Source organism: Microcebus murinus, chromosome 5 (genome assembly GCF_040939455.1).
Source record: "Microcebus murinus isolate Inina chromosome 5, M.murinus_Inina_mat1.0, whole genome shotgun sequence".
Taxonomy (NCBI): domain Eukaryota; kingdom Metazoa; phylum Chordata; class Mammalia; order Primates; family Cheirogaleidae; genus Microcebus; species Microcebus murinus.
The window spans coordinates 51,402,062-51,523,957 of NC_134108.1; the positions used below are offsets into that span (position 1 = coordinate 51,402,062).

Here is a 121,896-nt window from a genome sequence, read left to right on the forward strand (position 1 = left end):
ATAAGGAGTACTTAAGGCTCCCAGGTCACTTCCTTTGCCTTATACAGGATGAGTGGCCCTCCACTGCCCCCTGACAGAAGACTCTCTCGAGTGGCTGAACCAGAGGGATTTTGGATTCCAGGACACCAGGTACACTGAGGCAAGGATACCATACAGAAAATGGGAATTAGGAGGATGAGTAGTTATAGAAAGATGGCACACCTAGTTGTCTTCCATGCGTTCCCTTCCAGAATGCTAACAGTCATGCTTATCTTTTCCAGGAAGGACATTAGAGGTTTTCTCTTTGGGAATCTGACCAGCCTAGGAGAGGAGACCTAAAGATATTGACAATAGAAACCCCTAGTGAAAGAGGTAGTGGTGCAGGGAGGCCCACTGTTTCTAGCCACACCCAGTGAACTTCCAGCAGCAATTTAGTGCACCACTCTTAAATATGAGCAGACAACCAAGGATCACCAGGCATGTGAGGAACTCTAACATGAAAAGCAGAGACCAGAAAAAAGAAAAAGTATAGGTAATGGAAGGGAAATTTTTTTAGCAGCCCCCAATCTCTCTAAAGAGAAAAGAGAAGATACCATATTTAAGAAACAAAAGTTATTAAACAAGGAGTGTTTAGAGAACAATTGAGACATCTGGGAGATTAAAATAGGATAGCAGAAAGAAAGAATTCAGTAATAGAATTCCAAGAAGTGTTGTCAAATAAAAGTTCAGGATAACCAGTTTTATTTGAATTTCATATAACAACAAATAACTTTTTTCTCATATTTTTATTGACGTTTAATTTATATAAAATAAAATGCACAGATTTTAGATGTACAGTTCGTAGTGTTTTGATGAATTTATTCTCCCAGATAACTCCTACCCTAATTAAGACATGAAACATTTCTGCCACCCTAATAAATTTGTTTTGTGCCTCTAATTCTTTCCACATGGGCAACTGCTAATCTTTTTGCCATAAGAGATGACTTTTACCTGCTCTAGGGATTCATATAAATGGAATTCATACAGTATGTAGCCTTTTGTGTCTTTCTTTTGTGCCACATAATATTTTTGAAATCCATCCATGTTGTTGATCTGTCTACCTCTAGTATTCTCTTGATCGGGAATCATTACATATGATCTTTTATGTCTAGTGTCCCTCCCTACTTTGTAGAAGTAAATAGTCAAAAACATTAGAACTGAAGCATGGAGAACCAACCTGGGATTCCAAAAAGGATCTTGGCAGAAGCCAAAATGGACTATTCTGTGGCCAAGGAAGACATCTGTAGGGACCTTAGCATCAGGCATAAGCTGAGTTGGTACAAGGGTGCCTGGTGACCTGCATACATGAGGGCTATGGGATAGGTGTCATTGGGGGATCTGGTTGCATGTCCATATTTCTCTGGCAGGGACTGGGCTTGACTCCATCCTGAGGTTGCTGCTGCTGCTGAGTTTCTTGTTTTTGCTGAACTTTCTTGCATTTTGCTTTTTTGAGTTTTGCTTTGTGGTTCCTGAACCAACCTGCAGTGCTATCGAATGTATGTCCATTTTTAAGGCCATCAAGAAGGCTGGGGTTTGGGCATGGGTTCTTATTGAACAAAATGTTCAAAGATTCCAGTTGCTTCTCAGTGAACATGATTCATTTTCTGTGCGGACGCACTTGGTGTTTGCCTTTAGGAAGCTCCTCTGAGCCTGACATCTTCTGATCCAGATGTGCTTCTCTGACCAAACACAGTGATAAGAACTCAACAGAAAATAACTTTTTAGTATAAGTGTGCCCCATGCAATACTTAGTCTGAAATCTGTATTTTACCTGGTAACCCTTGTTGGAAGATGAAGTTGATGATGAAGTCTCCAAGAAGTCAATCAGATAGATGGACAAACAGAGAAAAGAAAAGATAAAATTCAAGGTTCAGTTGAGGAAGTCCAATATCTGAATGACAAGGAGTTCCAGAAAGGGAGAACAGAGGGAATGATTATCAAGGAAACTTCCCAGAACAGAGTGAGTCTGCCCAGACCCAAGCACCAAGGATAAAACTACCTGACACTAAAGCACAGCACTGTGTGATTGCATGTCCCTAATGACGAAGCACTGAAAAATCAAGCCACATTCAGAGGATCAGGAATGAGAACAATAAAATGTCCCTGTAGAAAACAATGGAGTGATGCCTTCTGAATTCTCAGAGAAAATATTATTTCCAGTCTAGAATTCTACACCCAGCCAAACAGACCATCAAATGTGAAGTTGGAATAAAATTTTTCAGACCCTCAAGATCACAAAAAAAAAAAATCTAACTTTTATGTGCCCCTTCTCAGAAAGCTCTTGGGGAATGTGTAGATCAAGAAAGAAGATAAGGACTCCAAGAGAGAAGGGAAATCTGAGAGGCTGATGAAGGGAAATCTCAGGATGACAGCCATGTAGCTGGCCAAGAGGATTATCAGTCCTGACTGGAGCAGGACAGAAGGCTCCAGATGGGAAATCTATTTGAAAAAGATGAATTTGATGGAATATGTGATTTTTGGAAGCATGGAAATGAGATTTTCATTCTGTCATAGAGTTTGGGTGTGAATCAGTGATTGGTATATAAGAAAAATTAAGAAAATAAAGCGAAGAAATTATTAACAATAGAAAAAAACCTAAAGTTTCTCTATTTCCTAAAGGAAATTTAATCATAGTTCATTTCATGACTTAGATGGAAATACTATTTACATGTCATAATAATGCAAACTCAATATTGATCAACCAAAATTATTCTGTAACTACATGGTGTGGAGAAGAGTGTGTATGTGTGGGGCATGTGTGTATGTGTGTGTGTATGTAGGGTTTGTGTGGGTGGTAAAGAAGCTAAATCCCATAATCCAATAGTTGAATTCTCTGCATGGTATCAGAAACTTGATACCATATTTCATGGTATCAAGAAATAACTATATAAAGTATGATACTTGGAAATAGAAAAGCAGATAACAAAAAACACGGATATAAAAATTGTGTTTATCTTCTAGAAAGTGGGAATAGAGTAGGCAGGATAAGGGAAGGACTATTTTGTATTACAAATTTTATGGAGCTATTTGACTTTTAAAAGCTATTTATCATAATAAAAGTTAAACATTCTAAAACATAACAAATTTTGCTTTAGATACAATCTAACAATGCATTCAAAGAACAGCAGCCTTGACCATGCAGGATTTATTCTAGGAATTACATCGTGAGCCAATATCAGGAAATCTATCAATGTAATCTGTTATGTCAATAAGTTAAATCTTAACAAATTATCATATCAATACTGAAAATATTTTTAAGAAATTTAAGCAGATCTCCCTAATAAAATTTCTAAGTAAAATAGAAACAGAAGAAAATTTATTAATAAAACATATAAAATACCAACAAACAAGAACAAATATTCTAAATGGTAAGAGATTGTTTTTGAGAGGTGGCAGCTCCTGTATCATGAAGAATCTTTTTCTGTGGAGATATTTAGGCTATTTCTTTCCTGTATTTCCAAAAATGTAAAGAACTGCTTGCATTTAAAACATTTATTTTAGGATCCTAGGAATCTTCATTTTAAACAGGAGCCAGGGGTAACTCTGTTTGGGGTTAACTTTGTGAATGCCTTCTTAAGCCAACAGAAGTTACCAGAGGGTTCAAACTGAGGAGCAACAAAATCAAATTTCCAAAGACCTCCTCCTTCCTCTTCTGCCCTTAGCCCACGTCATAAAAATGGAGGGCCATTAGAGTTGTTTGTATAAGTCAACCGCACCATTTCCTATGGAAAAGTTAGCTCACTTGGCCTCTCAATGCTGGAAAAGTTACTGGAAGTGGCTGGGTACCAGGAACATTACCATGTCTTATCTGATTCACAGTAAACAGCGAGATAGCATCTTCCTGGGACAGGGAGAGGAATAAATGCTGTGTCTTGTCTGGAAATCCAAAGCTGATCTATTTCAGTTTTGAAAGTTTGTTGTTTTAAATTCCATAATAACAAAACTTAAAACAGTTCTTGGGGTAGTCATGTCACAGTGGAAGTGAGGCCTAGCATAACTAGCTCCATTTTGCTTCTGACCCCCAGAGGTAATATCCTTTAGGTTAAAAGCTTCTGCTGAGCTCTGTTCGTAGGCTAGAAGATAGGTGACAACTGTGCCTTTTCCAAAACTAACTCCCAGGAAGATAAGTAAAGTACACACATTGGAGTAATGATACTATGTTAAAGATTTGTAGGAACATCCTGACCTTCATCCTCCAAAGTTAACTGACCATGAGCAAAGAAGTTTTACAACCTCCTCAGACCCTCCTCGCTGATGCCCAGATGTCTGTGGTCCTCAGTTACCTCTGGCAACCCAACCCCTCCTCTCCCTTTCCTTAAGATAAAAAGGAGCCTAGAGTTCATACTAAGATGGTTCTTTGGGACATTAGTCCACCATCTTCTCAGTTTGCTGGCTCTCTGAATAAAAGTTGCTTTCCTTGCCCCAGTACCTTGTCTCTTGACTTCTTGGCTGTCCTGGGGCACGTGGTGGGAAATTGAACTTGGTTATGGTCAGTGCCATTTTGAAAATGCTGGTGGAAGTAAGCAGGGTAGAGGAAGTCCCCTGGGTGGGTCTCAGAGCCTTGCTGGAGCCATTTTCTTTCAGAATTTGGTGCCATCAGTCTAGGGAGGCAGCTGGGATATCTCTAGAAATCCTGGGAAGTGGCAGCCGTAGAGAACCACAGGGAAGCTCAGGAAACCTAAAGTAACAGCAATAGCTAACAAACTGCCCTTCTGATAACATGGTTCCATAGGGAGCAAAGGAAACGACTGAGTGACCTAATGAAGCTTTCCCCAGCTCTGGGAGACCTTGAGAACAGAAACCCTAGGCAGTGGTTCCTAAAGTTTAGCATACATCAGAGTCACCCAGAGGTCGTGTGAAAACACTGAGAGTTGAGCCTCAGCCCAGAGTCTCCGATTCTGCAGATCTGGGTCCTGCTTGAGAATTTCCGTGTCTATCAAGTTCCCAGGAGATGGTGATGCTGATGCTCCAGGGACCACAATTCGAGAACTTCCCAGTGGTGGGCAAAGGAAATCCTCTGCTCATCTTTTTTGTTTAGGCAATGTCCTTATGACCCTTCTGGTGGAGGAAAGTTAGGAATGCTGATGGGATGGGTGCTGGGGTCACACTTAGAGGTCAGGATCATAATAAAACTACTCCTCCTCTTGGGGCCAAGGAACAGATAGGGGCCTTCTTGGCCGGATAACTCTGCACCTGCTTCCATCCATCAAACCACAGACATCTGATGAGTGACTATCATAATTATTGCTACCATTTGTCAAGTGCTATCTATATGCCAGGCACCTCATGCACTTGAGTCTCCATGTAGCCCTGCCACTTCCTCCGCACTAACCTCGCTGGGCAGAATCCCACCCAGCAACTTGGCACCGGCTGGCCCCTTGGCCTATGTTGGGAAAATAAAAATATCTTTCCTTCCCATCGCAGGTTCTTGCCTGAGGTCCCTATGAACAGAAAACAGATTAACAAGAGAAAAGCATACAAATTTATTTAATCTAAGTTGTAAATGGCATGGGAGCCTTCATAAAGAAATATCTTATGACCTGCTCAGGGGATGGCCAGAAAATCCTTTCTAGGGTTTTTTTTGGGTTTTTTGTTTTTTGTTTTTTGTTTTGAGACAGTCTTGCTTTGTTGCCCAGGCTAGAGTGAGTGCCATTGCATCAACCTAGCTCACAGCAACCTCAAACTCCTGGGCTCAAGCGATCCTACTACCTCAGCCTCCTAAGCTGGGACTACAGGCATGCGCCACCATGCCTGGCTAATTTTTTCTATATATATTAGTTGGCCAATTAATTTCTTGCTATTTATAGTAGAGACAGGGTCTCACTCTTGCTCAGGCTAGTTTCAAACTCCTGACCTCGAGCAATCCACCCACCTCAGCCTTTCTAGGTTTTTATGACCTGCTTCAGGTGGGAAGTGGGGAACGTGAGAATGAGCTTCCTCCTCCTGCTATTTTCTTGAATGCCAAGGTGCCATATTTTGGGTGAGGGTGTCCTGAATCCCGTTCCCTAAAACCTGCTTCTCCCACCCAGCTCTCTGCTACTCTTGTTTAAAGTCTTTGCACAGATACTGTCTTGTCTGACGGGCCTTCCCTGGCCACCCCATCTAGAATCTCCACCCTATCCCTGCCTCGACACTTCCTATCCCACCTTCATGATTCATTTTCTCTCCTCAGCATTTATGACTCACATTCTATATATTTTGCTTGGTTAGTGTATTATCTGTCTCCCTCATTAGCACATAAGCACAAGGGTGAGGGTTGTGTGTGGCACATAGAGTCAGAACTATCTGGTATGGAGTTACTGGCAGTGCTGATTGGTGGAATGAACACAGGGAGCCTTTAGGGGAGCCCAGCCTTGCTGGGCAGGGATGTGTAGAATTTGGTAACATGATTAGAGCATGATCAGTTCAAGAAGCAACACCAGTTCAAGAAGCCATCATTATTTGTTGGTTGGAGCTGTTTAACTGTGCAGGAAGAAAATAACGAGAAATTTCAAAGAAAGAGAAGATGGGAAGTGCGAGATGGGGGTGGAGCCGGCTGGGCTGAGAGGAAGCCTGGGCCTCGGTGCTACTTGCTTTGGCCCTGGGGCAGCTGTCACCGAGTCAGTGAGTATGTCCCTTTGTCTCTTCCTGGGAGCAGAAGACGGCTGCTGTGGTCAGCAAGCCTGGACAGCCCTGCCCAGGCCGGGTGCTGGAGAGCAAGATTCGTTTCTGAAATGACAAAGAAGACTTGGTTAAAAATAGTAGCTTTCAAATGGCCAAACCAGCTAACTCTGGAGGGAACTAGAGCTAGGTTTGCACCCAGAAGGAGCTGCTGGCTCAGCAGCCCGGCAGCGTTGAAGATGCAGGGCCAGAAAGAAGGGCTGTGCAGAAGAGGCTGCGAGCCAGCAGCCAGACTCCTGAGGCAAAGGGAAGAATCCGAACCTATGATTTAACTGCATAAACAGGCTCAGTCTGGTTGGAAGCACTGACAGAGCCCATGCCACGTGGAAAATATTAAACATTTCCTCTCTTGGCACCTGTTTCTAATGGACAGACTGGAGTTTTGGCTATTTTGCAATAATATATAAATCCAGTTCATTAATGAACTCCAGGAAGAGTCCACGTGCCCTGGGCAGTGTGGCTTATCTATTATTTGAACATGAAAAAAAAAAAAAGAAGAGAGTGCCCGAATGGTTGAGTTCCTGGCACTGCACACACAGGCAGGTGCTCTGTCATGCTTCGCAGCACCTACGTGGAGAAAGAGGAAAAGGAATACAAAACCATTTAAAAACCAATAAACAGACTTCACCCACAGTGATCAACTGACCAGCCATAGATTCAATTCAAATTAGAGTAGAAAATCTTTCTCTCCAAGTAAAAGCCGAAGAGTAATAGTGATGATGGGGCCTCTGATGTTGACAGTTCTCAAATTGCATTGTAGGTAATTTGGCAAACCTTCCTCCCTGTCTCCATCAATAAATCAGTGAGGACCTGCTATGGGCTGCTGAGTAAATAATGTATGCTGTAGCAAGCCAAGGCTCAGTCAAGGGTAGTGGAGTTGTTAATAGAGGTCAATGCATGTGCCCATCAGTACATGAGTGGATCATGTGGTATATGTATACCATGGAGTGATACTCAGCCATAAAAAAACAGTGAACTAATAACTTTTTTAACAACCTGGATGGAATTGGAGACCATCCTTTGAAGTATCACAAGAATGGAAGAACAAAAACCAAATGTATAGAATCCGTAGGAACATGTAAGGGGGAAAAAAATCCCCAAATGTACTCACTACTAAATTGAAACGTATAGATCAACACTCGTGTGCACATATGGTAGTAAAATTCAATGGAACTCAAGCAGGTGGCAGGGAGAGGAGGGGGGATGGGTAAATTCATATCTAACAGGTACAACGCAGTCTATATGGGTGATGGGCACGCTTACAAGTTTGACTCAAACTGTACAAAAGCAATTCATGCTCACGCCTGTAATCCTAGCTCTCTGGGAGGCTGAGGTGGGTGGATTGCTCAAGGTCAGGAGTTCAAAACCAGCCTGAGCAAGAGCGAGACCCCGTCTCTACTACAAATAGAAAGAAATTAATTGGCCAACTAATATATATAGAAAAAATTAGCTGGGCATGGTGGCGCATGCCTGTAGTCCCAGCTACTTGGGAGGCTGAGGCAGAAGGATTGTTTGAGCCCAGGAGTTTGAGGTTGCTGTGAGCTAGGCTGACGCCATGGCACTCACTCTAGCCTGGGCAACAAAGCGAGACTCTGTCTCAAAAAAAAAAAAAAAAAAAGGCAATTCATGTAACCAAAATGTTTATACCCCGTAATATTCTGAAATTAAAAATAAAAAATTTAAAAAATAACGGTCATTAATAAAGGGCTCCAAGGTTAAATATGTTTAGGATGTATCAGGTTAAACAAAGTTAAACCAGTCTCTTGACTGTTTTATACTGTAATGTGCTCTGGGAATCTGCAAGAGAAGACTCCAGTAGAGAGTACCTTTCAAATATTTGACTTTAGCAGCCTTTTTTCAGAGAATTCACATTAAAAAAAAAACTTCTCTAAACTCATTTATTCCATCTGCATCCATGTAGCGGAAGAAGGGTGTGGTCTAAGTGTGATTGTTTATAAGCAGATTGGGTTAGTTGGGTAGGAAAAGCTTTGGTCACAACTAGATTAGTGAGTTCTTAAAAAGGAAATTAAATTTCCTCAAGCCCCTAAGCCTCACTGTGACAAACAGTGACCTTGAGAAGATGCCCCTCCACACAGGACTCAAGGTGGACCTTTCCTGGACATGATCTGCGTTGGATTCCAGTGTTTTTGTTTTATGGTTTTTTTTGAAGTGCTGCTCATATCCTACCAAAGCAGGCTTATCCTATCCAAAACCAAAGCAGGCTTTGTGGGTTTAATGGTTTCTGAAAACTCATTTGATTAACCTCTCCAGGGCTGCAATCTGCAGTTTAAAATCCCCTAAACTCTATTGGAATTTAAACATATAAAAATTCTCATACCCCTTTCTCCCCCAAACTCTATACTTATTATTTTATGAGGTATGAGAAGACCAAAGGCAGGTTGGAGAGAGTTTAAGGCCATGTTTTTCCTTCAGGAAAGGTGGTACTTGGTACCTTCTTTGTGTCCCTGGTTTTGGAAAAGAACAGGGAGAACTGTGGTTAAAACTGTGAACACCTTGCTTAGAAATTTTAAATGTGATTTCATATTCTAATCTTATTCTGTTAACAATTCACATCTATTCTCTATGTTAGTTCTAATCGAGATCACAGGTGAACTCCCAGATAATAGGACTGCCATGGCTTTGGTCTGTAATATATTGGGAGGCTCCCAGCTGTAGGGGAAAAAAAATGTTTTTCTTTTCCATCTTACATTCATGGCTGGGGTATCTATAACAAAAGACAGATTAACAAGAGAAAAGCATACTAAGTTTTATATATAGGAGCCTTAAGAAACGAAGATCCAAAGAAATGAGAAAACCTGTGTATTTTTATGCTAAGTTTGATGACATGGACTGTGTGAAGTGTGATTGGACAAATGGGTGTGATCTAATGGCAACACCTGGGGGAACTTAGCAAAAGCCTGTTTGTTCAGAGTCTTCTGTGTCCCTGTCGCCAGAGATAAAGATGTTCCTTTCTGCCTGGCATGGGGGGCATCTCTCCAATAAAGTTTCTATGATCTGCTTCAGGTGAGGAGGAGGAAGGGGAAGGTGAGATTGCCCTTCCTCCTCCTCCTGTGTTGTCACATGCCAAGATGCCCCCTTTGGGGCCAGTGTGTCGGGAACCGCATCACAGGTAATCACAACGTAGGCAGGCTCTTTCCATCCCCTCGCACTTAGTGTTGCCATGTCAGTTCTTTGGCATGAGCCTGGGCTCAGCTTCCGAGGGAGAGCAGCACCCCCAGACTCAGGACCTCCTGCGGTCGCCTGCTGCGTTGAGAAAGATTAATGTGTTGTTTGCTTTTTTTAAAATTCTCTTAATACCTTTCTATCCTATTAGAAGGGCCTGAGCCTAAAGGCCCTGGCCCCAACGCGGGGGTGTGGTTTACAGGTCAGCTTGCGCCACCTCCTCGCCCTCCGCTGTACCAAGGGCACTTCCAATCTTCCAGTGATTCTTTTTTCTTTTTTTTTTTTTTTACTAGCAATTGAATGTGGTATTTTGCAGAGCACTGTGGCTTTTCAAGCTTTATTTCAAGGGGTCTAGAAAATATTTGTGTTTTCAGTTTTCTTTTTCTACTCTCTTCCTTTTCTTCTCGATTCATTTGATTTTCTTCTGAGCATTTTGGCTATAAAATTCCCCTCTATTGTTCCTTGGAGTGATATCTGAACTATCAAATGCAATCTTGTTTGGAATTAAAAGAAAAATATAAGCGCAGGTGATGGGGCTTGCGGACCAGCGGGAGAGAAGAGGGGTGACAGTGGAGGGACCGTGTCTAGTGAGAATGGCAAATGACATAATTTCAAGACTGGAAAAAAGTGGATTTTACCATCCTAAATCAACTTAACTGTTCTAATGATTATTGTTCCCCTGGTGTTTATAAAAACATATGAAATGAAAGGAGACAGACTCATACTGACTTAAAGTGTTTTCAGAAATCATTAAACCCACAAAGCCTGCTTTGGTTTTGCCCGACGTTATGGTTCCTGACCTATCGATTTCACTGTCTGCAGAAAAGGGGCGGCAGAGCTCTGCAGTCACGGCTGGCTCTGGACACCGCATCTGTGTTCCGGCTCTGCCACCGATTCTCCAGGTGACCCAGGGCAAGTCACCTCACCTTGCCAAGCCTCAGTTTCCTCCTTTTTAAATGCTGTCCATTCACAGTTGTACTTACTTAGGGTATTGTCAGGATTAAATGCAGTAATAATATGTGGAAAGCCCTTACTAAAATGTCTGTCCTATGGTGAAGGCGCAGGACGTTTTGTTTTGACACTGTGCATGAATAGAGTCATTGCAAGTCAAAGAAGACTCAGTCATTGGCAGGGAATTCTGTGAAAGCCGTGTGAGAGAGGAAGCCGGCATGGGAGTCTCCTTTAGCCTGTGGCTCCTAATGCCAAATGCAGCAGATTTTAGCTGGGAGTGATTTGCCCCCTGGGGAACATTTTCAATGTCTGGAGACATTTTGGGTTGTCATAGTAATGTGTGTGGGGAGGGGAGACTGCTACTAGCATCTAATGGGTAGAGGCTAGGGATGCTGCCTAACATCACATAACACACAGGACAGTCCTTGCAACAAAGAATTATCTGGCCCCAAATGCCAATCGTGCAGAGATTAAAAACAACTGACCTGGCTCAGTCCCTTTAACATTTTAGGTCCAGAGTTAATACTTTCCTTTAAGGCTAAAAAAGATTGTAAATGGAGTCCCGAGAGAATAAAAGAGAAGTCCCAATTCCCTATGGGTCAAACCCCATTGACAAAAGGGAGTTGGAAAGAGTTAGGAAATACAGATTTTAGCCCAGGAGTTAAAGCTAGAGACAGAACCCTGGGATGTAAACACGTCCTGTCCCAGACTTTCAATGTTGAGGCAAATGGAGGGGGTCCAGAGGCCCCCCAGAGAGAATGAAGCCAGTGAGAGTGTGGGCTCACTCTACAGTGTTTAGTTTGGTGAGGAGAGAACATTTTGATGTTAATCTGGGTCCTGAGATTAAAGCCCAGATATGCTGACTCTAAGGGGGATATCTTGACTAATGATTCCTTAGGCCCATTAAAAAGTATAAGTCAGGGTGGATCCCTTTGGGAAGGCTTGTTTTGATTCAAACAAATACTAAGTTGTGTGTGATTATCTTAGATTTGCACAAATCAGATCCAAGGACTTTCTGGATTTCTGTTGACAGCAGCCCCAAAGAGGGGCCTGTATCTTTATGCTAGACACCCTCCTACCTTCAATTTGAGATCAAACCATCTTCCCTTGTCATCTCAGAAGCTGCAGTTATATGCCTCTCAGTTAAATAGACAATGGACTGTTGTGCGTTCAGGAGATGGGAACCTATGCACTTCACGGTCGGCTCCTTGTTTCTGTCTAGTAGAGGGAAGGCCAGGCAGCAGTTGAACCTCTAGGGTGCAGGTGGGCAGGCCCTGCACTCCTTCGCTCCACAGCCTTTGTGGCATTTGCCCGGGTTGCCTAAGGACCAATCAATCCCAGGGCTGGTGCAAGGGAGGTTGAAGGACGGCATGCTTACCTGGAAAAGCAGAGTAGAAAACCCCTGCAAGATGGCACGTGGCCGTCCCATGTCAAACTTGGAAGATCAAGGTGCCACTTGAACTACCATTAGGTGTTATTTCTGTTTATGAAAATTTTTTTCAAATTTACATTTCTTTTGGAGCTTGTCCAATTGTATAATGCCTCCCATGGCAATTTAAAGTTGAAAACATTTCAAAAAGGTACACAAATTGAGTAGGCTTCCTGGTTTGGGGGATGGGGTGATCGCAGTACAAGGAATGCACTGACCTTGCCGCTTCACGAGCAGAAGGCAGATGTGTCAGGACATCCACAGGACGTGAATAAAGACTACCCTGCTAGGCTGGGCGCGGTGGCTCACGCCTGTAATCCTAGCACTCTGGGAGGCTGAGGCGGGAGGATTGCTCGAGGTCAGGAGTTCAAAACCAGCCTGAGCAAGACCCCGTCTCTACTAAAAATAGAAAGAAATTAATTGGACAACTAAAAATATATATACAAAAAATTAGCCGGGCATGGTGGCACATGCCTGTAGTCCCAGCTACTTGGGAGGCTGAGACAGGAGGATCGCCTGAACCCGGGAGTTTAAGGTTGCTGTGAGCGAGGCTGATGCCATGGCACTCACTCTAGCCTGGGCGACAAAGTGAGACTCTGTCTCAAAAAAAAAAAAAAAAAAAAAGACTACCCTGCTGTCCCATCTGGATGCAATGCCACTGTTAGGAGTGCCAACAAGTTTGATATGGTCACCTTTGTCATATGAATGGAAGTTCGCATCATATTCATAAAGTTGGGGCAAGTGGGTTCAATAAAATATTTTAAAGCTAGACTGCTCCACAGAGCACTGAAACTTTTGATCCTGGAAAGAAGTACCTGCAAGCAAATGATTTTATGATAAGCATTATATTTTTATGGTAAGCATTATATTTTGAAGAGCTCCCTAACTGACCATGATATTATAATGACCTCTACCTTCAAAACTCTTAGCCCTAGAGAGGCTCTAATGGAACCTAGAGCTCTGTATGGGCAGAAAGAAATCTCCTTGGCACCTACATGAGTAGGAAAGGCAGCAGGGAATAACACAGAGTGGCGGACAGTGCACCGGACCAGCAACCCGAAGACCTGGCCAGCTTCTCACTCTCTGCGCATGTGATCTCAGATAGTCTCCAAACCCTCTGAGTTCAGTCCCCTCAGCGAACTGAGGATGGATGATGGCATCTGCTCTGTGTACCCCACCGGGCTGTGAACATTTGAGAAAGCTTCACGAATCATTGACTGAACAACCAGTGTCTTACTGTTCTTGTCAAAAGGTAATGAGAGTCGGAATCAAATTGTATCTTATTAAGGAAATATGCTTATAACCAGATTACTTCCCGGGAACTTCATGTTTCCTGGCATGGTCTTTCGTTTCTCTTCTAATATAAAATCTGTCAGGAAAAACCTACATTTTACTGAGTACAGAATTGCATAGCCAGTAAATATATTTTATTAATAAAATGTCTCATTTTATAGCCATCTCCTCTGGTCATCTACATGTGGTTTATTCTTATTTTTTTTATTTTTTGAGACAGAGTCTTACTCTGTTGCCCAGGCTAGAGTGCCATGGCATCAGCCTAGCTCACAGCAACCTCAGACTCCTGGGCTCAAGCAATCCTTCTGCCTCAGCTTCCCGAGGCACTGGGACTTCCCGAGCTGGGACTACAGGCATATGCCACCATGCCTGGCTAATTTTTTCTATATTTTCAGTTGGCCAATTAATGTCTTTCTATTTTTTAGTAGAAACGGGGTCTTGCTCTTGCTCAGGCTGGTTTTGAACTCCTGACCTTGAGTGATCCTCCTGCCTTGGCCTCCTAGAGTGCTAGGATTACAGGCATAAGCCACCGTGCCCGGCCATCTAAATGTGATCTTTTGGAGGAGGTACTAGCCTGAGATCTTTCTTATTACAAGGAACAGAAACCCATCCAAGTGAGTATAAACAAGAGAGAGCTTGTTATAAAAACAGAAGCAAATAAAATGCCACGGCTTATCTCACATGCCTCCCAATCAACATGGAGCCACTAATCAATCATGCAAATCTTACTACAAACCCACAAACCACAGAAGCAGCCTGGTCAATGCTGCTATTGGACCTTACTGGTCGAATACTCATTACTGATATACTATGGTTTCTGTGTCTCTTCATTTAATCTCTTTCCTTCTTCCTTCTTCTTGCCTGGAATGCAAATGCAATGTTGGTCTCTCCACTTCAGCTTCTTTTTAATCACTGAAAGCTCAGAGTGCATGTCACCAGAGCAGTAGAGTGACAAGTATGTCTGGAAGTGTACTTATACAGAATCACCTTTAGACAAGCTGCTTAACCTCTATGTGCCTCAGTTTCCTCCTCTGTAAAATAGGGATAACATTCCCAACCTTAGTGCCTGATCCATGATGTTCAGCTTAGCCATTGTCATTATTAATTTTAGGGAGAGGTTAATTTATGAAACTGACCAAAAGTAGGCATAGGACTGCGTCATCCAAACTCTGTATCAAGTTCTAAAATAAGATCAACTGCATTGAGTTTGTCAGGTAAGTTTCCAGAGAGGGTGACTTAACCTTGATCTTGAAGGAAGTGATATTTTGGTTTTTAATGGCTATATAGCAAATAAGCCCAAATCTTTGTGGTTTAAAGCAGCACTAATTATTTGTTTACTCACAGTTCTGCAATTTGGGCAGAGCTTGGCAGGGATGGCTCATCTCTGCCTATGTAGCATCTACTGGTTGGACCATCCAAGATAGCCTCTTTATTTCCATGCTTGGCATATCAGGTGGTGGCTGGCCAGGCATCTCTCTTTCCATGTGGCCTCTCCACACAGCTAGCTTGGGGTTCCTATAATCACGATGGTCTCAGGGTAGTCTCAGACTTCTTGTGGCCAGCTTCCCCAAAATACAAAAGCAGAAGCTTTCAGACCTTTTTAATACCTAGGCTCGAAAGTTCCAGGATGTCATTTCCACCACATTGTATCAGTCAAAGCAGTCACAGGGCCAGCCCAGCTTCAAAAGGAGAAGACTGCACAAGAGCATGTCAGGAGGTGTGGCTCACTGGGCACACCCATGAAAGAGATTATGAGGTTAACACAGGAGCTCAGCTGCAGCAGATGGCAAATACAAAAAATAAAGCATATAAAACAAACCAGGGCCAGCCAAGATGAACGTGAGAATTATGAGAAGATACTGGCCTGGCTGTTGTTCTGGAGGATAGGAGTAGAATCTGGGGTGTCTTTGGATCTAAGACAGTTCTATTAATATTATATCCCCTATATTGTGAGATTCAAACATTCGACATAAGGAGTCATAGAAAACCCCCTACATGTCCCTGGAAGCCATCGTCTTTTGGGAATTTGAATGATCTCTTCCTTCAGCTCGAGGTCAAATCCATTTGTTCAACTCGTATCAGGCTTTTAAGTTGGGATTCTCACCAGCAGACACCAACAGCGACAAAGGCTCTGAGTTGGGCTCTAATATTTCATTTCCACGGTTGCTCTTTTCATCTCTCACCACTGGGATTTTTCCTCTCTGTTTTTCCCTCTATTTTTCTGTTTCCTGAAGCAATAAAACCCTTGATTTTCTATGGGCTGATTATTTTCCATAGAGATAGATGTAAAAATTTTCCCAAATAAACGGCCTTGGGTTTGGTTGTCCCGGGTGTTGTCTGGGGAGCGGCTCTCTGCCCCTCGGCGGGGGTGGCTGGGGGTGGCTGTGGCGAGTGGCACGGCATTCAATGTGGTTGCTTAGCTGGGGCTTGCGATTTGTGCCCCAGTGCTTCTCTCTTCTGCCTCCTGGAGTTACTTCTCCTCCCTAGAGGGAGCCCCGTAACAGCCAGGCGTGCCCACCGTGGAGAAGGCATCACGGTTATGTGTTAATTAACCAAGATGACATGGTCCAACCTCACATCTCACTGTCAGAAACTGCTTTACTAGAGGAAGAAACGCCAGAAGGCCAGCATTTGTACCGAGCTGTGGCCTGCCCCGAGGTTGCAGCTGGGAGAAGGTCAAAGCCATTCATCAAGGCTGCCTCTTCCTTAGCCTGTCTCCCCGTCTCTGCCTCCTGAAGGAACCACTCGGCACTGCCCTGCTGCCTCTTAGCTCTCCGGAGATTCAATCCCCTCTCCCTCTTTCCTCATTCTAGTCACCAAACCTCTCTATGGTGCCTTCAGAATGTGAGGTATTTTTTTAAATGCACACGATTTTGTTTTAAAGTAGCACTAGTCTCAGGGGTCATTAATTAGGGCATCACGTGTAACTAGAGCATTAACTCATTCTTGGCTAAATCCTCAGCGCCTGGTGTAGACGCTGGCACAGAGTAGGAGAGCAATTCATAGCTATTGGATGATGCAGGAATATCACCATGCAAGGAATCACACCCTTGCTTGGTATTTTATATTTTGTTCCCCAAGTTTGTCCCTTAGGACTCTTCTCCCATCACAGACTGTATCAAGGGAAACAAGAGATGAGTTCCTTAGAAACAGCTTCTGTCAACAGTTTCCCTCCCTCCTGCCACCTCCTCTGCCAAAAGTGGTGAGGCTGTAAACAGCTTTTATCAGAAAACTGGCACTTGGAAAATATAAAACCAATTAGGGAGCTGTGAAATGACTCCGGAGAGCATTATTAGAGCGCTAGAAGGGAGAATACACACATACCAGACAAGAACCTTTAAGATGTAACCTTTTGGAAGACAGCGTTGATTGCAAATAGTCAAGCTTTAAGTTTAATCATTCGGTAGTTACTGAACTTCTTTAGATACATCTTTTTGTGCTTTGTAAGGTTGCTGGATCGAGGAGATTTATCAAGGGGAAAGTCAAGGTAGTTCGTCAGGGAAACGTTTTATGTGATGTTCTTTTGCTTTGTGTATCAATCTGCTCGGGCTGCCGTAACACAATACCAAAGACTAAGTGGCTTAAACAACAGAAATGTATTTTCTCACCATTCTGGAGGTTGGAAGCCCCAGGTTGAGGTGCCAGCAGGGTTGGATTCTTTCGAGCCCTCTCCGAGGGCTGCAGGCGGCCACCCTCCTGCTGCCTCTTTGCTCGTGTACCCCTGGTACTCTCCCTCTTCTTATAAAACCACCAGTCAGGGCTGGGCAAGGTGGCTCCCGCCTGTAATCCTAGCACTTTGGGAGGCCAAGGTGGGAAGATCACTTAAGGCCAGGAGTTTGAGACCAGCCTGAGCAAAAGTGAGACCTTGTCTCTACAAAAAATAGAAAAATTGGCCAGTTGTGGTGGCGCATGCCTGCAGTCCTAGCTACTCAGGAAGCTGAGAAAGGAGGATTGCCCAAGCCCAGGAGTTTGAGGTTGCAGTAAGCTGTGCTGCTGTGCTACTGCACTATAGCCTGGGCCTCAAAAACAAAAAAACAAACAAAACCCCCCACACCAGTCATATGGGCTTAGGGCCCACACATATGACCTCATTTAAGCTAATTACCTCTTTATAGACCCTCTGATATATGAATTTTGGAGGGACACAATTCAGTCCATAACATCTTGTTTGCTTGTGTTGGGGGAAAAATAGCATCCTTTCTCCCCTGCACCTACTTTTTCTGCCAGTTCCTAAAAGATGAACTGTTGAGACAGGAATGGGCTGTAAACAGGTGAGGGGATTGTACAGGGAGCTCCAAGAATTAGCTGTCCTTTTTCTGTTTGTCAGAAGGAAAAGAAATCAGATTTCATGAATTAAAATTATTTCGGAAGTATATGACTTAATATATTTGGGCTAATCTTCACAAATTCAAGTAGACAAGCCAATCCTACAGGATATGTAGGAAGAAGAGGAAGGATAACACTTCTTAAATTCAGCTAGACAATTCATCACCTATAAAATCTATGGAAAAAGAAATGCAGGTTGATGCTGTCCTGGACTTCATCTTATCTTTAAAATATTTATATTGTGTGATCTTTGGACTTGGAAAGAAAAAAAACTGAATTTTTTTTTCTTGCTGTGGAGTATCTACTTGCCTTTGAAAGATTTACTGTTAAAAGCTGTGTCTATGTGACACTTAATGTACATATGCAGTAAACAGATCATTATTTTTCTGACTACCAGTATTGTATAACAGCCCTTAATCTTCAAATTAAATTATTTTCTGGATAAAAAAAAAAAAAAAAAGAAATCAGATTTCAGAGTCATTCGATAAACGGGGGGGGGGGGCAAGAAAAGAGTTACTGAATAATTAATAATCTTTTCAGAAGTCCTGTAGGTTAACCACCAAGGAAACCCCATGGGAGGTCCTATTACAGTATTTTCATTTGAGTATAGGACAAAGAATGGGCTGGCTAGCTGTAGTTTCTCCCCGTACGTAGGGATGCACAACACTTCTAGTCTTTTGTCTGGAGGGGTGTCTTGTGTAGTATTAGAAGCTAAAGCCATTGACAAGAAGGGAAAGGCTAGAGCAAGTGGTCATGTGATGCTGTCAACTTGCTAGGTCAACACTGGCTGCTACGACAGCCCAGCTGCAGGGCAGTTCCCTCCCAGGATGAACTCTGGCAGAAACCCTTTGTTGACCTGCAGAAACCAGACAGGTTTTTCTTTTCAAAGGAAAGAGATCAGGTCAGGACCTCTGGGATGAAAGCCCAGATTATTTTCACAGGACAGGAAATAATGCTATTTTTGTAAAAGTATTTTCCCTATATTAAATACATATTTTTCTTCCAAGGGGCATAAGATTATTCAGTAGTCTAGAAGAATATACACTATAGAAGCAGATCACCTATGTTTTCTCTGGATGGTGGGATTACAGGTTTCTTCTTTTAATTCGCTTGCATTTTCTAATTTTTTAATGAAGAGATTGATAATAATAAAAAGTTCTTTTTTTCCAAGGATGGGAGCATTTTTAATTTGTTATTTTAGTCTTTCATTTACTCCACTGGCACTTGACAGTATAGAAATATTGCCTTCATTCAATGGGTTTGCTCACCAGAGCCACAGATTGGAATGTAATGAACTACACGGATGTCTCATACGCAAGTGACTAGACAAGATGATTTTAGTGTGTCTCTGGGAGACTTATCTCCTGTGTCACTAGAGTTGTGGGAGCTCTAAGTCTAAGTCACAGCTAGACTTACTAATCTCTCAAAGGGAAGAAATTTACTGATAGTTTAAAAACGAATTGAATCTTAGCCAACCAACATACTTCCATTTAAAATGCAATTGATTTTACTTGTTTTCTACGTTTTGTTTGTTTGTTTGTTTTTGAGACAGAGTCTCACTCTGTTTCCCAGGAGTACAGAGGTGTCATCATAGCTCACTGCAACCTTACACTCCTGGGCTCAAGTGATCCTCCTGCCTCAGCCTCCTGAGTAGCTGGGACTACTGGCATGCACTACCATGCAAGGCTAATTTTTCTATTTTTAGTAGAGACGGGGTCTCACTCTTGCTGAGGCTGGTCTCAAACTCCTGACTTTAAGCAATCTTCCTGCCTCAGCCTCCTAGAGTGCTATGATTACAGGCATGAGCCATCACTTTCTTTTTTTTTGAGACACAGTCTCACTCTGTTGTCTAGGCTAGAGTGCCGTGGCGTCAGCCTAGCTCACAGCAACCTCAAACTCCTGGGCTCCAGCAATCCTTCTGCCTCAGCCTCCTGAGTAGCTGGGACTACAGGCATGCACCACCATGCCCGGCTAATTTTTCTATATATTTTTAGTTGGCCAATTAATTTCTTTCTATTTTTAGTAGAGATGGGGTCTCGCTCAGGTTGCTTTCAAACTCCTGACCTTGAGCAATCCACCCGCCTTGGCCTCCCAGAGTGCTAGGATTATAGGCGTGAGCCACCACGCCTGGCCTTAATTGCTTTCTTTATGAGCATGGGAAATGACATCAGGGAGAAATGCTGTGGTATGTTTTTACCATTGCTTTTATGTCAAGAACTACTTAAATAATTTAGTTTCAGGATCATTTTATCTATAATAAACAGTGTGACTGAGGCTACTTAATAATTTTTAAATAATAACAAATGGAATTATTGACACAATTGAAGTGATTATTTAATATTTGAATATATAATTTGATCAAGTTTTACTTATTGAGGTATTTCTATTGTGATTTTTGAGAACCATTGAGGTTTTCCGTGGAAAAGGATACACCCAGAAATGTTTAGGGAGTATGTACATGATTTTGAACCAAAGACTTAGCTTTTAAAAGGGCAATTTTGATGAAATATTAATATAAAAACCCCTATTGACTAAAAATAATAAAAAGCTTGAATTAGAGTTAGAAAAATATCTTAGAGAATAAATTTATAAACTACTTTAAAGCTTCATTTTAACCTATATTTCACACATTTCATTCCACAAAAATTTGCCATGCTTACCTTGCACAGGTATGCAGAAGTCATTCTTGTTACCATAGTGATTGATGATTGATTCCTTTTCTTAGTTTGACCTTTCTTCCTTTATAGGGAATGTATTAATTTCCCAAATTTCATTGGAAAAGTAACAATGATAAAACTACATGTTCTAAAAGCTGTTTTCTAGTCCAGAGCAATTTTTAATTAGACATTGTAAAGCAGTTTTGATTCCATTTAAATAAGAGGGTTTATTAGTTTGTCAAGGACTTCATGCAAGTGTTATACTTTTAAATGAGATGCTGGAATAACAGACTAAAACACATAGTACACCCAGCGCATACTTACTGTTGGCATACGGAGCTTTTAGAGAATGAAGGGTTCATCCCTCTGGAGGAAGTGGAATATCTGAATATAAACTAAACAGTCTCCTTTCTGTATTTTTAGATGTAGTTATTTGCAAACCTCTTTACTGATGGCTTACTGGGCTCCTGTCTTAAGATTCAGAGTAAATGCAGCGAGTCCTGTGTAATCTAGCTTCAGTGTAAGCAAACTCCATTGACCAGAATAACCAATGAGAAATGCTAGTAACTCTTAGGAAAGCATGGTAAGTTTAAACAATAAGTTATGGAGGGGCAGGAAGCGTTGCCCAGTGACCTTCCTCAAAATTCTGGTCAACCCCCATGAAGATTAAAAAGTATTTTTACATGTCAACTGAAATGTAATTATTGTTTCCAGCTTTTATGTATACAGTTTTTTTTTTAAATTGCTTACCTTTAGAACAACCATATGCAATATTACATAAGACACAAAGTCTATTTCTAGCTGATTCTATATGTACTTTGCCTTGCCCTTTGGTTAACACATTCTTCCTAACACTAAACATTTGTCTATGCCAACATTTGAGACAGAAATTAAAATATTTTCAACAAATATAAATTCAAATGCCACCATATGAGTCCTGGTTAAATATGCCAATTAAACAGTTATGTTTACTATCATTCCCTCTGAAAATAACTCTTAATAGTAAAGGATTGAAAAAGGCATTGTGATTTTAAAAACCACAGAAACAAAGAGAATAGAAGAAAAAACGACATAGTATCAAAAAACTAGAAGCTGGAAGTATTTGCACTAAATGGTTTAGGGCAAGATTTCTCAACCTTGATACTGCTGACATTTTGGGCCATATAATTTTTTGCCGTAGATGGCTGTCCTGTGCCATTGTAGGACATTTAGCAGCATCCCTGGCCTCTACCCACTAATGCCAGTAGCACTCCCTCTCCACTTGTGACAACCAAAAACATCTCCAGTTATTGCCAAATGTTTCCTAGGAGTAAAATTGCCCCTGATTGAGAACCACTGATTTACAGAATAAGAAAAATCTAAAAATTTATCCCTAGGGAAAGTCCAGAGGTAGGTTTATTCTGGCCAAAGAATTCCCCAAAATCTCAGGAGCTAGAGACACTAATCAGAAAACAAGATTGGCTAAAAAGGTGTATAAGAGGTAGATTAGATCCTCTATACCCCTCTGCTAGAGATTCATTCTTTTTTTTTTTTTTTTTTTTGAGACAGGGTCTCACTTTGTTGTCCAGGCTAGAGTGAGTGCCATGGCGTCAGCCTAGCTCACAGCAACCTCAAACCCCTGGGCTCAAGCAATCCTCCTGCCTCAGCCTCCTGAGTAGCTGGGACTACAGGCATGCGCCACCATGCCCGGCTAACTTTTTTTCTATATATATATATTAGTTGGCCAATTAATTTCTTTCTATTTATAGTAGAGACGGGGTCTCGCTCTTGCTCAGGCTGGTTTCGAACTCCTGACCTCGAGCAATCCGCCTACCTTGGCCTCCCAGAGAGCTAGGATTACAGGCGTGAGCCACCGCACCCGGCCTAGAGATTCATTCTTTAAAAAGACGGAATCTTGGGGACTCTAGGCTTGAAGACAGCAGGTACCATTGAGGATGAAGTTCCATATTGAATGTGGCTATTATGTGAAAATGTAATAAACAAGTGGGATCCTAGCCCTTTGTGCAACTCAACTCTAATATTTTCCAGGTGAGAGTCTAGAGGATTCTTCTGATAAAAACTCACCAGGTCACAAAAAGAAAAAAAGATCTATTGTTAATTACTCAAATTTACTAAATTGACCTGGCCTTATCACCCTAGATCCCTAAAGTCAAGTCTTCCGTCAATGACCCTCCCTCTCTTCTCCATCATGCCTTCTAAGTATAGGTTTTTCACTCACATGCAAATGGACAGCCAAGGAGGGCCAAGCATTTGAAGAAGGCCTCCGGTGTGAAAGAGAAAAAAGAAATAAGAAAGAAGGAACTTCAAGAAAACAGAAATATTGTGGGGAACAGATGAAAACTTCAAAAACATTCCAAGTGAAGCTTCTCTTTCCAGATCTTGGTTTCTAACTATCATTCTCCACCGAGGTGGGGGCAGGGAAACATTTGTGCCAGAAAATAAAGAAATATTCAAACAATGATGAGGCCATGAAAAAGAACATAGAATACAGCTTGAATGGATGTCCCCTGGCCAAACTGAGGACACTTTGACCATAGAAATAAAGAGTATAGGATTGTAACTCTTGATTAAAATAGAAATCCAGGAGTCCACCATGATATACATCAATAAGGAAAAGGGAAAGCACTTCCTTTCAGTAGACTGTCAGCTAATGAGTGTAGAAGGAACGATGGAAACAGATAACCACCATTTGGTAGCCCACTCCCTGTCACTGACATAGACAAGGTCATCAATGAATGCTGAGACTGGTGTGTGGAGATTTGCTGAAGAATAGGTATTGGCATAATCTCAGAATATTTCCACACAAAATACTAATCAAGTGCAGAGGCAGAAGTGGTGACTTTGTAGTGGAGAAAACTGGAAGACACTAAACAGAAGGGATCAATGTAATATCACCAGTAGTGGATTGGGTTGACCTGATGCCTGATGTGATGCACGAAGAGCACAGCACCCTTTTTGTGGTCTTGCTTCCAAGAATCTGTGGCTCTTTTCTGGTGATGGGGACACACAAGTAGATGATCATCCTACAAAATAAAATTCCTGTACTCTTAAGACATGAGAGAGAGTGAAAAGCTACAGAAGTATCTTAGACTGACATATAAATGTGATGTGTGCTTTCAAATGGGATTCCTAGACCTCAAAATAAAAAGAGCCATTGTGGGAAGTTGTGGCCTTAGGGCCACATGTGGCCTTCTGGATCCTTGAATGTGGCCTTTTGACCAAATCCAGATTTTGCAGAATAAATCCTTTTAATACAGGGATTTGTTCTGTGAAGTTTATATTCAGTTTAGGGGCTGCTCTTGGGAATCTAGAGGGCCACAGTTTCCCCACCCCTGGTAGACAGTTGGTGAAATTTAAATGGAACCGCATCCCTGGTCTAGCAAAGATACCACATCTGGCACAGCAGCTGAAATCAGGGCTACTTCCGGGTCCAATGTTACCCTTCAAATTCTGTTTCTGTTTGTTTGTTTCTTTGTTTGCAGGGGACAGACTAGGGAATTAAGTGGAAATAGCATGGGGGCCACCACCCCTGCATTCTGCAAGCATTTAAGGGTGGCATTAATTTCTGCCAGACCCTCTGTAATGCAATATTGTTTTCGATTTACTATCTTGGCTGTGTGTGTTTTTGGTGTGTGTGTGTGGGGGGGGTGCCAGTTTCAGAACTTTTCACTTGGCCATATTCACTCTGTTAGCTCTTAACCGCACAGGCCAAGGAAGCAGTGTGGGCTTGTGTCAATGACCAGGAATGTTTATTTCAGGTATACATTTAGAGACCAGGAAATTACTATGGATGGGTCCACAGACCCACTGGATTCACTGTAAGCCACACCTGGGCCATAACTCCATTTATGACCAGACCCCTCATATATCCCCACCACAACCAACTACATATATATTTTTTAACAAGGGCCCAGCATGAACTGAAAATGCAGGACCCCTTATTAAAAAATTAAGAATTTCAAGAGGGTAACTGAAGAGCATTAAACCAATAATTAAACCACACTTGGAACCTTCTAAATGTGAGGTCTCATGTGACTACACGAGTCTTATGTGAACTATATCCATGAAGCCAGTCCTGGCACCCGCTCTAACAGGGTCCCATGGTGACGGTTCAGGTCTCTGGATATTACTGTCAACCCAGACTCTCTGCCCAGCAGTCCTTGGAATGTTTGGCTGTTCTGCTCTCCCAGTGTGGAGTGGCCCAGGTAAATGGCCTGTGAGCCTTTGAGGAAGAACTGGGACATCATCACCGTGAATACTTGTGCTTTCCTGGGCACCGAGCCTCTCTGTCAAGTGATGAGTCCTGGCACCCAAAACTGTCTGGGTTCTAGAAACTGGGCAAGGCATCCTGACTTTTCATTGCAACGACTGTCCTTACCCTCCATCCTTGATTTCTTTTGTTTGCACAGATTAAGTAGTACCCTTTTTGGCCACTCCTGTGTTTTTTTCCCAAGAACACCACATTCATCAGCCATCTCCATAACCCTCTGTGTGTCATGCCCTTGGCTGCCAACCGACGCCGCCACTCATTACAGTAATTGCATCAACCTGGCTTCTGATGGCTAAGTACTTCCACCTGGCTGTGTGTGTGTGTGTGTGTGTGTGTGTGTGTGTGTGTGTGTGTGTGTGTGTGTGTGTGTGCGCGCGCGCGCGCGCGCGCGCACGCACACACGGTGGCAGGAGGTGCCTTGTCATCCTCATTGCTATCAGCAAGCCCAGTTCTGTAGATAGAACCACATCCCTGGTCTATGGAGAAGAGCTACCACCGAGCTCTAAGAAATGTCAGTGCCTTCTCCCCAGCAGATTCCTTACTGCTTCGGTGCATCATGTATGCTCTGCGCGCCCCCCTCCCCACAGAGCGCAGTCATCTGTGCCTTACAAGGCACATCCACTCTTCTCTGATCCCATATCCATGCTCACTTCTCTGAGCCTCGTAATCCATCTGTCAAGGCAATGCTGGCATTTTAACTTCACTTAGTGTGGACCACTGCTTTTACCTGGCTTCTTGGAACCAACCTAAGAGTATGTCTGCACCATCTCCTGGGGCCTTGCCAGAGTGTTGAATCCTGCATTCCAGGATAGTGGTCTCAGTAAACACCTTCTTATTCAAAGGAATGTATTGCCTGCCTTGATCCAATACCTTCAGAAATCCTGTGTTCTCTCCTGGCCCTGCCAGTACCTGCAGCCCTGTCTGTCTAATCCCTTTCCTCCCCAGCTGAGTTACGTGGTGACTTAAGCCTAGTGATTGTCCTAGTGGCCAGGATGGGAGGTAGGGGCAGATCTAAGGGGGGCACATGTATTGTATGGGAGCAACCTCTGCATTGTCTTCAAAACGAGGAGGTAGGAGCCCATACTAGGCAGGGGATGGACCAGTTCTGCAAGTGCCTCAACCCAGACGTCCCATCCTACCAGCAGCCTCCTATTCTTTGGCATCCAGGGCCCTGACCCTGGCATAGCAAACCTGTGCAGTTCGAGAGATGAATCTTTTTTGAAACTACCCTCATGAGAAGTTCTGAGCCTTGTCCCCAGCTTTCTCTGCACCCTGCTGCAGGAGAAAAGAGGTTCATTATACGCTACTGAGGAAGCCTTCTGGTTTTCACACTTAGCTTTTGAAAATCCATTAATCACTTCTAGTCTTTTGTTATCTTTTTCCAAACCATCAGTTGAGCATAGTAATAACCACTATTTCTGCCTTTTTAGCTTCGATTTCTTCCACGTTGCTCAGATGCCTGGTGCAGTGCGCTAGCTAGTATGCTTGCTGCCCCCAGGGAAAGTTTCAAAGACTGCACTGTTGTCCTGTGCTGTCTGTGCTCCCCCTAACAACCAGCAATGGGGTTCTCAGTGCCAACCAGGTGGCATGCGATCCAGCTCCCAAACCTATCTTTGCATTGCATTCTCAGACCATTTCTGGCACCAAACTGTCACAAGTTGTGTTCCTCTGCAGGCAGACTCCGAGACAGAGACCCACAGGCAGGGGGCTGATTAGGGAGTACACTTGGAATCAATACCTGTGGGAGGGAAGGAAAGGTGAGGAAAGCGACTGGGCAGAGGGACAATTTGGTTGTAACAAGGACCTTATTGGACTGCACAGGGAGCTCTACGGCTGGGCTAGCCCTTCAGAATTGTCCCAAGCTGCAGCCAGGGACCGCCCCCTACAACATCCTACTACGGCAGTTTTGAAGCTGCTCTGAGGAGTCTTAACTATGGATGAGGCAACTCTGAAGGTGAAGGAACTCCGAAGCAGGCCAGTAGTGGAGAGCTGTCTGCCAGCAGCACTCCCAACAGCTGGGGATAAATCCATATTCTAGAGGGATCTGGATGACTCATCACGGCATGCACTGCAGCACACTTTGCAGTAATTTAAACCCTGAATTTTAAACCCCAATCAAGAATTATGCTATAATTGGGAGAAGAAATGTGTGTTTGTGTATATGGGGTTGAGGGATATAAAAAAGAAAGTTTTTTTATATAATAGGAAGCCAAGAGATTAGATCTAAAATTTTGTTTAAAAAAATTAAATCTATGAAATAGGCTGTACAAATAGACTGGTGTAATTTACCCAGGTATTTATGTCTTCCCTTATTAAGGACACTGCTTTGTCTACCCACAAGGAAAAAGTTATATTTCTAAAAAATTATTGTCCAGTAATTTTTAATGATAAAGGTATTTTTCATGTAGTTTTTATGTTTTCATTTTCCTGGACTAGAAGCTACACCATCAATTCAGTATTGGACATCTGGCAACCCTAGTGTCAGTGAAGACAAAAGGAATTGAAGAAATCTGATATATTTAGGAGGGACTGGTTGCCTCTTTCTTCATAAGGAATAATAGCCAGCTTGCAATTGTTTGACAGCTTTCAAATTGCTTTCACATCTTCAGTTCTCACTGAAATTCTCCAGTGTCAGTGGGGCGGATGTCATTATTCCCATTTGATGGATGAGGAAATTGGGGCTTAGAAGGGCTATGTTTTACCAATGAAATCTGTATATAAATGCTGGACATTAAATTCAATTGTCAATGGATTTCCTTTATGTTTCAACTGGTTGTCTTGAATTTTAAAACAACTGCTGATAAAAAATAAATTATTTAAATGTTAAATTGTGTTGCATGGCAGATATTTTTCCACTCAAGTGTTTCTAGGGTAGTCTTTGACAGATAATAAGCTTGTTCTAGAATAAGTTCTTCAGGTTTCAAGAACATCGTGTTCTTGAATACCCAGAAAAAACTCACTCTGCCTTTTAAAAGATCTAAACTGTATGAGCTGTCAGACAGCAAAGAGTGGAATTAGATAATTCCATTCCTGTTGGCAAATGACATATAATCTGTGTTGGAGATTGTTGGGTGTAAGTTTCAAAACTAAAGCAAGACAGAAGGGTTTGGGCAGGTGCATGAGGCTCCCAAGGCTTGGCAGAATCTTAATAGTGGCAGTCATGCATAGTGCTATACACTCAAGTACCAGGGAGGGGGCTGGGGAAGCTCTTAGTTGCACCCTGTCAAGCACTCTTCTAATAAGAATTTGCTAAACTCACTCATAATTTCATGATTTAGTCCATTTATATTTTTACATTGTGGAATGACTACAGACCACTTTGGTCCTTCACTTTTGCTGTAAAATAAAGTACAGCAGGTCCCCAGGTTATGGACAAGGTACGTTCCCGAGAACATCTTTAGGTTGGATTTGTATGCAATTCTGATGCCTGATGAACAATGCATATATGGCAATGATAATAACAATACTATAATGGCTCATATGTAGTAATTATAATACAGTGTCATACTATAATACTAGTAATAATACTACCCCCGTACTGTAATGATATTTACAGAAACTATTGTGCTCTTTCTTCTAATTCAAACCAACAACATAAAAACAATCTCATACAAAAAGTTTAGATAGAAGATAGGAAAAATGTCAAAAAGTATTATTAAATGTTAATACTCACCTAATGTTGCGTCAACACTAGGCTAATAGGAATGTTATTCTTATTTTGATCATCTAATCAAATAAATAAGAACCTTTCTCTTTCAATAATTAATCCACTACACTGCTTAGTAATAATTGATGTTTTCATTGGTGCACTGCCTTTTGCATGTTCCACTATTCTCACTTTATCCTTTATGATTATTCTGATAGTCACGCACCGGAATCCTAATGCTTTCCCAATGAATGATAGTGTCTGGCCTTTCTTCTAATGTTTAGCTGTTTCTACTTTCATTTCCATTGTAATCACCTTTCTCTTCACTGTAGGCTCACCTGGACTCACAGTGGACTTTAGCTTTGGAGGCATGATCATAAGGGTGAACATAGACTCACAAAATCAAATAAAAAAGCTAAGGCAAAAGTGATGGTGTGCATAGGCAATCATGTAAACAATGAGACTAGCAGCTTGCATAAAGGTGCTGCACCAAAGAACCACTTATGTATGCCATGTGGGTTTGTTTATACATTCGAGGAAGAAATTAGTTCCCAAATTATTAATTTAATTATTTAATTATAAATTAGCCTTATGGGGGGCCTTGGGAGCCCATTTGTAAGTAGGGAACGCCGTTAAGTCACATTGTCGGTAACCTGAAAACTGCCTGTACTCATTTGTGTTTGCTTGCTCTTTGAAGAAGATTCTTTAAATAATGTAACATCAGAGCAAGTACTTACTAAGTACATTAATATCAAGTCCCCATCATTGCTAAACACTTATTTAGTAGATTACCAAATTCTAACCTTCATTGGTGCTCATACACTTTCTGCAGCTCTCATGTAAGAAATTAAAATAAATTTGGGGAAGATAGAAATAAGGTAGGAAGATATTTTTATAAGTTTCAAGCCTTGGTTTTTATAATAAATTATTTGACTTACTTAAAAAATTGTTTGTCTATGTGTGTGTGTGTGTGTGTGTATATATATATATATATATATATATATTTCATTTTCAATGGTACAAAAGAATTACCAGTGAAAACCAAGTCTCTTTCTCTGCCTGTCCCAGAGCTACCTAGTTTTCTTCTTCAGAGGAAACTAATTTCTTGTGTTGCCCTTTCCAGAAATACTTTCTACATGCACAAAGCTATACATAGATCCTACACAAATGGCAGCTTACAATGTATACTCTTACAATGTATACTACAATACATATCAAAACATAATAAAGCTACAATTTTTCTTTCCCAATGGGTAATCACTGGGAAAATAGAATGGATATACCATACTGTGTTTAATCATTAAAGGGCATTGAGGTGGTGTCCAATCTTTTGCTTTTAGAATTAATGTTACAATACAGGTTTCTCTTATGTTTAAATCTTTGCTACATTGGAATTTATTTTGGAGTAAGAGGTGAAATAGGGATACAATTTATTTTTTTCTAGATGGCTACCAAGTTATCCTACCATTATTTATGGAATAATTCATCTTTTACTACTGATTCAAAAGGCCTCCTGTATAAGAAAAATTTTTCTAAGTGTTTGAATAAATTTCTGGAATTTGTTTGGTTTCACATATACCTACCTATGCAGACATTTTGATTATTATAGTCTTATCATGTGTTTTAATATCTGATAGGGCTTTTTCCCCTTGTTATTAATCCTTTTCAGAATTTCTCCTATCTTTTATTTCTTTCATATGGCCTGTGGAAAATAGTTCCAGATTGTTTATTTCCCCTCAAATTTCAAGTGAGTATTGAGAACTTGATATGTGGCTAATATCACTAATGAACTGAACCAAATTTTACATTTTAATTAATTTAAATAGCTACACGAGGCTAGAGACTACTGTGTTAGTATAGTTCTACATATTCTTGTTTGCATATATTTAGCTCATTAAAATATGAAATGTCCAATCTCAAATCAAGTGTAGTTAATTGTATCTCAAACAAGAAGCAGTACAACTAATCAAAGTATGCACCTAAACTCTTAACACAATTTTGCCATCTTAATGGTAGCTTGTGTATGCCAGCAGCAAAGAAGCCTGGAGAGTGAGTGGCAATGAAATCACAAAAGGTGTTTTTCACAGTTATTGAGAATTGAATATTTTTCCTTGCAAGTGGTCTAAAGCCTGAAAGAAGTAGCAGTCAGTAGGTGCAAGATCTGGTGAATATGGTGGATGACAGAGAATTTTCAAGTCCAGCTTCTATAGTTTGAGCAGCATTGTTTTTTGTGACATATGGTCTTGCAAGAGGATTGGCCTGTCTCTATTAACCAATCTCAGCTGCTTAATCGCAAGCATCCTCATCATTTTGTCTAGTTGGTTGCAGTAGACATCCGCTGTAATTGACTGACCAGGTTTCATGAAGCGGTAGTGGATAATACCAGCGCTGGACCACCAAACACACACCATTAGGTTTTGTTTTTTTTTTTATGACTATTCAGTTTTGGATGGTGTTTCGGCACTTCATCTTTATCCAACCTTTGTGCCAAATGCTTTTGAGTGTCAAAAAGCTTCAAGACGATTTCTCTTCTGATGCTTGTTTAATTCATGCAGAATCCATCTATCCAGCTTCTTTACCTTGCCCATTTGTTTCAAATGGTCCAATATTGTTGGAATAGTAACATCAAACCTTGCTGCTAATTCACATGTAGGTTGAGATGGATTCGCTTCTGCTACATCTTTCAGCTCATCATTATCCACTTTGGTCTCAGGTTGCCCACATGGCTCATTTTCAAGATTAAAATCACCAGAACAAAACTTCTCAAACCATTGATGTACTGTGTGTTCATCAGCCACATTCTTCCCAAATACTTTGTTGATATTTCAAGCTGTCTGTGTTGTATTTGTTCTACCACAGAAATCATATTCGAAAATAACACAAATTTTTTACTTTATCCATGGTTTCATAAAAATTACTCTACAAAAAAAAGTGAAAGACAATCACAAGCCAAAATGGGCATTTGAAAGACTGAGGATGTACCTACCTTCTCAATAAAAATAAAACAAAAGGTGTCCAAGTGAAATGTCAGAGATAACAACTGTCAAATTTAGTACGTAAGGAAACTGGGCATTTCATACTTAATAACCCTAATAGTTTTTTGATTTTGGAACATTAATTTTGTACCCAGATCCTTACTCAAGTCTTCTATTATTTGTAATAATTTTAAATTGATTCTCTTGGGTTTTTCATGTATGCAATTATATAATCAGAAGTGATAATTTAACCTCTCTCTTCTCTTTACAATTTCAAATATAACTTCTATTTACTTCTGTCTTTTAGTTTTACAGAAACAGTGGTGTGTTGACAACTTCATGATATAAATTAATTCATTCAACAAACATTAACTGTCTTCTAAATGTTAGGTCTTAGAAAATACAAAATAATTAAGACATTCACTGCTTTAAAAAATTTGTAGTGAAGTGAAAAGGACTATGTCATAGAAAAGTGTAATAGAAAAGTGAGGCCAATTTGCGAAGGTCTCAGTGTTCAACCCAGTACAGAGATATGCAAAGGTTTTTTGCAGGGAGGCATTGGCATGAGAGCCCTAAGTGGTGTGTGTGTGTCAGATGAAGAGGAGGAGATGGATGGAAGAGGTGGAGATGGTGAAAGAGGAGATATGGATTTTGGACAAAGAAGATAGCAACTGATCTATATGTAAATATTTTAGGATTATATTTCTTTTTGACTTATTCGAAATGTTTACTCTTTAGCAATGGTAGAGGCATTTGATCAAATATTTATATGACATATTGATCAGGCATATTTTGAAACTATATTTGTCTTTGGAAACTGAATGTTTTCATAAAAATAGTACCTGATAAAAATAAAAATAAAAGTGATATTTTTGATTAATGTTTAAGTCACCTGACTATAATAGTGGCAGTGCAATTTAAAAGTTGATTGACTAGGCCAGGTGTGATGGCTCACGCCTTTAATCCTAGCTCTCTGGGAGGCCGAGGCAGGCAGATACCTCAAGGTCAGGAGTTTGAAACCAGCCTGAGCAAGAGCGAGATCCAGCCTCTACTACAAATAGAAAGAAATTAATTGGCCAACTAATATATATAGAGAAAAAATCAGCCGGGCATGGTGGTGCATGTCTATAGTCCCAGCTACTCGGGAGGCTGAGGCAGGAGGATTGCTTGGACCCAGGAGTTTCAGGTTGCTGTGAGCTAGGCTGACGCCATGGCACTCACTCTAGCCTGGGCAACAAACTGAGACTCTGTCCACCCCCCCCCCCCCAAAAAAAAGTTGATTGACTAATTTCAAAGTTAATTTTATAGCGTCCTTAAATGTTTTGCTAGTAATTATTTCATACTGGCAATTTATTTTGCCTTAAAACATACGACCTTTTCCTAGTAAAAGGCTCTCATATCAGGAGGTTTTGTTCTATACAGAGCCAAAAGGATAAACTCTTATTTCCTTTGATATGCTTAGCTAAATTGTTTCTTCTAGAAATGTTGAAATCTAATTCATCACCATCTAACCAAAATACCCCCCAAAACAAAAAACTAAAACAAAAACAAGTATACACTTAAACTCTTTGGTGATGCTAATTCTTTCTTTCTCTAATATCATCTGGGTCATGATTATAAAGGCTTCAGTATTACAAAAGCTCTAATTCAAGACAGCAACTTTCCAAATGATCAACTTATCAAATCATATATGCACCTACTTTAAAAATATTAATTTCTTATAAAATTTATGCCTCAATGTTCAGTTTATTTGGGAAATGGGCATACCATGAATGTCAAGGATTTTGTAAATGTCCATGAAATAGAAGCACCAAAGGCCGTGGACTGCATTGAAAATAGTAAACATCAAATTTGGTGAATTAATTTCACATTTCTTTATAGCTGTCTTTCCAGGCTACGTTGAAAGTTTTGTCCCTTACCAAAAACTGTGTTTTTTCCTCTATAAATTGATATCTATTCATTGTAACTTAGTAAATGTTTCTTTTACTTTTTATGGAAATGTTAATTGCCCAGGCTTTTCACTTTTTGGATGCTGGAGCACTTCTGGAATGCTCAACTTCTATATATAAATGGGGGGCTTACCCTAAAATGTAGTTGAAGTTGTCATGCATATGAGAAGAGCAAGTGAGGATGCAAATGTGAAATCTCTTCCAGGACCACTTTCATCATGCTGTCCCCCAAACCCTCTACCTCCCATTCAAGAATGCATACCAGCTAATGAAAAGAAGTAGGAAGGATAGTGACTGGTGTATTGCTCAAGATATGACATGTGTTTCAGTAACATTCTACCTCAAATTTCAGCAGCTTAAAACAACAAAAGTTAACAAAAGTTTTATTTCTCACTCGTTCTACCCATCCACTGGTTGACAGAAGAGTTCTGTAAAACTTAGTCACTCAGGGACTTGGGCTGATAGAGCAGCTACCATTTTGAACATTACTGGAGGGAAAAGAAAAGACGGTTACCCATTCAGCAAACTCTGGCCTGGACACATGACACTTCTACTCACAATGGATTGGCTGGAACCAAGCACAAGAACCCACCTACCCAGAAGAGGGTCTGAAAGTGGAAAGTACTAGAAATATTTGACAAACAAAACTAATGATTACCACGGCTGTATTGAAAATGTGTTGAAAGAGCACTTTTGGCAAGAACAGCGATGACTTCAGCAAAAATGGAAACAATGTGAACAAGGCTGGATCACAGTGTTGGCTATTCTATGATATTCACATTTCTTCTCCTTAAAACTCTTTTTCAATTTAATTCAATTCAATAAACATTAATAAATGCTTTATACAGCAAGATGCCTGATATACAAAGGTGGGACAATAGCAAAACTATAGGTATCACTATTTCTTTTGAATGTTATACTCAGGTTACTTTGGGATCATCTTAAGAAAAACCAATAAATCTTTGACAATGGCCCCAAAGCAGACCTAAGTATATATAACCATTTAGATTATAATAATAGTGTGGACAGGTACTGTGTCAATTTCTATTTTTTTTTAAAAAAGTTAAATTCCTTTCTCATATCATTTATTAACAATTACTACAGATACATTTGACATATGACATCAAAGGCAAAACCCACAAAAGCAAATAGAAAAATCAGACTTCATTAAAATGAAAAACTTTACTGCTTCTAAGAAAACCAAAGAAAGTGAAAAGACAACTCATAGAATGGGAGAAAATAACTGTAAATCATATATCTGATAGAGGATTTATATCCAAAATATATACATTTTTAAAGACCTCAATCTCGACAATAAAAAGACAACCCAATTTAAAAATGAGCAAAGGATTTAAATACAAATTTCTCCAAAGAATAGACATAAATGGCCAGTAAGCACATGAAAAATATATGCGACATCATTAGTCATTAGATAAATACAAGTCAAAACCACAATGAGATACCACTTCGCGCTCACCGGAATGGCAATAATGAAAAAGACAGTCAGCAAAAAGTGTTGGCAAGGACGTGAAGAAGCTGGAACCCTTGTACATTGCTGGTGGGAATGTAAGATGGTGCAGCCATTTTGGAAGACAGTCTGGCAGTTCCTCAAAAAATTATATAGAGTTACCATATGACCCAGTGTCTTGGCCTGTTTTCTGTGGCTGTAACTGAATACTGCAGATTGAATAATTTACAAAGAAATTTATTTCTTACAATTCTAGAGGCTGTGAAGTTCAAGATCAAATGGTCACATCTGATGAGGGCCTTTCTGCCAGTAGGGACTCTCTATAGAGTCCTGAGGTGGCATAGGGTATCATCACATGGTAAGATGGCCAAACTGGCTTTTATAACAGACCCACTCTCATAATAACTAACTAATAATTATCCCTTGATAATCCATTAATCCATGAATGGATGAATCCATTTAGGAGGGCAGAACTCTCATGATTTGATCATTCACAATGTCCCAGCTGTCAACACTGCTGCATTGGGGACCAAGTTTCTTACGTGAACTTTTGGGAGACACATTCAAACTATAGAATACAGCAATCCCACAACTAGGCATATATCCCAGCAAAATGAAAACACATTCACGGAAATACTTGTTCGTGAAGGTTCATTATTCATAATGGCACAAAAGTGGGAACAACCCAAATGTCCATCAACTGATGATAAATAAACAAAATGTGATATATCTATATATTGGAATATTACTCAGCCATTAAAAGCAAGAGATATTGACATGTGCTACCACATGGGTACACCTTGAAAACATTATGCTAAGTGGAGGAAGCCAAACACAAAAGCTCACATACTGCATGATTCCATTTGTATGAAATGTTCAGAATAGGCAAATTCATAGAGACAAGTGAATTTATGGTTGCCAGAGGCTGGGAGGAAAGTGGAATGGGGAGTGACTATTAACGGGCACAGTTTCTTTGTGAGACAATGAAAAAGTTCTGGAATTTAGTGGTGATGACTGCACAAGTGTAGGAAATGTAACACCAACTTTATTAATAAAATACATATACTTATAAAAGGATGGACAAATAGTTAAAGCTAAATAAGCAGGAGGCCATTAGCATGGGATTGTTTTTGTACCCAGAGCTCTTAGGTAAGCACACAGGAACTTAACCTAGAAACATTTCTTATAACTCACTTGGTTAAAAATATATAATTTGCATATAATTTTAAAAGAAAGCTCGTTTTACAAGCTTGTTTATAGAATCATTCTGGTAGGGTACCATATTATAATGAGAGTATCCTTGGTTGTTTTAAGTCTTCAAACTCTGAATTCCAGCTTCACTTCCTTTTAGTTTGTATATTAATGACTTGAAACCAGTTTTGGATAATTTAGATGTATACATCCCTATCACAGAAAACAAAGATATGACTTAAATTCTTGACTATACTCATCTATTTTTGGCTACAAATTATTGAGTGCTTATTCTGTCAGACACCAAGCCAGGTGCTTTTAGTGCATCATTTAAATTTAATCCTACCAACAACCCCATGGAGTAGATATTATCCCTATTTTACAGATCAGGATACTGAAACTCAGAAAAGTTACATAGCTCATAAATGTCAATAGGATTCAATCCCAGGTTTGTCTGACTTTTAAATCAGGTGGCCTTACCCCACTAGGAAACCTACCGGGAAATTTCCCACTATATCACACACCATTCAGCCTTAAGCATCTGTATAGATACCTTGACAAGCACTTTTCAAATCTCATTCCTGGTTTTCTTCTTCCCCACTTTTACTATCAATTCACCAATTTCCTCAATATTTACTTTTATACCATTATAATAACATATTTTTAATAAACTACCTAAAATCCTTTTGAATTTATATTCTATTGAGGTATAAAGAGAGATAAAAAAGCACTCTGAAATCCTGTAATTACTTTTACTTAATGTTGGCTGTTTTTTTTTTTTCATGTTATTTGCCTTTATTAAATTCTCAGGTTTATGTTCTAGTGTACACACTGCTTAAGTTATGAAATAACTGAGGAAATCCTATTTTAAACTGCCTCTGGTGCTTCTAAACACAATGAATAAATTTTACCCTAGGCTTACACAGAAAATGCACATTTCACCTTGGTATGGATAACCAGATGTTTGAGGGAAGAGAGGGGGATTAAAAATAGTTAATGAAAGTTCACAAAGCAGTTTTTAAAATTCCATTATTTTGCTTTCCTGCTTTGAATGGGACAGAGTGTGACACACAGCTTGCTGAATCCCAAGGTCTACCTACTGGTACCGTGTAACCATAGCTTTTCTCACTGTCCTTTAGATTCTGTTTAAAATCCTAAAGGTACTTGTTTACATTAGAAGGTGCAGGTTATTTCCTAATAGGAATGACCATTTTTTGTCATTTTTACAAGTTACTCTTATGTACAATGCTATCTTTTTAGATGGGCCACATTCGTTGTTGTGACAGAGGACCTAGTGTCAGCCATTCAAAGGGAACATTCTGCCTCCTTGGTTTCAAGCGATTTTTTTGGTAATGCTAAGTGTGGGCCAACACGGAACACTGGTTTTCCAACTTGCTCCTTTGGCTCTGTGTGGGGTGTCAGGGTGCCAAGTTTTGTGATGGCATCACATTTTTTTCACTCTGGCTTGTTTTTGTTGTTGATTCTAACTGTTGCTTTGGTTTTTGTTTGTTTGGTTTGGTCTTGCTAGGGCTTATCAAGGAACTCATCTTAGACTTGTAGCCACCTTCACCTTTTGGAAGCACTCTGGTCTAGCAGTTCTGCTGCTAATAATTTCAGGGTTTAATTAGCTGAGACACAAAAACCATTTGTCACTCAAATTCCCAGACAGTGACTTGGCAAAATGAGATCTACTAGATTTAGGGTAAAGATGAAGAGGAAAGAAAAACAAACTAGGTATCATTTCACGCTAGCTGGGTATTATGATGTGAGAACAGTAAGTATTTGACTTCTCTATTTCCAGATTTAAATTGTTAGTGTAGCTCAAGTGGAGATAAAGGAACAAGAGGGTAAATATTCTTTGAAAAATTTTCATTTCAAATTATACATACATAAAAAATGACCAGGGCAAAGATTTATTTACTTGTGCTTTATATCATATTAGCTCCTTCAACTAAAATGGTTTCCTCTTGTTATAATAAAAACATCCCAGGGGTTCTGCCTATTAGTATTTTTTCCTCCTGTACTTCTTATTTAGAAAAGGTTTTTTCTTACTAAACAAAGTGAATTTAGTAAATAATAGTTCAGCTTTCTAATCTTCTTTATTAACAATATACAAGTGCCAAATTAGAACACCTGATCAACATGAGGTGACAATAGTGTCCCAGCAAAGAGAAAGAAAGCCAATGATAGTCTTATGGTGAGTAAATGTACAATTTCCATTAGATTTTTGTCAAATATATTATACATTTTATTATACATTTTATAATACAATTATTATACATCCCTTAATGTCTCTCTGGGATCAAGGAGCCCAAATAAAGAACACTTGCAGTCAAGAGGGTAAGGAAACCATAAGAAACAGAGAATCTGGGGTCACGGAGGACCCTCCCATGGGCCTCCTCCTTTAGCATTGTCCACAAATTATCTGCAAATTTTTCACATTGTGTTACCATGTATTTTGAACGTTTCTCACTAAAACCATACTCTACCATCTACCGAGTTTCCATTCCAATATGGTCTGTTAGTTTACAACAAATGTTTCTATGACATCAATGAGCTCATTTGTGACTGGTAAACAAGAGAATTAACTCAGTGTAACACAGAATTGTTCTGGCTCCTAGGCATGTGTTCTGGAATAACAGAAGTAAAATTTTAACTCTAAGGAGTGAAGGAAAAAAAGTTCTCAATAATTTCAGCTCTATTTTTAGAGAAATAAAAGGAGTGTGTGCACCTGGGGCTCCTCCCCAGAGCAGCACACCCCAAGTTTTGCATGATTCTGCCCCAGAAAGGTTACACTTCCTCCAGTGCTCAGAGCTCCTCTTCCACCTGCTTTGCTCAACATGCAGAATCCAATATTCCTACTTGATTGTTTCTGTGCATTTTTAATATCCCCTGAGACAGCCTTCACCACAAGATGAGCTGCCTACCTGGGCTATCTAGGTTATCTCTGGAGGTGCAATTTTTATTGTTTCTGTTAGTGCTTTAGTTACAAAGATGTGCAAGTTTTGAGTTTATCCCTGATCTTATTTTTACTGTAAGCTCTTGTTCTTTTTAAATAAAATTTTTGCAGAATGCATTGTTTTTCAGGAATATTTATCTTGTGTTATAGTAGAAATCCTGTACAAATACTTAGTGGATGCTTAATAAATGCTGATAGATTATTTATAATTAATTATCACAAGAATTCAAAAAAGTGATTCCAAGGAAAGACTGTATTGAGAATGAACCTAATTACAAGAATTGAGCAAGATCATTTGGCTCTCTAGAGAACAGAATTTCTAAACATCATTTTAGTTTGCATGATACATTTATCTCTATTGTTTTAGAGAAATAGAAGCTAATTTTTCATTTTCAAGGACTGATGAACAATCATCCACGAGTTCTTGAAGTTGAGTAACAGGAAACTGTACTTGTTTTTCAAACCACTTGGCAATTGTAAGAAGCTGCTGGTCACAAAATGCACGCCCAATAAACTGCAGTCCTATTGGCAGCCCTTGGTTTGAGAGTGCTACAGGGATACTCACTGCTGGTAATCCTGCAGAAAGGAAGGAAACCCATTAGTTGATTCATTCTCTGTCCTAAAAGCAGAGACTTCTTTCCAGTGCTAGTAAGTACTTAAGACAGGATAAGATTTAAAAAACAACAAATATTATAATGCATATATGCTTTTGTACCATACTTTGTTCCCTTAACAATATATCTTGGAAATCACTGTATCAGTTCATAGAAACCTTCTTCATTCCTTTTTTATAGCTGTATAGTAACTACTCCATTGCATGGTTTTACCATAATTTATTAAACCAGTCTTCTATGGTTGGGCATTTAGGTTGTTGTCAATATTTAGCTATTTCATACAATGTCCCAGTGAATTACCTTGTGTACATGTTTTCTAGTGTTCTTGAATGTTTCTTAGATGAAGAGGGATTGTTTCATCATAAGTATGTATGTAATTAGATATTGCCAGATTCCCCTCCAAAGAAATTGTACCATTTTGAATTCCCACCAGCAAAATGAATGCTTTATTTTCTAACAGCCTTGCCAACAGAGTGTGTTGTTGAGCTTTTTGAATTTTTGCCAATCCATTAGATGAGAAATTAGCTCAGGGTAGTTTTAATTCCAGATTTGGGGCAGAGAAAGTATAAAAACCCAGAACATCTTGTTATGCCATAAAATAAAGAAGTTTTCACTAATTAATGGGAACAGTTTTAAAGGATACATACAACTTGAAGGGGCAACTATTGGCCAAATTTGGAACAATTTGAACATCAAAAACAATAATGATAGTAATTGCTTATAATACACTGCATTAAAAAAAAAAAGGAAAGCTCTTTAAATGCAGAAGGAATTATAGAATTAGAGAAGACAGAATTTTGTAAGAATTTTGTAATTCTTTAAGTAATAATTAGTTCAGGAGAGCATTGTCAATGGATGGTAAAATAATTGGGTTTAAGATTATTAAGAAATAGGATATATACATGGTCTTAAAATATCACCCTGTAAATTGCTTATAAATGATAAAAGGAAAAAAGTACTCTTATAAGGAAAACATCTGGCAGTTATCTTCTTAAACAAGTGGTCAACTTAGTTTCCAAAAGAGGAACAAACTGAATTTAACTGTTTCCTGATGTGAAGAGGATATAGTGTTTCTGCCAAACATGTTTCCCTCATCCAATCATGAGGAAACAATTTGACATTCTACAGGACAAGTGTAATGGGCTCTTCAAAAAAGTCAATGACATTTAAAAGAAAATTTTTAAAAGGTGGGGGATTTCTTATCAGAAACGATGTAGGAAAGAAGAAAGTAGCACAACATTTTTTAAGTGCTAAAGACAAGAAAACCAGAATCCTATAACCAACAAAATTACTTTTCAAAATAAAAGGGAAATCAAGATATTCTCAGGCTGGGCACAGAGGCCAAGGCCAGATAATCGCTTGAGCTCAGGAGTTAGAGACCAGCCTGAGCAAGAGCGAGACCCTGTCTCTACCAAAACCAGAAAAATTATCCGGGTGCATAGCGCATGCCTGTAGTCCCAACTACTTGGGAGGCTGAGGCAGGAGATCACTTGAGCCGAGGAATTTGAGGTTGCAGTGAGCTATGTGATGCTACTGCACTGTATTCGGATAACAGAGCGAGACTCTGTCAGACACACACAAAAATATTCTCAGAAGGAAAGCTAAGCGAATTTGTGGCCAGCAGACCTTCCCTAAAAGAATGGCTAAAGAAATTTCTCCAAACAGAAAAAAGGTGATAAAAGAGGAAGAAAGAAGGAACAGAGTAAACAAAAGTATAGGCAAATAAAATAGACTTTCCTTTTCTACTTGAGTTTTCTACATTATTTTAACTTTATTTTCTACATTATGTATAATGATTGAAACAAAAATTATAACACAGCCTGATGTGGTTCTAAGAAAAACTAAGAGAGGTGGGGTGACTATTCTAGATTTTAAAAAGATATCATAAACAGATGTCATATATTAGGGGAAAAAACAATTTATAAAAGACATTTCTGGTACAATTGAGAAAATCTGACTATAGACTATATTTGGATTATTACCAAATGAATGTCAGTTTTCTTAGGCATAATAATGAAATTGTAGTTATGTGGGAGAATTTATTCTTAGAAGATTTGTGATAAAGTGTTTAGACCCGAGTGTTATGATGTCTGAAACTTTCAAATGATTCAGCTATAAACTGTGTGTGTGTGTATGTGTGTGTGTATAGAAAGAGAGAAAAAGAGAAGAAACAAATAAGGCAAAATGTTAAAAAGAATGAATCCAGGTGAAGGCATAGTAGTATTCATCGTACTATTTTTTTAGCTCTTCTGTAGGTTTGAAAGTTTCCAAAATAAAATTAAAAAAAAAAAAACAAAACAAAACATTAAAAGTATTGGTTCAGAAAACGTGTGTATGTGGTGTGTGGTGACGGTATGCACATGTGTCCATAGGTACACACACACATAAACACATTCTTTCCTAAACATTCCAAAAGGACAGGCTATTGCTTTTAGGGAACAATCTAGCTAGAACTTAAGTTGAAGACAAGGCTACCTGCCTAAGATTTTGAACAAAACCAAAATATTGTTGAGGTATCCTTACCTGCCATATTTACTGCCTGTGTGAAAATATCATCCTGGGCACTTCGTGTTCTGTTGTCTTCTTGGATGAACTCCAAGTAGGGTACTGCTTCACTCAAGGTGGTGGGAGTTAGCAAGACATCTACTCCAGAGTTAAAAACATTCATAAAGTCATTAGCAATGAGGCGTCTCACTTTCTGGGCTTTGATGAAATAATTCTCATAGTTTCTATGGGGAAAAAATGGATGATATTTTAAGCACGTTTTGCATTTTTCCTTGAATCAATTGTCTTGCATTAGGCTTGATAAAGAATCACTGAATTCTTCAGCAGGCATCACTAAGATTTCTAACAACACATAAAAATGAATTCTGGTCAACTGTATTGTTATACTAGTTTGTATATCTAGAATCTAATCAATCAGAATTCACTATTAGATGCAACTGTACATACATAATCACAAAACAATAATTCCAGGGATATCACTAACTCAGAACATTCATTTTCAGGTGAAGAAAATAAAGTGCATAGCAATTAAATGACTTTCTAAAGGTTACAAAGTTAGTGGTACAATAGGTTAGAATTTTCTGTTATAATGACTTACTTCATCTTTAATATAATAACTATTAAAAGGACTCTCAGGTTTTGCAAAATTCTAACATGCCATTTGAATTAGACACTAGGAAACACTCCTAGAAAATAGGTTCTGAAAACAGAAGCTGGGGAAAGTATGCAGTGTTTGAATTTTGTATTTTATACATAGGCATAGCCCAGGAGTGGAAATGTGAAGTTTAAGAAAGAATGTTTATTTTACCAAAAAGATTAAGGAAAAAGCCAGGAATAGTAGTGATCGTAAATCAATGATCTAAAGAAACGGAAAAAGAAAAGTTTTTAGATCCTTCTGAAGCTGTTAAGAAAGATTAGAAAAAAGAACTAACTGTTCTAAACCTCAATTTCCTCAACTGTAAAAATGGATATAACAACTCCAGTTCTAATGAGGGCCAAATAAAATAAGATAAAAATGTAAAATCTTTTTTTTTTTTTTACTGTAAAAGAGTATTATAAAAATATCAGATATCCTTACTGTCATTTGACTACAGGGTCTACAGAGAGATAAATGCATGTATCATACATAATTTATGCAACAACAATAAATTGTGTGGTAGCTTAAACAGTTGGTACCAAACAATTGGTAGCTTAAATACTACATTAACAGCATTCTCAAACCCTAAATTTTATAAAAGAACAAATATAGGCCGGGCACGGTGGCTCACGCCTGTAATCCTAGCATTCTGGGAGGCTGAGGCGGGAGGATTGCTCGAGCTCAGGAGTTCCAAACCAGCCTGAGCAAGAGCGAGACCCCGTCTCTACTACAAATAGAAAGAAATTAATTGGTCAACTAATATATATAGAAAAAAATTAGCTGGGCATGGTGGCGCATGCCTGTAGTCCCAGCTACTCTGGAGGCTGAGGCAGCAGGATTGCTTGAGCCCAGGAGTTTGAGGTTGCTGTGAGCTAGGCTGACGCTACAGCACTCACTCTAGCCTGGTCAACAAAGCAAGACTCTGTCTCAAAAATAAATAAATAAATAAAAATAAAAGAACCAATACTTGTTTTCTATTAAATTTCTTCCTACTATATGGTTCAAAAGCAGAACTTCTGCTTCATCCATATGGAGTAATAGGGATGGTATTTACCCTGTGCTGTGGTTTGAATGTTCCCTCCAAGACTCATGTTGAAATTTAAGTGCCATTATAATAGTATTAAGAAGAGGGACCCTTAAGAGGTGATTAGGCTATGATGGCTACACCCTCATCAGTGGGATTGGTATTTTTATAAAAGGGCCAGTTTGTCTCTCTCTTGTCCTTCTGCTTTCCACCATGGGATGATCCAGAAAGCCCTTACCAGATGCTGGCCTTTTACTCTTGGATTCCCACCTTCCTGAACTATGAACCGATAAATTTCTGTTCACTATAAATTAGCCAGTCTCAGGCATTCTGGTATAGCAGCAAAAATGAAGATACCCTGCCTTCTTAAACAACTAGAAAACTGGAAAAATATACAAAACAACATCAAACAACAGGCATTCTGGAGAAAAAGTTCCGAGAGATGGAAAGCAAATGAGGTAATCTATTGATTTTCCCAGATTAATGCATGGAGGCAGTTTTCAGGCCTCATTCCAGAGAGAAGGGACTTAAATGGGTTGGGGTGGGTGTTCACTAAGTTAGAGAGACAGAGATCTGAAGTTCAGGGAGGGTAAGGACAGCTACAATTTGCAAAGCAGAGTACTGAATAAGAGAGTAGCACATAGACAGAGCTCAAGAGATCTGCAGAGATCCCTTGAGTCTTCAGCTGAGTACTGATCTATATGTGGGTAAGAAGAAACTTCCAAGGCTGGGGAAAGAATCACCAAAAAGTAGTAGGCCAAATAATTTCTAGAGCTCATAGAGGGTTAGAAATATTATGTTTGTGTTCCCAACAGCCAAAGCGGAAAGACCTCATAATATGTGGGGCATCCGGTAAAAATTTTCAAGGATATCACCTTAAACTAAGGCTAAATTGGCCCTAGACTAAAGGGTGCTTTGGGCTTATCCTAACAAAGCTTAAAAGGAAGACTTAAAAGGATGCAATATATTCCAAGTAACTTAATTGTGTCCCAGAACAAATCTCAACACTGTTTAAGGGAATAAAACAAAAATCCAGCAAGTAACTGAAATTCACAATGTCCAGGCATGTAAAGAAGCAGAAACTATGACCCATATCTGGGGTGGGGGTGGGAAAGCAATTAATATAAACAGATCCACAAATGTTGGAATTAGCAGATAAGAACATTAAAACAGCTACTATAAATATGCTTTATATGTTCAAGAAGGTAGAGGAAAATATAACATGATAAAGGAACTAAAAGGGATAAGAAAACCTAAGCAGAATTTTTAGAGGCAAAAAATATATAGACTAAATAATAAACTGGAGAGAACTGGTACAAAGAAAAAAGACCCGTGATACTGAAAATAGTGATAGAAACTATCCAAAGGGATGCACAGAGAGAAAAAAGATTGGAAAAACAGGAAGAAGGAAGAAGAAACGAGAAAAAAAGGAATGGAATATCAGGGAGCTGTGGGATTACATGAAGCAGATTAACATACGTATAAATGGTATCTCAGAAGGATGGGGAAGGACAGAAAAAACATTTGAAGAAATAATTACCAAAATTTTTCCAAATTTGATTAAAAAACTATAATCCCATAGATCAAAGAAGCTCAACAAACCCCTAAGGAAAAGAAATATGCAGAAAGCCACATCAAGGCACATCACTGTTAAATTCCTGAAAACCAATGATAAAAAGAAAATCTTAAAGTCAGCCAAAGGGAAAAATGACACATTATATAGAGGAATGAAGATAAGACTGACAGAAACTATGCAAGCCAGAAGAAAATGAAACAACACCCTTAAAGTACTGAAAGAAAAAAACTATTAATATATACTTTTATATCTAGAGAAAGTATCTTTTAAAATTAAAGGCAAAATAAAGACTTTACATATAAACAAAAGTGGAAAGCATTCATTGCTAGCAGGATTATACTAAAATATTAAAGGAAGTTCTTCAGGCCAAAATATCAGATAGAAATTTAGATCTATATGACAGTGTGAAAAGCACCAGAAACTGTAAATATGTAGGTAAACATAAATGATTTTTTTCTCTTTTTAAGAGGAAAATTATTTAAAGAAAAAAATGAAAGCAAAAAAAGCCTAAAATAAAGAACAGATGGGACAAATAAAAGACAAATGGCAAAAGTTAGATTAAAATGTGGTTCAAAAGTAAATTATTTATGTCAATTAAAAATAAACTCTGGATTCCAAATTCAATAAATTTGTGTTTATTAAATACAAGATAAGGGAAGGATAAAAATCCTATAGTCAAGTATCATATGAATGAAACATGTTAGAAGTGTTTATAGTTCCTGGCACTTAAGTTGACTTTTTAAGATAAAAAAAATAAGTACTCCAAATCTTATTTTTCCTATCACTCATGTCTACCCCATTAAACTTAAACAAACAAGCAAGCAAGCAACTCCCCCCACTCCCAAAACAAGTCGACCCTAGTTGTAACTAACTCAGAAGCTAGGGATACCAGCAGTAATTCTCATTTCCTTTGATTGGTATCCCCAGCTGGTGACCATGGAAGATGCTTTCAGATTCCTCTCCCTCAATTTCTTTTTATGCTGTTACGATGACCTATATAATCCATCAGCTTATGCCCTGAGATATATAATATGATTGTAATCAGTAATATTTGGCAAATGTAACATCTTTACCTTAATAAAAGTTTTTGTCTAGAAAACTTTTAAGCAATATTTTCTTTTCTTTTCCTACTCCAAAGTTATTACAAGCATCTGGTAAAGATGGATAAGAGTCTTTTAATATGGAACATAATCAAATAGTATGTTTAGAAAAAGTAATCCTAGCTATTGGCCATGAGAGGATGCACAGATGCCCTTGAGGGCATGGAGAAAAACTCTAGGAAGCTACTCATTACAATATCCAATCTTACTTTTTCACACTTCTCATGTCCTCTTAGACAGACTTGGTGGTATGGAAGACAAATATGATTCACAAGATTGTGAATAAACTTATAATAAAGACAATCTAAGTAGGAGTCACAGTAATTTCAAATTATGTCTTAGAACAAATAGATACATAATACAAGGAAAAACTAAATTGCTTCACTAAATTTTCAAGAGACAATAATATAATTCCCTGCTTAAGGCTCTTACATCAATGAGCCAATGTGGCAATAATGGCCAGGGAACATTTAATGAGGCTAAAATCCTTAAGGACTTCCTACTTTCAGTCGTTTCTCGTTATCTGTGGGAGATTGGTTCCAAGAATAACCATGGATACGAAAATCCGGGTATGCTCAAATCCCTTATATAATATGTTTGCATATAACCTATGCAAATCCCCTTGTATACTTTAAATTACTTCTAGATTACTTATAACACCTAAAAACAAAACAAAACAAAACAAAACCAACAAAAAAAGGAAATGCTATGTAAATAGTTGTTATTCTTTTAAAAAATTTTTATATTTTTTTTTTTGAGACAGAATCTCACTGTGTTGCCTGGGCTAGAGTGCTGTGGTATCAGCTTAGCTCACAGCAACCTCAAACTCCTGGGCTCAAGCAATCCTTCCACCTCAGCCTCCTGAGTAGCTGGGACTAGAGACGGCGTCTCACTCTTGCTCAGGCTGGTTTGGAACGCCTGACCTTGAGCGATCTTCCCGCCTCAGCCTCCCAGAGTGCTAGGATTACAGGCATGAGCCACCATGCCCAGCTTCTATCATTTTTTATTTGTTGTATTATTATTATTTTATTTTATTTTTTGAATATTTTTGATTCATGGTTGAACTGAAATTTTGCAAATGCAGAACCTATGGATCCAGAGGGCTGACTGTAGTTTGTAGCTAGAGTGTCAATTTTTTTTTGTTTTGTTTTTGAATACCAGGAACCAAAAGTACCATAAACAGGTCTTTTCTAATTAAAATAATAAAGACTCTGTCTCTTTAGTAAATACCTTGACTTATAAGACCTGACAGACAACGCTACTACTTTACCTCTTGAGGTTTCAAGAATAGAGAAAATTCCTAATCTAATTGACTTACTCTTTTAATAAGAAAAAATTTCCTGAGAGAATTCTTCCTCTCACCACATCATTGAACCCTTCTCGTCTAGTTGCAGCATACATGGCTTCAGTAGACACATCAATTTCACATCTGTGACCTGAAAACAAAGAGATAACCATTACTGGAAAAGGAAATAAAGTTTTGGCTAAAACTAGGCCTTGATTCACATTTTTGTGACCAATACTAAAATTTAGGAAGCTTTACCTTGATGGTTCCTTTTTGCTACCTGCCTTATGACTGACTGACCCGTCATGGAGAGAGAAGAAAATAACCAAGAAAGAAACTTTATTTGTTTACTCCCTCATTCATTCATTCAAACATTTATTGAGCTCCTTCCCTGTGCCAGGTACTCCATTAGCTGGACTGAGCATACAAATGTAAGATACCATCCTTTCAAGAAAGTCACAGTCCAGAGAAGCAAACTGAATATAGAGATATTTATGATGAATGACAAAGGTAAAATGATTCACTGATTTACTTTGCTGAATCATTAACATTATCTCAGGTAATAATTTTTTTGTCACTAATAAGTGAAACTTTCAAATGTTTGAGACAACTACCTTAAAAATCCAGAGAACCCGCCATCTTACCATATTCTAGCCCATCAAATCTTGCCATATTCGATGCCACTTCTGATGTGCACAATACGTGGTAGCAGACAATGGAATAACTTGTGTGGGGAAGGGATACATCAATTACTTTGGCTCCCTCAGACTCAAAGAGGTCAGCGGCATTGGACCAAAGAGATCGTACTTCACTTGATAATTCTGGTACAAGATATTCCTTATAGGAAAAAGTCAAGATACAGAAATTGGAACATCTGTATATATGGTTTTATAAAAATTTGTACTCTAAGACCTTTGGTAATACATTAGAAAATATGATAAAATTGCTGGTAGGTAGCCAGAAAGATTGAACCCATTTAAGAGTGTTTATGGTATGACAAACATAGTACTAGATATTGTGACCTAGATATAACAACATAAAAGATGAGAGATCTGATTGGGGAAGATATTTGTTAAATGTACATTATGTATCAGATACTATGCTAGATGTTTTTCAAAGGTTCTCTCATTTAATGCTTTTAAAAAGCCCAGGATGTAGGTATTATCATCCTTTATCTTATTAATGAAAAATATTCAGATGAGAGGTAACTTTCCTAATATTACACAGCCTGGGAAGTAGAAGATTTGGATTCCAAACTAGGTCCGTTTTAAAACTTGTTTTCTAAATTCTTAAAAGAAGGTACAGATTTTACCTTAATGAAACATTTTAAAGAAGGTAGTATTTCTCTACAGCAGTGGTCTCACCTTCAGCAGTGGTCTCACCTGGAGGTGATTTGTCTCTTTGTCCCAACCAGGGCACATTTGGCAATATTTGTAGACATTTTTGGTTATGGGGTTGTGGTGACGGTAGGGGTGCTACTGGCATTCAGGTGTAGAGGCCAGGGAGGCTACTAAACATCTTACAACCCACAGGACAGTCTACTACCACAAACAATTATCCAATCCCAAAGACCAATAGCACTGAGGTTGAAAAATCTCATTATTCTGCAAGGTAACTTATTTTCTGAAAGATTTTTAAAATGTTTAAAGCATTAATATATTGCTAAGTTTAATATTTTTAAAAGGTCAGTAATCCAACATGATTACATTCATGTATGAATTATTCAACTGCTACAGTAATATGTGTTATAGTGGCAGTAATAATAAGGATGATAACATTTACTGAGGTCTTACTATGCAAGGTAACGGATTGGGCTAAGTTCTTTACATAAAGAATTGGCAAACTATGGCCTATGGGCCTGATGTAACCAGCCACCTTTCCTTGAAAATAAACTTTTATTAGAACACAGACACACTCGTTTGTTTACATATTGTCTAAGGCTGTTTTCTCACTATAATGGCAGAGTTAAGTAGTTATAATAAAGACTGCATGGTCCACAAAATCTAAAATATTTACTATCTGACTCTTTACAGAAAAAGTTTACAGACCCTTGCTTAACATGACTAATACCTCGCAAATCCCTGAGGTCAATATTTTTATTATCCTCACTTTACAGATAGGGAAATTGAGCTTAGAGAGATTAAGTCACATACTCAAGTCACATGGCTAATAAAAGTGGCAGAGCAGGGATTCAAACCCAATCATTCTGCCTTCCAAGTCTATGCTATTTAACTTAACAATATTTCTGTTAAGTCATGAAAGGAAGAATTTACCTTTGGAATTCCTATACATAGTTTGCTCACATCTGTCAAACTGGGAAGCATGAATGGTTTAACAGGATCTTGTACTGTGGTAGAATCTTTGGGGTCATGTCCAGCCAGTATACCTGTAAGGAGAAATACTTATGAGTGACAGACATTGTTTTACAGTGAAATTATTTCAAACAATATAGAATCATAAAAATACCCAACACAATTGCTGCATCATCCACATATCTGGTTAAGATTCCTGGCACGTCCATTGAATTCACCAGAGGAATGAGACCATGACGAGAAACTAAGCCATAGCTTGGTTTGACACCAACAAGTCCACAATGGGCAGCAGGATTTCTGGTCGATCCTCCTGTATCTGATCCTAAAGCCCTGGAATTTAAATGGAATTATCTTTAGAAGAATGACATATCTCTAATTATATTTGAAATCTACCCTTTTAAATGTATATTTTTAAATGTTATTTTCCCCTGATTATACAAAAGTAACACATGCTCATCTTAGAGAATTCATAAAGTACAGAAAAGTGTAAAGAGATAATCCAATATTCCATTACCCATAGGCAAAATCTGTTAACATTTTGGCATATTGACTTCAAATCTTTTTTAAAATGCATTTTTCTTTCATAGTTGAGATCCTTCTATAATCATAAATTTCCATCCCTTTTTTGCTTATTATGAGTCTTTCATTATGTCATTAAAATTACTGAAAGTATAAACTATATATAACATTCCATCAAATTAATTAGTGATTCTCCCTATTTTAAAGTCTTTTTCCCTATCAATATACATACAAATCTTACACTTCCCTGTTATTTGATATTTAAAATAAATCATGTAGGCCGGACGCGGTGGCTCACGCCTGTAATCCTAGCTCTTGGGAGGCCGAGGCGGGCGGATTGCTCAAGGTCAGGAGTTCAAAACCAGCCTGAGCAAGAGCAAGACCCCGTCTCTACTATAAATAGAAAGAAATTAATTGGAAAACTGATATATATATAAAAAATTAGCCGGGCATGGTGGCGCATGCCTGTAGTCCCAGCTACTCGGGAGGCTGAGGCAAGGGGATCGCTTGAGCCCAGGAGTTTGAGGTTGCTGTGAGCTAGGCTGACGCCATGGCACTCACTCTAGCCTGGGCAACAAAGCGAGACTCTGTCTCAAAAAAAAAATAAAATAAAATAAAAATAAATCATGTTAATGGCAATTTTATAGTATACTTTTATAAACTAAACATACCCCAGAAATTCAGATATGGCCCTTTTGCTACCCCATTTAGAATCATAGAGTTGTACAATAATTAAACATTTATGTTGTTTTCAACTAGATTAACTGTATAATAAATAACTTTGTTACAAAACTTTTAAACATAAATATTTGTCTATATGTCTGAATACTTTTTAGGCTACCTTCCAAGAAGTAGAGTTAATGGGCGTAAAGGTCTGCCTATTATTATAAGTTCTTGATATAGTAAAAATCACTTGTCAGAAAGATTATGCCAATTTATATTCCTAATTGCAGGAAATCAGATTGTATCTTTTTTTTTTTGAGATAGAGTCTCACTTTGTTGCCCAGGCTAGAGTGAGTGCTGTGCCATCAGCCTAGCTCAAAGCAACCTCAAGCAATCCTGGGCTCAAGCAATCCTTCTGCCTCAGCCTCCAGAGTAGCTGGGACTACAGGCATGTGCCACCATGCCCAGCTAATTTTTTCTATATATATTAGTTGGCCAATTAATTTCTTTCTATTTGTAGTAGAGACGGGGTCTCGCTCTTGCTCAGGCTGGTTTGGAACTCCTGAGCTCGAGCAATCCTCCCGCCTCGGCCTCCCAGAGTGCTAGGATTACAGGCGTGAGCCACTGTGCCCGGCCTCCAGATTGTATCTTAATGTTTCAGTATCATCACTGATTACTATCAGTTTTTAAACATTTGTGGCAAATTTGATAATCAAAAAGTTTTGTTTATGTGCATTTCAGAACAATTTTCCACATTTATTAATATTTGTATTTGTATTACCCAACTATGAAGTGACTGTTCATTTCTTTACTCAGTTGCCTACAGAGTTTGTGTTGTTCTTATTTAAAAAAAACCCAAAACCCAAAAACTAACCTAGAGGACATTATGCTAAATGAAATAAGCCAGTCACAAAAATACAAATACTATATGATGCCACTTACATGAGGTACCAAGAGTAGTCAAATTCATAGAGACAGAAAGTAGGGTAGTTACAGGGCTAAGAGAAGGGTTAGTAGGTACAGAGTTTCACTTTTGCAAGATGAAAAGAGCTCTGGAGATTGCACAACAATGTACTTAACAATTCTGAACTGTACACTTAAAAATGCCTTAGATAGTAAATTTTATATTATGTATATGTTACCACAATTAAAAAAACTCTCTTGATGCAATTGCCATCAAACTATCAATGACATTCTGTTTTTTTTTTTTTTTTTTTTTGAGACAGAGTCTCGCTTTGTTGCCCAGGCTACAGTGAGTGCCATGGTGTCAGCCTAGCTCACAGCAACCTCAAACTCCTGGGCTCAAGCAATCCTGCTGCCTCAGCCTCCCGAGTAGCTGGGACTACAGGTATGCGCCACCATGCCCAGCTAATTTTTTTCTCTATATATTAGTTGGCCAATTAATTTCTTTCTATTTGTAGTAGAGACAGGGTCTCGCTCTTGCTCAGGCTGGTTTCAAACTTGTGACCTTGAGCAATCTGCCCACCTCGGCCTCCCAGAGTGCTACGATACCAGGTGTGAGCCACCGCGCCTGGCCGACATTCTTTACAAAAATAGAAAAAAATAATCTTAAAATTTATATGGAACCACCAAAGACCCAAATCCATTCTGAGCAAAAAGAACACAACTGGAGGAATCACCTGACTTCAAATTATACTACAGAGCCAGTAGAAATCAAAACAGCATGGTACTGGCATTAAAAACAGATGCATAGACCAATGGAACAGAATAGAGAACACAAAGGAATCCACACATCTATAGTGAACTTAATTTCTACATAAGTACCAAGAACACATGTTGGGGAATGAGCAGTCTCTTTAATAAATGATGCTGGGAAAACTGGATATCCATATGCAGAAGAATGAAACTTAGATCCTTCTCTCTTGCCACACACAAAAATAAAATCAAAATGGATTAAAGACTTAAATCTAAGACCTGAAACTATGAAATTACTAAAAGAAAACATTGGCATACCCCTAAAACATACCCCAAAGCACAGGCAACCAAAGCAAAATTGGAAAAATGGGATCATTATCAAGCTGAAAAGCTTCTGCACAGCAAAGGAAACAATCAATAAAGGGAAGAGACAACCCACAGAAATGGGAGAAAATATTTGCAAACTATCCATCTGACAAGGGGTCAATTACTAGAATATATAAGGAGACCTAACAATAGGAAAAAATAAAATAATCTGATTAAAAATAGGCAAAAGATCTATATAGACATTTCTCAAAGGAAGACATACAAATGGCCCATAGGTATATGAAAAAATGCTCAACATCATTAGTCATCAGATAAATGCAAGTCAATACTACAATGACATTTCATCTCATCCCAGTTAAAATGGCTTTCATCAAAAGGCAATAACAAATGCTGGTGTGGATGTGGAGAAAGGGGAACCCTCATACACTGTTGGCGGGAATGTAAATTAGTGCAACCACTATGGAGAACAGTACGGAGGTTCCTCAAAAAACTATAAAAATAGAGCTACTATATAACCTAGCAATTGTACTGCTAGGTATATATCCAAAAGAAAGGAAATCAGTATATTGAAAAGATATCTGCATGCCCATGTTCATGCAGTACTATTCAGAATAGTCAAGATTTGGAATCAACCTAAGTGTCCATTAGTGGGTGAATGGATAAAGAGATTGTGATATATATATATAAACAATGAAATATTATATAGCCATAAAGAATGAAATCCTGCCACTTGCAACAACATGGAAGGAACTGGCAAACATTATGTTAAATGAAATAAGCCAAGCACAAAAAGACAAATTTCACATGTTCTCACTCATGTTTCAGAGCTAAATATTAAAACAACTGATTTCATGGAGACAGAGAGTAGAATCATGGTTACCAGAGGCTGGGAAGGGTAGTGGGGAAGGGAGTCAAAGTGGGGATAACTAATGTGTACAAGAATATAGTTAGAATGAACAAAATTTGATAGCATAATCAAGTGACTATAGTCAACAACAAGTTATGGTATACTTTAAAATAAGGCTCTACATAAAATGCAAATGAGATTTCCTTTCTTACCATGTCCATTTAAGCTACAAAATCAGACTATTGCTTTCACAATTTTAAAAGATACATTTTCTTATTAGCATTCACTGGCAGCTGTGTAAAAGTAAAACTTACATTTCCACAGGAATTATGTGTCAAAATGCCATCTTCTCAAAGCACGTTCAGAAAGATGAACACTAAGTGGGATGATGAGGATAGAAAAAAGGCACCTAATCCTGCAGTCCTAACTTGTCAGAACTCTCATTAATATTAATGCAATGCTATAAAATTCCACAGAGATAAAATGAAATGGTTTTACTTGTTAATAAGATTTCAGGAAAATGGAAAAAAAATCTGTAGAATTTAAATCTCCATAGTTCTAAAAAATATAAAAATTTATTGGTTGCAATATGTGCATGAAAGAGCTTAGTTTTAGTGGATAATTAAGGAGAGATAAAATACACACAGTATTACTAAAGAAACACATTCAATTTGGTTGAATTGAGACTGATAAAATAAATACAATAACAACCATATTTACTTACTTTTCTTTAGATGGTTAAGAAATGCTCCGCAAATAGGTTTTAAAGTATGATCAATGGATTCTTACCAAATACAAAGTACGATAGATAAACAGAATCAGTTCCTAACAAGGAAAAGATTTTACTTACTGACATACATTTTTTAGTTGCAGATTTATGAAAACATTATATATCCTATTGACACATATTAAGAGCATTTTTCCTTTTCTTTTTTTTGTAAAAATCAGATTTAGCTGAAGGATAAAGCATTACTAACAGTTTAGCACTCAACTAAAGCCATCGTATGTTTAGTCCCTAAATATTTTATACTCAGTGAGCAAAAAACAAATTATTTTAAAAATGAAATTCAGGCCGGGCGCTGTGGCTCACGCCTGTAATCCTAGCTCTTGGGAGGCCGAGGCGGGTGGATTGCTCAAGGTCAGGAGTTCAAAACCAGCCTGAGCAAGAGCGAGACCCCGTCTCTACTATAAAAACAGAAAGAAATTAATTGGCCAACTGATATATATATAGAAAAAATTAGCCGGGCATAGTGGCACATGCCTGTAGTCCCAGCTACTCGGGAGGCTAAGGCAGAAGGATCACTCGAGCCCAGGAGTTTGAGGTTGCTGTGAGCTAGGCTGACGCCACGGCACTCACTCTAGCCTGGACAACAAAGTGAGACTCTGTCTCAAAAAAAAAAAAAAAAAAAAAATGAAATTCAATGAAGTCCATTTATACTCAATGCTTTATTCTGCAAGATCTATAAAACCATGTTTTTAAGAGATCCAGATGTTATAGAGGAAAAGTTTATTATCTTATGGTTAAATGTGTAAAATACATGTAGTGTACTGTATAGCTGAGTGTACTTATATGATATAGTTGTGATATACATTTGAGCACAAATAGCTCAGTAGAAAGAAATAAAAATACCAAGGTGTGCACTAACCTATTGTTGGATTTTGCATATAGCTTATGACTGTTTGTATTTGGATAGGTTTTAAAGTACATATAAAGTATCTTACGCAAAGCAAGTGAATGCTGATACAGCAGCTGCGCTCCCACCTGAGCTTCCTCCAGTTATTAGCCAATTTGAATCTTCCTTCTCACCATGTGGCTCCTGCTTCCTCCTCTTTTCTCTATATTGTTTTGAATAACTCCAGGGGTTTTTAACTGGTCCAAATACACCATCTGTGGTTCCAGAGCTGAGATGGAAAAGCGAAGCAAGATACTTTAGTAAAACTTTCATTTTATGTGAAAATTTCATCTTCTGAGTCTCTTATTTGCTTCTGACATTCACTGAGCTTTTAATAATCCACTGTAGTAGGAATTGGAAAAGGTAGGAAGTCTGCTCAGATGTAGCTTTCATTAATTACATGGTTGAGGAGGATGGGAAGGAAGAGCATTTGTGGTTGAAAGTAGACAAAACTAGTCTGCTAAGAAGTCAAATGAAGATGATTTCCTTTATGAATTAAGGTCTTCCTGTTGAATAGGGTCATATTCAAATAGTTACGAAGTCTTTTGAGGGAATCCCTCCCTTAATCAGAAGTTCTAAGAAAAGCACTACAAATGGAATGCTAATAATTTATTTTTAAACTTTTAAAATCATTTTATTCTCAGATAAAATGCAAAAATAAAAATAACATGTCAAACACTTTATATACTTTACCCAGATGTACCTATTGTTAACATTTTATCCCATTTGCTTTATAACTTCCACGCTGTGTGTTTGTATATATGTGCGTATACACACTTTTCTGAGCCATTTAAGGGTAAGTTATTAATATTAATATACGTATGACCCTTTACCTATAAATACTTTAGTATGTATTTCCTAAGAATAAGGACAATCTGTTACATAGTCACAGTAGAGAAACCAATCTCAGTAAAATTAACATCAATACAATACTTTAATCTACTGTATGTAATCTAATTTTTGAAGCTGATCCAATAATGTACTTTGTAGCATTTTATCCCTATCTCAGATCTGGATGATATAGAGTCAGGCATTGTTAGTTATTATTGTCTCTTTAGCCTCTTTTCTTTTTTTTTAATCCTTTACTAGCCAATAGACATTGGGTTATTTTCAGTTTTGGGGCAATTATGAATAATGCCACTATAAATGTTGCACTGAAAGGTCCTAACGCCAGTGCTTTCGTGTAAACATAAGTCTTCACCTCTTAGATAAATACCTAGTACTGAGACTGTTGGGTCATATGGTTAACTGTATGTTTACGTTTATAAGAAACTGACAAACTATTTTCCAAAATGGCTATACCATTTTGCATTCCCTACCAGTAGTGTCTAAGAAATCCGATTGCTCTGAACCCTTGTCGGTACTGGATATTTTCATTTTTATTATGCCATGCTAATATAGGTATATAAATCTCATTCTGGTTTTAATTTATATTTTCCTAGTGACTAATGATATTAAACATTTTTTCATGTATTTATTTGTTAACTATATATCGTCTTTGACAAAATATCTACATAAATCTTTTGCCCATTAAAAAAATTGAATTGCTTATTTTCTTATTGAGTTGGGAAAGGTTCTATATATTTTAGATACCAGTTCTTTTTCAGATATATGTTTTGCAAATATTTTTCTCTCAGTCTGTAGCTTGCTTTTTCACTTTTTAGTACTAGCATATTTCAAAGTACAGAAGTTCTTAATTTTAATGAAGTCCAATCTATTGATTTTTTTTTTGTATGGATTTATGCTTGACATGTTCTAAGAAATCTTTGTCTAATTCAAGGTCATAAAGATTTTTCCCTAAATTTTCTTCTCTAAGTTTTATAGTTTTAGGTTTTATTTTCTTTAGACTCTTAATCTGGAAGATTTTCATAGCCTTTTATTGTTTTTATGATATGGTATTTTAAACCAACGCTTCTCATTTTGGATTTGTCTTTTATTATTAGATTCAGGTTACACATTCTCAGTAGGATTATTACATAGGTGATGCTGTGTCCTTAGAAAATCACATCTGCAGGCATACAAAGTCCACTTGACCCTCACTGGTGATGTTCATTGATCAAGTGATGAAGACAATGTCTTAAAAACCTTTGAGTTTACTACTATGGATTAGTTCATCCAATGCAGGCATCCTCAAACTACCACCCCGTGGGCTACATGCGGCCCGCCAAGGACATTTATCTGGCCCGCCGGGTGTTTTTGCCGCTGCTGCCTGTCCTGCTTAGCAGCTGACTTGTCCTGGGCCCACAGTGCGCATGTGTGGAATGTGCGACACACTCTCCAATGGTGTGAGGGATAGTGAACTGGCCCCCGTTAAAAATGTTTGAGGACCCCTGGAAGGGGTCAATATAGAAAAATCAATAATATGTACTAGTAATAAACAATTAGAAATTGAAAAAAATATCATTTTCTATAACATCAAGAAACGTAAAACACTTGGGGAAAAATAAAAATTATGTGTAAGATTTATATGCAGAAAATCATAATGAAATTACTGAGAAAAATTAAGTAAAATCTCACTAAATAGAAATACAGGGTGTTCATGAATTAGAAGACCCATATTAAGATGCTAATTCTTTCCGAGTTAATCTATAAATTTAACACAATCACAATCCTGTCAAATTTCTTTGCAGAAATTTGCAAACTGATTCTAAAACAAATGAAAATACAGAGGGCTTAGATTATGTAAAATGATTTTGAAAAAAGAAGAACAAAGTTGGAAGACTCTCACCACATAATTTCAAGGCTTATATAAAGTTATAATAATCAATATGGCATAATACTGGAGTAAACAGAGATAGAACAGAGTCCAGAAATAGACCTACACATTTGTTTGATTTTTGACAAAGAAATAAAGTAATTTAATGAGAAAGGATAATTTTTTACCAATACTGCTGGAATTACTGGACATCTATATGTGAAAAAAATGAACTTAATTCATCATATATAAAATATTAACCCAAAATGGATTACAGGTTTAAATGTAAGAACTAAAACAATAAAACTTGTAAGAGATAATCTTTGTGACCAAAGACTTCTTAGGACACATAAGTATGAATCATAAAAGAAAAACAATTGATAAGCTCCAGTTTACCAAATGGACTTCATCAAAAATAAGAGCTTTTTTTTTTTTTTTCTGAGACATAGTTTGGTTCTGTCACCCTTGGTAGAGTGCAGTGGTGTCATCATAGCTCACTGCAACCTCAAGTTCCTGGGCTTAAGAGATCATCCTGTCTCAGCCTCCTGAGTAGCTGGGGCTACAGGTGCATGCCACAATGCCCAGCTAATTTTTCTGTTTTGTTTCATAGAGATGGAACCTCACTCTTGTTCAAGCTGGTCTTGAACTCCTGAGCTTAAGCAGTCCTCCTGTCTCAGCCTCCCAGAGTGCTAGCATTATAGGTGTGAGCCATCGTGCCCTACCAAAAATTAAGAGCTTTTACTTGTTGAAAGGCATGTTCAGAGAATGAAAAGATAAGCCAGAGACTTGGAGAAAATATTTGCAAATCACCTATCTGATAATGACTTGAATCTAGAATATATGAAAAAACTCTTACAACTCTATAAAAAGATGACCCAATTAGAAAAATGGGCAAAAAATTTGAATGGATAATTCACTGAAGATATTTAGATGGCAAAATAAACACATGAAAAGGTGTTTAACATCACTTGTCATTAGGGAAATGCAAACTAAAGCCAAAATGAGATATGACTACATATCTATTAGAGAACTGAACATAATCTCACAGAGGGACTAAGAAACTGGCATCAGAATCCCCAAGAAATCACCTCACTACTTTTAGGTACCTACAGTTAGTGAAATTAAAGATATAGATGGAAGAAATGAAAGAGAAGAAAATTTCAATTTTACTTACCCCATAGCAAACTCATCTAAATTCGTTTTCCCCATTAGTAGAGCTCCCTGATCCAACAACTTCTGAACTACTGTAGCATTATAAGGTGGTACATAACCTGGAAAAAATTTAGTTATTTTTATGATAGGAGAAAAAACAGTAAACATGTAAATCATATGCAGGAAACAAAATTTTAAACTGCAATGAAGCAATTCATATTGACATGTATTAATTATTCCTAATTTAAATAGTAGGTTGCACTTTATTCCAAGAGTTAGTTTTCTATTGCTAGCTGTATATAGTTTTCCAAAGATAGTCTGTATTTTTATAATCTAACATATTGACTTAAAACAGCTAATTCTACAAAATACTGCATGATAGAGATGTACCCAATTCATTTGAAACTAATTGCAAATTGTTATTTTGTTCCTTGTACTTGACTTTTTCTTCTCAATGTTATACCTCACAGTAATTTTTATGTACTTCTGGTTAGAAACAGATCTTTATTCTCAATTAAAATTTCCTATTGAAATAGCTATTAATTAATATTTAAATATTAAATATTAAGGCTATTAAATAGCTATTGAAAGGCTCTAGTGTATATTCCAAAACAATTAACAATGGTCTACCTATTAGAGCAATGTGGGGCATATTCCTCATGGAATATTACTTCTAGCGTGTAGTGCTCTGAATAACCTTTTTCCCATTTTTTCTCTTAGGATTTTTTTTTTTTATCTTTATCTCCTAGGATCTTGATAAACAAGCTTCCTTTTGACTTACTAAACTCTAAAAAAATAAAACTAAGTATCACTATACTGTGCTATAAGAGAATTCAGGAAATAAAAAATAACTGGTTAGTAGATGCTAATGAATCTTCACATCATCCACAAAAGAGGGGGAATAATGACCAGTCCATACTTATTCCTATGTCATTAATGACTTAGACGTCAGTTAGTATGTTTGTGGTGATCAGTTATTGAATTGAGTCTTCCTAAATAGGATTTCTAAAACTTCTGAAATAGCATTCATTCATCAAGCTGGCCTATCTCTAAAGAATAATTCTGCATTCTGAAAGAGTAAATCATAAAAAAAGGTAATATAGTCTATCCTAAGTATTTCCTTCAAAGATACAATTAGTCTGAGATTGGTACTTTAGTGTCTTTAAACTAAAAAATACTTATTTTCACAAAATTATTAATACTTGGATCAGTTAAACTTCACCTTTCAGCATATTTGATGCACATGTTGTCTCAATGCCAGATGTGCTAAAGTTGTCTTTTACTGCAATAGGAATTCCATCTAAATCCCCAAGGGACTGACCTGCATTAGAAAGCCAAAATAGTGATATTGGAGATAACAGTTCAAAACATAAGGACATATCAATACCTGTTATTATTAATAACTACTAGGTTTTTGGCAAAGATACTTCAGAAATCAAATTTGTTAGAAATTAATACAGTTGGACATTATAAAGCATCACATATCCATTACCCTCATTTTTATTATAACTTGTGGTAAGCTCTTTAAGGGTATGTTTTATGTTTAAAGCTTCACTTGCCAAATGGAGACTACTAAATCAAATTAAACTCTTTCTCTGGAGATATAACAAGTGTAATTAAAAGTAATTTACCATTCTTATATCTTTTTTCTGATTCTTCAGCTTGTTTTAAGGCCACCTCTTCTGTTACAGTAATGTAGGCGTTTAGAAACTTGGTCTTCTTGATAAGAGAAAGACATTTTTGACAGAGCTCTATTGGTGTAATTTGGCCTTGTTTCAATGCCGCAGAAACCTATGGTATATAAAATTCAAAAATCTTTTACTGAGTCTGCAGAAGTTTCAAATATTATACTGAAAGGGGGTGATAAAGCGGCTAAGTATAAAATTTTGAAGTGAGGGTTGGGTTCAAAATCAAGAAAACATATTATCTCTATCTTAGATAGTGTAGTGAACAAGAGATAACACATTAATCAGCTTGAGGATAGGTGGAGGACATGATATCCTTCTCCCTAGGCTAGCTTTCTGCTCTCAGAAGTTGAATGTTCTGGGGGAGTTGAGGCCCAGCATGGGTGAGGGGTGGACATGGGTAGAATATATACAGAGGGTAGCTTAGCTGCATAATAGGCAGTCCAGAGAGAAAAAAGAGAAGTGAACTGGACAAGGCACTGCATGATTTTATAGCTCTAAATAAGATCTGTAAACATATTGTGGGATTCAAGCAAGAACCACTAAGAATTGAGAAAAACGCACATAAAATATAGGTCCAAGAGCAAAGTAAAAATAAACTTTTCTGAAATTCTGTGTCTGATGCATTAGGAAGGATAATAAAGTGTTAAAATAAACTATATTAAAAGTGACCATAATGTGCATATTGACAAGAAGTAGGGCCTGAGATGAAGGGATGACTGTATAATATTTCCTGTAGGAAGTAATAATATGTACTACTCAGATGAAAGGAATGAATAATAAGAAGTCAAAGATGATACCAAAACTTTGAAGATTATACAAAAAGAGAGTTGGATAAGATGGGAGCTGAGAGATAAGGGGCTAAAGGGAGAAGTAATATATACTGAGTATTTACCAAAAGCCAAGTACTGTTGCTTTATATAATTTAACCCTTTTCCTTCATTTAACCCTTTAGACAACCAGACAACTCAAGTATTAACTTCATTTGACAAATGGAGAAACTGAAGCTCAGAGAGGTTGAGTGATTTGTCCAAAGTCACACAAATAGTAAAGGATAGGGTGACTTCATAAGATATGCTCCTCACCATTTCTATCTCTACTGTACTGGAAGCTTAGCTTGTCCTCCAAGTTGAGTGTATTTTCACATGTCTTATCTGCAACAAGCAACAGGAGTTCGCATTTGAGGAGAAAATTTGCAAATGATCCGTTCTCAGCTTTTGAATAAATCATCAAAGCAATGGCATTCTTAGGGCTAAGGGTTTCAAATGTGAAAAGCAGTGGGATTAGATCATTGAGAGGACCCCTAATGCTCATGGACAAGAGGAAAAGGACTTCCATAGGGAGGCTGCAGGAGTGCTGCAGGAATGGGAGGGCAGCGAGGCTTGACTTCAATTAAGGAGGTGACTTAGTAACAAGAAGAGATATTTCTGTTGAATAGTTTACTATCCTCAAGCTGCTTTCTGACTTGCCAACTGCTACAAGAGCTATGGAATTACAGTTGTGGTTAGAAAAGCAAGAAATGAGATCGTAGGAACACTCATTTTAAATGGTGCTGATCCTCATTAGGACCATCTTAAGGAACTCTAGATTAGAGAAAATAAGGGAACTGGAAAAGAGAAGTGAAAACAGAGATGCTAATTACCTAATATGGAGTAAGCATAAGGAGGAAGAATAAAACGTATGTACAGCTCTCAAGGGACAAAACTGCAGGTGTCATATCTGAATATATAATAAAGTCAACTTAAAAAATATTCTCTCTCCCTGGCAAGTCTTTTGTCTAATGGAAACTAGGGCTTCCCTGGCAGTCACCACTTCTCCCTTTTGGTGCCTACTTACCAGACATCAGAGTCGTGTGTGTGTGTGTGTGTGTGTGTTGGGGGAGGAAGTGTACAGGCAGGTGTCCTTGTTCCTTCAGCTTGTCTCTTCCCTCTTCTCTCAAATTTCATAGCTCCTTTGAAGTACATGCTCTGGAAGATTATACCTCCCTCGTGTGCTGATCTAGTCTCCCTGGTACTTCTTTTTATTCCTTGATGATTTTAGCACCTAGCTCACTGTCATCTTTGTTTACTACTGCCCCTGTAGTCATTCTTGCTCACTCAAACTTCAAGTCCATGGTGTACACTGACATTTGGCCTTTCAATTCCTTGCCCTCACTTCACACAAACTTCTCCTTCACTCCACCCATCTACCAACTGTCCTGGTTATGGCCCAGACTATATCACTACCAATATCCACATGATTTCCTAAATATCATTTCAAATCATCCTACATCTCCTGCCCCTCAGCTCACTGACTTTAATACCCACATGGCCAGCAAGAAATTGGAGACCTCAGTTCCATGACTGAGGTCATGGAAATGAAATCTGCCAACAACTAATGAGGCTGAAAGAGGCCTAGAGCTCCAGATGAAGCTGCAGCCCTAGCTGACACCTTGCTTTCAGCCTTGTGCCACCCTGAGCAGAGAACCCAGCTATTCCATGCCCAGACTTCTGACACACACAACTGTCAGATAATAAGACTACGCTATTTTAAGCCACAAAGTTCATACTAATTTGTTATGCAGCAATAGAAAACTAATATACCTCCTTAGAAAAATTAAGAAAACTTCCTTAGGAACCACTCTTCTTACAAAGTAGAGGAAGGAAAATTATAAATACATGTACGTTATTTAGTAATTTAGTCCCTGTAACAAAATTAATGTTAACGATAGCTAGCACTTAGTTCTAGGCATTGTCTTGGGAGCTTTATATTTAATTTAATTTTTATATCCACACTGAGGGGCTGATGTTACTATGTCCATTTTACAGATAACAAACTGAAGTTCCTGCCTAAGGTCCCAGAGCAAAAAGTAGCAGAGCTGGGATTCAACCAAGGACTGATCTTGTTTCCAAAACCCATGCTCTGAAACACTATCCTACAGTTGAGTAGCCTTATCCAAAATGCTTGGACCTGGAAGTGTTTCAGATTTCAGATTTTTTCAGATTTTGGAATACTGTATTTGCATGATACACTTTCCAACTGAGCATTCCTAATCAGAAAATCCAAAATCTGAACTGCTCCAATGAGCATTCCCTTCGAGCATGACCTCTGAGTGTCATGGTGCTCAAAAAGTTCCAGATTTTGGAGCATTTCAGATTTTGGAATTTTGTTTTAGGTATGCTCGACTTGTATAATTGTTCTCTATTCAAGGTATTACGGCATTACTCCTCTGTAACAAAGTGGAGAATATTTTTATTCTTTACAGATTTTTATACTTTACAGATGATATTGCAGAGAATATTTTTATACTTTACAGATAACACAGTTCTTAGGAAAAGAACTTTGAAAAAAAATTGCCTTGATAAATGCTGAAGGTGTAGGAGAGCTCTTGAGGGCTGAGTGTCCAGCTGATGGGTACCCACTCTCTCTTTAACACACTCCATTCATGCTTTTGTCTTCATTGTTCCATGAAATTGCATATCAAAATCACCAGCAACCTCTACATTCCTAAACCTAGTAGTCAACACCTTGTGCTCATTTTATAGTACTCATCAGGAGCATTCAACATAAGTGCTCACTCCCTCCTTGAACTGCTTCTTTACTTGTGTGCAGAATAACACATTGTCCTGGTTTTCCTCCTGCCTCACTGGCCATTCTTTCAAGTCTCTCTTGCTGGCTTTACTTCATGTTGCTGGCCTCTAAATGTTGGAAAGTTTTAGGCCTCCTTCTATTTTTACACTCAAGATCCCAGGCAATCTCATCTGGCCATATAGCTTTAATTATCTTCTATACTCTGGCAAATTCATATCTTCATATCTAGCTTCTTTCCTGCGCTCCAAACACTTGTGTCCTCCTGCTTAAATGACATCTTCACTTGGATTTCTAGGGGGCATCTCAAAATTAATGTCTAAAACAAAACTCTTGATAACTTCCTCCTTCTAAACTTGTTCCCTTTATAGTCTTTTCCTTCTTGATAAATGTACCATTTCCCCAATTGCCCCCAAAACCTAAGTATTCTTGATTCTTCTCTTTTCCTCAACTCTCATATCCAATTCATCTGCAAGCCTTAACTTAAAAAATAATACCCACTCCCATTACCTCTACTGCCGCCACCCTATCCATGTTGCTATCATTTCTTGCCAATGCAATTGGTCTTCCTAATTGGTCTTTCTGCTTCCTTGCTTGCTTTCCTAGACCATAATCCTTAAGGAGCTTTTAAAATTTTAAATCAGTTCACATCTATAGACTCAAAACTTGCCAGAGGTTTTTCATTACATTTAAAATAAAATCTGCACTGAGCTGGGCATGGTGGCATGTGCCTGTGGTCCCAGGTCCTCAAGCTGAGGAGCGAGGATCCCTGGAGCCCAGGAGTTTGAGGCTGCAGGGAACTATGACTATGCCACTGTACTCTAGCCTAGATGACAGAGCAAGACCCCATCTCAAAAAGAAAAAACAAAAAACAAAAAATCCGCACTCCCTGCTATGGCTACAAAGGTTTGCCAAAATCTGGCTCCTGTCTATTCCTCTAACCTCTCCTACTACTCTCTCTTCACTCACTTCTTTCCAGGCATGCTGGCCTTCTTGCTATTTTTTGAACATGTAAAGCTTGCTCTTGCTTTAGGGTCTTTGTATTTACTGTTCCCTTTGCCTGAAGCACTCTTCCAGATTTTTCCAGGGCTTACCCTTCATGTCCTTCTGGTTTCTATTAAATATCACCCATTCAATCAGCCTAGTTCTCACAGTATAAACTACTTAATTTTACTTCCTAGTACTTACACTACCTGAAATTATATCATTACTTTAAAAAAAAAAACTATTTAATGCCTGCTTTCCCACAAAAATACTGTAGGTTTTATAAGGGCAGGGGCTTCTGTCCATTTTCAATGCTAATCTCCAATGCTCGGAACATAGAGATGCTCAATAAATGTTAGTTGAATGGATGAATAACTGAGTTGTTTAAAATTTGGAATCTATTTCCCTGTATAAAAATTATTAAATGTGCTTAGGTTAGACCCCCAAGGAGCCAGTTGAATATATCATTAATTAAACTTTACAATTGACAAGATCAGCCTGGTGTCTGGCTCCTAGAAATATAGGAATTATGCCACAAAAAACAAAGAGAGACTCCTTCCCCTTCCTGAATGTAGCTAGATAAAATTACAAATATTAGTTTTACCAATGTGACATTTTACCTCCTTCTGGTAGCTGTTCCCAGGGCTCCTGTTACCTTAAGCCTCCACAACATCCCCCAAATTGTTTCATAAGTCCATATTGCCAGCTCCTCTACCTAATTTCAACCCCAGCAAATTTCTCTTTTCTTCAGTTGATTATCTCAACTCAGGTGTTACAAAGAAATTTGATTGAACTATTGTAATTTACAACAATGAGTGAACAAATCATTCAACCTTCTTAGGCATCTGTACATGCTTAAAGGAGAATGTGCACTGAATTAATCACTCACTAATTGCAGAATTTGGGGCATCAATATAGTGATGTGCAAAAAATACAAAGTGGATAGAAGATACCTTTGGGGCTGGGAAAATAACCACTAAATAATGTTTCATACACAGTAGGCATTAATAAGTATTTGTTAAAGGAATGAATAGGTGAGTGAAGGTGATCATGCCCAGGCAAACTCTCAGTCTGCTCTTAGGTCCACTCTCTTAAATGGTTCTTTTTTTTCTCCCCCACGAGGCAAAAGTTTCTCACAACATTAGAAAAGGGTAGCACAAAAAAGGTGGTTCTTAAAAGGATGTGAAAGTTGTCAAAATCAAAATAAAGTCATTTGTGTTAAAACCCTGACAAATGGAGCCAGGGAAAGCCATGAAGAGAGGGTTCTCTTGCACAAATGGCTGATAAGAAGAACTATCACAAAAGACTGCAAAAATCACAACCTTACACAAATGCCATTGCAACTTTACACACATACGCACACACACACAAACTTCTGCAAGAATGTCTGTCTAGCAACTGCATGTGCAACCGTGAACTGACACCACCTCTGTTACTGATCCTTGTAGCCAAGGATAACTGATTCAAAACTTCCCCTTGCTCCCACCTCCTTGAATATACATAGTTTACTATGGCACCCATATTCCCATTGCATTGTTTCTCCCAAATAAACATCATTTTCTTTTGGACAGTCTCCTTCTTTGTTATTCATATTGACAGGTGAAAAGGCAGACAAAGGAAATACCATATTTTTGTAGGTTGTATTTCATTTTAAAACAAGTTTTAGGGAACTTTCTTTTTTAAGAATAAATTTGATTTTTCACTGACAACATATGCCAGATACATTATTTTGCCATCTTAAATTGCATTTTGGGGAAGAACTATTTATTATTTAATAGTCTGGATTTAAAATTCTCATTATAACGTATAGCTTTCTTTCTTTTTTCTTTTCAGACACAGTCTTGCTCTGTTGCTAGGGCTAGAGTGCTCTGGCGTCAACCTAGCTCACAGCAACTTCAAACTCCTGGGCTCAAGTGATCCTCCTGCCTCAGCCTCCAGAGTAGGTGGGACTACAGGCACGTGCCACCACACCTGGCTAATGTTTTCTATTTTTAGTAGAGACAGGGTCTTGCTCTTGCTCAGGCTGGTCTCCAATTACTAACTTCAAGCATTCCTCCTGCCTTTGCCTCCCAGAGTACTAGTATTACAGGTGTGAGCCACCAAGCCCAGCTTGATAACTTACAGCTTTGTATAATTATGATATCAGGTGGGGGGTGGGGGGGAACCTTCCCTGGTGGAAATAAAAAAGGAAGATTAAAAGTAGACTAGGTTCTCAACCACTGCTTAGCACCAGAAATCATCTAGAGCCCCCTTTAAACCGTGCTGGGGGCCATAGCTCACAGATATGTCTGATTAAGCCTGGAGTGGGACACAACTGTAGTTTTAGTAAAGGGCCCCAGATGATTCTGATAGCAGTGGGCCTGCAGATAGTTTAAAGGTTGAGAGATCTAGACCAGTAGGCAAGGAGGCCTGAGTTAATGCCATAATGGCAGAAGTAACATGAGAGAACAGAGTCCAGCCATATCTACAAGATAGAATTAACAGGGCTTTATATTGGACAAGGAAGAATCTAAGGCCAAATAGGACAGTAGTTGTGGCACTAAAAGAGTACAGTAAGTATTGAGAAGAATCCAGACGTTTTTGTTTTAAAGATGGGGGTTGATAGGTAAGGGGTAGTAGTCCCGGTTACAACGATGACTTCAACTTTGGTTAAAGTGAGTTTGAGGTGCTTAAGGGACATTTGGAAGAGCTGTTGACAAATATACCCTAGAGTTCAAAACTTATGTCCAGGAAATGGAGATATGGGTTACGAAATCTGATATCTTAGTGGTAAGTGAAGCCTGGAGAATGAAATTTTTTAAAAAGCCAAAAATGACTCCTTTGGAGTTTGCAACCTACAAATTCGCGAGAACTGCACTGGCTGAGTATCAAGTGGCCCAGCAAAGTCCCAGTTGTCTGATTAAGCCTACTCTGAGAGACCCTCCGGAACCTGACCGTAGTTCGAGTAAACGTCTGATCCCGAGAAGCCGGATGGATGTGCACTTCCACCCTACAGCTGGGCAGTACAGACATCTCCCTTGCTGAGGTATAACTTCTGAATGGGTATAGTGAGTAAGTACAGCCTAAGGACCGAAAGGTCCGAATCCCCCACCCAGTAGAAGGGAAGGAGGCGGCAAGGCGGACCTAGGTGGGTAGTCAGACCAGGGTTCCTTGTCCACGGGGCCTGAGAAACTTTCCACCCTCCCAGACCCCTCAGCCGGCTAATTCCACTCACTTCTCGGAGGGTCCGGCCCAGCATGGTCCTCGTGCTCAGCCTGCCACTACCAGAGCCAGGTGACAAGGAGAAAAAAACTGAGGTCAACCGGCGCTCGCGGTATTACGTGAGCGCAGCCATCTTTGATCGTCACTGAACCCTTCAACACCGAGTACTTGGATTGGTTGAACTGCAGCCTGAAGGAAATCATCTTTGCACGCGATTGGTTAGTGCCGCAAAGCCTCCCTGGTTGGGACAAAAGCCGGCGAGCAAGGAGACTCTGGTGCAGGGTCTCAGCTGCAGTCAGGAAGCGTCAGGTTTTCTGTGGCGTCGGATCGCGAGCGGTGTCTGCTTGTCCAGCCGAGGGCTCCCAGGACTGGGGTCTAGGGGGTGCTGCACATCTGCTTTTGCTTATTTAAGGGGGAAAGGGGTGTGAAGGAGGGAGGAGAATGGACAGGATCCTGACTGGAACGTTAATTGGAGCATTTCACATGCGAAGAGCAAAATAACAATTCCGTATTCTTCCTTCAGTTGCTCCGTTACGTTAACTTCGTTTTCGAATGCTCAATTTTGAATGCTTTCAATTTTGAAACTAGCCTGTGTGTTTGGCAGAATTTGACTGAATTCAGGGGTGAAAGTTTGATCCAGTCCAAGTTTAATTGGGGCACTGAGTTCAACCACTGTTTATAATGGAATTTCTGAAGACATGTGTGCTTAGAAGAAATGCATGTACTGCGGTTTGCTTCTGGAGAAGCAAAGTTGTACAAATGCCTTCAGTTAGAAAGATTAGTACTACCTCTCCAAGGAGCACTGTCATGCCTGCATGGGTGATAGATAAATATGGGAAGAATGAAGTGCTTCGATTCACTCAAAACATGATGATACCTATTATACACTATCCAAATGAAGTCATTATCAAAGTCCATGCTGCGAGTGTAAATCCTATAGATGTTAACATGAGAAGTAAGTTTTCAAAAGATGTTCGTAGTTACCCTTTTTTTTTTTTTAAATCAGAATTTCAGCAGATACTCAGTTTTAAAAGGTCAGTTATTTGACTACACTTTTTTGGTGAATACAAAGGAAACATTTAGGTTTTTTATAACACTTCTGCAAATGTTAATTTCCAAAACTTTTGAAATTGCAGTGGCCAGGGTATACTTTACTCTTTTACAAATGTTTTTTTCCATGCTTCCTTAACATGTAAATTGGGACTTGAGAATTGTCAACAGCTGACTTTCAGGTGTACTGTCTTGTGAACTTTGTGATACTCTGAAATCCATCACAGGTTTTAGAGATATCGTTGGGTTTCCTCATCAGTTCAGAATTTGCATTTTTGTGGTAATTCCTCTCCTCTTTGCTCTCCCCTTTACTCAGAGCTTTGTTAATTGGTCCAGTAGACAAAGCAACAGAACAGTACTACCAGATATGGACATAGTACTTTCCTCATTTCTTCTATTGGGTTCTGCCCTCAACATTTAAGATACACTTTCCTGTTATGCACCATTCCAAAGGGGCATAATCTTAATTTTTGCTGGAGGATATTGACAAAGCTTGGAGAGCACTCTGTTCCATATATATATATATATCTCAACTATTTATTATAGTGCTGAAAATACTAGTACTTATGAATTGCTTTAACTTTGGAAAATGTCAAAAATATTATCATTATTATGGGAACCTATGTCTGTTCTTCTGAAGAAATTAAAAAACACATCTTTTAGGGTGATTAACCTCAGTGTTAATCACAGGGCAGTTAACCTCAGTGATTTAAGCAAGCTTCCATATGCAGTTTAACCATGGGTCAGTGTTCTGCCGGGCTTGTGTGTAGACCTACAATTATGTTCAGCCTATTGCCTCAATAGCAATTCTTATCTATGACCTATGTGTGATGAACTTAACTTCTTTGTTCATATATGTAATTGCAAGATTAAGATTAATAATAGAATGAACCATTTTGTGGAATTTGTAGAGAAGTATGAAAATGTTGAGTCTGTGACTTCATTTCTTCTCTTTTTTTCCAGGAGTGATGTATGGTAGATGAGGGTAGCACTTCTCAAATTTTTTGGTTTCAAGATCTCTTCACATTCTTAAAAAATTATTGGGCTTTTGTTTATGAAAGCTATAGTTATCAATATTTACCTTATTGGAATTTAGAAAAAAAATTTTAAATATTGAGTTAAAAATACAGTAAACCTCTTTTGTGTTAACATTACAAAATTAGGATTAAAAATATAGAATGACATAAAAATAATGACTAAGAGACAACTACATATGTGAAGCACTAGAACAGGTAATTAATAGAGCATGGGATCTTCCTTCAAAGAGCTTACAATGAAAAATTGGTATTTTCCAAAATAAGCGAAAAAATTAGAAGACTATCATTGTTTTATGCCTTTGCAAATGTCTTTATTTATCTGGTTTAATAAGACAACTGGATTTTCATATGTGCTTCTGTATTCAGTCTGTTGCAGTACATTTGAAATAATGAAGAAAAGCCAGCCCTCATAGATTGTTGGAAAAGAAAGGACTTCTTAGAGTCTTTGAAAAGATCTTGGGGATGTACCAAACTTGAACTTTTGGATTAGGGAAATAAAGTCTAGATTCATTGTCTTTAGGTCCTTTGACTCTAATTTTGAATGGAGCTATTTTTAACTTAATATATCTTGACCTGTACTGTTCAATATAGTAGCCACTAGCCACATGTGGCTATTCAGCAGTTCAAATGTGGCTAGTCTGAATTGAGATTTGTAGTCAGTATAAAATACACATTAGATTCAAAGACTTAGAAAAAAAGAAGGTAAAATGTCTCATTAAGAATTTTATGTTGATTATGTGTTGACATGGTAATATTTTGGAAAAGTTAAGTAAAATATTACTAAAATTTTCACTTTTTACCTTTTGTGGTTACTAGAAAATTTTAAATTACATATGTGGCTGGCATATTTCTATTGGACAGCACTTATCTAGAATATGTGATAGAATATTATACATATTTTGGGGGGAAGAGGTTTGAGGAAAGACTTGGATTTGAAATGGCTAGTAAGTTCTATTAAGAATGAATTGAAAAGACTTTATGATTGCCTCATGAAATCCACATCTGTATTTTTGTTTTGAATTTGAATAATTGCTACTAGTTGAGCATGTTTTACTTTATTCTTTTTATGTTGGGCTTAAAGATATTCATAATTTAACTTTTACACACTATGTCTGTAAGTGGTAGGTTTTACCCAATGATCAGTATGTTTTTTCATGTTTTTTGACCATAAGCTCATTTTTTTTGAGACAGAGTCTCACTTCGTTGCCCTGGCTAGAGTGCCATGGCATCAGCCTAGCTCACAGCAACCTCAAACTCCTGGACCCAAGCGATCCTCCTGTCTCAGGCTCCCGAGTAGCTGGGACTACAGGCATGCACCACCATGGCTGGCTAGGCTAATTTTATATATATATATATATATATATATATATATATATATATATATATATATATATATATATTTTTTTTTTTTTTTTTTTTAGTTGTCCAGCTGATTTCTTTCTATTTTTACTAGAGAAGGAGTCTCACTCTTGCTCAGGCTGGTCTCAAACTCCTGAGCTCAAACCATCCTCCCGTCTCGGCCTCCCAGAGTGCTAGGATTATAAGTGTGAGCCACCTCGCCCGGCCTGATCGTAAGCTCTTTGAAGATAGATCCCATGCTTCATTAACCTGTTTCAGTGTTCCACATATGTAGTTATCATTCAGTCATTATTTTTATGCCATTTTATATTTTCATTCTGACTGAAAATTGCAAACTTAAATTAGCAGTATTTTATCCATGAGTAATTTTTATTTTGTCTTCATTTAGATCTATTAACTTTTCATTTCTTTAAGTACACATGTACAATTTGTGTTGTGTACATTTTCATTTCAGTAGAATGGCTATATTTAGACTTTTCTTGAATGCTATTTAATAATATACTATAAAACATCTTTTATATAGTGTTCTTAAGACATCTTAGTTTTTTATGACTTGACGAGGTAATATTTGTAAGTTATCCTTTTTTTTTTTTTTTTTGTCTTTTCTCCTCTTCCCATGGATTCCTTTTGAGAATGTATTATTATTGTTGCAGAAGATATCTGAAATAGTAGCTTGGGGAAATAAAATAATGAGTACAAGACTGTGAACTGTAGGAAGCAGTTATTTCCCTTGACAAGAAAATAAGAGACATGTCTATTTTGAAAGATGAAGGCCGGCTGTTTTTCTGAAGATGGCCACTACTGTTGGCCATAAAATAATAAATCATAGAAATGGCTAAAGAAATGGATAATTTAAAAAATACAGCCAACAGCATCATACCAACAAAGTTTGGTTTCTTTAGATGGGATTAAAGTCTTTGAAACGGATGACAGATTTAGTATTTTCCAAATTGGCACAATTTTGAACAAGTCAAAGTGGCAGCCTCTATCAATGAGATGGAACCCTTAAGGGCTTCATTCATTTGTGTTGCCAAGGAGGTTCTCAATTACTATCTACCAGCTAGCTGCATTCTGGATTTGGGGCTAGTTGAGATAGCACAAGTGAGCTAGGGCTATTCAGTTAATGCATTAGCATATCAGGATGACCAGGAAAACCTGGAAAACAACCTTGAGCTGCAGGCTCTCTCTACTCAAAAGGACTGAAACCTTTTTGCAACTCAGAAACAGCAGCCACAATTTGACATGGCTAACTGCCCACTTCTGTTCAAACATAGAGGTTTCAGTGAATAATTACTTAATTATGTTTTAATGGTGGAAAAGAAATATAAGACAGGAAAAATGAAGCATGTGACTTTTGTGAGTATTACATGTGAAGTTGTTTTTTTTCCCTGACAGAATGCGGTCCTAACTAGCCAGATGGCAAATGCGTAGTGTTGGCATAATGGCCGTCAGCTTAGATTTTCTGGGACTATCCCAACTCTCAAATACTTTCTCCCATGTGTCTTGGATTTTTATTAGAAAAACAACTTCTGCAAACTATCCACCTGTCAGCATCTCTCTCTCTGTGTGTCTTCTACCTTTGATCCTACTATATGCACTGTCGTTGCTCCTATCTAAGGCCAACCCTACACTTGTGTTCCTGATCCCATCTCTTCTCACTTACTCTGGGGTCTCATTCCAGCAAGTCCCTCCTGCATCATCAGTCTTTTCTACTGGTTGATTACAATTAGCATATAAACTTGCTTTTATTTCTCCCCTCTTAAAAAAAAAAGCCACTCAAAAATCCTCTGTTCATCTCAGTTGTTCCCTCCAACTACTGCTCCATTTCCCTGCTCCCCTTTATAACAAATCTGTTTGAAAGAATTTAATCTTCTCCTAGTCTCCGATTCCTTGCTTCCTATTCCCATTCCCTAGTACACTGTTGCTATCAAAGTTACCAAAGATCTCTGTTGTTAGATCCAGTCTTATTTGTTTGTTTTAAAGCCTCTTAGTAGCTTTTGACCTTATTTAGAAATGTGTCTTCTCTGTCAGCAGCATTTGACTTCTTTAAATGACCTTCCTCACTTGGCTTTCAGGACGCCTCTCGGTTCACTGGGCAAGCCTGCCATCTCAGGCTCCTGTGCTGATTTCTCATCCTTGAGATCTAATGTTCTACTGCTCACAGGAGGGGGAGACAGAGTGGTTCAGTGATTTTGGAGCATGTGTTGTGGGGCAAGCAGTGGTATATGACACCAGGAAAGCAGCCAGGGTGCCTATCTTGGAGAGCCTCACATAGCAGAAATGTTCTATTCAGAAAAAAGTCAAGCAGAAGAAAGAAAAACAGATACTTTTGTGTCTTAGAAAAGACATTAAATTATTTTGGAGTATTGCAGATAGAGCATCCAATTTATTTGAACAAAAAAAATTATGATTAGGCTGGGCGCGGTGGCTCACACCTGTAATCCTAGCACTCTGGGAGGCCGAGGCAGGTGGATTGCTCCAGGTCAGGAGTTCGAAACCAGCCTGAGCAAGAGCGAGACCCCGTCTTTACTATAAATAGAAACAAATTAATTGGCCAACTAATATATATAGAAAATATTAGCTGGGCATGGTGGCGCATGCCTATAGTCCCAGCTACTTGGGAGGCTGAGACAGCAGGATTGCCTGAGCCCAGGAGTTTGAGGTTGCTGTGAGCTAGGCTGATGCCATGGCATTCACTCTAGCCTGGGCAATAAAGCGAGACTCTATCTAAAAAAAAAAAAAAAATTATGATTAGAAGAATGTTTTCAGCTTTATTTAGCTGATATTTATGTAAATATTCTTAAATATGATAAACAGTTAATGTGAGTTAACAGATGCGGCCAAGTGGCTCTTTCCCATTCGGGAATTTAGATACTTTTTCCAAAGGTGATGTTCTAGAAACGTTTTTTAGGAGATGGGGGACCATTACTCATAGACTAATATCAGTATTTAATACTTTATATCCATCCCTTACTTGTTTATTAACTTTAAACAGCTTTAAGATTTATCTTCATGAGACTTGGCACCAAACATCTTTGTTGTTTAAAAAGTTCATGAATGAATAAGTGAATAAAGATACCATCTTCAAAGACAGAGTAAAACTGTATAAAAGATAGTACTAAAAGTTCTGAAGACAATTTTACAATTCAGATTTCAAAAATATTTTCAGCAATAGCGGCTTTAGTTTTAATAAGTGATTATGACTGTAGTAATTTTCTTAAAGGAATAATACTTATCATTTTTATGCTTGCCTGTGTAATGACAAAAAAATTATAAGGTTAATTACTTTATTGTCTACATCTTGAAGATCTAAAATTGTACCTGGCCTATAATCCTATAGTCGTTTTAAAATCATTCTACTCTTACTTCTGGAAGAAACGGTTAAATTGTATTTTGTAGGTGGTTATGGAGCTACGGCTTTAAATATGAAGCGTGATCCTTTACATATTAAAATCAGAGGAGAAGAATTTCCACTGACCCTGGGTCGGGATGTCTCTGGCGTGGTGATGGAATGTGGGCTTGATGTGAAGTACTTTAAGCCTGGAGATGAGGTAAGATAGGAAACACTATTTTCTCAATGCAAAGATTTCATTCTTTTCTTTGGAAATATAATCTATATTATTGCCCATTTTTCTTTTCAACAAATGTACTGAGCTTTGGCTAGAACTCTCATTTTCTTGGTTCTATTATTACATTTTTCACAAACAATTCCAAAATAGCTTGGTGGTACTTGAGTTTTCTAAATTTAGTGCTACAAGACTTTAAAATATGTAGGATTGAGACTTTTTTTCTTGAAAGAGCCTTTAAATGACAATTTCTACCCTATGGATTAGGTGGCTTTACAATAGTTAAAAAGTTTGGTATAATCATCTGTCACTTGTCACTTTGAACCTTTGTACCAAGAAATTATAGTGAGTTCATAATGACAGCTGATACTGTTCTGGTTGCTTTTGTAAAATAACTCATTTAATCCCCCTGAGCTAGGTACAGTTAGGCCCAGTTTACAGATGAGGAAGCCAAGCTATAAAGAAGTCCCACAGCTAATAAGTGGTGGAGTTAGGATTAAAGCTTCAGAGATTAAGGTTTTTCTGATATTCTAAGTAGTCAGTAAATGCAGCAGGATATACTGTCATCCGATTCCAGTGTGGTTTGACTTGATAAATCCATAATCATACTTAGTAATAAATTTATATAATGTGAAATAACTCTTTTAGTTAGTGTATTGCCAACTTGTGCTTTTTTCCAACGGTGGGGTATGTATGAGAGAATACTCTCATGCTTATCTTTATTGGTGGGAAAACATCTGTGTCTCTAATGAAGTTGTACATGTATGTGTGTGTTTCAGGTCTGGGCTGCAGTTCCTCCTTGGAAACAAGGCACTCTATCAGAGTTTGTTGTAGTCAGTGGGAATGAGGTAACTCACCACCCCTGCTGAAATCCCATTCGAAGGTTTAAACAGAGACTGACAAATATCTGAAATAATTGGTTGTTTTCAGATCATGTTAACCTTTGATGGACAGTTTTGAAAGAGCTGAGGGTGGGGAATAGGAATTTTTGAGAGATTAGAAAGCATTTGGTGTCATTTAATAACATTGCCCACTAAAGTAGTTATCTTTGTCTCATGGAGTGGGATTTGGAATGAGATCTAGAACCCTGCTGTGTTTCTTAGTGCATTATCCAGTATAAATATTTGAAACCAAATGTATCCATTGGAAAGTATGGATTAGTCATCAACAGAGGCATGGAAGTATCAAGCTGTTTTGAATAACTCTAAAAACAGGAGTCTAATCAAATAGTCAGGAGACCTGACAATTTGAATAGAGAGAAGGGTGTTAACATTGAGGATATTGGCTACAAAAGAGAGTGCAGGAAGGGGAAAGGGGTGTTACTGAGATTAGAGGAAGCATAGAAATATTACATTCCAGAAAATGGGAGTAAAGGAAACAACTGATCTTAAAAACAAATTAGAATGTGTTTATGAGGGTTCAAGGTTTATTTGGATTTATTTCTGGGTATTGTCAGAACTAATGGGATTATTTAGTATGGTCTTTTTATAAACAGTGATGTAACTATATCTGGTTATATAGCCTACAAAATATTACTGAACCTCTGTGAGGCAGATAGAACTATTTGGAGAATATTCCTTAGCAATAATCTTAGAGTAGGGTATGTAGTACATTGTGAACCTGAAAGAATTTTATAGATTTATCTGTGAAAATACACTTGACACTTGACGAATGCAGGGTTTAGAGATGCCAAACCTAGTCGAAAATCTGCATAAAACTTTTGACTCCCCTGAAACTTAACTACTAGTAGCTTACTGTTGACAGGAAGCTTTACCAATAACATATAGTCAATTAAAACATATTTTGTGGCCAGACACGGTAGTTCACGCTTGTAATCCTAGCACTCTGGGAGGCCGAGGCAGGAGGATTGCTCGAGGTCAGGGGTTTGAGACCAGCCTGAGCAAGAGCGAGACCCTGTCTCTACTAAAAAAAAAAAAGAAAGAAATTACCAGGACAACTAAAAATCTATAGAAAAAATTAGCCAGGCATGGTAGCTAGTAGTTGCCTGTAGTCCCAGCTACTCGGGAGGCTGAGGCAGGAAGATTGCTAGAGCCCAGGAGTTTGAGGTGGTTGTGAGCTAGGCTGACGTCACGGCACTCTAGCTCAGGCAACAGAGCAAGACTCTGTCTCACAAAAAAACAAAACAAAACCATATTTTGTATGTTATAGGTGTTCTGTACTATATATTTTTACAATAAAGTAAGCTATAGAAAATAAAATATTAAGAAAATTATAAGGAAGAGAAAATATATTATTCATTAAATGGATCATTATAAAGATTTTCATCCTTGTAGTCCTCATGTTAAGTAGGCAAAGGAGGAGTAGGAAAAAGAGCAGTTAGTTTTGCTGTCTCAAAGGTGGCAGAGGTAAAAGAAAATCTGCATGTAAGTGGACCTGCACAGTTCAAATTCATGTTCTTCAAGGGTCAACTGTGTTGAATTTGTGTGTTCATAGGTTTGAAAGTCATTGCTTGTTTTTGACTATTATCTTTAAATCTAGGTCTCTCACAAGCCCAAAAGACTTACTCATACTCAAGCTGCCTCTTTGCCGTATGTGGCTCTCACAGCCTGGTCTGCTATAAACAAGGTTGGCGGCCTGAGTGATAAGAATTGCAAAGGAAAACGGTAAGTATATCAGTGGTGCCATCTAAACCTCCCTTTTTTCATTCTGTAAGTTCTTTGCAGTAGATATGTCAGAGCATTGAAATTGGGATCATTTACATGAGCTGGATTGTGCTGACATTTGAAAACAATTTCCAAAAATCTTTGTCAATTTGCACTTTCATAACCTTATTCTGGCCCAACCAAATGGGAATTTTTAAACTCAGATTTTTAGATGGGCTATAGGAGTCTGAACCTTCTAAAATATTGCAAAATTTTGCATGTGAATCTCTGAGAAGAAGATCCGTAACTTTGTCAGATTCCTAAAAAGGTTAAGAATCACTCTTTTCAGTTTCTAAAGAATGATGTCAAAGCAAAGGTGTTTTTTTCCTTTCCCTACCAAGAGTGGTCTCACACTTGCCTATTTCCATGAAAACCAGATGTAAAGGGACTGCAAGACACTATTGAATATTCTTGAGTTGTCTTAGGCTCAATGCTTGATATTCTTTAGGTCAAGTCTGGTTCTCCAGTGCCTTGAATGTATGCTCATTTGAGTTAGCAACAACACAGTGACTAGAATGTCTCAGATGTACTTGGGTTCATATTCCAGATTCTGCCACTTTCTAGCTGGGTGATCCACTCAGTCATTTTTTTAAAATGAGTTTTGTTTTGAGGGTTAAATGAGGTAACACACATAAAATTGGTGACACAGGTTATGGCACATGGGAGGCTACTATTAATGAGGTGATTATAATGTTCTTTGTGCTTTAGAAAGTTGACATCATAGAAAAAACTCATGTTTTTTGGTGAGAAAACCAGGTACTAAAAAAACATTTAATAATTTTAAGGAAGGAGAGAGCCATAGGTCAAATTATAATAAATTGAAATAACCTAGGTGTTTTTTTATTATTAAAGATTGTGTAGGTAAAATAACTAGTCTGTTTTTCTTCTCGTTGTTGTGAGACATTGCACTTTACATTTAATGTGTTGGGTGATAGAACATTGAATTTAATAAAAGTTTAATAGCTGTATTTCTGAAAGGATTGTGAAGGCTATTCATCTAATGAGGTCTACCCTTTGTGTTAGTGTTCAAGGGAAATATTTATTCTAAAGGTCAACCTTGTTTATTTTTGAAGCTATTCTGGCTTATCTATCTTGAAGTTGCCATTTTGGTAAAACACTTTGTTTCAATTAAATTAGTTTTGACCACATAGTTTTTTCTAACAGTTTGTCTTAGTTAATCTTGCAAAAATCTTATTGAAGATTTTTAGACCTTTATTATTATAGGTTCAGCAAAAACATTGATGTGTTTTTTTTTTTGTTTTGTTTTGTTGTTTTTTTTTTTGAGACAGAGTCTCGCTTGTTGCCCAGGCTAGAGTGAGTGCCGTGGCGTCAGCCTAGCTCACAGCAACCTCAAACTCCTGGCTCAAGCAATCCTGCTGCCTCAGCCTCCCAAGTAGCTGGGACTACAGGCATGCGCCACCATGCCCGGCTAATTTTATATATATATTAGTTGGCCAATTAATTTCTTTCTATTTATAGTAGAGACGGGGTCTCGCTCTTGCTCAGGCTGGTTTTGAACTCCTGACCTCGAGCAATCCGCCCGCCTCAGCCTCCCAGAGTGCTAGGATTACAGGCGTGAGCCACCGCGCCCGGCTAACATTGATGTTTTATTGTGTTGTTTTTTCCTTTAAAAACATTAGATTTTCTATACCTGCATGACTATTTGTGTACTATGGTTAGAGAGCTGTGATCCCTTTTGCTGCTTCAGGGCTCTCTCAGCATACTTTCAATGTACTGTAGAAAACAATTTAAAGACAAAGATCTAGCTTCTCTGATACATAGGTGTGAACCTCCAGTTTTTTGTTGGCTTTGTGGGTAATTCTTTGGTACTCTGTTATCTCCTGGTTAAGCAATAATGGCCTAGCTAGGAAATTGGAGCCCTGAGCCCTATTCTCCACCCTGTAATTAACTAACCAAGTGATCAAAGGCTGTATATTTATGGTTTCTTTGCAGTTTCCTCTGTGTTGCTGAGTGTAGGACAGTGTAGGTTGTGAGGAAAGCTTTGAGAAGTGAAAAGTTTTATACCTTACAAGGTGATGACATAGAGTTGGTTCTGCTCATTGATTTAGCCACATGTTAACCAAACTGTGGTGAAATCCATCTGAAAGAGGCTCAAAATTCACATCATAGATTTCTGCCACTTTTCCCATATGCATAATGACTTGGAGGATGCATTTGTTCTGAGCCATAGTGAGACCTTGGTGTCTTAGTCCATTCGGGCTGCTATAACAAAATACCATAAATTGGTGGCTTATAAAAAAACAGAAATTTATTTCTCACAGTTGTAGAGGCTAGGAAGTTCAAGATCAACACACTGATAGATTTGGTGTCTGGTGAGGGCCAACTTTCTGGTTCATAGACAGTGCCTTTGTGCTTGTTTTCACATGCTGGAAGGATCTCCCTGGGTTCTCTTTTATATATGATGGTACTAATCTCATTCTTGAAGGCTCCCCATATGACCTAATCACCTCCCAAAGGCCCCACTTCCTAATACGATCACCTTGGGGGTTAGGATTTCAACATATGAATTTTGGTGGGACACAAAGGTTATAAAGATTAAGAACATAGCACTTGGTACTAGGAGCTCTCAGAAATTTTAGTTTACTGAAATTACTACACATGGATTATAATAATGGCCTACATCTCCAACTACTTATTTGTGAGAATCACAGAAATTTGAGAATGTTAAAATACTGTAAAAATAATTTTAATGAAGAAATTATATAATGAGATTTTATTGTACTTAAACTCGGAGGTTCCAATATCCAAAGTGGATTATTTTCAATTCGACTATTCATTGTGATTGATGGGGCGTATTTTGGCTTCCCTAAGCAATGATTAATCTTTTTCTATAAATTATTGGCATTAAGGCATGCTGTAGTCTGCACAAAGTAAGTCAGTGTTTGTTATCAAGGACTAACAATTTGTTTTTTCCAGCTAGTTAATTTAATAATAATAATAAACAACTAACAATGGCAAAAACATCTATTAGCACCTTAGAAGGTTTATAGAGTTTCCTTACAACAAATAGCTTTTTTGAAATTAAGACAAAGCTTTCTAAGGGTTCAATGGTGTTTACGTTTTTCTTCTTTGTTATAAAATTATACTTCTACAACAACTAAGCATCAGCAAACTAAGGGGATTATTTAATCTTGATGTCATGTAATATTGTCATTTTGTTAACACACTGATATCACTAGAAAATGACAAATGAAATTATTTCCTTTTTATTAATATCAGCCCATCCATACTACCTTCATAATTTATTCAGTGGGAACACATAGATAACTTAGGGCTCTCAAGATGCATAGAAGTTTTTTAAAAAGTTATTATACCTGATATTTTTTGAATATGCTATGAGTTGATGGCTTTATTTATTGGTAGTGTCATGGATACACTCAGATATTTCATGGTGTGCCTGAAATTGATCTCTAGCTGGGAAAGTTGTACTTCATTCTGTTTGACAGAAGTATTAGAAAGTGTTAGAAATTGAACTATTCCTCCTCCCCAAAATAAATTTCACTGTTAAATTGTGTATACTGAAGCTCAATGCAATGAATTTAGGAATACTTTTCACTGTTTCTTTTTTGAGAGTAGGCTTTATGATGGTAAAATTTTATTATGTAAGTGTAAATTAGATGTCTGATTTATTCCGTTTATTGAATGAGACAGGCTCAAACTTAAAAACATTAGATTTACCCCCTACCAATATGCTTATATTGAAATTAAAATGACTGCCTTGTAATTACAACAGCTTTCTTCTTTCAAATGCCTTCTGTGACCTATTGTTCACCCTGCTGCCCTGTTTCTCCTCACTCACCATTTTTACCACCCCAGTGGACTTTGGGTTTTCATTTGCATCTGACTGTTACATGGTTAGATGGGTAGAGGGAAGAAGAAAGAACCCCCTGCTATTTACTTGTGAGAAGAAACTGTGAGGTTGAGGGGAGGAGGAGAGTGAGGGTAGAGGAGCTGGCCTAGCCTGTGTAATGCAAATGAATCTTCTTCTGCTCCAGGACCTATTTGCGGGGAGCCCCAAAATGGCTCAGTTAAAGGAATAGTGGAACCTCACTCCTGGCAATTTGTGTTTTAAACAATGGCTTTCTGACTGAGGCAACCATTAATATCTTGTAAAATTTAGAAGTCATTTACTCTTCAGTGCATGGTAATCTAGCTTCTACACTTGCCTTTCACCTGCAGCTGCCCTTACCGGGGTCATAGCTGACTAAGTTGCCAAGCCCAATGACATTTTTCAGTTGTTATTTTAATCTGACCTCTCTGGAGTATCTGATACTGTTGACCACTTCCTTAATACTCATTTTCTCTATGGTTTCAGGGACATCAGACTCCTTTAGTTTTCTTCTTGCCTTTTTGAACATATCTTGTCATTTTTAAAAAGACCCTCCCCCTTTTTATCCAGCCCTTTAAAGATGCTGTTTTCCCAGTGTTCCAATCCATCCTTCCTCTCTGTCTCCCAGGGTGATCTTGTCTATTCTTAGCTTCTATTCAGTTTGGTAACTTACAGTATTGCTAACTCTAACCTCTCTACTGAGTTCCAGTTAGATGTTCCCTTTGTATCTCAAACTCAACTTGTGCAAAACAAAACTTACACACTACCATCCCGACTCTTCCTCTGTATTCCCAAGTTCAGTTAATTGTGCTTTACCTTAAGCCAGAAGCTGATGTTTTTCATAAACCTTGTTCCCTCACCTCCCACTGCACTACTCATTATTGCTCATGTCATATAAAATATAGGACTACTGGAAAACATTCCAAGTTTGACAAGTTTCTTTTATGTATAAGCTGTAAGATTTCAAGGCATTTCAAGTTTTCTTCTGTAGTGAATATGCCTAAAATATTATTTTAATTGACAACCCTTATTAACTAATTTGTTGTTAATGTCTTCCCTTTAGTGGTATATTGTAAGTTCCTATATCTTTTAATTGGAAGGCTTTCCCACTGACTAGCTTCTGGCTCTCTGTCTTAAATTAACCTTATTACTCCTTCATTACTCACATGATCCTGTGCTGAGTGGCAATAGTACCCAGTCTTTCCTTAATAAAATGTCACGATGCTAAGATGAGTTGACTTTAGTGAGAGGTAGGAAAATTTCTGGTCGTTAACCAGAACAGCTAGTAATAATTTAACTCTATGCCAAAGTGACTGTGAACCACATCAGTATTTACCACAAAACCCAAAACAAATGTATTTCCAATTCGACTTCCCTTTCACCAAATCTAGTGTCACCTGACAAGAGGGAAAGTATGATGAGAGAGTATAGGAGTGGAAAGAGACAGCAATCTTGACTGATCATGGTTAGCATATCTTTTACAAATTTTACAAAAGCATATGTCCATGCAAATATATTGCTAGGGCTCCTCTCAGGGTCTTGTGTAAATGGAGGGCTTTAGCTTCATTGTGTATGCTTCAGCTTCATTGGTTCCATGGTACATCCTTCTCTGACTATGCTACAGCTCTCTCTCATCTATTCTGTTGTCACCCATCACAAACATTTCTTCCTTCTCTCTGCTTCTACACAAGATTGAAGGAACCAGTGATTTGGGATGGTTCCCACTGCATGTATCTCACTTGGAGAGATATATTCTCAGTACCCCTGGTTGTAATTCTGAATACATTTCAGGTAACAACCATTGTTATCCTGTATATAAAGTTCTTGTTCTATTATAGATTAACTAAACCTTTATAAATGGTTAACCCTGAGCACCTTACCAAGATATATAAATAGCTTTGTTTTCATGAGCAAATGTATATAAATTTCCACCATCTAATTATACATGAACTCTTTTGTAAATTGGGAAATGCCAACAGGAATTACAGAGGCTTAGAAGAAGGAGACACACAAACTTAGGCTGTCTTGGTCTCATTTGGTTGATTTGTTTTGTAGTTCCGTTTTTCCACTCAAAGAAGTTACTCACTTTAGAGAGTAAACTTAGCATAAACTTAATATGCTAAGATATTTTGCTATCTTTTTTCCTAAAAGTTGTGTTTGAAGCTGAAAAAAGATAGATTTTCAGCGGCATCCTTATTTTTTTAAAGACTATTTGTTTCTACTGATAGAAGATTTAGCCTTATTTAAATCATCTTTGTTTCTAAGTGTTTCTAGGGTTTAATAGATGACACTCCCTAATCTTGTAATGTGGCTCCCCCCCCCCATAAGAAAGTGGTCTGGGACAATCATGAAGTCCATATACTTCTAATGTTAGAAAGGTAGAGAAACAAAAATAGAAGCTTAAAATTAATTGAGAGGGCCTGCTGTTTTTCATTGACTCCTAGAGTATACCTTTGTCGTCATCATTTCATAGGCGATGAATCTGAGGTCTAAGGATCACATTAGAGAGTTGAGACTAGAACCCAGGTTTCTAGATACCCAGCCCTGCCATTCCAAGGTTTCTGGGGCCAAGCCAGAATGTAGAAATTTGAAGATGATTTTCTACTTCTGGATCTCTTGCTGTTTTATAGCTTGTTTCATATATTTTTTGTTTGTAAGGCACTTAAGATTTTGATGCCCTACCTTATAAGATTGTAATACTGAAAACTATGATTGTAGAGGACTTACCCAAATGCTAAATAGTGACTCAATCATTGAAAAGACAATATAGCTTTAGTACCTTAATATATGTTTAAGAAGAATGCAGAGCAAGTTAGATTTTAGAGTTTAAGAATGCATAAGTGGTGTCATAATTATTCATATTTTCCCCATGTTTTTTATATCTGCCACTAGTACCATTTCTACTGACTCCAAAAGAAGTTCTGTATGTGGACTTAAGAACTAAGAGAGACATGTGATGAAAAACCTTGGCAGTTTTCAGTTATAGTGCTTTTTGCAAGTATTTCTTGAGCACTTCATATAAACTGACAAATAATACAGCACACATTTCTTCACTATAACAAATAGGCTTCTACTTTGTGATGTTTGAATATATTGCGTGGCCTAGCAAGCTAGGTAAAAGTATTCCCACTGTGTAGCAGGAGCGAAGGGCCATTGGTAGGTAAGCGATAGCAGTATTTTCATTTTGCAGTAAAAGTACTTTGAAGAGTACAAGAATAATTAGTTTGGCCACAGGATTTCAAACCTTAGAGGACAAACCAACTTATTGCTGGCTTGAAATTTTATTTTGCCTGCTGTCCTTTTGGGGACTTGTTTGAAGAAGAGTATGGGCCCTAGTTGAATCTGCACAAAATGTGGAGTTTACAGGCCCAGGGAATGATGTGTCCCCGGGGCTTCTTTACTAATTAAGAGCATTTCACTGGGCCTGTTCCTTGCCTCTTTTGCACTTAGGGGTTGCTATCAGGTGGCAACATAAGGAACTGAAGCTGCTGCTGCAGAACCACTTTGCCAAGGCCTGCTGTGAAACACATTTTTGCTTTTTTATTTGAGGGAATGAAGCTGCTTTGGATGAAGAGTTATAGGGAAGAGATGAACTGACAATAACGAGGTCAAAGATGTGTCAAGCAGTTAGGTCCTGAACCAGCCATTATGTTTGGTATTCAGTATTCACAGGGAGAGAATCAAATTATTTTCAAGCTTTTCTTTACTGGAGGAAACTTTAGTCTTTCAAGTAGCCAGGTGATCCCCTCACTTGAGGTAGTAGCAACTATTGTCTTGACTGTAGAATATAAATAAAGTTGATTGGATGATTTTTAAAGTCAAGAAACATTGATCAGGCATCTGCTACATCCAGGGCAGTATGGCCAGTGCAGGGCATGATGTGAGGGGCTTTGTCCTGGAGTGCTTGCAGAATCGCTTGGGAAGCAGAACACATGTAGTTAACAGTGTGACAAATGCCAAACATGTGGGAGAGATATCAGATTCCAGGCTATGTCAAGGGTATTATGGAGGAAAACTGGGACTCAGGCCTTCAAGGGAAAGGAGACTTTTAGCAGGTAGCAAAGACATTTCAGAGCCTGGAAGAATGGGCCAATGTAGGGGAAGGATGAGGGGACCATGGTTTCTGAGGAGAGGAGTTCTGTTCAGGAAATAGGAAAAGACAAGTCAGAGAGTGGAGGTGATTAGATTGTGAAGAACTTAATTGAGAGTTTGACTAGCTACACTTCTATAAGAATGGCCAAAAGTAAGAGAGTAAAATATTTCATAGGTGAATTAATTTGGGGATGTATCGATGAAGCAGTTTTAATGCTTTTTTCCCCCGTTTAGGAAGTATTAAAGCTATAAAATGTGTGAATTGAAAGGTTTTTGAAGGAGTGGATTGTCGGGGCAAAAGGAACTTTCCTTCCACCCTCTGAAGGTTCCGTGACTGAGTCTGCTGAAATAACTGACAATAGACAGATTAAGAGGAGAAAAGGCAAATTTATTTATTTATTCATTTATTATTTCTTCATTTACTTATTTATAGTTGACTCCTAAACATAGGTTTAAACTGCATAGGTCCGCTGATACACTAATTTTTCTCAACTAAATGTAGATTGAAAATAACAATGTTCACAGGATACAGAACTTGCTTGTATCCCTTGCCTGCCTGTATCAAACAGGGCTGACTGTCTCTATAAGCCGGGGGAGGCAGTGGGGAACACACACCTTGAGTAGGTGCACATTTTTGGTATACATGGGAGTCTTGGAGCCAGTCTCCCAAATATACCGAGGGATGATTGTATTTCCTTTTATTTTTAGTTGACACATAATAATTGTGTATTTTTATGGGATACAGAGTGATATTTTGATATATGTCTATAACATGTCATGATGAAATCAGAGAAATAGCATATCTATCACCTCAAACATTTATCATTTCTTTGTGTTGGGATCATTCAAAATTTTCTACCTTTTCTAAAATATATAATAAATTATTAACTATATTCATCCTACTGTGCTATTTTGTTTCTATAGCTTTGTAGTATATTTTGAAGTCAGGTAGTAGTGCCTTCAGCTTTGTTCTTTTTGTTCAGTATTGTTTTGACTATTTGGGGTCTTTTGTGGTTCCATGTGAATTTTAGGATTTTTCATCTTATTTTTGTGAAAAATGTCATGGGTATTTTGGTAGGGATTATATTGAATCTGTAAATTGCATTGGGTGGTGTGGTTATTTTAATAATAATCTTCCAGCTGGGTGTGGTGGCTCACAGCTGTAATCCTAGCACTCTAGGAGGCCAAGGTGATTGGATTGCTCAAGGTCAGGAGTTCAAGACCAACCTGTGCAAGAGTGAGACCCTGTCTCCACTATAAATAGAAATTAATTGGCCAACTAAAAATATATATATAAAACAATTAGCCGGGCATGGTGGCGCATGCCTGTAGTCCCAACTACTTGGGAGGCTGAGGCAGGAGGATTGCTTGAGCCTAGGAGTTTGAGGTTGCTGTGAGCTAAGCTGATGACATGGCACTCTAACCTGGGCAACAGAAGTGAGACTCTGTCTCAAAAATAAATAAATAAAATAATCTTCTAATCCATGATTGGTGTGTATAAACACTATTGATTGTATGTTGATGTTATATATTGCCCCTTTACTGAATTTGTTTACTGTTTTTTGGTGGAGTCTTTAGGTTTTTCTATATATTAGATCATGTCATCTGCAAAGAGGAAGAGTTTGACTTCCTCATTACTAATTTGGGTACCCTTTATTTCTTTTTCTTGCCTAATTGCTCTGACTAGGACTTCTAGTACTGTGTTTAATAAGAGTGATCAAAGTGGACATCTTTAGCTTTTTCCAGTTCTTGGAGGAAAGGCTTTCATCTTTTCCCTATTCAGTATGACACTATCTGTGGGGTTTGTCACATATGGCCTTGTTCAGGTATGTTTCTTCTATATCTAATTTGATGGGAGTTTTTATCATGAAGCATTATTGAATTTAATATGCTTCTTCTGCATCTATTGAAATAATCATATGGTTCTTAATTTTTTTGATGTGATATATCACATTTATTGATTTACATATGTTGAATTATTCTTGCATCCTTCAGGTAAGTCCCACTTGGTCATGGTGTATTATCTTTTTGATGTCCTGCTGAATTTGTTTGCTAGTATTTTGTGGAGTATTTTTGCATCTGTGTTCATCAGGGGTATTGCCTGTAGTTTTCTTTTTTTGTTGTGTCTTTGTCTGGTTTTGATATCAGGTAATGCTGGCCTCACAGAATGAATAAGGAAAAATTTACCCCTCTGTAATTTTTTGGAATAGTTTGAGAAGAGTTGGCATTAGCTCTTCTGTGAAGGTTTGATAAAATTCAGTAAAGCCATCTGGTCCTGGGCTATTTTTTGTTGAGAGACTTTTTATTACTGATTCCTATGGTTTGAATGTTGGTCCCCTCCAAAAGTCATGTTGTAATTTAATCCCCCATGTGGCAGTATTAGGTGGGGTCTTTAAGAGGTGATTGGGTCATGAGGCGTTTATCCTCATGAATGGATTGATCTGTTATGGATTAATGGATGGATGGGTTAATGATTTAATGGGTTTTCCTGGGAGTGGACTGGTGGCTTTATATATAAGAAGTGGAAGAGAGACCTGAGTTATCAGGTGATGGCCAGTGCTACATTGGGGGACTCTGCAGAGTACCCACCAGCAAGGAGGTTCTCACTAGATATGACTCTCTCAAACTTGCACTTCTCAGCTTCCATAAATGTAAGACATAAATTCCTTTTCTTGATAAATTACCCAGTTTCAGGTATTCTGTTATAAGCAACAGAAAATGGACTGACCCTGATTCAGTATCATACTCATTATTGGTTTGTTTGCATTTTCAGTTTTTTCTTGGTCATGGTAGGTTATGTGTGTCCAGGAATTTATTCATTTTCTGTAGGCCTTTCAATTTACTGGCTTATGGTTGTTCATAATAATTTCTAATGATTTTTTTGTATTTCTGTGGTATCAGTTATAATGTCTTTATGTTTCATTTTTAATTTTATTTGGGTCTTTTTTTCTGAGTCTAGGTAATAGTTTGTTGATTTGGTTTATCTTTTCCAAACACCAACTTTCATTTTGTTTTTTTGTATTTATTCATTTAGTTCTGCTCTGATCTTTATTATTTTTTTACTAATTTTGGGTTTGATTTGTTCTTGCTTTCCTAGTTCCTTGGAGTGCATGATTAGGTCGTTTATTTGAAATGTTTATATTTTTTTGATGTAGGTGTTTATTGCTATAAACTTCCCTTTTATTACTGCTTTTGCTGTATCTTGTAGGTTTGGTTGTGTTATCTTCTATTTTCATTTGTTTCAAGAAATTTTTTTATTTCCTTCTAAATTTCTTCATAGACCCATTTGTTGTTCAGAAGCATAATGTTTAATTTCTCGGTATTTGTACAGTTGCCCAAGTTCTTGTTGTTGATTTCTGATTTTATTCTGCTGTCGTCTGAAAAGATATTAGGTATGATTTTGATTTTTCAATATTTGAGACTTATTTTGTGGCCTAATACATAGTTTAGCCTGGAGAGTGTCCCATGTGCTGATGAAAAGATTGTGTATTCTGCTCTTGGATGAAATGTTCTATGTCTGTTAGGTCCATTTGTTCTATAGTATACTTTGTCCAATGTTTCTTTGTTGATTTTCTTTCTAAGGCTGAAAGTGGGGTGTTTTAGTCTCTAACTATTATCATATTGGAGTGTATTTATCTCTTTAGCTCTAATAATATTTGCTTTATATAACTGGGTACTGTGGTGTTAAATGCAAATATACTTACATTGATATATCCTCTTGCTGAGTTGATCCCTTTATCATTATGTAATGGCTTTTTTTTCTCTTTTTGTTTTTTGACTTTAAGTCTGTTTTATGATACAAGTATAGCTACTTCTCCATTTTGGTTTCCATTTGTGTGGAATATCATTTTCCATCCTTTCACTTTTAGTCTGGGTGTCTTCACAGGTGAAATGAATTTCATATAGGCAGCATATGAGTTTTGTTTTTTTTTAATCCATTCAGTCAGTCTGTATCTTTTAATTGGGAAATTTAGACCATTTACATTTAAGATGGTTATTTATAGATGAGGACTTACTCTGTCATTTTGTTAACCTTTTTTGATTGTTTTGTGTATCCTTTGATCCTTTCTTCCTCTCACTTTGTGGTATGATGGCTTTCTGTAGTGATAATATTTCATTCCCTTCTCATTCTCATTTGTGTATCTGCTCTACCAGTGAGTTTTATACTTGTGTGTGTGCTTTTATGAAAATAGATATTGTCCTTTTGTTTCCAAGTATAGGACTCTCTTATGCATTTCTTGTAGATCTGGTTTAGTAGTGATGAATTCCCTCACTTTTTGCTTATCTGAGCAGAACCTTTTCTTTTTATTTCTGAAGGTTAGCTTTGCTAGTTACCATATTCTTGGTTGAAAGTTTCTTCTCTCAGCATTTTGAATAAATCTGATTCTCTCCTGGTGAGTAAGGTTTCTGTTGAGAAATCTGATGGGGATTCCCTTATATGTGACTTGATGCTCTTGCTGTTCTTAGAATTCTCTTTGTCTTTAATTTTTGACACTTTAGCTGTAATGTGCCTCAGAGAGGACCTTTTGGTGTGGAATCTTTTTGGAGATCTCTGGGCTTCCTGTATCTGGATGTCTATATGTCTCTGAAGACTTGAGAAGTTTTCAGCTATTTCATTAAATAGATATTCTGTGCCTTTCTCCATCTTTGCTCCTTCTAAATTTACCAAAATGCAAATATTTGTTTGCTTAGTAGTGTCCATGTCACGTAGGCTTTTTCCATTCTCTTTTATTCTTTATTGGGTTTTTTGGGGGGGATGTCTGACTGGGTTATTTCAAAAGACTGTCTTAGAGTTAAGAAATTATTTCTTCTGCTTGCTCTAGTTTATTGTTGAAGTCTTGATTGTATTTTTTATTTCAGTCATTGAATTCCTCAGTGCCAAGATTTCTTTTATTTATTTTTATTTATTTATTTTGAGACAGAGTCTTGTTTTGTTGCCCAGGCTAGAGTGAGTGCCGTGGCGTCAGCCTAACTCACAGCAACCTCAAACTCCTGGGCTCAAGCAATCTTCCTGCCTCAGCCTCCCAAGTAGCTGGGACTACAGGCATGTGCCACCATGCCTGGCTAATTTTTTCTATATATATTAGTTGGCCAATTAATTTCTTTCTATTTATAGTAGAGACGGGGTCTCACTCTTCCTCAGGGTGGTTTTGAACTCCTGACCTAGAGCAATCCACCTGCCTCGGCCTCCCAGAGATCTAGGATTACAGGAGTGAGCCACTGTGCCTGGCCACCAAGATTTCTTCTGTGGTATCTATCTCTTTGTTGACTTTCTCATTCAGATTATGAATTGTTTTTCTGATTCTTTTCTTCTGAGTTCTTTTTATTGTCTATTTGTGTTCCCCTGTATCTTGCTGAGTTTCATTAAGATCATTATTTCAAAATCCCTTTCAGGCAATTTATACATTTCCCTTTCTTTGGGGTTTGTTGTTAGAGAATTATTGTATTCCTTTGGAGGTGTCATGTTTTCTTACTTTTTCATGTTTCTGTGTCCTTATGTTTATATCTACACATCTGGTTTAACAGTCACTTCTCCCAATTTCATGAAGCATCTTTAGTAGGGAAAAACTTTTTCCTGTAAACGTACTGTTGGTTGAATAGGGTGTTTTGCCTTTGGTTCTAGTAAGCACATTAGTATAGTCTATGATTTTTTTTGGCTGTAATCAACATCAGCAGTGTCTGCAAGTTCTTTAGTGTCTTATGCTGTAGTTGTTTGTGGAGGTCGTGAGGCAGTTTTGCTGGGGATGGGGACATCAGGCAAGTGAGTTTTCAGGCCTCTGGATAGTGGGCATGCAGTGGGCCCTGCTGCTAGACTGGGCAGCAGGCTCTGGGTAGACCAGTTCTCAGGCCCTTGGTCAGTGCATGCAGGCACTAGTGGTGGTAGTGGTGGGCCCTGAGTGGGCCGTTCCCTAAGTCCCTGGATGGTGGGTGCCAGTGATGGAGTGGATCCTGGGAAGAGTGGTTGTCAGTTTCCTGGGCCACCTGTGTGAGCCTGTGGCAGTCCCACTGCTGGAGGAGCCAGGGTTGCTGTTGTTGGTGGTGGAGCCCTCTGTGGGTATTAACGTGCAAGTGCACTGAAGTCCCTCAAAGTATGAAACTCAAAGGACCAGATGTTTAAAGCTTAACTGCCTTCTTCATAGGAGAGAAGGAAGTGGGAGAGGCAATTTTAAAGGAAGAGTAAATGATTTTTAGGGGAAGTGAAGGGGCCCAAGGAATAGACTATAGCCTGGGACAGTTTGTCTGGGTTCTGGGTGTGGCATCTGCTCTAGTCTTCTTTCCTTTGAGTTAATCTTTGATGAGATTATAGGGGAAAGGCCCAAGATGATTGCATTCTTTCTGGAGGAAAATCCCTTGGTCTTATAAGGGAACTTCAGAGGAAGCCCCTCCCTGTGCTTTGGGAGATGGAGAGGGGTAAGAGACCATGGTGGGAGGTGTGGTGAGAGTGACTTTGGTTCTAAGGCTGCATCTTTGGTTCAAGGTACTCAGCATCTCAAAGTGCCATACTTTGGGGTATTGTTTTCTGAGCCCCAACAATCTCTTCTTCTCAATTTACAATTCTTTGAAATTAAAAGTAAATCTTCTAGAAGGAACATAATTTATAAGGAGACTTGTATTAATTACATTGAATGGTATTAATTTCAAAGTTAACAGCTGGTTCACCAATTGTGAACTTCTAAGATATAAAGGGTAGGCCGGGCACAGTGGCTCACGCCTGTAATCCTAGCACTCTAGGAGGCCAAGGCGGGAGGATTGCTCGAGGTCAGGAGTTTGAACCCAGCCTGAGCAAGAGCGAGACCCCATCTCTACTACAAATAGAAAGAAATTAATTGGCCAACTAATACATATAGAAAAAATTAGCCGGGCATGGTGGCACATGCCTGTAGTCCCAGCTACTTGGGAGGCTGAGGCAGCAGGATTGCTTGAGCCCAGGAGTTGAGGTTGCTGTGAGCTAGGCTGCTGCCATGGCACTCACTCTAGGCTAGGCAACAAAGCAAGACTCCGTCTCAAAAAAACAACCAGCCTTCTGTGATTTGAGTAAGAGAGGAAAAAAACTGAAAAGAAACTAGAGTTAAGGTTATAGACAGAATGCATGTTCTAAGATCTAGTGTACCTGCTAGAGTTAGGTGGCAAAACCCTCTGCTCTATCTAGCTGTCAAGGCAAAAGCTACCTGTGTCTAGCAGTTATGCAATTTATAGTGATAGATAAATAACACAGATACTCCTACCACTTAGTCTTCAGAAAAAATATTTTCTGAGGGCCCTTAGAGGGAGTTCTCATGAACAATTCTTTCAATAATATCTCCTTAGCTAAGGATCAAATATCAAACAATCACTTTTTCTAATTTCCCTTAGCACTTGATTGGTAGTGTTACACCAAGTATAGTTCAGTACAAACAATTTTCTGGGGACCTGAAATTCAAGTAGGCAATTCTCTGAAGCTCTAGCTTAGTTAACGAATAAAATGCAAGCCAGGCATGGTGCCTTGTACCTGTAGTCCCAGCTGCTTGGGAGGTTGAGTTGGGAGGATCACTTGAGGCCAGGAGTTTGTGATCGGCCTGGGCAATATAATGAGACCCTGTCTTATTAGGGGAAAAAAAAAAAAGACGACTATGTAAAGCAGTGATTCTTGACCAATGATTCTATTTTGGGTCACATGCTTCTTTGGGAAATAGATGATAGGTCTAAATCCCTCTCCTTGCCGATGCATATATACATAATCACACCAAATTTTGCATGGTATTTTAGGAAATTCACATTTCAGAGGGTTCATAATCCCTTACCCTACCCCTTTAACCCTAACTCCTCCCTGAACTCATCCATAGATTTATGGCTTGAAACCCTTGGTCTCATGTGGCAGGAGGGCTGCAGTGAGTAAACATAGTAAATGTGAAGAACTCTGAGCACAAGGATGGTTGTGCTGATAGAACACATTCATCTGTGTTAACAGGAACTTGAAAGTGAGATTGATTTCCATTTGTGAAAGTTGATGAGCTTGACAAAACATGTCTGAACATAGGACATTTATTCTGCTTTGGCAGGAATGTGATCAGGAATGTGATTTTTCTTAGAGAGCAATTAAGTCTAACATACTAAAAAGGACCCTAGTTTTATAGAGGTAGCTGTGATGATTTTAGCCTGGAAAAATTGTAAGACATATGTTACAAAGTACCATGTGAGCTACTTAAAAAAAATACAAGTTATTGGTATTTTTGGTATTCGATATTCATGGTAAAGAGTTCATAGAATGCCTGACTTTAAGCATTTATAGCTTCTTGGTGAACCCAAAATAAAAATCCTTACATAATATAATCTTGGAAAGTTGAATAACTTTATTTGCTTTGCGATTGTTTATCACTGGGCCAGTTACATGTTGAAAACATGTACTCAGTTATATCTGCTTCAGATTCTCATTAATTTTGGTTTCTTTTTCATTGCAGTGCTTTAATCTTGGGTGCCTCAGGTGGAGTTGGCACTTTTGCTATACAGGTAAAACATTTTTTACTATTGTGAATAGGGAGTTTTTGTTTGCATGAATTTATAAATTCACATATTGTACATTATTTTTCCTTTAAAGCTCTGAGAAAGGTACATCTGTCTGGTAAATGCACTGTAATTTCACTTTACTCTTCTAAGAGGAAAATGTTCTAATTTATAAACCTTTTCATTGGTTTAATATATGAGTGGGTATGTGGATGTCTTTTTTTTTTTTTTTTTTTTTGAGACAGAGTCTCATCCTTCTGCCTCAGCCTCCCGAGTAGCTGGGACTACAGGCATGCACCACCATGCCTGGATAATTTTTTCTATATATATTAGTTGACCAATTAATTTGTTTCTATTTATAGTAGAGCCGGGGTCTCGCTCTTGCTCAGGCTGGTTTCGAACTCCTGACCTCAAGAAATCTGCCTGTCTCGGCCTCCTAGAGTGCTAGGATTACAGGCATGAGCCACCGCGCACGGCCTTATGTGGATGTCTTACATAACAAATACAGGAATGCTTTTAGGCAGAAGACAATGGACAGTACAGGTAGATGGATGTTTGCAGTTTGGTAGGAAATAGCCAATGCCAAAAACCAATGCGAGTTTCAATTTACAATTTCTGTAGGCTTTTTTGTAGAAATTAATAAGTTCATCCTAAAATATATATAGAAATGCAGTAGCCAAAATACTGTGAAGCTGGCAGTATTCCCCCCAAATGATCTGCAGATGCAAACAATGTCAAAATGCCAGCTGCTATTTTTTGCATAAATGGGACAATCTGATTCTAAAATGGATATGGAATGGCAAGGGACCCAAATTAGCCAAACAATCTTGAAAAAGAACAAAATCGAAGGACTCAACACTTCTGAATTTCAAACTTACTATAAAGTATAGTATTCAAAATAATGTGGTACTGACATAAGGCTAACCTACAGATCAATGGAACAGAATTGAACATCCAGAAATAAACTCATATATCTATGGTCAACTGATTCCAATAAGAATGGCAAAATGGGGAAAATAATAGTCTTTTCAACAACAAATGCTGGTGCTGGGGCAACTAAATAGCCACATGCATAACAATGAAGTTGGACCCTTACCTCATATCATATACAAAAACAACCCTAAAAATGGACCAAAGACCTAAATATAAGAGCTAAAACCATAAAATTCTTAAAAGAAAACAGGAATAAATCTTCATGATCTTAGATTTGGCAACAGATTCTTAGATATGACACCCAAAGCACAAGCAACAGAAGAAAAAATAAATTGTACTTCGTCAAAATTAAAAACTTTGGTATATTAAATGGCATTATCAAGAAAGTGAAAATGCATCCCACAAATGGGAGAAAATATTTGCAAATCATTTATCTGATAAGGATCTAGTATTCACAGTATATAAATAACTCTTACAACTCAATAACAAAAAGACAAACCACCTATTTAAAATTAGCAAAGAAGCTAAATAGACATTTCTTCAAAGAAAATATATATAAGTGGCCAATAAGTTCATGGAAAGATGTTCAACATCTTTAGTTATTAGGGAAATTCAAATCAAAACCATAATGGGATAATAAATACTCAAAAAATAACAAATGTGGACAAAGATGTAGATAAATTGGAACCTTCATACATTCCTAGGGTATATAGTTCTGGGAGATAGTATGTTGGTTCCTCAATATTAAACATAGAATTATAATATGACCCAGCAATTCCATTCCTAGGTATATACCTGAAAGAAATGAAAACATACCTTCAACCATAAACTTGTACATGAATGTTCATAGCAGTATTATTCATAATAATGAAAAATGGAAATTATCCTAATATCTATCAACTAATGAATGGATAAACAACACACACACACAGTGGAATATTATTCAGCCATAAAAAGAATGACATTTTGATGCATAATACAAAATGGATGAACCTTCAAAACATTATGCTAAGTGAAAGAATCCAGACCCAAAAGGTGACATATTGTGTAATTCTGTTTATATCATATGTCCAGAATAGGCAAATGTGTAGTGACAGAAAGCAGATTAGTGGTGGTCAGGGGCAGGGGAGTGGCAGAGGAAGGGAATGGGGAATAACTGTTCAATGGGCATGAGGTTTATTTTGGGGGTGGATAAAATATTCTGGAATTAGTGGTAATGGTTGCACAACATTGTGAATATACTGAACGCCACTGAATTATATGCTTAAAATTTGTTAAAATGGTGAATGATCTGTTTTATGAATTTTACCTCAAAATAAAACAGTGCCCCTAGCCTCCAGGAACAGGATGGGGCCCAGTGGCTGTTCCTGTTGTGGTCAGATGTTTAACTTGCTGGCTCCTGGGAAAGGGACTGGTTAAGCTTCTCTCAATGTGGCAGAGAGAGGGCCTTTTCCCAGGTAGGGGCTAGTGAGCACCCTCAGAGGCTCTGCCATGTTGCTTTCCATGAGAGAGGGGTTTGGGTGCTATGGACCACCCTAGGCTCTGCCTTAGACCTTTTGAGGACCCAGATGGTGTGGGGCTGACTGGAATGGGAGAGTGTGGAGAGGACTCTTAGGGGGTGCACACTTTGACTTCTTTTTAATTCACTGCTGGATACTCAGGACTCGGTCCAGAGGCTTGTCGGTAAATGTGGGTTGAATGAGTTAAATTCATTCAATTAAATGGAAGAAGGAGGGAGAGAGGAAAAGAGAAATAATTGGCTACAGCATAAATTGGCCCAACCACTTAGGAAAACCATTTGGCCCCTACTAAATCTGAATATAAATTGCCCTGTGACATCCCTATAATTCCAGTCTTAGAATTATACCCTGTATATAGGTATTCAAGCATGTTCACCAAAAGATAGGTACCAAAATTTTGGAGCAGGACTGTTCTATTGAAATCCTCAACTGGAAATACCCAAATGTCCATTAACAGTAAAATGAATAAGTAAATTGTGGTACATTCTTACACTGGAATATTATCAGTTGTGAAAAAAGACCTATAATTCCCCACAATGAAGTGGGTGAATCTCAGAAGCAGAAAGTTGAGTAAAAGAAGTCATGTACATATGATTCCATTTAATGATGTCCAAGAACAGGTGAAACTAAACAATAGTGTTTAAGGATGTCTACTTAGAAAGTAAAACTCCTGAAATATAAATAGATAAATAAAAGGTCAGGTGCAGTGGCTCATAACTATAATCCCAGCACTTTGGGAGGTCGAGGTGAGAGGGATTGCTTGAGCCCAGGAGTTCAAGACCAGCCTGGGTAATATAGTGAGACCCTGTCTCTACAAAAAAAAAAAAAAAAAAAAGAAAGGAAAAGAAAGAAGAAAAATTAGATGGGAGTGGTGGCAGGCATCTGTAGTCCCAGCTACTCGGGAGGCTGAGATGGAAGGATCATTTGAGCCCAGGAGTTAGAGGTTACAATGTGCTATGATTGCACCACTGTGCTCCATCCTGGGCAACAGAGTGGGATTCTTTCTCTCAATAAAAAGAAATTTTTTTTTTTAATAAAAAAGTAAAAAGGATTACTGTAAACATCCTGATAGTGGTTATTACTTTTAAGGGAGTGAGAGGGTTTTGATTGTGAGGCCTAGAGGCACAGGTGGTATTCTAGTCTTAATCTTGAGTAATTGTTACAATATTTACTTGGTAATAATTTGTTAAGCTGTTTATTTATATTCTATGTACTTTGTGTTATATTTCACAGGAAAAACATTTCAGTAAAATTAAAAAATGAGTAATAGAAAACTACCAAGCTTAATTCCCATACAAAGTTATTATATAGAAAGTGAGAATAAGGTATAGAGTAATATATCAGTAACGAAAATATGTCAGAAAACATGCCCACAAAACAGATCAGAATGTAACTTCTTTCAAAACAAGTTAAAAGACATTAAAAATATAAGACATGAAAGAACAAAAAAAATCAGAATTGGAAAAACTCAGGAAAAAAGTAAAAATAAATGAAAAAAATAATTTACTAATGAAGACTAAACTAGAAGGACCTCAATAGCAAATAAACACAACAGATAATGCTGCCTTAATAGAAACAGAATACAGGAAAAAATTTTAATTACAAAAGAAGATAAAAACAGATTCAAGAGAAAGTGTCAAAATATTGAAGACAGGCAAAGAAGATTAATGTATAGGTAAAAGTAGTCCCTGAAGAGGGAAATAAAAACAAGAGAAGAGAACAGATACTAAAACAATAATTGAAGAAACTCTCCTACTTTCCTGAAAATAGAATGATTTGAAACTACATGTATTGAGTAACCATCTCTAAGAGCATAGACCCAGATGAGCAACACCAAGGAAAATTTACTAGTAAAAATGCCAAGGAAAATTAATTGTATTAATAGTAAAATGACTGGTATTTAAAGAGAAAAAAAAATCCTTTGAGCGTCTAGAAAAATGAGTATGTGGCTTATAAGAGAATTAAAATTAGATTCTCATCAGACTTGACAGTAACACTTTGTGAGGAAAAAAATGGAGTAACATATTTAAGATACTCAAAGGATGTGCCAAGAATTTTTGGTACACCAAAACTGGTGTTCAGGTATAAAGGGCACATACAGATTGTTATCAACATGCAAGAACTTAGGGAATATTCTTCTTCTGATCCCTTTCTGAGGAATCTACCGGAGAATGAGCTTTGGTCAACTAAAATGACTAAGGGAGACATTTTAAGCACTGGTGGTGAATGTTAAATATAGTTACCTATAGAGCAAAACTAAGGGAGAGCTTAGAAGGAGACAGTATAGTGTGTAACAGCGATATGCTCTGACAAGGTGAACATAGTGTAACATTTTTTTAAAAGGAGGGGAAAAATAGAGTAAATGTTAAAATTATTTTAATGTTTTAATCATGTTGGTAGGGATGAGTATTCTTATTCAGAGACTGTTGTACGTATAATAGTAGAACAAATGGGTATTTAGGCCATATTTTAATTCTGTCATTTCACGTGTCTTTGAAAACCAGGATTCTAGGTGTGGAAGAAAGGAGATATAGCAGAAAAGAGGTTAAATAAAAGCTTTGTAGTCTCAAATTTGAATTGGAAGTATCAATATGAACTCAAAGAGGTATTTTGTGTATGCGTGCATGTAAAACTATTTCTTGAAATGTAATTGCTCACTAAAAGAATGCAGGGCTTTTTGGAGAAATAGCAGATTTCAGATCTGGAGCACAAAATATACAAGAATAAACCTGGAGTATATTAAACAGCAAGGACACTATCAAAGACTAATCAGATCATGTCAAAAGATTCAGTAGCCAACTTGAAAACACTCCCAAAGATGTGACAATTTGAGCTTCAAATAATAATTACAATGGATTAAAGCCCTTTAAATATATTTAAATCCATGAGTTCATGATGCTATATTTTTTTAAAAAATCACTTTTGGAAGATAATAGGGAACCAATTTTATTATCTTATAAATTTTTATCTTAAGATAATAAAGTAGTATTTTATTATCTTATCTTATTATCTTATAAAGGGAAACAAATATATGTCCTGCCTTTCCCACATGAACTGTGTAACTGAGTAAATTAGTTAGTATACTATCATTAATATAAATAGTATTATATGTAAGGGGAGGTGTTTATAAAAGTAGTACAACTACTAAATGAAAAGAAATATAATTAGAACAGCGTGATTTTGCAACCACCAATAAACGTATATAGGTATTAAGCACTGACAGATGCTAAGATCATAAAAAGAGCAACAGTCAGACATGATGTGCCTCCTCTAGTTTGCCACACATTATCCATAGTTTTGCTTAAAGGGATTGAAACTGAATCTGATCCAGTCTCTAGATCAGTCTGCCAAGTTGCAGAAAATACAGAGGACAGAGCAATATGTGGAACAGCCCCCTGAATATACAATCAGAAACTGCAGCCTGTGGGAAACTGCACGTCACATGGCCTGGATTCTTCCACAGATAAATTATAAGCAAAGAGAAGAGGAGCCTATTTAAAAGAGACCAAAAAGATACCACATTTTCATAATACATAGGACTAAATTAAGGTGTCTAGGGAATGCATATTTGGGTGCTAAAGCTTTTTAAAAATGCAAGCAGATGATTACTGTAAAAATCAGGGTCACAATGACTTAGGGGAGGGGTGGGGCTTGTGTTAAGGAGGCACATAGAGCCCTTAGAGTGGCTGCTGTCTTCTGTTTATCTGGGTGGCCGTCTGCCTTATAGGTGTTTTCTATACTTGTGTTTTCTATCACATAAAAATGTTTTTAAAAAATAAGGCCTGGTAGGCCGGGCGAGGTGGCTCATGCCTGTAATCCCAGGTCTCTGGGAGGCCGAGCCGGGCGGATTGCTCGAGGTCAGGAGTTCGAAACCAGCCTGAGCAAGAGCGAGACCCCGTCTCTACCATAAATAGAAAGAAATTAATTGGCCAACTAATATATATACAAAAAATTAGCCGGGCATGGTGGCGAATGCCTGTAGTCCCAGCTACTTGGGAGGCTGAGGCAGGAGGATTGCTTGAGCCAGGAGTTTGAGGTTGCTGTGAGCTAGGCTGACGCCACAGCACTCACTGTAGCCTGGGCAACAAAGCGAGACTCTGTCTCAAAAAAAATAAATAAATAAAAAAAAATAAGGCCTGGCCTGGAGCAGTGGCTCATGCCTGTAATCCTAGCTCTCTAGGAGGCCAAGGTGGGCAGATCATTTGAGCTCAGGAGTTCAAGACCAACCTGAGCAAGAGCGAGACCCTGTCTTTACCAAAAAATAGAAAAAATTAGCCGGACATGGTGGTGCACACGTGTAGTTCCAGCTACTAGGGAGGCTGAGGGAGGAAGATTGCTTAAGGCCAGGAGTTGAGGTTGCTGTGAGCTAGGCTGATGCCATGGCATTCTAGCCAGGCAACAGAGTGAGACTCTGTCTCAAAAAAAAAAAAAATGCTTGCTTTTAAACCTTTCAGTAATGTTGAAAGATACAAGCTAGTTCTAAACAGGGAAAAAAACCCAACAACTCGAAATTTGGGGGAAAAAACAAAAAAGCCTTTCAACATGTGACACATTCTTCCTGAGGATTTAATACTGTTTAAAGAAAAACATATATTAAATGTAGGTGCTTAGAACATAATTTTCTTTTTCCTCAACAGTTTCTTTTTTATATAGATATTAGAGAAAGGATGGTCACAGTTAGCTATTCATCGTGGATTATATTTGTCACATATTTGATTTGGGACTTGCTGTGAAAAGCAACATGTCATTGTATTCAAGTAACTCTGCAGCCCATAAACAATAAATTATATATGATATCACTCCTAAATGTTTTAATTCCTCCCAGATTTCCAGGGTATATAAATTCTTGGTCAATATTGCTTTTTTAAAGTGAGAAACTAGGTAAGATTATGAATGAGTTTAAAATCCTTTATTTTTTGTATTTAACAGAAATTTATATAGCAACTTTGTGTGCCATCGAGTGGGTATTCAACAGTGAATAAAACACACACAGATCTCTTATGAACTTATATTAAGGAAGCTCAGGAAATTGCTACTCTGGACTGGATTGAGAAAACAGCTGACTGTTATGCCCTTTAAGTATTAGTACAAAAATTTCTTAGTGAGCTTCAAGTAGCTATTCTTAAATTAGACTGAAAATAGTCTCCTTTTAATTCTGTGAAGTTGGTATTATAGAAAAGAAGTATAGCAGTTTTGGAGTAGAACGCTTGCTTTCTGGATACTTAATCCTAAATAACAGAATTTAGCTCTCCTCTTTATTTAAATCCAGTTATTTCTTATAATTTTAAAATGTAAGGCACCTGCATTTTAGAACTTGAGACCATTTATTTAGGTCTTCTTACTCGAAGGGAGAGGAACAGATGATCCATGTTTTAAAAATAAAATGACCATATTTTCTTCTTTATAACAACTTTTCATATATTATTAATACCTAATACTAGCTGATTACTTTGATACACTGTCTGACTTAAAATAGTATTAACATTTATTAGAGATGCAAATGAAGAGTTGTTGCATTTTTATGATCTGGACACATTTGAAATAGTCATTTTCTGAGGATGTGTGATTTTGGGGAGAAGGGAGCATTTACCTTTGTCATCTGTGAAAATGCTAAATTTGAGGCTTTTCTGATACTGTTGAGGCACTGAGCCCTTCTCTAAGTGGATTGGTTATAATTGCATGACAACAAGGTGACAGCTGTCTGGTCTAGGGGGAATGAGGTCTATTTCTCAGGATTTTCTTAGTGAACAAAAATTTAATAATTTTTACTAGTCTCTGATAGATGGCTTCCTATAGTTCTTGTTAAGATGAGGTGCTTAAAAGTTCTCTAGAGATTAGTCTGATATATGTACACATGGTGCTATTTTTTTTTTAAATGCAGTCAGTTTTTCTACTCTTCCCTCTTTTTTTTTTTGGCAGGTAATGAAAGCGTGGGATGCTCATGTGACAGCAGTTTGCTCTCAAGATGCCAGTGCACTTGTAAGGAAGCTTGGGGCAGATGATGTAATTGATTACAAAGCTGGAAATGTGGAAGAGCAGTTGAAATCCTTAAAACCGTATGTATTAGAACAGTGTTCACATGGGGAAGGTGGGAGCAAGGACAGTTGATAAAACAGGTCTGAGATGGTTTGGTGGCCCTGTAGTCATGTTGGAATCCATGAAAACATTCCATGCCAGTAGAAATAACTTACTTGGGTTGGTTTCTGTTTTAATGCCAGATGTTAATACAACACAGTAACATAATGTGGTGTGTACTGAGGAAGTTATTTTGCTTACATGGTCTTTTGCTAATTTTTAAGTTAACTTTTATTGCTGGTTTGTAAGAAGTCTGAAGACAAAATTGGAAGTGTGTTCCCTTCTGTGGCATTTTGGCACCACAGGAAGAATAGTGTTCATGAAAATACATGATTAGCACTAAACACACTTTCAGTGTTTTAGCTTAGTAAGGGCTTAAGAGAAGCAACGTAAGTATAAATACTGGTAAGGGGAGCACTGTGGATATTCTCAGTGTGTCTGAATGCTGGGCTGTGGTTTGGCCTGATGTACCAAAGAGGAACAGATTCAGGAATTCTCTTAGGCCTTGTTGATTCTGACTATGGCTGAGGTTTATTAATCTGATCTTCATCCAGCCAAGACAAAGCTGAAGCTGTGAGTACAACTGAGGAGTGTTTGGAAAGATGTTTTACGTTTCCATTTCAAAGGTTTTTCCTTTTTTTGAATTAATTTTCTGAAGCCAGTTGAGTAGAAGTGTATTTTCATAGGTTAAAAAAAAAAAAGGAAAAGAGTGTCCCTGTCAGACACTGCCCAGCCTTTCTTTCCCAGCCAGCAGCACTTAACCCCAGCAGCCAACCATTATGCCTTCAACTGTTTTTGGAGAATCTGCTCTTGCCAGGCAGGGTTCTAAACACCAGATAGAGTGGTGGACAAGACAAACGCCCACTTCCATGAGCTTGTTTGACAGGTTTTAGTGGTAAGTGCTCTGAAGAGAATCGATGTGGTGGAAAGGGATAGATTGGGCAGGAGGCTGTTATAGACAGGGTGGTTATAGAAGCCCTCTTGGAGGAAGCGGCATTTGAGCAGAGTCTCCAGTGAGTAAGCCAGATGAATGGGATTGTGTGTGTGTGTGTGTGTGTGTGTGTGTGTGTGGTTCCCTGCTGTATCCCTCTACTGGAAACAGTTTAGTAGCATGTAGTGGGCATTCAGGAATATTTGTTTAATTAATTATTGAGGGAATCTAGGAAAACAGCTGTTCCAGCTGGAGATAACATAGCTAATATAAAGCTCCTATGTCAAGAACATGCTTGACATATTTGAGAAGTAACACTGTCCCTTACAGAGATCTTGTCAGCTCCCCCTCTGCCTGTGTGTCAGGATCTATGCTTCTCTGGGCCTCTTGTAAGTGAGGACATGACAATTCTCTGAAATCTGACTTCTAAGTAGTGGTAGTTTAGGCTGATCTCATATCTTCTGCTGCTTTTAGGAAAGGCTGCATGAGACTGAGGCCAAGGCCTACCCCATGACCCTCTGTCTACCTTAAGTTTTATACATGTCTAGAATTTGTTACCAGAGAATAGAAGAACCTGACCACAGATAAAAAGGCTGGAGGACACTCAGTCTAGCCCCCTAACCTAGTGCTGCAATTCCCTCCTTGGCATCTCTGGCAAGTGGTCTTGTTCCTTTCGCTTGCTCTTTTCCAGTAGGGGGAACTTCCTAGGTTACACATGTAGGCCATTACTGGTTTTTGTTTTTTCTTATGTGTGTGACAGCTTTAGTTAAAATTGGTTTTTGTAACTCCTGCCTGGAGTTTGACCTCTGAATCTACTTAGAATAAATTTGTCCTTCCTTCCAAATAGCAGCTTTTTAGATATTTGAATCTTAGAGTTTTACATGAAGAAGTGGCTTTGAAATCCTTCAGTCCACCCCAATCATGTTATAGTTGAGAAAATGAGGGATTTTTGAGTTTTCACATGCTCAAGATCATGCCACTGATCATTCATGGGACTGCAGCTTAGGTCTACGGCCGGATCTTCAGACTTCTTTTTTAAACAGTGACTGTTCTATAATACCAGGCTACCTTTAAGTTTTCTTAAAGTATCCTCATATTTGTTTATTCAAAATTTGGGAATGGAGCAGAAACTTTCCTAATGAGAATAGTAGTCATCTAGTAAGGTCATTCTCCTGCATTTCATACCCTTCCATTTTTATTTGCCTTTAGTTTTAGTCTCATAAAAGACTCAAGATACACAAAGTTGGCCAAAGCTGGTTTTAGAAGCTTTGATGTTCGACTACATCCAGATGAATTTGGAAGGGAAAAAAGATTTACCAAAGAGGAATTCATCAGTTGAGTTGCTTAATTTATATGCATGCATTCTCTAAATAGATCTTTGTTTTCAAAAATATTTAAACGCTTTATCGGGTTTTTATCCCTTCAAGTAAACTATAGTGATTATGGCAGTTTTAGGTTAGATTTAAGGAGTTGAATTATCTGTCAGTTCCTGTGGATTGCAGGATGACTGATATTTTTTTTCTTTTCTTTTTGGCGTCTTAGAACAGGCTGTTGATTTCTCTTTATGCGTTGTCCAGATGCTATATATGAAACCAAAGAATAGAAAATTCCAGAAGGTGAAGAGGATGCTTCTACAAGCATTTCTGACTATGGAGAGGAATAAAAAGCAAATTATTCTTCTGTGTGAAAACCTTATATACTTTTCTTTCAAATATTCGTGAACACTAAAGAATACTTTGACTTGAACGATAGCTTTGCAGTTTTCAACAAAGCTTAAGTCAGGGCTTCTCAACGTTGGCAACCTTATTTTCTCAACTATTGACATTTTGGGCTGGACAGTTTTTTTGTTGTGAGGGGTTATTCTGTGCATTGTAGGGAGCCCAAAATTACCCTCTGTTCAGAACGACTTGCGTAAGTCATTCTTAAAGTATTAGAAAATGCAATGATTTTTTTTTTTGAGACAGTCTCTCTCGGTTGCCCTGGCTAGAGTGCAGTGGCATCATCATAGTTCACTGCAGCCTCAGACTCCTGGGCTTAAGTGATCCGGTCCTACTGCCTCAGCCTCCCAGGTAGCTGGGACTACAGGTGCACACCACCGTGCCCAGCTAGTTTTTCTATTTTTAGTAGAGACGGGCTCTTCCGTTTACTCAATCTGGTCTTGAACTCCTGACATCAAGCAATCCTCCTGCCTCAGCCTCCCAGAGTGCTAGGATTACAGGTGTGAGCCATCACACTAGGCCTAGAAAATGAAATTATTTTATAACAAAAAAAAATTAGTCATATTTTTTGACTTACCTTGGAGAAAAGCCATAGATCCAGTGAGTGGGTATGTCTTTTCTCCTCTGTCAAAGTAGCCACCCCTCTGCCGGATGGTAAAGTGCAGCTTGGTTTGTGAGTTGTCTGAAATAAACCCTGTAGCAGCTGGCAGTGGGACTGAAGGAGGATCAGTGCCGAGTCTAAAGACTTACAAGGATGTTTTTATTTCATTCTTCCTTTCTAGGTTTGATTTTATCCTCGATAATGTTGGTGGATCCACTGAAACATGGGCTCTGAATTATCTCAAGAAATGGTCAGGAGCCACCTATGTGACCTTGGTGACGCCTTTCCTCTTGAACATGGACCAACTGGGCATAGCAGATGGCATGTTGCAGACAGGAGTCACTGTGGGTTCTAAGACATTAAAGGTAGGAAGAAGGGTCTTGGTTGGTGAGAACAAGCAGACACCTCATGCGGCTAGAAATTGGTTTGCCACCTAGGCGGTTTCTCTTGATGGCAGCACAGCACAGTGGCTGCAAACATGGACTCTGAGTTGCACTGACAGGGTTAGAATTCTGATCTCTACTTAGTAGCTGTGTGACCTTGTGCAATTTACTGAACATCTCTAAGCCCCAAAGTCTTCGCTTATAAATGAGGCTGATAATATACCTACCTTACTGCACTGTTTATAGGGTTAAATGAGATAATCCATGTGAAGAACTTGGCACAATGCCTAATACATAAAAAGCTCTTATTAAATATTAGCTCTTATTATTACCCATTATTAACTCTCTTGAATGCATCTGATACACTGCCTCCTTCTTGACTGGGGCTTTTAGACCTGTAGAGTTCTGCGGGCATTATTTTGAATTTCAAAAACTTGAAAGGAATTGTACTTTTACCTCAGGGAGGCTACATAAGGCTAGTAGAGCCACCATGGCTTTGCTGGAATTGTATCAACTTGTGATAACACTGCATATCCCATGTGAGTTAGAAACTCTAGCTGTTCATGGCATTATGGGACCCTCTGGGATTTGGTTAGTGAGCCCAACTCTGTTAACAGGGCTGCTGTTACCAGGGCCATATGAAGCCATCTCACCTAAATTGAACACACGTGGCTTTGGAGATGAGCACAGATCGGCCCTGGTTATAGGACTAATAGCAGAGCTTGAGAGTCTGCTCTTTACTTAACATAGTAGCCTGTTACCATCACAGTGGGGACACAGGCTTATAAAATTTCATATTATAAACTGTTAGTAATTATAGATTATTGGTTTAAAATCTGAATTAGTGTGCAATGCAATATGATAGTAAAAAAGATACATTCTATTTTTTTAATTAGACAAAAATACTTCAAACTCAGGAAAAAGGCAGTAGAAAGTTCCTCAGTGGTTAAAAAGGTTGTGAATCATTGTGTTGATCCAGCCAGTCATCGTGTTGATCCAAGCCCATGTTTATGAGATGACTGACTTGGTAATTAGTGTCTTTATTCTAGAACTTAATCTGGGACCTTTTGGGGGGGTGAAATTTAGGACCTTGGGCTCTTGAATTCTGTGTACCAACTAAATACATAGAAGTTATAATGAAGAGCTATGACGGAGGAGACCACAGCTGAATTCTTACGAAACCTACATGGGTCATAGAGACGGACGAAGCAAGCCCTGCTCTCTCATGCTCTTCATTTGCATTTGATTCAATCGACAGCCAGAAACAGTGTCCACAGAGTACTCTGGGGTGGAGAAGGGGATCTCAGCTGTCCTTTGTTTCTTCTTTCTTTTTCCACAAAAGCCAGACATTCCAGTGCTTTAAAATATAAGTTTAAGTTTTCTATAAGATCTCACAATTTGTACTTCAGTGAGACCTCTTACAAGTTAACCTTCAGAGTTGTCCTCTGAGAGTGAAACAGTCACAGCTCTCTTCATTTTGTCTTTTCCCCTTACTTGAAAGATGATAGTGGAAATCTCATGTGAAAACCTTTTAAGTAGTTTCTGATGTCTTTCTGAGAGGGTGCACAGCTAAAGCCTCATTGTCATGCTTCCGACTCTCCTGCCTGCTTTGGTTTACTTCCTCTCCTATGGTCTGGGGAAAAAATACACAGACTCTGTGGAGCGGAATACAAAAATTCTGCTATTGCAGACCAATAGTGTCACTTTACAGAGCAACATGCTATAAAGAATTATAGATGCGGTGGTGGAGACCATTCTGTAACACCCTAAATGATCACCGGAATGTTTTAATTGCAGTCTATGAGGCCAGACCTTAGGGAGATACATTTGATAGTCTTCTCTGACTGTCATTGAGTTACAGTAAGCTTGGGACATTCTCAGTTCTTCTGGTATCTAACCATACAAGCCTTCAAACAGCTTTTAGTCTTTTTCTTTTAAGTTGCCTGGACCAGTGCATCCTAACCTCTTTCATGTTGTTACACACATAGAAAATGGTAGCATTTGAACACATTTAGGTTGTTTTATCTGAAGACTTCTGCCAGCTGAGGTTCTGAGGGCTAAAGGGAGTCAATATCTCATCACACCTTTTCTAGAATAAGCTAGACTATTTACATCTGTTCTCCTGTGGTAATTATTAATGGTGACTCATTTAACTCAGTTTTTCTGGGTTAGTGAAGATCTTTGCCTAGCCAACAGCTTAGTTGCTTCTTTCTTTCTACATTCTTAAACTCTAAATTTGGTATCATCCCAGTCTTTCTTCTATAAGCTTTACTTTCACCACTGGACAGATATTTACTGAACACTTTTTATGCATCAGGTATTTTATATACATTCTCCTTTTATCCTTCCAACAACCCTATAAGTTAGGTGGCAGTACCACCATTCTGCAGACCAGGAAATGGGCTGAAAAACATAGCTCGACTGAAATAACGTAACTAGTGAGTGCCTGAACTAAGGTGGCAAGGGTGTTCTGTTACACTTTCCAGCCTCATGCTGAGGGATTGTGAGGCCGAGGGCGAGCTCAGTGGAAAAGAAGTCTAAGTTCACCTAGCAGCTGTGAGTAGGTATGGGGAGGATAGCCCAGTGGTACTGGCTAGCTCTGTAGTACCTCGGGTAGCTCCCATCTCATGAAGTTGGTTGGGCAGGTCATTAAGGTGTCATGGAGAACCTCAGCTCATTTGTTGTTTCAATAGTGGCCCGCATTACCTTGACATAAAGAATAATGATTACAAGTGGTATGGCAATGAGGGTGGTCGGGAACCCTCTTGTTATGAGTTTTACCCATCTTCCTTTGGAGTAGTTTTGTTCTGTAACAGATTGGATGGCTTGTATTTGCTGTAACTGTAGAGACAGATCCAGCCATGATACATGAGGAACTTTACAGTTAGTTTTACCTTAAAGCTGCCTATTTCTGTCAGAGGCAGAAAAACATTTTGTCATTAGGTTCCTTGTCTAAGACCATATTTTGATGCCTATTGCCCCCAAAGCATTCTTGTATTCGGTAAAAATCTCTTTTCTGGTGCCTCTGAGTTTTATTCAAACCTTAGTAGGGAAAGCCTAGAGGTCTCAGCCCTGATTCCGCCTAGGAAAGAAATCCAGTATGTAAGACTATTCAGACTATCATTTTAAGGAAAGTTTTCCCGTGCTTACTTTCTTGTCAGTCACAGCTTGGAGCAGCAGCCTGAGTTGACGTAGATATGCCATTGTTCATTTATTTATTTATTAAATCATTTATGGAGCTTCTACTCTCAGTCAGTGGTAAGGTGCCAGGCATACAACTCACTATGTCAGCATGAAATGGGAAATCAGTTTGTCTTAGTTATCCAAACAATGCTTTTCCCTAAATCTGCATCTAGTCAGCCTTTATCCTTTTTCATATTTGACATGTTTTGTTTTCTTCTTTTTAGCATTTCTGGCAAGGAGTCCATTATCGCTGGGCCTTTTTCATGGCCAGTGGTCCATGTCTAGATAAAATTGCAGAACTTGTGGATGCGGGAAAGGTATGTGCATCTAGAAACCTTTGTAATGCTATAGCACCTCTCGTAGACCTGCCCACCAAGGCTAATCAATGGGAACTCTCCAAAGGTAGGCTTGGCCGGTATATATGTTGCCTTACATGGCCAAGGTTAAGTGCCGTATCTTTGGTTTTACCTCCATGGAAATCATAGATATAAGACTGCTACATTTAAAAAAAAAAAACTTACCCCATCTAGTCCAACTCTTTGGTTTAATAGATGAAGAGGCGGGCCCAGGCAGCTTATGTGATTTTCCCAAAGACACTTGGTTAGATGTGGCAGAGCTGGGATCTACCCTAGGCTGCTGATATTTTGGAAGTGCTTCTGAAAAGATGGCACCATGAAGGCAACCTCTGCACAGAGGTGAGAACACACTTGCGAGTTTACAGTAGAACTGCCCTGGAGCTTCTTTAGTCTGATGGTGAGGCTGCTCTGAAGGTAAGCAGGTTTCCAGATGAGCAAGGGAACAAGCACTGTGGAATCTAAATCTCAGCATGGCTGGATGAGAAGTAAGGTCCCCAAGTCTCCTGATTCCCAGGCTAGTATAGTAAAATCGAGGGCAAACAAATGTCCAAGAAGCTCAGTGGGCAGGGTATGGGTGAGGACTGATGGAGATTTGGGTGGAGACAACTTGTTGGTACCCTCCGATTGTTGCTGTCAGTCTCATAGGAAGGGACTGTTGCTAATCATCTGCTCATCCTTTTTTGGGGTATCAAAAGGTCTTTCAAGTTTCCTTAGTTACCACCTGCTTATTTGGGTTCATACATGGTCTTAACCACCCTGCCATTCCATAACTGGAGGGAGAATTCAGGAGGAATAATTCAGAAGGTGAACTTGTATTCTGGTGATATATGTGCTTTTGTTGAGAGATTATATGGAGTTATAGAATGGAGAACCTTGTACACCTTAGAGCAGGCGTCCTCAAACTACGGCCCGCAGGCCACATGCAGGTGTTTTTGCCCATATGTTTTTTTACTTCAAAATAAGATATGTGCAGTGTGCATAGGAATTTGTTCATAGTTTTTTTTAAACTGTAGTCCGACCCTCCAACAGTCTGAGGGACAGTGTAGTGGCCCCCTGTTTAAAAAGTTTGAGGACCCCTGCCTTAGAGGGTTACATGAGATCATAGATAAAATGATTCTCATTTTACAGATGAGAAAACTATTTCACAGAGAAAAAGGAGCCTGCTCAGGCTTGCAGAAGTGGAGCCAGAACTCTCACTCTGTCTCTGAGTCCTGTGCTTTTCCTTCTCCACCATTAGCTACATTCTTAGTGCTGGAAGCTGAGTTGGGACTTCAGTGTACATCATCTTGTCCTTGTCACTTTGCAGTGGGCAGAGAAAGGGGTTGCAGCAAGCCAGTGTTGCCATCACATGAGCCATGCTGAAACACTTGGACCGAGGCCCTGGAGGTGGGCTTTCTTCTGCTTGCCCCCTGCCCCTTGCTGGTGCATTTCATCTTTCCAGTTCGATTTTGGAAAGGTTGCTTTTAGGAACTACTGGCTGCTTTGTGGTTTTAGGATTTTTATTCTGTTACAGCCAAGGAATTATTAATATATGATAGAAGATGGCCTGTTAATATTTCCCAAATTTTTTTGTTCCACACATTTGTGTGCTGCTTTTTGGACATCTAAGTCCTGTGTGTCCTGGGTGGGGACAGGGGCTCAGTGTTGTTGTGACTGTGTAAGTGCTGCTTTGTAGGGTTCTCCCACATCCCACCCAGATGCTTATTTCAGGAAGAAGGGAATAAACTATCATCAGATAAATAAGTGCTTCACGTGGCTGGAGCCCTATTATTAGAGAGAGTCCACTGTCCTCTAGAAGTACACCGCGTGATTGTGCATGTCCTGATACCTGCTCTAGGCTGTCCGCATGCTAACCATTGTTCTTTTGTATTCAAAATATTGTAACTCTGTCTCTACATGGAAGTTACTGTTTACCCAGCAGAGATGAAAGGTGACTTGTACATATCTACCTATTAAATTTGGCAGTTAACTGGCATAATGGCTAAAAGAGGACATGTATTTTAAAAAAAGATATCCTTGAAGTGTCCTCACAGGAGAGTGAATGAGGACATGTTCTCTTTGCCTTTGATTCTCCTCTCTCCTACTCAGGCTGTTTGGGCTTGGGAGTCATTTCTGACCATTTCTGGGACTGTGCAAGTTGATAGGTGACACTGAATGCCATGATGAGGTCAGCTGTCTTGTTGTGTGGATGTGAGAGGTCATTGCCTGTCTACGCCCAGAAATTGGAAATGATAACACAACTGATCTACTTACATGTTGTGTGGTTAGTAGAGATGTGTTAAATTGGATGAGAACATTTAAATTCTTCCAAGTGCTGGCTGAGTGCTTTATGAATCTAATTAGCAGATAACTGAGAGAAGAACAATAGTTGTGTTTTGACAGTGTAAAGCTGTGAAACAATAGAGCCAAATCTTTTAAAATCCCTTTAAGTTTTTGAATAAATGCATTCACAAGGTTAAAAATGCTAAAGATAGGAAAAGTTATTTCAAAAAATCTTCTTTTGACTACTGTTCTTTTTTTTTTTTTTTTTTTTTTGAGACAGGGTCTCACTTTGTTGCCCAGGCTAGAGTGAGTGCCGTGGCGTCAGCCTAGCTCACAGCAACCTCAAACTCCTGGGCTCAAGCAATCCTCCTGCCTCAGCCTCCCAAGTAGCTGGGACTACAGGCACGCACCACCATGCCCGGCTAATTTTTTTGTATATATATTTTTAGTTTGTCAATTAATTTCTTTCTATTTTTAGTGGAGACGGGGTCTCACTCTTTCTCAGGCTGGTTTCGAACTCCCAACCTCGAGCAATCCGCCCGCCTCGGCCTTCCAGAGTGCTAGGATTACAGGCGTGAGCCACCGCGCCCAGCCGACTACTGTTCTTTAGTCACTGAGATTCTGCTTGTCAAACACAACCAACATTACCAGTTTCTTGGGCATTCCAAAGATGTTCTATCAAAATTGGCAACAATATATATTTTCCTCTCTCTCTCTTCTTTCCTAACACAAATGGGTAATATACTGTTCTACAACTTGCTCTTTTTTTAACAGCATATCTTGAACATTGTTTCATGTCAGGATATAAAAATCTTTCTCATTCTTTTTTGCAAACAGCTATATAATATTCCATTGTATAAATATACCATCATTTGTTTAATTTTAATCTTTTGCAGATAATGCTTCAGTAGATAATCCAGTATTTGTGTTTAGTACCTAATTGTGAATATATCCATTTCTATTCATGGAAATGGAATGGCTGAGTCAAAAAGTATATGCAAGCCAGTTGTGATGGCTCATGCTTATATCCTAGCACTTAGGGAGGCCAAGGTGGGAGGGTTGCTTGAGGCCATGAGACCAGCCTGAGCAACATAGCAAGACCTTCATCTCTACAAAAAATAGAAAAAATTAGCTGGGCATGGTGGTGCACACCTGTAGTCCCAGCTACTTGGGAGGCTGAGGCAGGAGACTCTCTTGAGCCCCAGGTGTTGGAGGTTGCAGTGACCTATGATGACACACCACTGCTATCTAGCCTGGGCAAGAGAGTGAAACCCTGTCTCAAAACAATGTATGTGCCTTTGTAATTTTAATAGGTATAAAATAGCCAGCTTCTGAAAATCTAGTTTGTATATTTAGTATCAGGAATTCCTCTTGCGTCCTACCTTCTAGGCCCCTTCTCTCTTTATTTACCCATTGTCTTACCCTCTGGCCTGTTTTACCTCATCAGAGACTTGGTATTAGGAATGTGAAGATCTGGCACTGGTCACTTGTGACTTAAACTATCTGGATAAAAATAGAATCTGAGCTGGCTGGGTGTGGTGGGGTACACCTGTGATCCCACTGGGGAAGCTGAAGCTGGAGGATCACTTGAGCCCCGGAGTTGAAGACCAGTCTGGGCAACATTGCCTTGTCTCAGAAAAAAAAAAAAAAGGAAAAAGAAATAGAATCTAGATTAATGAGTATTACTGGTGGAGTCTAATTTCTGTTTGTTAGTCCTGCATAGCCCAGATGCCCCAGTAAAAATGGAGATGCCACAGAGTTGGATATCCACAATAATGAGCACTGTCAGTCTACTAATAGCATCATACTTCCACTTTCATTGTGAATACCAACTCTGCCTTTGGCTTCTCACAGTGTAGCACTCAGTAAATGTTTTGGAATTAGGTCTCCTGCTTTTAATGTGCCCACCAATGTCAGGCTCAAAGTGACAAGGAGCTGAAATTTCACAGGTGTGTGAGGACCTCGCAGTCCATTTCTCCTAGAGATCCAGACTTAGGCATTGTTTTCACATGGCTGTCATCACAAAGGCTGTTGCGCATAGCAGGATTTCATATTCGTCCTAACTAGGCATAATTTCAGTCTGAATTTTAAGAATTATGTAGTATTTTCATTGTATCTTAGACCAATAATTGGCAAACTACAGCCAGTAGGCCAAATCCGGTCTGAGGCTCATTTTTGTACATCCCCTGAGCTGAGAATAGCTTTTATATCTTTTAAAGATTTGTTGTTGTTGTTTGTTTTTTAAAGAAAAAAAAACAAAGAAGAACTTAGACCTTGTGAAGCCTCCAAAGTCTAAAATATTCACTATCCAGTCTGGCAAACAGAGTTTGCCAATCTTTATCTCAGACTAGTAGTTAAATGTTTTGAACTGTGGAACCCACTCCTGCCAGCCTCAGTTTACAGAGCAGGCAGAGGAGGAGCTGCTCTGCTGGAGGAGTGACGGTGGGGAGTGGCCTGCCCTGCAAACGTTCTCTGCTCTCCCTGCAGCTACTCCAGATAGCCAAGAAACCCTAGGATCTGACACCAGTTCAAAAACCACTGTTCTGAGCAGTCCTAAAAAGAATGATTTATAATTAGCACGTTGAGTATAATGGGCTGCTACCTAAACTGTGCTTTGTGCCTACAAACAGTTTCTTGGCATTTTCTCCTAAGCACAATAAACATTTCCTGAAGGTCAGAAGTCCAAAATACATTGGCAGGGCTGCGTTCTGTCTGGGGGCAGGCCACCTGCATTCCATTGCTCATGGCCCTGCATCACTCTGTCCTCTGCTCTGTCCATCTTCTCTGACCCCAGCCCTCCTGCCTCCCTCTCTGAAGGACCCTGTGATTACATTGGGCCCACTTGGATTACCCCGAATGAGTTCCCACTCTCAGGATCCTTAACTTAATCACATCTGCTAAGTCCTTTTGCCATATAAGGTAACATATTCACAGGTTTGGGGAATTAGGATGTAACTATCTTTGGGGGCCATTATTCTGCCTGCCACAATGCATAAAATATCTGGAAACAGTAAGAAAGGAACTGGAAGTGCTGGTTGTCTCTGAGGAGGGAATTGAGATGGCTGGGGGTCTGTCTGGGATGAAAGAGTTTTCCTTGTACCCTTTTATCTCTTTGGGTATGTTTATTTGCTCAGATACAGTCTTCATGTAATTATTAAAGCTCTTTGATGTCATGTCCTTAATATTCACAGGTCTATTCAAAATCCTAGGTGACCAGCCATGCTTCTTGGGTGAGCAGTGATATAGATGTCTCAGTGTGTTGTTTTTTTTATTTTAGCTCAGGTCAGAATAGTTCCTATATAACTATTTTTGAACTGTATAACTATAGTTCAATTCATAACATTTACTAAGGGCCCACTAGCACTTACTTCATAAAGTAGGGTATGGAGAAATGTGTTAGCCACACCGAGTACCTCCTGTGCAGCACTGTCTTCTAGAACTTTCTGCAGTGATGGAAATGTTCTCTGCACTGTTCAGTGTGGTAGCCACTAGCCTCAGGCAACTGTTGAACACTTGAAATGTGGATAGTGCAACTGAAAGACTAAATTTTTCCTTCTATTTACTTTTGATTAATTTAAATAGCCACATGTGTCTGGAGACTACCATACCAGACACTGCAGCTTTAGAGAAAATTGTAATGAATTCTGAGGTAGGCGACTTCCCAGACCCTTCCTGGATAGCCAGGCCATAATTTAGCAATGAATTACATTCTCAACTTTGAGTTTCTTTACAACTGGATTTTGCTCTGTAGGGAGAATATGATTAGAGATTGAATCCCCAGGTCCACTAGAAGGCCTGGCCTCATACGGCAGGTATCTCATGGATCTCAGCCTTTATGCTTCTAAAGTTCCTCTGATGCTACTGGAATTGTTTCCATGAGGAAATGTGTACTGAGTTTCTCCTCTCACCTTCCAGCAGGACCAAAGGGACAAGCAGCCTCGTAGGGTGCTTTCTGTTCTGGGCACATTTACTCCCCTGGAGAGTAGCTCTGCCCACCATCCCCCTCCCATCTCACCACCTCTCTTCTTCCCTGAGTTTTCCAACTGGGGGCAGGAAGTTTCTAAGAAACTGCAAAACTGAGCAAAATTTACCCCTTCCTTTCATCTTTTTCTTCTCTAAAGGGACTTATTTAAGTCCCCTTCTTCCCCTTTCCCCTGACCCTGGAAATTGTGTAGCTATCTCAGAGGGCAGGGACATACCTGTCCAAGAGATAGTGCTGGAACTGTAGCCCTGGTGCCCATCCACCGCTGTATGGATTTGGACTCATACCAGGAGCCCCTTGCTGTCGCATGTGTCAGTCTCTGCTCACACACACCACCCTCTGAGATCTGCAGCCTCTGTGCCTGCTGGGGCACCAGGCTGAGGGTCTAGGGAAAGAAGTGGAACAATCACTTCCATCCCACTGATTCAGTAATGAAATCGGGAGTCCTGGGTCCTCATTTTGGCTCTGCGACAGCTCTGACTTTGCACTTGTCACTCAGATACTTGTGCTTCAGTTTCCTAATCTATCAAAACAGGCTCACTCAGATCCCTTTTAGCTTTACTGTTTTGTGTTTCTCACGGGGAAAATGGGCATTGAAGGCAAATCTCTGCCTACGATCCTTTCTCTGCTAGTAGTCCTGTGCTCTTGCGGTGGTGAGAGGGTTTCCTTCACTCTTCCCCTCAAGGGGCAGAGAGGATTTCTGCCTCAGAGGGAAAGAGGACTTTCCCAGCAGCGGGTAATCGGTAATATTCTGAGGCCACATCCAGGGAGGTTGAGGTTCCTATGTCAGGCAGCAGGTGCCAAATCTTGGGGCTTGCCTTGGTTCAGCCTTTGTTTCATGCAGGTAAGACACAATCAGGAGACCTCACACTTGGACCCACAACCTCATTCAATTGTCTCCTGGCTAACTGTGAGCCCCATGTGTCCATGTAGCGGGAAGTACAGTGTTGAGCCTGCCGCTTTATAACAGGGCTCCCTGTGCCAGGTGGACTATAGCAGTGTCATCACATAAATGCCCCCACGTCACTGTGAGTAACCTTTCTTTCCCCTCTGTGGATTTTAACTCTGATCCCTTTGTCCTTAACAAACAAGCACTCTAGGTCCAACGTGAGGCTGTACATAGACACTGGCTCATTATCCAGTTAATCTCCGTTTGCTGTCATGTATTCAGCCAACAGTGGCATTTGCCTGCCTTCAATTCGAAAGCCTGTTTTTTCATTGTCACTTACAGGAATGGCTGAATGACTCATTATGCCACGGTCAGCCCTCTGTGTTATTTTCCACAATAGGCCTGACCAGCCAGATTAAAGTGTGCAGTAACTGCAGGCTGCTGTGTCATCAGTTCAGCATCTGTGTCCCCCAGTCCGAGCTCTAAATCGAACATAGCTAGATGAGCTCAGGCAGTTCATTCTAGAGTTGAGCCTGTTTTGTGTACCTGCTCTGCATTAGTGCCAGGACTTAGAAGGCAGACTCAGTCTGTCTTTGCGGGATTGATGAATATGTTTATGATACAAGTTAGGGGCTCTAACAATAAGGCAAAGGCTGCAGTGAGTCCCAGCACTACTAGTGTTCATACAGATCACCTGAGAAGCTTATTTTAAATGCATTGTCTGCCCCACCCATAGAGATGATTTAGTTGTTTTAACGGGAGGCCTAGGACTCTGCATTTTAAATATGCATTCAGGTGATTCCTTTTCTAGGTAAATCTAGCATCTAGAAAACAATGTCCCAGGGCTTTAGGCAAGTAATAGGTTCAAGTTTCATATGGGACATACAGGAAACACTTTAATGCATTCCAGTCTCATAACAGAGAAGGCAAATGGGTTTCATTGAACAATTCAGCTCAGAACAGTTAATAGTGGCCATGGTGTTGGGGAAGATTCTGAGGTCCTACTCAGCTTGCAGGGGATTATCAATTAGTGATGTTTTCCGTAGGCAGGGATGGGAATGTTGACACATATACCACACATCTGTCATGGTGGCCTGGGAGCAGGGCCTAGAAACCAGATCCTCAACTGGCATGAGGAAAGCAGGCCATGATGCAGGCTGTGATAAGTCACTTAATCCTTGGCTGCCTTTCCCTTCCTGTAAGATGTTAGGGTAGTTGTAGACAGCAGCAGTGGATATATGAAAGGCTCAGTGCATAGTGGTGAGAGCAGAGACAATGGCGCCAGGTTGAATCCTGCCTCACCACTTAGCAGTAGTGTGACAGTGGGCAACTTGTTTACCTCTGTGCCTTAATTTCTTCATCTGTGAAATGGGAATGATAATACCTCAAAAAATAGTTATGGGGATTAAATGTGGTAAAATATATAGAGCCCTTAGAACAGTGCCCAGCACATAGGACAGTATGTACCAGCTATTACATTTATTATGAGCTTATTGTGATTTGTGGGTATAAAAGTATTTTCAGCCGGGCGTGGTGGCTCACGCCTGTAATCCTAGCACTTTGGGAGGCCGAGGCGGGCGGATTGCTCAAGGTCAGGAGTTCGAAACCAGCCTGAGCGAGACCCCGTCTCTACCAAAAATAGAAATAAATTAATTGACCAACTAAAAATATATATACAAAAAATTAGCCGGGCATGGTGGCGCATGCCTGTAGTCCCAGCTACTCGGGAGGCTGAGGCAGTAGGATCGCTGAGCCCCGGAGATTGAGGTTGCTGTGAGCCAGGCTAATGCCACGGCACTCACTCTAGCCTGGGCAACAAAGTGAGACTCTGTCTCAAAAAAAAAAAAAAAAAAAAGTATTTTCAGCTCTTTAGAGAAGGGAACTTTTGTAGTCTAAGACAGTGGTCCCCAACCCAGGATGGCAGGAGTGGGGGTAGACAGAGTCCAGGCAGTTATGCCGGTGATCAAGAGCAGGTATAAATACAGATGAAGCTTTGCTCACTCACCTGCCACTCACCTCCTTCTCTGTCCCCCTTTCTAAGTTTCATGGAAGATAATTTTTCCACAGTTAGGTGTGGGGGTCAGCAGAGCTCTGCAGCTCAGCCCAGACCAAGGCCCTGGGGTTTGGGAACCACAGGTCTAAGATGTTCTTCAGGTGGCTAAGCTGTGAAATTTGTACAAGAGGGAAGGTTCATCAGATGCATCTGAATGTTGCAAGAGCACCTCTTCCTCTTGTACAAGGAAAAGGGTATAAAATATACAACTTGGCTTACATCTTCTGATAACTTGTCCCTGCCACTAGAGCTATGGCAGGTAGGCCACTGAGATACCTAGTAGACAATTACTAATCTTTGCTTAAAGTTTTGAAAAGGAAGAGTTCAGTTGGATTTTTGCATGGAGAGAGAGGGTGTTACATGGGACCTAGTTTCAAAGGAGGTTGCTAGCAGCACTAGTGGTACAGTAAAAAGACCCAGCAGCATTCAAACATTTATGAGCTGGCTGGAATGACCTTCTTGTAAATTCTAACCAGCTGTGCTGTTGTTTAGCAAAGCCTCCCAGGGCAGCTGCAGCCTGGGACAAGTTTTCCTGAAGCCCAGAAAGCTACGTTAAGACTCATTTCCCACTTATGGATTTTCACCTACATGACATTGATTAAGCTTCTACTATATGCGTAGCTTTATGCTGGGTGCTGTGGGGGATACAAAAGTGGTGGCCAGTGCCACAGGTACTTCACACTCTGGTTGAGTAAATATGCCAATTATTTAACAAATTAAAAAAAACTGTGTACTGTCTATAAGGGCACCATAGGGATACAGACAGCAAGGACCTTGTGACACCCTCTTTGGCATTTACCATACACTACAGGGTGTCTGAGACAAGTGCAGTCCATGAGGGGCCGTGTGGTTCCTGCAGCAGTTGAAAGGGAAAACACACTGCAAACAGGGAGATTAAGGAAGGGAACACGAGAGCAGGGCCAGAGAGGTGGCCAGATTTTCAGAGGAGGGATTTCTGAGCTGAGTGACTTGTATGAGCAGATGGGGAAACATCCCATGTTCAGTAAATGACAAGTAGACCATTGTGGTGAAGCACAGGCCTGTGTGCGGGCTGAGGGCAGGGCGGCAGTGGGCTCTGACTGGCAGGCTGGGAGCTGTGGAAGGGCTCTGCGTGGGAGAGGGACGAGACGGTATGGAGCAAAAGTCAGCTGGGGGGGAGGGAGGAAGGGGACACAGGAGCAGAGGTGGCAGCACAGTGGGTGTGAGCACCTGGCCCTGCTGCACTGGAGAGAGGCTGGCCCTGAGGGACATCGTGAAGAAACTAACTACAGACATCATTTGCTTGGAAAGATGTAGGCTTTTTATCCACCAGTCAACCTCTTGTGTTTTACAGATTCAGCCAGTTATTGAACAAACCTTCCCCTTTTCTAAAGTTCCAGAAGCCTTCCTGAAGGTGGAAAGAGGACACGCACGAGGAAAGACCGTAATTAATGTTGTTTAAATAAATTCGCAGTTTGGTGATTGTTGGCTGTCTTATTTGGTGAGTGCCTGAGGGCTCAAAACTTTTCTAGCCATCCCTTTCAAACATTGTTTCCACATTAGAATATAAATCCATGACATAAGCTCAAAACAATAAACATACCTTTTTGACCAGTAATTGAAACAAAAGTACCAGCCCCTGGACTTCTCTGTAGTCTCTTGTGAGAACTGCATCTCGTTTTTTCAAGCTGTTCTTTCGCACCAGCTTTGCAGACTGCTGTGGCACTTTGTTTTCTAGTAGGTCAAACTCTGCTTTGCCACCTTAGGGTCTGTGTGATACTAAAACTTTCAGTGTTAGCATGGATGTTAGCATGAAGGGATTATTTAAAGCTGGCTCCTTCTTGAATTCATCAATGAGCACTTTTCTAACTGGCCAATGTTACCTTTTGTTTTTATTCCTCCACACTAATGTGGTTATCAGCCCCCAAAGTTTGGA

At 38.7% G+C, this 121,896-nt stretch overlaps 2 protein-coding genes across 4 annotated transcripts; one reads left to right on the forward strand and one right to left on the reverse strand.

Annotated features, from left to right (window-relative positions):
• Positions 1–38,102: 38,102 nt before the first annotated feature.
• Positions 38,103–69,145, reverse strand: QRSL1 (glutaminyl-tRNA amidotransferase subunit QRSL1). Of its 2 annotated transcripts, XM_020287173.2 has the most exons (11): positions 69,011–69,145; positions 61,192–61,351; positions 60,783–60,881; positions 59,583–59,679; positions 55,763–55,942; positions 50,183–50,358; positions 49,990–50,102; positions 48,361–48,553; positions 47,750–47,867; positions 42,113–42,318; positions 38,103–39,551 (listed from the first exon to the last, which is right to left on the reverse strand). In XM_020287173.2, exons 1-11 carry the CDS (start codon positions 69,032–69,034, stop codon positions 39,331–39,333), a joined length of 1,587 nt encoding a protein of 528 aa, XP_020142762.2. In that variant the 5' UTR covers positions 69,035–69,145; the 3' UTR covers positions 38,103–39,330. The 2 variants fall into 2 exon arrangements, with proteins under 2 accessions (XP_020142762.2, XP_075859205.1); XM_076003090.1 differs by lacking the exon at positions 55,763–55,942.
• Positions 69,146–69,211: 66 nt separating this feature from the next.
• Positions 69,212–121,442, forward strand: RTN4IP1 (reticulon 4 interacting protein 1). 2 transcript variants are annotated; one of them, XM_012753156.3, is made up of 9 exons: positions 69,212–69,952; positions 75,843–75,994; positions 76,789–76,857; positions 78,509–78,633; positions 95,053–95,101; positions 103,468–103,604; positions 107,055–107,238; positions 110,664–110,756; positions 121,315–121,442. In XM_012753156.3, exons 1-9 carry the CDS (start codon positions 69,679–69,681, stop codon positions 121,420–121,422), a joined length of 1,191 nt encoding a protein of 396 aa, XP_012608610.1. In that variant the 5' UTR covers positions 69,212–69,678; the 3' UTR covers positions 121,423–121,442. The 2 variants fall into 2 exon arrangements, with proteins under 2 accessions (XP_012608610.1, XP_012608611.1); XM_012753157.2 differs by having other exon boundaries at positions 69,212–69,379.
• Positions 121,443–121,896: the final 454 nt, after the last annotated feature.

Excerpts from the sequence above, each read along its gene's own strand:
- QRSL1 (XM_020287173.2), bottom strand. The coding sequence starts at position 69,034 with ATGCTGGGCCGGACCCTCCGAGAA. Across the intron at positions 55,943-59,582 it reads TTAGATGAGTTTGCTATGGG|CTCTGGAACCACAGATGGTG; the intron begins GTAAGTAAAATT and ends TTTCCATCTCAG. Across the intron at positions 42,319-47,749 it reads AATTTTTTCTTATTAAAAGA|AAACTATGAGAATTATTTCA; the intron begins GTAAGTCAATTA and ends TTTTCCCCATAG.
- RTN4IP1 (XM_012753156.3), top strand. The coding sequence starts at position 69,679 with ATGGAATTTCTGAAGACATGTGTGCTTAGAAGAAATGCATGTACTGCG. Across the intron at positions 76,858-78,508 it reads TTGTAGTCAGTGGGAATGAG|GTCTCTCACAAGCCCAAAAG; the intron begins GTAACTCACCAC and ends CTTTAAATCTAG. Across the intron at positions 110,757-121,314 it reads AACTTGTGGATGCGGGAAAG|ATTCAGCCAGTTATTGAACA; the intron begins GTATGTGCATCT and ends TGTGTTTTACAG.